Raw genomic sequence first — 139,111 nt, 5'->3', positions numbered from 1 at the left:
TTGATCCGGTTCTGCTTGAATTTATCCCAATGAGTCTTTGACAGATTTTCACAGGTTAGATGCTGTCTTTGATATATAACTCCGCCATCCCGAGGCGTCCGGATACTAGCTCCACTTTTGTCATTCAAGATTACGGTGTAGATGGGTAATGGTGTAGATGGGTAATGGCTCCTGCTTAGGAGTTTAACATTAGTTTCTTCTCCTTTAGGGTGCTGTTTTTCTCTATCTCTGTTTTCGGAAGGTTATCAGTAGCTGCTGTATGACTTGATCCGTATTTGGATGATTTTTTGTAGTCGTCGTATGATTTGTTTGAATGGCTATACTTTTTCCGTTTGAAAAAAAAAGAAAAGAAAAGTGTTGGTAGGTTGGGGGAGGCTCCATTATCCCCTGTCTGGTCCAATATCGATCTTAAATGCGTCGTGTTCCGCCCGCAAGGAAGTCTGTTTCCTAGCACTCTAGCAGCAAGTCTCGGCAAAATAAATACTCTCCTATGTACTCCCAATTGACCTAATGGTCCTAACAACCATTTTTCTTCTAGTTAAACATAGGACCGTCTTGTTTTTTTGTGTGGACTCTGTTCGAATTACAGTATGATTTAGGGTTGATAAACAATACAGTATCATATTCCAGAGCAGAATATATACGTAGCTTTTTAAGTATTCAATTAGTCAACTCAAGGATTTGTAGAAGATTTTTGAATTTGGAGTACTTGCTGATTAGGTAAGCTGCTGAGCCAATTAGCACCAACTGATCTTGAATAGTTTAATAAAACTTGTAAAGCATCACAAGGTGAAAAAGAACCAGATAATATTCCATGACCCCAAGTAGCTCAATTTGTTTGTTACCTTTATTTGCAACTCACACGATATTGCGCTTTGACTTGATTTTTACTACAATATATTGGATGAGATCATTAAATTCTGTCTGGACGAGCCAGACAAATGAGGGTTTTCCGTTAGTCCCTATGGGCCTCCTTCGTGCATTTTTTTGGATAATTCAAATCGTGCATTTTGTAAGGTTGTAAAATAATGTATTTACGCAAAAAAATTAGCTTGTCCGGACATTAATAGGTATGTCAAAAGTTGAGTTCTAGACGGAAAAAATGGACTGTTTGGATCTGTCAATTGTTTTTAAAGTTAAACTATCCACGACCATTCATTTTTTTCATCTAAAAACTCAACTTTTGACATACCTATCGATGTCTGGACAAGCTGATTTTTTGCGTGGATATATTATTTTACAAGCCCTACAAGATGCATGATTTAGATTACCAAAAAAAATGCACGAAAGGGGCCTACAGGGGTGGCAGAAAATCCCCTTTACCGGCTCATCTGGACAGAATACTCTCTTATAGGATTGTTTCATTGTCAATTAGGATCTTCCAAAAGATACGAAGGTGTTCGGAATCGTAGGGATATTAGAGTTATACCGGGGGAGATTTTTGTTACGATCAACGCATGAGAAAAAGACACAGTGCATTCGCCAATACTTGTACTAATGACAATCAGAAATGATTCTCACACAGAGAATTTTGCACATATCTTGTACATACATTTTTGTAAGGTCTATATCGGGATCCTACAAAATGATCCAAACCGCTCATCTTTTTAAAAATATTTTTTGGAGGGTTCCTGTAAAAAATCAGCTCCAAGAGATATCGGTAAGAACTTTCTCAAAAATCGTAAGGCGAATCATTCTGTTTTGCCCTACGAATTCTGAGGAAGCCCTTTCTGATATCTGTTGGAGCTGATTTTTTACAAGAACTCTCTAAAAAATATTTTAAAAAAGATGAGCGGTTCGGATTATTTTGTAGAACCCCGATATGGACCCCACAAAAATGTATGTGCAAAATATGTGCAAAATTATCTGTGCAAGTAGCACAGTTGAATAACAATTATTCAACTCATATATAAGAGGTGGGACCCACAAACTCCGTGTGCGAGAAACTATATATAGTACCATTAATTACTTGATACAACTGGTTAATTATGGTTGTAGCAAACCTGTTGGCTCATTTTTTGTTTGTTTATCTTAAACCTGTTGGATTTCATCTTTATACACTGATGAAATTTGGGGGCGACTATTCGCAGTCCCGTATTTTCTCTCTTAACTCGTTAAAAAATTTTCAATTATACTCGACAGTTAGTTACCGAAATTGAAATACATTTTCAGCATACAATTACCGAAATATAATATTTTTTTCAATAGCTATTTACCGAAAATATATGTTCAGCAGTTGTTTACTAAAGGTTAAACATATTTTCGACATGTAGTTACCGAAATATAATCTTGTTTTCAACAGCTATTTACCGAAATATTATGTATGATTTTCAATAACTTTTTATCGAAATATAGTGGGCTGAGAGAGAAAATACGGGACTGCGAATAGTTGCCCCCTGAAATTTGTCTCTATATCTATCTTTGTTCGTGTGTACACATCCAAACCATATGGTACTAAATGAAAGCAATGGAGGGGCCCAAATGAAAGAAAACTGGAGACGGGGCCTCCATCCATGGACGTAGCAAGCAAGAAGCTTCTCTCACTCACTACCGTACGCCATCTCTCTCTCTCTCTCTCTCTCTCTCTCTCATCAATACTGTATAAGATAAGTACTCCCATATGTATCTATCATCGACAGTATTGTTTAGATCCAAAATGAATGAGGAGTTGACGTTGACCAGCGTGGGGGCTAAGTTATGTGATCCTCGATCCTTCCTCAGCTGCAAATCTTTGACCCCTTCAAATCTACTATTACAATTACTACAAGGGAGGTGCCCATGTAAGTGCTGACGATTGCATACGCAACCACTAATAGTTTCTCACAATTTTGTTTGATTAATTAATAAAGTCCCCCCCCGCACACATTTTTTAATAAGTCTTCATTCGTTCACACAATTAATTATAACGAGCAATGTTAAAGAAACACCATTTTGTCCAGTTTCCTTTCCATGCTGGTGGGTTCATGTACGTCAAACGGCGAGTCGTATTTTAATGTTGTGTTCCTATATTTACTACTCACTCCGTATCAAAATGATAGTTCGATCTTAACAAAAAAGGACGTGTAATTTTCGAGTCAAATTGAAGATCTCGATTAGTTACTTTAATTTGGCGCTAAAAATTCAAAAAATTAGGATCGGGAGTACTTTATTTTTATTTCAAAAATTATACATTTTTCGTAGGAATTATCAAAATGGGATGGAGGGAGTAATAAATAATTACATAAATTATCGTTAAACAATAACCAACAAGCACGACCTTAAATGATCCCAAAGGGTTAGCCTAGTGGTCAATGCATGTGATTTAGGGTTTTGCTCTCTCATGAGATTTCAAGTTCAAAATCTTTCATGCTTTTTATTTATTTATTTATAATTTTGGTAATGCAGGATGTTTTGGGGTAACTTGTGCGCACCTCGAATTAATTCATACATTCCCTCCCGTAGTCGTTTAACACGCTTACGCGTTAGGGTGAGGTGGCCAAAGAGTTGCTGACAAGGAGAATCAAACCTAAATTCTTAGGAAGGGGCACACTCCGAAGTCCCGGTCCATGACCACTTGGCAAACCCCTTGGGGTTAAAATCTCCTTGGTGTCATCAACTTTTTTGGGGCTAATCCATAAGAAGCAAATGCTCCAACTTTAAGGGCGGCTCCCGCTAGTAGATGATAGATTTATGGTCCTCCAAAATTAGTCAAGATGTGCGTAAAATGTCCGGACACCTGGTTATTAGAAAGAGAAAAGAAGAAGCAGGCCCTTAACCCCCTTCACAAAAATAGGAATAAAAGTTTTGCCATTCCTCAATTAATACTAGCACTATTTTGCCTCCACCCATCAATGAAAAAAGAAGCTGCTCATCACACTTTACATCACTAATCCCGCTAGTAACCCAAGTGTTTGACATTCCAAGTCTAAGCATATTGTAGTCTGCACACATAAACAGTCAAAAACAACAGGATGACCCGTGCAAACACTTTCGTGATTTAAAAGTTTGTTTCTTACTTTCTTCGGTTATGCAGATGAATTTAGGGTTAAAGTCAAATGATTAGATAAAAAAAGAGCCATTATAAAATGAAATTTCTTATCTACTCACTGTGTTTGGTTCATCTTTTTGAACTTTTATTTTAGAAAGTTATTCTAATTTTGAATGCAAACTTTTTGTAAAGCAAGGGAATCAAAAAGTAGTGGATCCCTTGAAGAGCAAGGGGGTCCTGTCTCTCTCTCTTTCCTTCGAAATTGGTCAATCTCTCTCTTTCTCCTCCGAAATTGGTCCGAAGCTGTTTACTTTAAAAAAATGAGGTTGGGAGATCAGAACAAACTTTTGGAAACTTGGGGCAACCCGTGAGTAATTGAACAGACTTTTGGAAACTTGGGGCATCCCGTCAGTAATTGGAGTGCGGTTTTTTTTTTTTCCCCTTCTGATGAGAGAGTCAAGGAGACCCCACTCAAGCACTCACTCATCTTTGAGATCACGCACCCAATCACATGTTTTTACATTTTCACTCAAAAATTGTCAACCAAACATAGTGAGTCTTGTATCTTATTGATTTCATTTTGTATCCCTTATAAATGAAATTATTTTTGCCGATAAAAAAAATAAATTTTCTTTGAATCTAGTCTGTAATACAGTCTGTGAAACTCTTACATTTTCCTTTCATAAGTACATGGCACACATGAAAAACAAGTGTTATATGATAGTGGACGGTAGAGAGCAAGCAAGTGTTATATGTAATTGTTCTCATGATTCAAACGGTCGGTCCAGTAAGGGCATGACACCAAACGGAAACTTTATACTAAATCCGCAAGTTAAACTCTTACCACTAACAAAAAAGAGCTGATGGGAGCAGTCTAGATTTGTCCGATCATTAACTTCAGCGCTCCAAACTAAGTTAAGTTCGGTAAACTAACACGGACACGCAATTATCAAAATGCATATTGATACTTTTTTTTCCTTCAGAGTAGTCCTTGCTACATCTAAAAGGAAACAAAAGGGAGAAAAAAAACAAACAATCCAATACATTTGTTGTGTGCCCCAATGAATTGAGCATTAAGAATCGTAAAAACAACTGGTGAAAAAATGAGGGAACTTCTACATCATATTCCTGTGCCGAATGTACAAAAATACAATATCCCTGTAGAAATATACACCAATAACAAACGAAATTAAAAAATCATTTTACCCTTTTTTTCCTCACCTTCTTATTGTATTGAAAAATCATAATCCTTCTGTAGCAAACCAACCTTTCGACAACTCAAAGCGAAATTCAGTAGAGTAAAGACTCAACGAACAAATCGTCCCTCGGTTCGTCCTTGGCTCTAGAGAATTCAATGGGTTGATTCATGTAATTAGATCCCATTGAGTTCCCAAATCCCGAGAAACCGAAGCTACCGGGGCTCTGCAACATCTCTAATGTGAAGGGCGCTTGGCTATCAGATTGTTGTAGCCTTGAGTTGCGAATGGGATTGATCGCGGCGGTGGAAGATTGGTGGTGGAACATAGCCGAAGGCCTAATGGCCTCATTGGTGTGGGCAGAAGTGGTGCTAGGGAGAGGCCTGTTTATGGAGTGGTTACCGCTGCCACGTGCAGCAGGGACGTCGTGGTTGTGCTTCCCCTCGTAGGTGGTGATCACAGCCCGGAGGTCGTGGGATGCGCGCTCGACGTGCTTTCTTACGGGGCACCCGGGGTTTGTGCACTTATAGTAGCTCCTGCAATAATTTTCAAAAAGAATCACACTATCAGACAACCTTTAAAACACCTCAATTGGGCTCATTACAGCACATGATAAGACTTCCTTAGATGTTAGAAGTCATGTTAGGTATAACTTATAACCCTTTAAAAAAAAAAAACCTCTGAGAGGGGCTACAGCCGATTAAATGTGCCCCTAACTATTCGATACCCGTGGAAACCACATGATGCATGTGAAACTCACACACGCATCGGTTGGCTGCAAATAAGTCTAAATAATTTGTCTCTAAAACATATGTGTACATTGGAAAGCATAGACCTTTCCAATTAAAGAGAAGTATGGAAAAGTGCAATCAAAAGTAAGCTTTTAATACCTTGGATTAGGATTTCCCTTAACCACCTTCTGCCCATATTTCCTCCATCTATACCCATCATCAAGAATATCAATATCACTTGTTGTTTGGACTACCACTCTAGGTTCTCTCACTGTTCTGCTCCCAGCGGCTGATATTCCCTCACTTTCTCCCTCTATTTTCCTGGACAAAACAATGAAAAGGCAAATCCTTTCAGGTCATTGCAAAACACCCTCAAAGTATAAGTCAGTACTAATTTTGGTTTCCGTTGTAGAAACAAGTTTTGAAAAAAAAATTCTAAAGAAACTGTTTTTGAAAATACAATCATTCACTGCAGGGAAAAAAAAAAGATGGGAAACTTTCTTGAAAACTAGTTTCCAAAGCCAATGAACAAAATTTTTTCCTAAAGAAAACTTCTGAAAATTATGCAATCAGACGCTTACCATCTTTTGGTTTCAGGTTCTTCATCATCAAACTCATCTCCTCCACCTCCCCCTGATTTACTCTTCCGAGGGCTCCCATCAAAATCATCATCCCCAACCGACACCGAAGAATTCTCCGGTGTCGCGACCGAATCCATCTGTCCATTCCCATGTGAGGAGGCATAGGACTGATCTGGGACTTCACCATTTGAGTTACTACAGTTTTGAATTGCTTGAGAAGCTGCTGAAGAAGACAATGATGATCTCCTAGTAGATTGAGGCTTTGGGTGGTTATGATTTCCCTTATAAACTATCTCAGTGATTTGCCCATCTAAACCCCTCTCCACTTTCTTCTTAGTAGGGCAATTAGGGTATGTACACTTGTAATAACTGCGAGGATTTTCGCTCCCTTTCACTTGTTTCTGCCCATATTTTCTCCAGTTATATCCATCATCTGATCTCCTCTGCTGCTCTCTCATTGACTGCGATGATTGGTTATACTGGCTATTGCTATAGTCTGATTTAACCCCACTGTTTGTTTGAGAGTTGGTCTGAATGTTGGAAATCTCAGGGGAAAAACTCTGTTGTACCGGAGCGTATTCGGATTGGTTTTCCTGATAGAATTAAAAAGTAAAATCAGATCTGAAAAGTGGGATTTATGATGTGTGGAAAATAGAACTGGAAATGGATTAAGGAGGTTGAGAAACTTACAGTGGGAATTTGAGAGAGGAAGCTTGTTGAGGAGGATGTTGGAGGCCTTGTTTGGGTGGGGAAAGAGAAATCAGAGTAGTTCTTTTGCTCCTGTTTGATTCCTAGCTGCTGGTTGTTGTTAGAGGAATTGGGTTTCCAGTTGAAAGCCTGAGATGGGAAAGTCCCAGTAGTTGGAGATGGTAGAATCTGCACACACAAAAAGGAAACATTAGTTTCATGAAATTTTAGTTACAAGAAATGCCCTTTTTTAAGTTACAGGGGAAAAAAATTGAGATAAGAAAGAAGCAAAAAGAGAAAAACATCAACAGGGGTAAAGTGATGGTTTTCCTTGGGAATTTAAACAGGGGAAAAAGGAAGAGACTTTTTGTATGCTTCTTTATCATGTTCTGTTCTAAAATTCTTAGCAAAAGCAAAAGAAAAAACAAAGGCTTTGTAAATGAAGACTAATCAACCAATTTTGCTAGACTTTTTGGTAATCCTAATTAGGAACTTAGACAGGGGGAATGAGCTGTTTGAGAAATTTGGTTCCTGTTTCATCCGACAGGGAAAAGGTAAAGACTTTTTTGTTTGCTTATTTAATCGTGCTCCGTTCTCCTATTTCTGATCAACCAAACAGAACCCACACAGAAAAAGCAAAAGAAAAAACTAGAAAAATCATGAATACAAACCAATCTACGAAGTGGGTAAAGTTTATGGCATCCTTTAGGAGCCTAAACAGGGGAAATGGAAAAGACCTTTCATGCTTCTTTTATCATGTTAAGTGTTCCGTTCACTTAGACAAACAGAGCCTTAAAAGGATAAAACACATACGTTGGAAGTAGAGAAGAGAACAGGGGAGTCCAAGAGCTCAGTTGGGCTTAATCCAGGAGGTATAGCAAAGTAAGACGAAGGAGACACCGGCGGCGGTGAGAGAGGAAGCGAAGGCGGCGTAATCGACTTGAATTTGGGGATTGCAGAGCCATTCCGATCGGACAATCCGCCGCGGCTGGCGGAAGACGGGTAGTCTCCGGCTAGGAGGTCGGAGAAGGAGGTGGACATGAATTGGTTTGAGAAAGAGAAGTTGGACGGCGGTTGTTGTTGTTGTTGCTGCCGTGAGTTAGCCGATGAAGTGCCCATTTGTGAGCAGAGAGAGAGAGAGAGAGAGAGGGAGGAAGTGGAAATGAAAATGAACACGTTATGTATTATTGAGAACTAGTAGAGGAGAGGAGGCTATCCTTTTTTCACTGTTTGCCTATCTCTTTCTCTTTCCTATATGGACGTGTAGAAGGAGGTATCTTCTGAGAAGGCTCGGGACTCCTGCTACTTTTTTGGGTGGTGTTTTGTTCAAATCTCGTGGGTTTGACTGGCTGGCTAGATTACATTACACATGGAGAGAGAGAGAGAGGAGTGAGAGAGGTGGCTAAATTACATTTAAACATGGAGAGAGACAGAGAGAGAGAGAGAGGCGGCTGAAATATGAGGGCAGATATTTCATTGGATTCGCACGTCATACGCGCAAACTCGCTCTCGTGGGCCACTTTGGGTTATTATAGCGTAGATAATACTGCAGAATGAAGGAAACGACTACTCTCTGCCTGGTGGGAGAGAACTCCCATCATCCCGAGCAGTCGGCCTAGTTCAAATCCCATTTTACGTTCAATGATCGAATTCGTTCACCCTTGTGGAGCTAGTTGTGTAAAATAGTCACGTAGGAACTCAACCCAATCGAAAATCAAATGATGTCTGACCGGAGCACACGTATATTTGAAAAAAAATTGGGGTTTACGAGTTGTGTGCCAACCCATTTTGTTTATACAGATATCATTCGATTTTCAGTTAACTAGAGTTTTTCACATAATTATTCTACTCGACAACCTCTACAATCTAAACGAATTCGATCATTGAAATGAACGGTAAATAAGGTCGGAACCAGCCGGACTCCATGGATTGCAGTTCTCTCCCAAACGGGAGAGAAGTCGTTCCCCAGAAATTTAAACATACAAATGCTATCAATACAGCAATCCTCTAATAGAACCTTCTATATAAAATTTAGTACAATCTTTTCACACCTGTGGATGCCACTTGTCCATCCTGGGTGAGTCCTGGCAAGCAAGGAGGCAGGTTTTGGTTAGTGACGTAATCCGTGAGCTTTTAATCTGTATGCTGAAAACAAAAACGAAAAATCTATGAGTACCGACCATTAGGGTACATATAGCAACACTCAAAAACAAAAAACCCCCCCTCAAGAATTAGGGTTTCGGTAGCCCGCGGGTTATTTGACGATCAAGTTAAGAAGTATGCAGTTGCTTTGTATTTTAGGATATAAAAAACAACATGCATACCTCTATGGTACAATTGGGTATGATATATATATATGCCTCATGTGGCGAGAATCCGTAGAATGACGTATAATCAGATTATCTCTTAATCTGAATCAATACGTGATCTTAGGGATATGGTACGATCTCCAATACCTCAACTGAGCTATACTCTTTGTTTACCGGTTCAGGGGCACACACGTCGTCGTTCTTTCATAGCACGCAAGGGTCTTCATACCAGTTGATTTTAGAAGTTTATGTCAGGTCAACATCCATATAATAAGTGACTATTGGTTATAAATTTGGTGAATAAATAAAGGTGTCATTCATGTCTTTGGAATCTTGGGTTGAAGGATTAGTTAAGAAGGCTAATTGGATAGGGAGATGATAATATCAAAAATGATTTTGTTAGTGCCAAAACTGTGTATAAAAGCCAAAATTGTAGTTTATGCACTACATGTTTTTGGTACAAACAAAAAACAATTTTGATACTAGAAATACCCATTGGATAAATAAATCTTGGCTGGGAGAAGAATATTGGCGAAGGAGTTTTGGCAAGTTAGATATCCGTACAAGTAATCAAGACTTAATGGCTAAGGAAATCCCGGGGCACCATCTATCGGATCCGAAATATGAAATACTTCATCCGTCCACAAATAAAAGTTTAGTTCTCCATTTTAGACTGTCCCTAAGTGTCAATTTTAATAAGCTAATGGACAAAAGTTTGTACAATTATTCTTTTTTTCCTTTGAAAAGTTAATAGATAAAGTTGGATGATCAAAGTTGATGTGAAAGATTCAATAATGTTTATATCTCCTTAATAAGTTGAAAAAACGAAACTGGCCATTTAAAAGGGACAGAAGGAGTACCATCTTTATTCGTGCGCAAAAAAAAAAATAGAGATGCAGGAGAGTGAGAATTACATTTATGCATTTTGTTCATTTAACATTGTAATTTCTCTTCCTCGTGAATTTAAGCGAATTAAACCGAACCACAAAAACTTGGTACTGCGATGCGAGCTTTCATTGGCCCGAATAGAATTGGAATAGGAAATCCCAACAAAAGCCTGAAGTATTAAATACTACTCGTAGTAACAAGTTTCAACACTCTACTTATGGAGTATTGTTGTCGGTTTTACCAGAGAGTCTATAAGTGGCCAATTCAACATAACTCTACCATTTTCAGTTCAAAAAAAAAGAACCCCTCCCATTCCGTTGGATTAGACAAGTTAACCAGTAATCCGGAAATAGTTCAACCATAGAGTTATGTGAATCTCGTACGTCCCGAAAAGTCCGCAGGGCAGCCAAAATTATACTAGAAACTGCAAAGCATCGCAAGAAAATGTATACTTTGGAATCACCCTTAAAAATAGCAAGAAAATGTATACTTTGGAATCACCCTTAAAAATAGCTGATACTTGTCCAAAATATCTGGATAGTATCACAGGGAGGTTGATCACTTACATAATAAGAAGAGAATAGAATGTCAAGATTCAACAGATTTTGGTATAATTTTGAAGGAAGATGATGGACATGGGTGGAGTCAAAGATTTTTAACACATAGTTTGAATTGACATAAGAAGTCTAATTTTGTTCTTGTTTTTGTCTTTTCTCATGTTATTTTACTCCAACAGAATACGTCCATGAAGATTGCAATCAGTTGGGGGTCAAACTCCGAACAAAATAACAAGGCTGGTCACAAAACAAATTTTGACTGTCAAAGCAAAACAGAAAAATGGAAAGCTTCAATAAAATTGTCAAAATGGAGTCTAATGTGACATTGACATAATCGATTCCTCACCTTGTCATGGCCATGGGAATGAGTATTTTATCTTTCAAAATCCAATCAACACTCACATGATGCTTAGCATAGTTACTTCTTGGCAAAAGCAATAGCCATGGCATTCTGAGCAGTGATTTTGAAACCCTGAAGGGCCTGCATGGCAACAGAGGACTGCACATCATCGTCAAACTCTACAAAGGCGATACCTGGTTTTGCTTCGATCATTCGAACTTCCTTGAAACCGGGATACTGTGTGAAGAGCAATTGAAGCATCGTAGTTGTCGTCTCATAGGGCAAATTCTGTATAAAAAGTATGTTATTTGGAGCTGCAGTAGCTTCGTGTGCACCTGGTTTCCCAAAGTTAGCCTACACATAAAAGGTAGCAGCATTTTCACCATAAGTTACTGTTGTCCCAAAGCACAAAGGAATCCACACGTAGTTGAAGTCTGTTAAGTACACACAATGAGAAGAAAGAAAAGAAATTTGAATGCATCTATATTAGACGGGTGAATCACATGGCAATACAATGCAACATATCATGTCCAATAGCATTTTGGAAACTTAATAATTGTCCATTTTAATTCACCTCCCTCGCCCAAAACCAAGAAAGCCTCCAACTGAAAAAACTGACAACTTGTGTGGATGCAAGCAAGGGTGTCTCTATGAGAGTATTAGAGACAGAGATAAAAAAAGATAGAAAGAGATAGAAGCAACTCAATAACATAACATCCAGCCATAGTGAACTTACAGTAGGGCCACCATTACTCTCAGCTCTTGTACCATTGGCAGTAGCGGATTGATGCGCTTGTTCAGAACGTCTCCTCCTCTCAGCTGGACATGCATATAAAAGTCAGAAACAAAAACTCAAATGAAAATAGTCAAGTCATAGAATAAGTTAGTCAAACAATGGAGAATCATTCCATCAGCAGCTTCACCTCTGCATTCGAGGTATTGCTATAGTCACAAAGATTTGTTTGGTACTACAATAATACATTACATACGTTTGCAAACATAATTTTCCACAACAGAATGGTCCCATCATCTTATCCAATATAATTATTAGTTAGTAGTAGTACTGCTGGGAAGTTGATTAGTAATTGTTACTTGTAAGTAGTAAGTACTGTACCCTAGATATGTTGTTTAGTGTATACTACTATTAACTTTGTGCTGGTAGAGTTACCCCTCCTCTGTTTATGGTAGGTATTACTCCTCCATTTCAAGTCATCCAACAATCATATCCTATTTCAATCTCATTGCCTGTATTCTTAACTACATCAGCAATAGAAAACCTCTTACTGATACCAGGCCTCTAGTGTTTTTGGCTTTTTGCTATGTAAAACGGACTACATAACTTCAGCATTTCAAAGACCATGGCCTTCAGATACTCCAATTTCACCTCAGTAATCTAAAAGTTTAACGAAATAGAAACATCTAAACAAAACACCAGTATGAGCAAAGGCAAGGAAGAAAGAAAAAGGACGAACAAGGAACCCAGCAGTAATAAGACCAAGAATTGCTTCCAAAACTCACCTTTTTCCTCTTGCTTCTTTTTCTTATCTCTTGGCACATAGGTTCCATCTTCTTTAGCAACACAATCCGTCTTTGTTTTGGCATATTGTATACGCTGCATCAAATCACGCACTCACCGTCAAATTACATGTCATAATAAACGAGATATATAGATAATTACGTAGCATATAAGATTACAGAACAGCAACTTAAGTTACCGTTAAGTGTAATAAGAAAAAATACCCCTTTACTGTTGAAGCAAAGGCACAATTTGGGGAATGGTTTGTGTTGCAGGAAAATAAACACACATAACATTGCTGCCAGCTTTTCAGCTAGATAACTTCTAGATTTTAAAAAGCGATCCAGCACTTATGGCATCGTGGCATGCATTCAACTGAAGGAGGCAATCTTCCCCATAGGACTGCAACTTTCCCTCTTCTGAGTCTCATACACCAATTACTAGGAACCATCTACAGATACCTCCGAAAAGACATGGGAGGTGGTAACTTCAGCTAAATGGAAGAGCATGGGATTAGGAAAGTGGGAAGAGATGCTAAGAGATACAAAAGGGGACATATAATTCATGGAATAACTCTAGTCTACCCATAACAATCCTAATGGAATAAAGGTCAATCACGTGAAGAATTCAAAACAAAGAATGAGTATACATCATAATTAATCAAAACACTCGCCAACTTGTGTAATGGCCACATGAAAACATGCATGGAAACTCTAGGAGCATATGCCACCGTAGACTTCATTCCATAAAATATCGGCGCTTTGTGTTGGGTCCTTGAGGTGTCCTTTGCAGGTCATGAAGTATTTTGAAGCCAAGTCGACAAGTATGCATGGTGTTATCCATGTTTCTTAGCCCATAATAACCCCCAAAAATCATCTCCCTTGCCAATGTAACCACAAAATTTACCCCTTCTTATACCCTTGGAAACCTAGAAATCACATAATTTCACTAATATTCAAGTTTCAGACTTTCAGCCAAAATCGATGACTTAAGAAGACACCAGAAAAAAGTGTCTTTATACTGTTGCAGTGTATTTGACCCTATCAAACTTCCACAAGAGAGTTAGCAGTGTCCTACATGAACATTTTGGTAGTAGAGCTTGGACAATCTGTCCAGACTTTCCCACCTCTCTTGATACTTAAGGTAACTTTGTTTCCAAAGTTGCAAGTTAGGATTACAAATCATAACAGGCACAAAATAAATGAATAACAATAATTTTGGGTTCTCTTCACGCACCATAGGTTTATCGTAAAATGGAAAGTTCTGCATCTGTCGAACTGCATTACTCGCAGCTGTCACTTCACTAAAAGCAACCCATGCCTGTCCACGAAGCTTGGCTGTTTTCAAGGCAACAAGGTCCAAAATTCTACCATATTGCGAGAACAGGGCATAAAGAGATCTCTTCAACTCTGCATATGGAATGATAGGTTAAAAAAAATAACAAGGTCCAAATCTCGGATATGGTTTATGTTAGTTTAGATGGATAGCTAAAAGCCTAAAACAGACAGTAGTTTTGCAGTATAGATAAAGGTATACACCCAAAAACTCATGCTTGGGGACATTAAACATCTATAATTTATGCACCAATTGACACTGCAAAAGCAGTCACAATTACCCACTTCTAAAACATGACCCTAAATAGGGCTGCAATCTAGCCGAGCTTTGACGTGTTTGAGCTTGGCTTGTTCGAAACAAGTCCACCTCGAGCTCAGCTGGAGCTTGAGTCTAGCCCGAAAAATCAAGCTCCAGCTTGGCTTGTTTATTATTATCAAGGTGCTCAAGCTGAGTTCTTTTACTACACGAGCATCTATAAATGACGAACCAAGCCTCTACAAATGAGCCGAGCTTTCTATAATGAGCAGACTTACAACTAACTAGAGCCCAGCTCTTTTACTAAACAAGCTTTAAAACTTAAGCTCGAGCTCGACTCCAAGGAGCCGAGCCTTGAGCTGCTCGCAAACAGCTCGGTGAATCATTAGCAGCCCTAACCATAAACAGCATGAATTGTTGCAGGATGTCTCTGTAAGCACAGAATATCCACAACTTTCTAAACCGAACTTCAATGTCTTTGACCAGTGAGTAAAATTGAAACGCATCAAAACCTAGTTCAATGAATTCCACCCAATTACAGAAGCAGTTGGCTTCTTTTAACCAAAATAGTGACCTAGATTATTCACTTTTTATGCGAGCAGTAAGTCAAGTTCTCCAGATTTCGTCCCTCAAAATAGATTCATGATCCGAACAACAAACAAAAAACAGGTGAGATTAGCAGAGCTTGCCTTCTTTCTTGACCTTCTCGTTGAGATTCTTTATGTATATAGTTTGATTAGGCGGAATATCCCCTGAGAGCATCGTCGCTAGCACCACCGCGCTTGTGTGTACGTGAGAGAGAGAGAGAGAGAGAGAGAGAGAGAGAGAATGGACGTTCAAAACTTGTGATTAGTTTTGAGCCCTAAATTCAAAACTCAGAGCCAAAAACTGGGCTTGTATTTTCAGGCATGTTACTGTGTAATATTGGATCATCATAACTGGGCCATTATCACATGGGCCTCCTCGTCACTATGGGCCTTTAGTTTCCATTAAACTTGGGGAAAATGAAGGTCAATGACGTGTTTTGATAATTAATGCCCGCCAATGACATTTTCAGCATTAACAAATGTTCTCAGCATGTTCTTGGCGGGTATTAATTGTCAAAACACGTCAAGGGCCGTCATTTTCCCTTAAACTTGCCATTGTAGTATAGTAAAAGAAAAGGTTGAGAAGATTGGGAAGAAATTAAATTTTGTGTATTTAGCTGCCCTTTGAGCCATGAATTGGTTAGGTAAGTCGAAAGGTCAACTAAAAAAAAAGAAAAGAAAAGAAAAGAAAAGAAAAGGTCAAATATTTTAAGTACTTAAGTGCGAGTTAGAGAAATATATAGGAATGATTCGCTCGCCCAGTAGATGAAAGACTTCCCATCGAAAGATCCTTTAAATGAGAGCTTTTTGGTGGGACAGAACCATATTTGTTGCACTATGTATCTTAATTTGGTGTAGCAGAATGTTTAGTAGTGTCCCCTCGGAAAGTTCTCTTATGCCACTCACAAATAAGCAACTTTACCTAATTGAGGAATCAATGTAAAATATTCAATTATGTATCTAAATTTTGTGTCGCAGAATGTTTATTAGTTTCCCCTTAGAAAGTTCTCTAACACAACTCACAAATAAGCAACTTTACCTACCCAACCAATTGAGGAATCATTTTAAGATATTCAAATTTGCAATTTCACGTGCGATAAATATTTTAATTTCTTTCTTTTGTAACCAAATGACATTAAACGCAGGTATTTATTTTTTTGTGTAACCGGGCAAGAAAATCATAGATACATACTAACACTTTAAGAGTTGGAAAAGGAGATTCAATAGTATACACAGGTGAACTGATAACAAACCGTCAATTATTTTGGTTAACTTGCAATTTCCTTGTACTTGCACAGCGTACCCAATTTTTGGACTGCGCTGATTCATTTACAAAAAGATCCCCATCTTGTATTATGATCCACTCATCTTGTTCTTTCAGAAATTCCCCAAAAACTTCAATTCCATAACTTTATTCCCAAGCTTTGTAACTTATTTTCTTTTCTTTTTTAATCTTCCTCTATGCTAAAGGTGAGCTTTATATGCTTTCTATGAAAAATAAGAATCCAACTTTGTAAGTCCTCCAACTATTCTCCTCATCATGCTAAAAATAGAAATCTCCATTCATAAGTTTTTGGCCCATGGAGATTTCCATAGGCCCACCGTTTGTAGTGGGTTTGTCTTTGGACAAACACAAACAAATATTAAGTAAGAGAAAACAATGAAAATTGAGGAATATTAAGACTTTGATGGCCCAATTAGGCTTAAAACATACTACTATAATGAATAAACCCCCATAAAACAGGCACTGATGGGTACTTCCAATAAGTGGGTGAAGCATTTAGGGCACAGAAATGGTCCACCGCTAATTATCCTTTTCATTTTTTTTAGCGCATGGCCCAAATTCCAAATAATAATAATAATAATGTTGGGACACAACACCAGCCACACACACCTATGTGTCACTGCATAATTGATGGTTGCAAAATAGTTTCAAAGTGGTGATGGAAAAGTAGTTTCAAAATGGTTGTTCTCCCATCACCAATCATGTAGGTAGGTGTGATTGGTGTTCTGGTAGCATTAATTAAACAATGCTAGGCAGTTGGTACACAATATTCAAACAACCATACTACATACACAACAACCAACCACAATCTTCTCACATACACGTGGGGCCAACCACAACCTTCTTACCAGGGAGGGGCCAGTAGAGGTGGTCGCCCGTGCAAGAAAAAAGAAACACTTCTATTATATGTAAAAAAAGAAAAAAATCCTAAGAAAGTATACAGGCTCGCCTCTGTGTAGAATTTTAAAAATATATATATAATAGTAACATTTGAAATACAATGATACCAACATTAATTACTATAGGCTAATGGCTACAATATAGCAAAAAATAAAACTATAGGGTTAATATTATGAATATTCAAGTAATAAACTTCTACCTTTCATTAGATGGGTTTAGTGTTTTACAGTTTTATTTTATTTTTTACTCTAAAATTTCAATGGCACACCAAATACGCAACCCCCCCGGCACAAACATCCCCAATTGTTAAGACTTCAAAGGCAATTTCAAGAAAATAACGACGAAGGAGAAGAGATTTTGGAAACCCTAAGTAATTTGGTGAAATTTAAGTTGTAAGTATATCTTTCCCCAATTGTTGTTCTAGACTTTTACTAATTCTTTTTTTTTTTTTACTAGTAAAATCAAGTAACATAAAAGCTCATGCACCAAATTCGTCCAGTTATGATGAATGAAAAAGAAGAAGATGAACAATGAAGAAAAATAAGACACATACATAAAGATTGTTCCCATTAGTTAAACCGATTAATGTATTGACGATATTTTGAGTTTTAATGTATTTACGTGATTATGCATGTGTATTTATATTTTTTTTCTCGCATGCACGGTCTTCCCTGCGTGGTGAAATTCCTGACTCCGTTCCTGCTTCTTACATATATGTGGGGCCAACACACAATATGTGTGTAGACCCTACGTGTATGTGAGGGGTTGTGGTTGTTTGTTGTGTACAACTAGACTTATTGATATTCAAACAGAACAATCTCACATGACAGTAAAACCTACATGTGAGATTGTCCACATGGGACAAAGTCCAACCCGTGAGTTCCACACCCGTATAAGATTGTTGTGGCTGAATAGTGGGTACATATCTTTATTATTCTAAAAAACTTGGCAATCTCACGGGGCAGGCCGGAAGAGAGGAGTCATGCTGCAAGAGAGAAATTTCTTGTGAATCTCCTAATCCTAACATGAATGCTTGATCGGACTGATATAAAAATAGTCGAGGTGCGTGTAAGCTGCCCCGACACTCCTGATCGCAAAAAAGAACCCAACTAAACTACAGTAATTAGGAACCCACACCAAATATAGCTTTGTATAGTTATCAAATTTTGTGACGGCTAAATTGATTGTATATGCAATCTTCTACTAGGAGTACTGCGTAGGGTGCTTTTGTTTTGTTTGCCTTTTGTCGTTTTCCCATTCTCTCAAAAGTAGACAAGTTTGTGGTCGAATGAGAAAAGCAACAATTTTTAAACGGCAGGGGATGTTTCCGTCAAGCAACATGGTAGCAAACAAAACAAAAGGGAGACGATTTAAAAAATGGAGTACAGTATAATGGAAAAGAGATTCGGAGAACAACGTAAACCAAAGTTCTAAAAGGAAGCTTCAAGAGCAAATTGAGCAATGGAAGCGAATTGTAAGGCGAAGCTACAAATTGTAGATGCGTACATTTATGTGTACACATGCATGATGCATACATGTAAAATTCTCTCCTTACTGGCATTTCTGGAAGCCATCTCCACGCTCGGGCGTGCGAAAGAGTTGCGAAGAGGACTTTAGAGGTTAGTCTAAAGTGTACGCAAACTCGCTCGAAAATTTTTGCATCTCCCCCCGCCCCGAAAAAAAAAAAAAAACATATAGTAGAATTTAGCTTATTGACTGTACATATGTTTTTTTTTTTTTTCGTAATCGGATCTCTAGGCCAGCTTACGCTTCGAGGCCCTGAAGGTAACGATTGAACATAACCCCCAGTGGCCCCAAGGTTTAGAATGGTTGGCCTCCATGAAATTCAAACATGTGATCTCATGGCCAACACTTATTGCTTTCTCATGCCCACCTTTTCAAACCCTTGGGGCTTATCTGTATATTTGGGAGTGTTTTGGCTGCGTCCCACTTGTGCTTATTGTCTTATCTCGGCTTTGAGGCGTTTTAGGTGTTGGGTTTGTCCTTTGGGGGTTCCTCTGGTTTGTATCTTGTCAATCAAGGGTTTGGGTCTCAAATGGGCACTTGTTGCATTTTTCGTTGCTCCTGCCTCCCTTTAGTCTTTGTTTTCATTTCAAAGATGAATAAAATTTCCTTTTTTGCCGCTAAAAAAAACCCAATCCCTTGGGGTTGCTTTTGTACGTTCTAATTAATTAGTTATTTTTTTCATAGTGGGCGGCATTTCATTTTAGACGGTCAATCCGAAAAGCTCAATAGAGTTGGTTATTTGGGCCATAAACTAACAATTTTGTCTAACACGTAGTTATTATTATTCATTTTTTTAAGAAAACAGAAACATATCATAGATAGCAAATAAGCAGTACAACCATAAGAATACAAATCATACAACCAACCCACAGATGTAAAGTTGGTTTTTAAGGAGGGAAAGTGAATCAAGTGATTCATGTTATGACACTCAAACCATCTATTTTTTTAACAAAATGGTAATAGCTTCATTAAAGGAGGGAGGAATCATAATCTAAAGAAATTTGTTGAAATGCAAAAGGAAGAATTAAGGAAAAGGATCCATGCGCTTGATGACTTTGAGGAATAGTTTATCTCGGAGGGCGATGTTGATCTCGATCGAGATGATGCCTCTCTCTCTCTGGCCTTCTGATTTTCGAGTTTGGGGTGTTTTGCTTCCTGCTTTGCTCGGTTGGTTTCGTTTTGGGAGCTTCTTTTGGTCAAGTGTTTGTTGTCTTGGAGAGATAGCGGTGTAGTCTTTTGCGGAAGTAGGTGAAGGTTTTTTTTTTCCTGTTAGGGGGGATGGCGCTTCCTTCCAGGTCTTGGTGGTTCTGTCTCTGTGTCTGTTTGGCTCTTTGGTTGTTTGATGATGGGGTGTGTGTGTCGAGTCTAAGGCTTGCTTAGGTTTTGGATGTTTTATGGTGGTTTTTGTGGTTTTTTAGGTGTTCAGTTGGCATCTTGCCTTCTTTTTAGTCTCGGGTGGTTTAATGCCGGTATGCCTTTGATCCTTTAATCTTTATAATCCTTTATAAAGATTAATAAATTCTTTTTGTTTAGAAAAAAAAATAGTACAAAAGATAATTACCTAAAAGTAGAATTTGTCCTTAATCAAATAGACTCAAAATTAAAGCTTCAAAGGAGTGCAACCACCTTTTCAGGTACACACACCCAGACTACAACTATCTCTCCTAGCCAACTATATACTACTAGAATTTAACTTCTTGTACTTTTTTTTTTATAACCGGATATCCGGGCTAACTTGCGTGCACCTCGACTAATTTCGGAGCCCTGAAGATAACGACCGTGCATAACCCTAGTGGCCCAAGGTTTTGATGGTTGGCTTCTATGAAATTTGAACATACGACCTCATGGTCAAATACTTACTATTATTTTCTCATGTTCAATTTAATCGTGGCTGGTATGGCATGGAATTATTTTCTCATGTTCACTTTGATCGTGGCTGGTATGGCATGGGTTCACTCCTAAACAAATCTGACTCTTCATCCTCTTCAAGCTCACCACCATCCACTTCAAGCTCATCCTCTTCATCAGAAATGCTCTACTTGTCCTAAAATGACCTAAACCAAAAAAGAAATCCCAATTCATCGGACCTTTCAATCCAAATTAGTTATTTTTTCGTAGTGGGCGGCATTACACTTTAGACGGTCAATACCAAAAGCTCAATAGAATTGGTTACTTGGCCCATAAAACAACAATGTTGCCAACACTTAGTTAATTACATATGTAGACAACTAATACAGATGTAAAGTTGGTTTGTAATGAGGGAAAGTGAATCACGTGATTCATGTTATGGCACTCAAACCATATATCTACGCTTTTTTTAAACAAAATGGCAATAGCTTCAATGGTAAGAAGTAAGAGTACAAAAGAAAATCACGTAAAAGCAGAATCTGTCCTTAATAAAAAAGACTAGAAAGCTACTCCTAAAAAGGAGTGCAGCCTTTTTAGGTATTCGCACCTAGACTACTACTATTTCTCACTACAACACGAAAGGCTTGTAGCGAAGATTTAGTTTCCTCGCTAAAACACCTGATTTCCTCGCAAAAAAATTCCTTGCCCGTTTTCGTTGCCTAAAGATCGTTGCAAAAAGTATTTGGAGAAAAAGTATTTCCTCACCTATTATGACACAATTGGCGAGGAATTTTTCCTTGCTGTAGTTTTTCCTTGCTAAAGGAAAGTCACATGCACTAATTAGCGTTTAAAAATAGAATAAGTGTTTTTCTTTTTTCTTTTTTTTTTCAGTGGAATTAGCGTTTCTCAATATATATATATAGCGGAAAAAAAATTATATATATATATATATATAAAGAGAGAGAGAACGATTTGGGGCGATCCCGCCACGCGATTAAAAAGGCATCCTCCTCCTCTTTTTACCAACAAAAGCAAAAAATTAAAAAGGGAATTCTCCAATAAAATATTGAAAATCATTACCAGATGCAGAATCTCGCGGGAAACCGTTATCCCCAAAAATTAAAATAACAATACAAGATCAAGAAGTTGGGCTTTTGTTGGTTGGTTCAATTTTTGCGTGTGATATAAGCTTCATATATCACATAAGTTTTATAATGTTTTTTAAATAACTTTTCATATAATTCCTGCTGCATGCTACGTACTACCAGAATTTCTAATGATACTTTTGAATCGATCTGTCCATTGGCCATGCGCGTATGTAACAAAGAGATTGTTTTATTCGAGGAAGAGTCATAAATAAAACAATCACGGAGGTGAGCGATCGTAACCATCCTTTTCAGTTTTAAATGGTCCGAATTTAAATAAAATTTTCATAAGAAAGAGTTAAAAAAATTTTATTTAAATTTGAATCATCCGATACACTTTAGACGCAGACAGTGGTGCTTCGCAAAACTCTTTTCCACATAAACAACTATAGAAATGATTTTCTCCGTAACGAATCCATCATATTAAAAAAATAAAAAAAAGTACTACTATCAATCTTGAGAAAAAGCGAAAATCAAAATAAAAACAAAACAAAAGGGGCAGTTGTGTTGCGTCTATTTCCTGTCATCCATCAAAACTAGGGGTGTGCACGGGTCGGGCTGGGTTCGGGTAGGGGTGTGCACGGGTCGGACGGGTCGGGTTCGGCCCCGAACCCGAACCCAACCCGACCAGTCAGTTAATACTTTTTTCGGACCCGAACCCGACCGAAGGAGGGGGGTATCCGTCCGTGTGACCGATTTTTTTGGTCGGGTCGGGTCGGGTCCGACCAAAACCGAGGTAAAACTATATGATTTTGTGCCTTTTGGTCGGGTTGGTCGGGTCGGGTAAGAAAAAACAGCACCCCGAGCCCCGACCCGAAAACTGATTTTTTTGAAAAAATGTACCTGTATCCGATCGAACCATATGTTCGGACCCGCCCGAAACCCCTCGGGTCGGGTCGGGTCCGTCGGACTTCGGTTTTTTTGCACACCCCTAATCAAAACCAAGGAAGTCAAAATCCCTTTTCGTTATCAAGTTTTTCCTTTTCTTTTATACAGTACTATTTGTCTATTAATGTTTTTAAAAACAAATCTGCATTTTCTATATCGAACCGTATACGAATCTACAACCCGTAGAGGTTTTTGAGACTCTTGGAAATTGATGTAGTCCATATTTTCATATTTTTTCGATTCGTCTCGTCAAGATGAACGATTAATTTCAAAAATTACAACGAAAAGTTAAGCAAAAAATAAAAATAAAATATCAAAATAAATTTCAAGCTTATAAGTTTATAAGAACGGAGCCTAAATAACGTGTGATGGCTCATGGACATTTCATTTCAAGTAGATGAGGAAAGAAAATATATAGAGAAAATGTGTGCTTGAGGGGCAAGCGAGCTTTAGGGTAAGGGACATTACTAAGAAAGTTCTCCAAAATTCCACTGATATTTAAAAAACAGTAGCTTGCTAGCCCCCACCACCACCCTCGATATGTATCGCTCTCACCTTTTCGGATATCTATAAATCGCTTCATTCCCTCCTTGCATTTGTTCATCCTCACCCATCAACCTAATTGTTTAATTTAAACATTCTCTCTCTCTCTCTCTCTCTCTCTCTCTCTCTCTCAACATGCCTGCGCAACTGATGTATGAGGAAACCCTCCAGCATGTGATGAGCAGCAAGGAGAACACCCCTCTTTTCCCGAAAAGGTAGTATATTAATGAATGAATACATATATAAGTTATATAACGATAATAATCCAATTTCTAGGTGAACTTTCGCTCGCATAGATTAAATTCAGAGCCTTGAAGTTAACGACGGAACGTTTCACCCTTTTGTTTGTTCTTTTCTTCCTTTTCAATTTTTTGATATATACTTGATTAAAATTATTACTCCTATAAGGCTATAACGGTTGACGATCGAATGGTTGCAACAAAGATTTGATCAACTAATTTGACAGAACTAATCATGTGCAGTTCTTAGCTGTCATGTTTGCACTTTGGTATCTCAACCTAATATATGGAAGTTATTAACGTTATTTCCTTAAACTTCTTTTTAGAAAAACAAACACAGCTGATCATAGAAGTGCTACCAACCAAAAACTTCATGCCACCACTACATCTACATTCCTTCTAGATTGGCCCACTCTTCATCACAATGAAATAATTAATGCAATATTTTTTTTCTTCATATAACCGGATTTTCGAGTCAATTTACGTGCACTTCGACTAATTCCGAAATCTTAAAATTAACGACCGGTCAGGCAAACCCTCCAAGTGGCCTCAAGGGTTTGGAATTATGCAATATTGTCATAGCGGACATTCTATCTACTTCTCTTTTAAAAAATAAAAATAAAAATTGTGAAGATGAGAGAATATTTGATCGATGTTTATCTCATAATTGTGCAATTAAATTAACTATTTTTCTCATTGCAAAACTTTTTAATTTTCGCAGATTGGAGGGAAAAGTGGCAATCGTAACCGGCGGTGCTAAAGGAATAGGGGAGGCCACAGTAAGAATCTTTGTAAAAAACGGAGCAAAAGTGATAATCGCCGATATCGACGATCCAAACGGCACCGTTCTAGCCAACGCATTATCCCCCTCGGCAACCTATCTCCACTGCGACGTGACCTCGGAAGGGGACATCAAAAACCTGATCAACGCAACAATCTCCCTCCACGGCCGCCTCGACATCCTCTTCAACAACGCCGGAATCCTCGGAAACCAGACGAAGAGCAAGAAGAGCATCGCCAGCTTCGATCCGAACGAGTTCGACAAGATCGTGGCGGTGAACGTCAAGGGGGCCGCACTGGGGATGAAGCACGCGGCGCGCGTGATGGTGCCGAGAAGGAGCGGGTGCATCATCAGCACAGCTAGCGTGGCGGGAGTCATGGGAGGGCTGGGGCCGCACGCTTATTCGGCGTCCAAACACGCCCTTGTTGGGTTAACCAAGAATGTGGCTTGCGAGTTGGGGAAGTTTGGGATTAGGGTTAACTGTATTTCTCCATTTGGGGTGGCTACTTCCATGCTTGTGAATGCATGGAGGGGGTGTCACGAGGAGGAGGAGGGAGGCGAGGGGACGGCGGTGGAGGGTGGATCAGGGGTGCCTGGGGTGGAAGAAATGGAAAAGATGGAGGAAATAGTGAGAGGGATGGCTAATCTTAAAGGTGTGACACTGAGGGGTAGAGATATAGCTGAGGCTGCACTTTATCTTGCTAGTGATGAGTCCAAGTATGTGAGTGGTCATAACCTTGTGGTTGATGGTGGGTTTACCACCTCAAAGGACTGTGTAGGTTTGTAGTAGAGTTTCATTTTTATCTAACCGGCCATTTAATTTTAAAGTTTGGGAATGTCGAAAATAATTAATATGGAAATATATTTTTCCTATCGAACTCATTTCACTCACTTTTTTCTGTATCCCTCGAATCTTATTGGTCTGCAGAAGTATTTTATTGCTTGGATATGTGGCCTAATGGGCCAATAAAATCCAGGAAGACAAGCTATAAAAGACCCACGTAAGTGATGATATATCACATCTTTGCATTGATCGGTGGTGATTTTTATTTTATTTTTTATTTTGTGTGATCACCAGTGGTGTTGGCATCAATGTGTAACTTTATTTTCATGTGACTCAACAATTTGGGCTCAATCGATTATATTGTTGGCATACATGTTATGAGTGAAAATCTTGCCAAAATAAAGTGTGTTAGTGTGATAATATCTTTAATTGCTAGTGCGGATATTTCAAAATGATTCCTTCACATGGACAGAAATGTTTTAGGAGTACAAATCAATAGATGCATAGGTAGCCAATACAAAATTTAGTCAAAGCAGGAAACTTCCATTGACGATCGATCAATATATTCTTGTATAAAATGTATATTAATCCCAATTAATTTAAAATTGGTAATTAATTTAAGCAGGAATACAGATCATAGCTAGTCAGCGCGCGGCCACAAAAGTTACTACAAGTATTCTCCCGACACAGAAAGCAAAGGAAAAACACTGGAAAGTCACTTATGCTGTATCATGGTACCCACACTAGGTGTCAATTTTAACTTTCTCTGTAATAGAATACATGGAGGTTGGTCTCCAATCTACTCTCTTCATTGGCCTAGACTAGATCAGCTTTCGGAGAATGTGCATGCATGGAGCCTGGAGATCTACTTATGGAAACTTTATCTAGTGCCCCTCGGATGTTGTGGTGGCATGGTGCTTCAGATCTCTTTTCCACCACACATTAATCAGTGAGGAGCTCGGAGTAACAGATCTTTCGGATCGTGAGAAAGGATAAGAAAGAAAGAAGAGCCATTTTCTCACCCAATCTTACTATTTTTGTTGTTGTTGAGATTTAGATGAAAAAGTCGAAGAGCCACTCAAAATAATTCATTTTTTGTATTTTATATTCCAAATGAGTGATTTGGCCAGAAACCATAATAATGAAATTCCTCAATAGAAAGGAGGATGTGAGTGTGCAGCCTCATCCCAATGCAATGTCTTAGGGGCACTAAATAACCTCTCCTACATAGTATTATGTTACAAACCGTTCATTTGTAGATCATAATAGTAAAATGACAATAAATTGGAAAATTGATTTTGGCACTCAATTTTTCGATAATTACGTTCTAATATTTGATTTTTAATGTGCGAAATTCACATAACACAATTTTTAAAGCACGCTAGAAGACAAGTTATGATGTGTAATTAACTGTGACAAAATTATTTTCCAAAAATTTGCCAGGTCCGATTATTGCAATATGGCACATCACATTTGTTTGAGAGAAAAAAATAATAATCTATTTCAAAATGCAATTTGTCATCGACACCTATTTTTTTGCTTAAAAAACACGATAAAATTATGTCACTATAAAAATGAAAATCGAAAAATGAACAAATAAAACTATCAAAATAGCTTAAGAATCACTTGTTGGTGGGCTTTATATATGGACCGAACAACGTGGCACAATAATATCCTTACTACTAGACTGGATTGGCCATGTGAATGTGTCCACACTCCATCCAGAGCCATTGTACACATGGAAAAAACATGGAAACCAACAAAAAAATTTATTCTGATTAATCATACACGAAAAAAGTACTAGTTAAAATTAATTAAAGAAATGCAGTGATGGCAATATTAAATGCATTACTTCAGCATTAATTTGCAATTTCAAACAACTGGAAGCATATATAGAGAACAAATAGTCAAAATTGTTCAATTTTTCTTAAATTTCAGAAAATATACTGTAATTAATTGTTGGAGGAAATTAACAAATGCTTGTAGGTGGAAATTTAAAAGTCTTGAAGATGGTAGACAGTCGCATTACACTTGTTGACCAAGAGGCTGGAAGCCTGGAAGCTAGGGGACAAGTAGTCAAGTACACGTTTTTCACCCAATAACTAATTGTCAAATACAGTAGATGGGAAAAAATGGAAAATAAAAAAAAGTGGGTAAGTCTGATTTTAAACAGAATTTAATTTAGTAATTAGTAATTAATTAGCATTAAAACTAATGTAGGCATGGTTGTGGAGACAGGGCAGCAAACCACGCGTGCAGTGTTCAATAATTTACGAAACTATAAACTAAGTACTACTATAAGGTTTAGTGTAACACAGATCGATAGGCGTATTTGCTTCTCCAAATAGAACTGGAAGAGTATTAGGTCATGAGGTAAACCTCCCCAAAGGGCAGGCCATAACCGTTGGAATTAACAATGACAAAACATGATTGATGATCAGTTCATTGCATTATCTAACCTAAACTAATCTCTTGTGGGGAACAATTCAATATCTGTTAGCGGGGACCGCTGGAGCAAAACTCCGTGCGTATTGGCCATACGAGAGTTGATAGTAGCTTGGACGTTTCAAACTTGAGAATATCTAGAATAACAAAAAAGTCCTGAAAAACATATCAGCTAGATCGAATACTTGTTTTCCTGTTAGTATGGTTAATGTCGCGGGATACCAGGTACAGTTTCAAATTTATCGATAGTAGTGTTGTTTTTTAACGCCAAAGAATCTTGTATAAAATACACATTTATTTAAAGAAAAATAAATTTATAGTGGTCCGGCTAGTATTGATTGGTACCTTCCGGTATCGTCCATTATTGACCGACACTAGAAGGGAAAAATAAATTTAAGAGTAGTCTAATATTTGACTAGTACCAATCTGTTTGAGCCAGAACACAATTAAATTAAGGTGTCACCAGATTTGATCAATTCCGGCATGACAGAGGATTCAAAACCTTGGAGCAAGCTTTTAAGTCTCGGGCACTGACTACCATGTTAACTCGTTAGTGTTTGCATATCACTCCTACAAGTTTTCAGAACAGCCATCTTAATTGGCAATTTAGCTTCTTTAGCAATGTGAAATACATTTGCCAAAACATATCAACTCGTGAAACAAGATCCGGATGCATTTGATGTGGTCCCGAAGATCTGAACATCCTTGTATTTTTTTACATATGGTCGCAGTTAAAAACACCATATCCAATTTTTTTATCCTTTTCTTTCAACAGATGCATTTGTTTTAATCAGAAAAACAGGGCTTCCATGATCTTTCGAGATCTGCCTCGTACGTTTGACTTTTTGTCCATTAGTAATTTGATTGATTTTTTTTTTCCAATATTATATACATCAGCGAAAATTAACGGGATGTTAGTATTTTAGTTCACAAAGGATTCAGAAATTGTCCATAGCCCTGAACGCCAAACCACCCCTCGCGGGGCTCAAACCATGCCTCCACTAAAGGAGGCGTACCAACTGAGCTAGGAGAGTCCATTACCTCAGGTTGTTTACAAAAAATTATTTGGTGGTCTTGGAGCATCACCACATGATGTCCCGATATCTTTATCCACCACACATTTTTTGTAGAGTTTGGGAATCAATAGTATGAAAATATATGATGAATAAAATTATTGAAATACTACGTAACGGTGCCCCGAGACCACTGAATCATTAATCGTGGTTTACACAATTGCCATCAAAGACTAGCTACGGTACTATACTCTTTTATCAATGCAAATTTAAAATCGAATCTCTTACTTAAATAGTACGAGATTACGAGCTATCTGGTGCAGAGCAGAGACCGTAGCTTCCCTAGATAAACTCGCATATGTTAGCTCAATGCTTTTGATATACTACTATTTGTGGTGATTAATGGTTGCTAAAAAACAAGATCATTTTTTTATAATGTAATTAGGATATTTTTGGTCTTGTAAAGGGCGACTTCCAATGGTTGCATCATGTTTTTTTAAAAGCGTTCAAGTTTTATACGGATCATCCGTTCACATAAAGTTGTTCAGACAACCAATTGTAGACTGACACATCACCTAAAATCACCGTGCGCCACTATATTTAAAAGCCTCATACTTGGGTTAAATATTAAAAAAAAAAAAGGCTTATGCTAACTTAACCATGGTTTCAACAAACTCTGGGTTTCTTCAACATTTAAAAAAAAAGAAAAACTAACTCTGGGTGCCCGCCTATAGTGATAGAGCAAGAATGGAGAAACCGAGCTTACAGAGAGAAATTTTTTCTTGACAATGCATTGCCGTTTTTATATTTGCATTCCCTTTGTGTACCATATATAATTATACTGACATTTTTATTTGGTAATTCGAATACTAAAAGCCATAATTTAGAATTTTTTTATTTAAGATAAATTTAATTAATAATGCCATTTGTCGTCAAAAAAATGATGTCATTTCTCCCACACTGTCCAAGTCATTTAATTTACATTAAAAATAATACAAATTTAATTAAATGGTCTTGATTTGAGAGTTCAAGTTCTATACGGCGTTCACACAAGGTTGCTCGGACTACCTCGAGACATCATTGGCGCACTCTCACTCTATTTGAAAGTTCCATGGTGGAGCTAGGAGTTTTATTTAGTAGAGATTGAACTTACAAAGATAAATTTTCGTCGACAAAATAAACTACACTGTCGTGATTGTATTTTCTTTCCTCCCGTCTACAATAAAGTACGTAGTTGTGTCCTTTTTTTTGGTAAATTGGTATTTACCAAAAGAAAGATCACAAGTGCAGAGCGGAGATTGAAAACGAAAGCAAAAACCATTTTGAAGGATTATATGAGTAAGCTCAGAATGCTATGGACAAAAATAGGAAAGAACAAAAATAAAATGCCGACAAATGCCAACTGTTCATCACCAATAGGCAATAACCTATGCCAAAGAACCAGGGACGGGTCCCACTGCCACAACATAATCTTCCATCTGTTTGTATAAATACCACCCTCTCTCCCATGCACAAGAATACTAACAAACCAACTCCAACTCACATATCAATATCCCACCCCATTCCAGTGGTCACCTTCTCCAGTCGCTCCAACCCAAGCTAAAAACCCCCCCTTTCAAATGGGAATCCACGGCCACCACCTGCCACAACCACCGTTGCCGGAGTCCAAAACCCGCAGAAACACCGTCCGGTCCCTCTACAAGGCCCTGGCAAGAGGCAACCTGAACACGGTGGGCCAACTCCTAGATCAAGAGCTGGAATGGTGGTACCACGGGCCCCCGAATTGCCACCACATGATGCTCATGCTCACGGGGAAGTCGAAGCACCGCGACTACAGGTTCAGGCCTCGGAGCATCACCACCGTCGGGGAGCTGGTGATCGTGGAGGGGTGGGAAGAAGAGATCATGAGAGCGTATTGGGTGCACGTTTGGACGGTTAAGGACGGCCAGATCACCGAGTTTCGAGAGTATTTCAATACGTGGCTTACCGTGATTCTTCAAGTACCGGGCGAAGACGGGAAGGAGAATGTGAAGGCGTGGCAGAGTGAGCCTCAGCAGCGGCTGAATTGGTCGTTGCCTGATTTGGTTCTAACTGTTTGATGTTTGTATTGGTATGATGAAAATTGTTGGGGTCTTGAACTAATTAACATAGTGAACTATGCATATACATTCTAATGGTAGTACATTATGAAGTTTGGGATAAGGTTCCTCACGACTTGTTCGTTATGGGTCTCAAAACTCCTGTGCACAGTCCCCGATAAATTTTCTCTATTTATCTATCTCCACTTATTACCTTCAAAACTCAAACCGAAGAGGGTTTTAATGTTTCAATCAATGGTGCTTGCAATACTGAAAATCCAAAATGTTTGATCCAATCAATAATACGAGTGAGGTAGATCTAAGGAAAGTCGCGGCATCAACATTGACATGGATAAGTTGTTATCAAAACTTTGCACGAAGATTTCGACTTCTTCATTATCGATCCATTCTAGATATATAATCCTCAACATATAAGCCATAACAAAATTAAAGTTATGAGATCTAGTAATATATTTTCCTAGCTAGTTGTTAGCATAGGGACCAAATAAAATTAAAAGTTCATAGTTCAAGTATAAGACCATGGTCAAGAATAGCATTGCAATTATCTTGTTCTTTGTTACAATCGAAATATATATATAGCTCACGGTTCAAAATATAGAGGAGCAATTGTCTGGGTTCAAAATATGGAAGGGATTAGTAGTACGTCGATCAGCTATTATATACAGCAATGTACAAAACAATTGCCAGCGGACTAGATTGAAGTAATCGTCAATCAAAGTAATCTACATTGGCATAATCGATGATCTCTCTCAATAGCCAGATTGAAGTGATCGCGAGCATCATTCATCGCAGGAGCGGTTGTACGTATTTCATGAGAGACTGACAAAAGAATTAATATTTACTTCCTACGTGTGAAATAAAGTTTGGGGACAAGTAGATTTTGCAAATGTATGGAGGCTTATGAATGATTTCCACTGGAAAAAATTGAAACAGAGCGAAGAGAGACACATATTACAGGAACTATATAGTATATTCAAAAAATTGTCTCCAAAACCATATAGTTTGAGACCAAAGAAGTAGTTTGGTCCCTAGATAAGGGTGTCGCAAGTATTAGATTCAAGAGAGAGTAATGGATTGCTGAGACGAACGGCTCGGATCGCGTACTACAGTGTCCCTGTATCCCCTTTATACCACCGCGCCTCCTGTTAAGGGTTGTTATGGTTTTAACATCTTTTTCTATGTTATATTACATTGTGCTCTTAACTTTTCTTCTATTATGTTGCATGGTAGATTGGGGTTGGGGGGGGGGGGGGGGGAGAGGTGGAATTTTCAGGCCATCAAGCCCAACAAATGACAACTGTTCATCACCAATAATCTTTGACAAAGGCATTTGAGATGGGTCCCACAGCCCCAAGTTTGTTTCAACGTTCTAGAGTCCTCCATCTGTTTGTATAAATGCCCCACCCTCTCCCACATCTCCCATGCACAAAAATAAACCAAACAAACTACTCAAACGACGTCACAAATCAATTGCCATCAGTACCAGTAGTCACCTTCTCCAGTTACTACAAAACCCTTAACCTAAATTTTCATGATGGGAATTCACAGCCCCCAGCCATTACCGCCGCCGCCGCCGTTGCTGGGATCCAAAACCCAAAACGGAAGCACTGTCAAACCCCTCTACAAGGCCCTAGCAAGAGGCAACTCGGACACAGTGGCCCGACTTCTAGACCAAGAAATCGAATGGTGGTACCACGGCCCCCCAAATTGCCATCACATGATGCTCATTCTCACGGGGGAGTCGGAGCACAGAGGCTACAGGTTCAGGCCTCGGAGCATCACCACCGTCGGTGAGCTCGTGATTGTGGAGGGATGGGAAGAAGAGATCATCAAGAGAGCGTAATGGGTGCACGTTTGGACGGTTAAGGACGGTACAGTCGCTGAGTTTCGCGAGTATTTCAATACGTGGATTACCGTGATTCTTCAAGTGCCGGCTGAAGATGGCAAGGAGAATGTGAAGGTGTGGCAGAGTGAGCCTCAGCAGCGGTTGAATTGGTCATTGCCTGATTTGGTGCTAACAGTTTGATGTGTTTGTAGTGGTCTTATTGTTTGGAATAATTGACATAGTGAACTGTGGAAGAAGAGAAGCATATGTGAACACATTTGTGTTGATATGCCAATAAAACAAGGAAATTCACATCCATCTATCTTATATATATCTAACTATTTATCCATCCTATATACTAATTAAGCACATACATGACGAATGATAATTCAGTGCTCTCGGAACACCACCACACATTGCCCTTTGTCCATCACCCACTTGGTTGTGGAGCTCGTATCATTGTGTCGTTGAAAAGGACACCGGAACACCACTTGATGGTGCTTGAGAAACACTTCCGTATATGACACAAGTTCTTTCTTCTTCTTCTTTTGGAAATTTTTGTACAAAATCTCACATCAATCCACTTCGACAACTGACGCTCTCCCCCTCTAGTTGTTTTCGAATTAAAAATATATATATTTCAAACTTTTCCTCAAAATTCTCCTTACATTCAAACTTTCTCTTTTAATACAACTAAGATATCGCATTTAATGTCAAATCGTGCATCGATAAGAATAAATATCATTCAAAAAAAACATCTTTTTTCGTGCTCCAGACATAATATGAGTACCGCGTTTGTATTTTTATATGCATGATCTCAACTTCGATTCGATTCAGAGACTTGCTTTGTTGCTTGGAAGCACAATAGAAATGCTGTGACTTAACTTATTTGGAGCATCTCCAGCCCTAACTCTAATATTTACTCAGGATTGAATAAAAATCTGGATAAAAGCTCTATTTTATGTGAACAACTGTTACAAACTCCAGCCCTTCGCTCAAATGTTGAACGATTCACCGCCGTCCTCCGCCGTTGCCGCGTGTCAACATCGTCTTCATCTGATCAGATTTCACTCTTTGGTGCCTCCTTTAACGCCACTAGCAGATCCACCGGCAACCTCTACAGTCCACACCATGACGAATGCCAACTGGAGATATTTAAAGACCCTCAATTAATCTAGCTTCTGTTATCTTCGCCGAAACCTTTTCCAGCTTGTGCGACTACCGGAAACCACTGCCGACCACCGGAGAACACAACAATCACCACGATCAACCACCCATCGCCATGAGAAAATAGCCGTTGGGAATACGAGTTTGAGTTTTTTTTTTTTTTAAATCGATAGAAGAAATCATTTTATTTTATATCAAATATGAAGTACAAAGTACAAGCCCGAAACACTACATCAACCATAAGAGTTCATGAAATAACCAAGCCCAATAACTCAACCAATACAAGAAATACGCCCATCATAGGGTAGAAATAAAGAAAGAAAAGAAAAGCCCTCTAAGAGAAGAACATCCACACACAGATGGGGAGACTCGAACTCCTGACCTCTTAATGAGATCCAAGAGTCCTGACCCAGTTGGTCATACGAGTTTGAGTTTGGTTCTCCCTTAATTTGATGAAAAAATAGATTCTCCCTTGATTTGGTGTGAGAAATGGTAAAGGGATGGAGTTGATTTTAGAGGATCTTCACTCAGGTTTTGAATCTGAGTAAAGGTTTTTGGGCAAGGGCAGGAGATGCTCCAAAGGAAATGAAAAATGATGAGAAAACAAGATACTATCAGTCAATTAGTTTCTCAACAAATCTCACCACATTTGGTGAGGTTTGTTAAGAAATTACAACTCTTTCTTCTCTCTCACCATCCAAAGGACCGTTAGAGAGGGGGGCAAAGCTGCAATTGAGTTGGGGCACATCAATAAAAATGGGTAAATTGGTAATAGATACACCCAACCTCACGTGAGAGTACCTCTATACCATCCATTAGTCCAATTTTTACATCACCCAACTCACGGTTTCTAGCAAAACCTAGAAAGCAAAAATTGCTTCACAAGTACAAGTAAAAAGGGAAAATAATTCCTCTGGGTCAACTCAAATTCAACAATAATGAAACAAAATTTCCACAACTTTACATTTATATATAAATTCGGCATTCTGAATTTCCATGACCACCCTACTGAAAAGAAAACGCGATGTCAAAAAAGCATATTTTATCGGATCCCGAAACAGATTTTTCACAACTCTACACTTTCAAAATTCTATTTTTGTCTTCGCTTTACAGGACTAGGGGCCTGCTGTGTCTCAAGCATACCGATCGCTGCGACTCAATCCTGTAAACAAGGTTTATCTGCACAAAACATAGAAAGCGTAACATAGGTGTCCAAAACAGCAGCACGAAATGGACCAAAAAGGCTGAAAACACATAAATTCAGAAAGCTTCATTCGATTGGCAGTCAAGAATACTAGCATTGTAACGTGGATAAATCTAGGAACCATGATCAGAATAAGAAGACGAGCTTTAAACATTGATGCAAAGACAACACAGATTTTTTATACCACAAGACACTTCATTTTAAAGAACGACAATAACATTAGAAGTTTCTAATGTCTCTGAAGAGCAAAGATAGGAGGCAATAGTTAAATGCAGTAAAATAGATAATAAGCAAAGTTATTTACATCAATCAAGACAGAAATCGCAAAAAGAGGACTTACTATATGAACAAGTATTGCAGACAGCCAGACAGGCAAGGTGTGAGCCAGACAAGTGGTTGTGACTGGACTCCCCAAAGTACTCAAGGGAAGGGCAACTGCCTAGTGCCTACCGTTGGAAGCATACTTAGTTGGATTTTCGGGAATATCCTTGAACGTTATTGCTATCACTTTTCTGGTTGGAAAGGGGTGGGGGTCTTGTGTATTTGTATGTGTTGGCACCCGTGTCAAGAGAGAGAGAGAGAGAGAGAGAGAGAGAGATTATGCTGCCCTAATCTTATGGTCCAGCTCTGGCAATTAAATCAACCTTGGCTTCATTTGCACAAATAGGTGAAGTTACAGTTGGAGAAGCAAAAATCGACAGAGACCATAAACCCGAAACTAAATCTGGTCAAAATGGAGACTGGCACAATGGGCAAGTTGATTTGTGAGAAGTGGAGAACCACTTGTACATGCAAGCAGAATGGAACTTGTGCTTGCAAGTCCTGCAGGCCAGGCGTGGAAGGCTGTGGTTGGCTGTGTGGATGACACTGTAACAGATAGGGCACTCCTCAACACCTTCAAATTCCTTGTCAAAATTGCTCTTCCAGATGCGTATTGATTCAGCTAAAGCTCCATTCTGGATCACATGACCAAGGCAAATAAATTATCAGCTTTCCGGGTGTTATAATAAGGAATGGCCAGAATGAGTATAAACTGGCAGTCCAATCGAATAAAAGGAGACTTCACAGATATGGAATCACGACCTTGTAATAGAAGATATACTGAAGGATTTGGACCACAGATATCGATTCCCAACAGGAACTATTCTACGTTGCAATATAAGTGCACACACATTAAGCATGTCCTAAAGTATGCAGAGTATTCGCTATCATTTTCTTCTCAAATGAAAGGTCTAAGTTGAGCACTCTCAGTTGCCCATTGTTAACCCTTTCGATATAAGTTTCAGTTCTTATTTCTGGGTCACACCCACCCGAATTCTACTTTCCTTGGGGAATTCTCATCCACATAATCATTCCCCTTTGGTTGTATCTTACTGTGCTTTGCAAAAAGGTCCAGCAATTGAAAGATGAGCAACACTGCTTGTCTGAACCAAATACCCTATTAGAATGCAAAATTTGTTCATCCATCATAAACTGGAGCAGAAAGATGCATGGCCAACAAATATCGATGGGAAGTACCTGATTACGAACAAATAACAGCATAGACATCAACCATTTCCTTTGCTTCAGTTCGCTAATGCCAAGACTCCTAGGGCAATCAACGTCCACAGCACGCAATGGGTAAGATGCAGGAAGACGAATTACTAAATCCATGCCAGTTTCATCCTTCGTATAGGTAGCAACAACCTCATTGGCTGACTTGCTCACACTAACTGAGAAATTCTCATCAGCAAAGCTACCTTTCTTAATCTGCGATAAGCACAAATTATTAGAGACCTATAACATCAAAAATTCATGAAACGGGAACAAAAATTGGTATCATACAATAAAAACGTCTTTAGAAGGCCAAGATCCATCATCTTGTAATGGAGACTTTTAGACCCTAATCCTAAGAATGTCCATTCGCTGATACACTTGCAGAAACCTATAGAAACTCAACCTCAAAAAGAAATACTCGGGTTCATAAAGATCTTAAGGCAAACTGAACACACCTGAGACAGTTCATTTCTGATTAGTGGAGGGCTACACCATACTCTAGTAAAATGCTCAATTGCCGATGAAGTAGAACGGTCACGAATATCACTAAACCACCCACGAACATGAGCCGGTAGAATACAAAGCATCAAACCATATATTGCACCAGCAAGTGAAGCCATTTTCTCTGGTTTAACAGGCCAAAGTGACTCCACACAAAACAAAACTGAACTACTTGTGATGGCGCGTGTAGCTGCAGATGCAGCCTCTGATAACACAGGATGAAGCTCTACGTCTTTCTTTTTCAAGCTATGTGCCAAGCATAATTCAAGTGGAATATGCTGGAACAGGCAGTCCAATATTGCCCAATCGGCATGCTCTTGTATATGTTGAATCAATCTTTCCCTTTGAGGGGATGATGATGGGAAAGATAGAAGATGTGACAGCAACAAAGACCAAGCAAGAAGGACATTCACCTGTATTCAAAATAAACAAAACTATAAGACAGTAACCATCTTAGAAGATTTGTTTTCTTTCTTTTTTTTTTTGCTTGGTAGGAAATCCAAAGGAAGTTTAGGGTTTTGGAAGACAAGCCAAAACGAAAAAGTTTGCATCCAACAAAACAATACTTACACGCTCCGGTGCTGCCAGGTCCATTTCAAGAATCTCGTGTGGTAATTTTTCAAGCATGCACAAAATTTCCTCCCTCAAGCGAATTTTTTCTTCTGAAGACGAATCGAGCTGATAAGAAACCTCGTTGCCAAAATCACCATTCAAGGAACCTGCAATATCTTCTCTAACGATAGAAAGGTTTGAAATGGGTTCAGATGAGAGAATAACGAAGGCAGCAAATTGCAAGGCAGGAAGTGGTTTGGAGGAAAAAAGGATTGCATACAAAGAGCTTAGGGGCCCTTTGCTTAGCCCCCAAAGTTCAACTGACTTCACAGATTTGTCTCTAGCATATGCAGAAGACATTACAACACTTGAAGCGACCAACTCCCAAAACTGGGGATGATCGAGTCTGGTTGATGATATAATTAATGAAGCCTCATCGCAACAGGAACCTGCAATGGCCTCAGCAGCACCAGTGGAAAAAAATAAGCGAAGAACACCTTCTAGAATCCGATCTTTGATGGCATCCCATCTAGTCCTCAAGGGGTTCAAATTACTGGCATTTTCATCCCCTTGTAATCCAAGAAGACCACAAAACAGTGAAAAAGCAGCAAGGGCGTTAGTAGCAATCTTCATAGGGGCAGGGTTTAACTCCAAGACAGCATGCTCAAGCTTCTCTACCGCGATTTCAGAGTTATGAGTCATAGAGATGTTAGTTAGGGCTTCATTAACATTTTCAGCTACTTCCTCCATTATCAACACTGCTGATTCAATCCACCATCTGAGCCGATAGACTACAAACTCCCAATCTTCTTCATTAAATTCCTTCCAGCAGTACCCAACTGAAACTAACATTAGCCTTGATAGCAACATCTGCACAGTTGGTAGCATATTAGCAGCAGATGATGAGCCAGTACCATGTCTCTGCTTACGTAATAATTCAAGTAAGAGAGCTCGCTCCATGTGGCTGATATCTCTCTCTGGTTTTAACCCTTGTGTTCCAGCTACTGTACTTAGGGGGAAGCAAGATATAACCAACTCGTACCATCCTTCCATTTCTGCATGAAACTCTGGTGGAAACAAAACAAAATAAAAAATCAGAGTCAAGCAGCAGTAACTTTATTGAAAAGAAGAATTCTCTTTTTGTGTTTCGTTTCTTTTTTTTTTTTAAACCCCCAATGCCCTTCATTATGTAGGAGATGAACAACGAAAATGGCCAACTAGTCCCCCAGTTCATCAGGGCTTCAACCTGTGGTATTTCTGATGATTAAAGTTCTTGTACTGATACATGTCCAATACAACCACAGCAGAGAAAAATGCATTTTTCGAAAGAGAAAGAGCAATCATTTACCTCCTCCTGTCTGCCACGTGCTTAAAGGAGGTAACAGCAGAGACCTTTGGAGCCAGTCCTCAATAGTATCGTGCATTTGATTTTCTTCCAAAGGATCAAGTTGATCATCTCGATTTGATTCTTCACACCCGATGCCCAATGGCCTAAGGACACTCATAATTAAAGGAAGAATCCTCAAACAATTCAAGTTAATTTCTTCACCAATGAAAAGCTTGTTTACAAGCAATTTAAAAAGTAACATAGCCTTGTCCTTTCCCCATATACTGTCTTTAAAAAGAGTAAAAAGTAAAGACGCGATAGCTCTTAAGAAGGGTTCTTCCACACCCTCAATTTCATCATTTGAAACAGGCCATACATAGGCAAGGCTCACTTTACTACTAGCTCCATGAACAAGAGCGCCATCAAGCAAAATGGTAATTATGGAGTCTAACAAACTTTCTTTATGGAAGCAATTTGCACTCTTGCAATATGTACTCAGTGAAGGCAAGAAAGAGTTCAATGCACTGCCACCATGCCATTTCCATGTGCATAATAATTCGGCAGCAAGCCAAGCTCGACAATAAGGAGATTGAGAGCTGATGAGTTCATTTATTTCTTGCTCAGGTGATGATGTGCTTGTATCAGAGTCAGCCAGAACCCTGTGAATCCCAATCTTAGATATAAGATTATCGATTACAGCAACAAGTACGGGATTCCTGGATGCCTGCACAATAACCAATTGCAGTTCAGAAACTGTCCCTGTCTAATATCTGTTACCGTACTGCAGAATTGTTCCACATAACTTCATAACAGAGTACAGAGAAGAAACCAAACAAAAAAAAAAAGGTTCTTAGGCTACAGTGACTAGTTCCTGCAAAATTACCAGGCCATCATTTACAAGACCACTTTGTTTACATCTACATCCCTGGCAGACAACATTTTACTGTGCAGATTTACTGGATTATTGGTAACAGTTCAGGCAATGCTTTGTTCTTAATCCCTAGCCTTGCATAGCAACACGCTGCCATCAACCAACCACCCAACCAAAGAAAACAAAAATGAAATGTTTGTAGGAAAAATGATGCAACAAGAATAAAAAGAAACTGCAAGACACACACAATGTTTTTCTGTTTAAGTTATCCAAGGGGAGAAAAATAGATTCAGCCATGACAAGGCAGAACAAAAGATCCTAATCCAGGTACGAATATTGACATGCCAACCCCAATTCCAAGTTTCATTAGAATTGACTATGTTAAGATGTTAATCAAAAGCGCATGGATACATACATGTGAATCACATGTGTCTAATCAGTGTCTAATCAAATTGTTTCAAACCAACTTATAATAGATTATTATCCTGTACATTTTTTTATGAAAAAATGCATTCTTAGTGGGTCAGCGGAATGAGGGGGTATTTCATGTAACGGGTATATATGCCCCTCCTTTCACAATGCAGACCACTTCATTATGAGAGGAGGGGTTACATGGGACTATAGGAGACTTTGAACTTGGTGATGCAATCAAGCAAGTGAACTTAAAGCCAGAAATGGTGACATATCAGGTTGGACAAACAGAGACCACCCATTAAGCAGGACATGTGTCAATGCGGAGAGACCTCTTGGACAGATGTGGAACTTAAAATTGAAGCCTGCTATAGAAAAAGACCTGCAATAAATGCCTATCCTAAAAAGGATAGTTTTAAAGCAGAAGTATCTGAATTGGCAACGTTTACAGAAAAGAGAAAGCTAGGTCACAATATAACAATAGAAGCAATAACCCAATAAAGAAGAAAGATTTCCACCAGTTATAAATTTATCTCTAACCCCAAATCACTTTGAAAACAGCATTGCCAATGCCACGCCATCTCAACCAAGAAAAAGGGAACTGCCTTAATCCATGCTACTATGACCTGTCACATGGACCAGTGTATTTAATTCTTTACTCTGACAACTTAATAGTTTCGTATAAGTATTAGCAGAGTTTAAGTTTATGATAAATAAAGCATCCATGTTTTAATCAGAAGATGTCAGCAAGAATACTCACGTTAACAGAGATCTTTTCAATCCTCAAGATGGCTGATCTTCCTCCAGTACTGAAATCTGGCAAGACCCACAAAGGCCAGAAATCACCGTTGCTCAAAAACTGGTCCAACAATTTGTGTTCCTCGAACTGATCCAGACAGTGACATTCAAGAACCTCAAGCATCCAAAGGCAGCACAAAGATGTTAGTTTACCAGCATCAAATTTATCTTCCTCGAATATGGCAAACCTAATAGACTGAACCAAAATACTTCCCAAACTGTTTCTAAGGTCTCTGCTGAGGCTTTTAAAGAATGAACTACTTATCTGGCCACAAAATGCATGCACTGATGCACCAAAATCCATCCTGGCCTTCATTTTTCTAGCAGTTTCATCATCGAGTGCATCATTGGATGCTACTGCCATACGGTATTCCCAGTCAATCAGAAAAATTGCCGCTAAAGTAGCTGAGACTAACTCAGTTTCATCTTCAATAGTCTTTAAGCAAAAGAAGCTGCCGTCAAGCACTTCAAGTGAAAACTGAGCCCTTTCAAGCACATCCATTGAAGGTTCAGTTCTTGGCACAGAATCATCTATTAGTAAAGAACGTGCATCCCTAACCCAGTTAAAAGTAGAATCCATGGTGAAAGTTACTAACTTCATGTGGAGCTCTTGGAATACAAGGATCTTAGCATTTCTAGACAAAAAAGAAGTTTGATCATCTTCTGTTGAGCCACCAAGAACAGCCCTGTAACAACAAACATGGCAAAACTCAGCATGAGACACTGTGAAAATGTGACAATAAATAACAAGCAATGGTGTTGAACAGTAATAATAATAAAACTACCACTACAGCAGAAGCAGCAATCCTAATGCATGTCTTATTGTCAATAGAAAGTGTAGATACATAAAATGTGGATCCCAAATTCCCAATTGCATAATTCGGAGAAGCCAAGTGTCGGTATCAAGAAGGACATATCAAATGAGGCCAAATGGGAAGCACCAGGCAACAATAGTCTGGTTGAATGGCCTTGGCGATAATGGCTTAAGTTGTGGGCATCCAGAAGGCCATCGCCAAGTGCGACATCCCCAGTGGCTCCACACCATACCACCGGCAAGAGTCCATCTCCAAGTGAGCAAGCTTAAGCTCTCTCGGCTCTGCGCAATAGGGTTCATTTTCTTTCTTTTCTATATGCAATTCAAGATTTCGAGCTCGCCTCCAGATGCCTCACTTAGAAAGAAGAGAGTCCACCTCCGAATAAGGGAGCAGGGAGCTCATCAGAGGAAACCCTTTAATTCATTTGAATCCCTTTATCCTCATCCACCAGAAGGTAGAGAAATAACAATTTTCGCACGAACCATATTCATTTGGATAGGTCCTCCCACATGCTGTAGCAAAAATCCACCATAATGTAGAGAAATAACAATTTTCCCATGAACCATATTCATTTAAATAGGTCCTCCCACATGCGATAGCAAAATAACAGTCAAATTCCCAAAGATCATGATGTCACTTCTAGCATACAAGGTATACTTCATTTATATGAATTAACTAAGTTTACTTGTACATACCGTATAAACCGAGCATCAGAACTTCTGAAGGACGAACGGGTTATAGAAACAGCAGATGAATCAAGAAGTTCATGATGCCAGTGATCTGGGTGGGAGCCTTGCCGACGAACAAGATTAACACCTTCCTTTCTCTTCCTAAGTTCTACTCTAGCTTTTTCCATGAGCATTGCCAAGACAAGTACGTAGTTGGGGTCTGGAGTTTCAGGCCTACCTCCAAAAAGCTCTAGATCAGTTGCATATGTTATAATACCATGCCACTGTTCTGAAAAGCTTTCATCATCAAGTAACCCAAGCAAGAGATCTATCCGAGCACTGGTGGAAGGACCATTCCCTTGCAGGCACCAAGGAACAAACATTTCCTTGTACAGCTGCAGAAACTGGTCTGAGTCCAATTCTCTGTTTGTGCTACCAGAAAGACTACTAGAGGAAGTGCTATCGTGGCAGACAAGTTCTCCAATTATCTTGCGTGGGCCAAATACTGACACTGCAACTGATGCAAGTCTCACGATATCTGGTGAGTCCTGCAGCCAAATGACAGTAAATGTTGTCCAACAAGGAGTTCAGTATACAATCATTGCATCACATAAAGCTCATCTAAGGCAGAAATTTGTTTTCACCTTTCCACTAAATCAAAACTGCAGAACTAGACATTGGAAATTGCAAGTTTTACATCAAAAGGGGAGAAAATATTCAGTGAAAGTAAGAATTAGTACGAACCTGTCAACTACCTCAACCATCCTAACTTTGAGCGAAAGGTAAAAACAAATTACCCGCCATGCAGAGAATACATTAGGAACTCCACACTTGGTTAAGCATATAAAAACGGATAATAACCTTTCATAGGTAAAACTTAAAAGTGCCTCCGTAGTCATAAAAGAATTTAACATAGGCAGATCTTAAACAAACACGGCTTAAAGGGGAACTTCAAAGATAATGTATCACTTAAAAATGTGTACTAGCCAATGTTTTGCCATCCTGGTTAACAAGATAGCAAATGCCTTAGAAGTGACAACCATCATGAGTCTTAAACAACAATGTACTGCAGTTAACTTACAAGTGTTCTTGTCAGTGGGAATAACTTCCCCAGCATTGGTCCCACCATTTTGAACAAAGGCCATGTTTCACCTTTCTGCACTGCATGTTGCTCTAATAACAATAAAAAGTTGATGACCCGTTCTATAATCTCTGACGAGTTTTCTATATTTTCTGTTTGCTGAAATATCTCCAAGCAGTTCTCTTGAAATACTGCACAGAAAGGGAAGAGCAGATCATGCTCAAGTGAGTAAATGCCTGAAAGGATCTCAATGATGCATGTCCCCACGTCTTGCATGTAACCCATTGGATACTTGATCTTGACTGCCCCCGCTGTTTCCTCATGAAGAGGTTGAACATTACTCTCAGATGGATCCCTCAATTGCCCGGAGAAGACTCCATTCTGTTTTGCAGGGTTGATCGGTAGGTAGTCATGCCACAAAAGCTTTAGAAGGATCTTGTCAACGAGAGTAAGTTGTAAAGAATGAGTGGCATCCGCTCCACAACAATATCTGGTTTGAAAAACAAAGAGAAAACGCAAATTATGGAATGATAAATGAAAGAGCCTACCAGACTAGCTCAATGAACTCCCACCTTGAACCATTTTCCAATCCCCAAAGGAAGCATTCTCTAAATGCCTGGAAAAATGCTAGTCGATCTGCATTCAAGGAATGTGATGGGTTTCTTCCGGCCCAAAAGTTCTGAAAAAATTCAAGGAAGAACTTCTCCCCCGCTATTGATTTAGGAGGAATAGCATCTAGAAATAGAACTAAAGCTGGATAGGAAACTTGTTGGGATCCAAAGCATCCATTCCTAAGAAATTGCCAGAATCGATTCACCAGGCTTTTCTGAAAATTTGCGATGGCCCAACTGTCTGGAAACCTTTTGGAGAAGAGCAACATAGTATCCCACATTGGCGAATGGCAAGCTGGATCCTTTTCCTGGAAAGAACCAAGAATTGCCGTTGACAGAGTTTTCATGTTTCCTTCATCGAAAGCTTGAGGAATGTTTTTAATGAAACTCCTTAACACCGAATATGTAGCTGATCGAATACCAGGGCTCCGGGACTTCAGAAAATCTAGAAAGTACTTATGTGCAGAGAACAATTTCTCTGCGTATGTAATGGCTTTGCTCCGTGCTTTTGAAGTTTTTTTGGGTTCAGCAGCTGTATTTTCAAAACCAGGTTTTTCAAACTCCAACCCCACCAAAATATCAAGGAAAGTGGCCAATGCTAGCAGTGACGAAGAAATCACCTGTGCAACCAAGAGAATCAAGACCCAAAAAAAAAAAAAGGAATGAAAGAAATAAAAGCAAGACTTCATGCAGGAAGCACAATAACAGCATGTACAAAAGTAGCAATTAAACACCCAAGAATACGCATTGGCCACATAGTACATGTCTAAGACTAAGTCTAACTACTGGATATATTCACACACCCCCATCCCCTCCACACAACCCAAGACAAAAATGTTAAAGAATGTGGTAATCCAAGCAATGATGAAGATATCACCTGCGACCCAGAGAAATAAGACCCAAAAAAAAAATCTCAGACTCCATCCATAGCTCATGTCTAATCCGGGAACGAAAAATTCATGCCCAACACTAAGCCGTTAACATCAGACGATTGCGTTTTCTCCTAAGTAGATGAGCTATTCTTGTCTCAGTTTCCATTTTGAGAAAGGAGATCTTGTCCAATGATGCAAAGGAAGTTTCCAAATCAAAATTCTCAATAACAGTACTGCCCCCAATGACGCGAAAACGCAAAAGTAGAAATGTCTTGATGATGGAAAAAAAAAAAACCTGGTTCTCTGAATCAACAAATCCAGGTCGAGAAATTCACTGAAATGTAATTTGTAAATGGAGGACACATCCTTAGATGTCAAATCGTGTTTGTTGACCCTACCAAGTCTATCCGCAATCAAGGTCTTGAATCAAACACCACGTTAATATACACGACAGAGATAACAGAAACTAAAGCATTTTTTATTTTTTATTTTTGCTAACCAGACAATCAAAAAGGAAAATGCAAGGATATACATGACAAGGGTTTCTGGATTCGACATAGAATACCTGTTGGTGCATCTCTTCCAGTTCATCCAAAGCAGTGGCTTTGTCAGAAATACTCTGTGGAGTGAGATTCAAATTTTCTTCCAGATACATCAAAATCTCAGCTGTACATAAAATCAAGGCATCTAGTCTCTTCTCCTGTGCTGGAAAGGCTGCCTGTCAATTTAACAAGAAGATTGTCAGTGGCCACAATTTTTAACATACAATAGATTCAAAAGGCAACATGTTAAGTTTCTTTGAAAAAACAACATTGCAACATGCCAAATGATACACACTCACAATCTTAATTCCCTCCAATTTCCTTACAGAAAAAATCTTGTGCAGATTTCAGGATACCATCGTTAGGTCGAGAGCTCAAGACCCAACTCATGAGAAGTTTGCAAATTATATTCCAAGATTACTGCACAACAGTCACACTGATCAACATAATGGAAAACAAACCTGCAATGACCGCTTCGCAGCTTGAGAAACTTCAGAAGCTGGATCAAACTGGGAAAACCACCACGGTCCCATCAAAGCCTTCAGATGTGGGGCTAAGTCTCTCCTGGAGATACAGAGAGGTCAACAGACTGTTAAGAGTGGGTAAACATATTTCTTGTAATCAATATGCAAGCATCATTTTGCATTTAACAGACAGAGATAACTGTGTAGCAGAAATATGAAATTATCGATCCTGCAGCATGGATCAACCACGGTTTACCATCCACGCTTGCTTTCAAGATCAAACCTATCTATCTAGCACTCTAATCAAATGAAGTTTGCTTTCCATAAAGTTATAATCCATCACACCATGTAAGTCCCACCAACCCAATATGTTAGGAGGGGTGTGCCGAACAATTCCAAACCTTCAGTATCCTTGGACAATGTGCCCACTCTTTAACTGCTAGAGCACATATATCTGCATCAAGTAATGGTGCCAGGTTCTCACAAAGTAACTTAGATGGTCCAAATGGGTGACAACCCACTTTAGCACAAGCTATAAAGCGCTACATGAAGAAGCTTGACACACTGTACCAGGAAGCCCTGGTTCCTTTCCTCATAAAAGGGACTCAATATCAAAGATGAAAACCAGAACGGGAAAGCTGGTTTGAAACTCGAAATGACGGAGAGAAAAATAGAGTAAAAAAGTGAATTATTGACAGAAAAATTTAGTTTAACAAGCATGTGAACAAAAACTAGACTTTAACCATTTACTTTAATTGCATGTACCAAAAAAGTTCTTCCAAGCAAATAAACAGGAGATTACCATTTGATAATAAATAAGGAACTTATGACTGATCAGTAATATAGATGTCAACATACATCCACAAGACCTAGTCACTCGTATACCTTACCATTCTATAGCAAATTTTAAACAACTGCATTAACTACAGAAAACACCTACCAGACAAGATATAAATCATGGCAAAAACTAAAATAAAAGAAATACTCAATGAAATGTAAAAAGAATACATTAGAACACATGAGGGAGAAGCAACAAATACACATTGTTTTTGTCAAAGATAAGCTCATACCCAACAGCAGCGACAAGAAGAGTCATTGTGTCGTGAGTGGCTCGCCGAACCTCTCTATTGTAGTCCAACAACAGCCTCTTATACTCAAATGCCTAAGCAAATAACACAAAAAGCAAGAAACTGCAAGTCACCAATCAGTCATTAAAGAACCAGTCTTAACTCAGCATAGAGTCTACATTCACTTGAAAAGGAAATTGAGTACAGCCTCATGGAAGAAAAGAGAATATTAAAATAACATAACAATCCCATTTAATTCTGAAAGTCCTAAATGATTACTTTTGAACAACCAAGGCTTGTACCACATTTTATTTCATGCCACCTAGGGCTAGTGGTATATTGGTGCCATCAGCCATCTAGTGTCATCCTGCCACATGGCCATAAGGGTCAAAAGGAAGGATCCCACTTTAGGGCCTCGACAAGCCTAACTTCAGTTTACAGATTGGGGCTGTAGACATAAATTTTGAACCGTAGAATTTACCCACGCTTCGAAATCTATATCTCAACTATCCACTGTTCAAGCGAACAGTGTTGATTTTTTATATGTAGGCTCCTATTTCCGATTTGGATTTCAAATCGTTAATTACATACTTAAAAAAAAAAAAAAAAAAGTAAAACCTTCGATTAATGAAGAATAAAGAACAAGAAACAGGCTAGAATAATTTAATTTTATTGATGATTGGGGTTTAAAACCCTTCTTTACATCAAAACAGAGAATATTCGATACATTTAGAGGGATTGGAACCCTTTACCTATCACTTGGTACGCTTACTCCTTACTCTTACTGATCTTCGAAGTTTGCTGAAGATTGTAGATGGTAGTGAGCGGATAGGTTGCTTGGTGGTTGTAGATTGTAGTGGTTTTGATTGAATGGAATATATCTTCTCTCTCTGTATATTTTCTACGTTGAGAGAGAAGAGGTGTGTATAGTTTGTAGTATAGTTTGGGCAGAGAGTATGATGGTGAAGAGTTGAGAGATATATATCAGGGATCTGACGTCTTGAGGTAGATGAGAGAGATGTTAGGTCTAGATGAGAGATATAGATCAGGGGGTCCTTTCCTTTGATGATGGATCTCATATTTATAGGGGCTTCCTTCATCAGATGCTTGGCCGCCAAATAATTCCTTTGAATTTGATTAGTTGTTGCCAGAGGATAGGATGATATCATATCTTCTCAGTCTCGTTTAAATTTTGAATGTTGGTTGCATCAGATGACATTCATCTTGTAATATTCTTCTGCTTCCACAGGAGCATTTCTTGGGCTCTACGTACCAATTTGAGATTACGTGAACCCATATTTGATTTGTAGGCCCTGCGAAATGCGAGCCTACATGGTTCAACCGAATATTTGATTCGTAGGCCTTGCGAGATATGGGCTTACATGGTCCAACTGATTTGTAGTCCTGCTACTTCTTCCGCAGGCTCATATATTCGTTAGGCTTGTCGGGCCAATACGTGTTTGTTGATTCGCGGACTCGCTGGGTCAACACTTCTTCCGTAGGCTCATATATTCGTTAGGCTTGTCAAGCCAACACGTATTTATTGATTCGCGGACTTGCTAGGTCAACACTTCTTCCGCAGGTTCATATGCTCGTTAGGCTTGTCGGGTCAACACATGTTTGTTGATTCGCGGGCTCGCTGGGTCAACATGCTTTTAGACTCTTTACATGCCTTTTAGTCCGCAAGCCCAACATAAGATATTCATCAATCTTTGGTTGAAATTTATGTGCCAACAGGGGCCCCTCACCGATGTACTGCTCTACACGTGTGCAGGAATATGAGAAGAAGGACGATTTAGTAGTTCGAATTTGCTGGCCAAATGATGTGGCTGCTGCCACATTGAAACTTATGGCCCATCTGTCAGCTGATGAAAATCAGGTGAGCTTCACCCTAGGTCTTTAACTACATTCTCTTACTCTTTTTTTTGCCAATCTCTACAAACTTCAAACCCTGACATCTAACCAGTGTCTTGTTTGGCAAGGTATGTCAGTGGCAACCATTCGGCTTACCAAGTCTTCTTCAAATCATTAACCAAAGGATTAAGTGGGGCATGAAACAGATAACTTTGGGGGCCATGGGAAGGACTAAAAATTCGATAGAGAAGGTGACGTATGATTTCCCAAAGGGTTTCATGTCAAACTTTCCAACGCAATGTCTTGCGTTCTATTTTCAATCTCTGTTGGAAAGCGATGGGAAGAGCATGATCGTGATGCATTCATCTATGAGCATACGAATCAAGAGAAATAAGACGTACCCATTGTGGAATGATTGGTAGTACTTCCTTGCTGGATTTTTGCTTGAGAATTGTAGACAAAGATGCCAAAGCTTTAATCTGTAAAACAAGAACAAGTCAACTAAAAACTCCAATGATCCACACATATCCAATTGGAGGATGCTTATCAAATCTCCCCTTTATACCCAACCCCCACCCACCACCCCAACAAGACAGAAATATATCGCAAAGAACCTAATGCATGGATTTTTCTGTCTCTCAGTTCTACGGAACAAAATGTGTGTGTGTGAGAGAGAGAGAGAGAGAGAGAGGGGGGTGGGGGGGGGGGGGGTTCAACAGCATCGACGCCATTACTCTGTTCAATGATTTTGTATCAAAAGAGACAAATGGAATACTACCTTGGTGGTTGGATCCTTCCTAGCAAGCCTCTTCAAGTGTAGAGCAATTTCAGCATCAATGTCCTGCAACAAGAAACCGCTGAAGATTTATAGAGATAAACAAACAAGATATATCAAGTTCATAAAACATTCTGTCTCCCAACTTTGTTAATAAGCCAAGAAGTTTCTAAAATTTCCAATAGGAGCAGTAAACACCAAATACTTGTACATAATAACTGCTCAAGGGTTTACCCTTGAGTCAAAACTGGGTTTAACTGGAACAAAAAGTTTACAGATCTGAATTCAGAAAACAATTAATTCAAAAAGTTCAAGTAGTTTTACTTCTTTTCCACATCCCCGTACATAAATATGCAAACTGCACTTGTAATTTTCAATCATGGTAGAATACTGAACATTACAAACTTAGTAATGTACCATTGCATCAGCTATAAAAGAATTATCAGAACTTAAAAGCTAGCTGAAGAGGTTAGGTGTAGCGACCCAATACAATGGTGAAGCCTAACCACATAGCCCAAAATGATTAAGCAAAAGTTACTAGTAGTAGATTACATGGTTCTTTATGTGAGACGGTGCATCATAATTTCCCAACCTTTATGGCCGCGCACCCTCGAAAGGGATTGAGCACTAGAGACACCAAAATATTTCACAGGTCTTTTTCCTAGCAACCAGAGTCATGGCGATATTTCATGGGTCTTCTCCACAATGGCCATTTGGGCCCCGAGCCCACAAGATTGTGTACATGGGTGCTCTGATACCATATGTAGCACCCCATGCAGACCATTGGCCGGTAACTTCTTGGAGCCAAACCACATGGCCCAAAATGCTTAAGCCCAAGTTATTAGTGGTAGATTACATTGTTACTTATATACCTAGGAGGGGGTATCACAATGCCTACCCATATGGCCCAAAATGCTTAAACATAAGTTACTAGTAGCAACTTCTATGATTCCTTATTTCCTTATATACCTAGGATCACCCATATAGACTTTCCATGTGGGACGGGGTGTAACAAACTCCCGAACTTTGTACCCTTGTGTCCTTGTGAGTTTGAGCACTTGGGTCACCGCGGCATTTCTCGGGTCTTTTCCCAAGTGGCGTAGGTCACCTCCAAGGCACCTCGGACTCACCACAACGGTCGGGCTACTAAAATTGAGCCCACACGGTTGTCTATACAGGTTGCTCTATACCATATGTAGTGCCACTTGTAGACAACTGAGCTAGTAACTTGTTGGAGCCTAACCACTTAACCCAAAATACTATACGCCCCAGTTATTAGCAGTAGATTACACAGTTCCTTCTACGCCCAAGATCACCCATGTAGCCTTCCAATGGAGGGAGTATCACATTTTCCCCACCTTTATGGCCTCGCGCCTTCGCAAGGGGTTGAGTAGTAGAGTCACCTCAATATTTCAGGGGTCTTTTCCTTGATAATCACGGGTCTTTTCATGGGAGCTCAAATCGGCGCTCCTAAGTAAAGAGCACGTTCCTGTCTTGAGTGAAACGGGAGCGCGCTCCTAAATATGATGGGAGCTTTCACACTTATCTCAATGAAGAAATTTGGACTTCTCTTTTCAAAAATATGCAAGAAGGAAGAAAAAGAGAAATGAAGTAGGAGAGATTTAGGACTCATCTCGTATTTGACTTATCTATGTGTTTTGTCCATAATTGTATTGGGCCGCCTTTTCTTACTCATGTTTATGGATAATAAATAGGTATATACAAGCTTCTTTTAGCACTCTCAACTTAGGATCATCTACACACCCACGCTCCCGTTCCCACTTCGTGCAACTAAGGCCCCAAGTCACAACAATATTTCACGGGTCTTTTTTCTAGCCCGAGCCCCCACCATTGTGTACACGGGCGCTTTGTTACCACTTGTAACGCACCACGGCAGACCTAACATGTTGGAGCCTAATCACACGGCCCAAAATACTTATGCCTAAGTTACTAGTAATAGCTTCCATAGTTCAATGTATCCCAAGGATTATCCATATAGACTTCCGATGTGGGACAGGTGTAACATTGGGTGTTTGTTCGAAGTACACCCAGGTTTAGCGGTCAGTCCCTTTCCCCTTCCCTTAGATGGTATATTACTACAATGTTCTCGCATGTACTTATAAAAATATAAAATAAAATAAAACAATGTTCTCACATGTACACACATAAAGCATCATCATTCCACCTCGATGTAACGCTATTAACAAAGAAATAAATGACTATAGTCTCTTGTGGGACTAAACACAAAAGCATTGGCTAACGATAACGACTGCCCAACAGTACCTTTATTTAAAAAACTAGGTCCAACTAGATACAATCTTACCCAGCTCAATCAAGAATAACCTCGGAATGGTTTCAAGCGCTTATACGATTTTACCTTTTAACCACACTCATATATATAAGCAAATTAAAAAGGCATATAATTTTCAATCGCAAGAGGTTTATGAACTTCGCTGTACAATGCCCAACTATAGAGAATTAGAGACTGTACCAAAAAGGGGACGACGGCATCTTCGGTGGAGAGAGAAGACTCTACCCGCGAACTACCCACGTAGCCTCCAAATCCAACTGCGGCAGTATTCGACGCCAAGAGCGAAGCAGCCATACTTCAAAACATTCAACAATAAGAATTTTTTTTATAAATTCAAAAAAAAATTCAAAACAACGAATTCGTTAAAGCAAGAAACTAGTAGTAGTGAATAACGGAGACAGATAGTCTGAGAGATTATGAATTACCTGCTGCTGGAGGGACGTGCCTTGGTTCTGTTTCCTTCTCCTTTCTGTTTCCCCATGATTCGGAATTTGTTTAGCTGAAAAACTTCGTGAGGCGCCTCGATCAACAACCTACGACCGTGATTCTAGTTCTGTTCTGTTCTTCGGACTGGTATATTTCGTTAATTTGCTGCGTTGGACAACGCAAGTAATACTATTCCTTTCCCTTTCGTCCCTGGAAGGAAGAGTTCTGTATAAGATGCTGGAAGAGTTCTTGTTCTATGCGGACGACGACACCGTGACCTATTGTAATATAGCACACCGCCTTCCCACATGATCTTAGGGCGTGTTTGGATGAAAGAAATACGTACGAGTATATATAAGCGTGCGTGCGTATGTGTTGCTTCTTTTCTTGAATTAGGTCGAAGGGGAAATAAATAGGGAACAAAGAAAGAAAAAAGGGAGAGATGTTATAAGGAATTGAGTATTGAGGAATGTTTAATTACTCGTATTAGGTCCGGACGAATTTTGTAAACAAAAGAAATTGAAATTAAAGAAAATAAGATTTTATTTCTAGTGTTAGGGCGGCGTTAAAATAGATGTAGTTATATTTGCGTATTTACATGAAGTTTATCTTTGGTCAAAAAGAGAAGAGTAAACTAATAAAGATAGAGGAAGCGATTAAAGAAAATAACGAAAGACACAAGAGAAATAGCTTCCCATTATTTCTCTTATTTTCTCTTTCCTTCTTTACCCTCCCTCCCTTCTAAAATATAGAAAGCACAAGAGAGAAAATACTAACAACATAACCTTTCCTTCTTTGTTTAGTTTCTAATTTGCTAAAGTTAGAGTAAAAGAATTCACAGGAAACATGTTTATAAGTACTTCTACTTCACTTTCCTTATTTGTTAAGTATTTGTTTCTTTGGAACATCATGTAATAAACTACGAAAAGTTGGTGGAGCTTGAAAGAATCTCGAGCAATCGATATAAATCCCATAAAAACACTTGCAAAATATATGGAGGATGTAAATCCTCCCAATAAGAACCAAATAACCAAATGGAATGATTAGATTGATCAGGTCTGTAGGGTTTTAGATTAAAAATTTGCTCCCTTGGATGAGGACGGTGGCGCCGAGGATGGATTACAGTCACCAAGGCAAAGCAGAGAAGGGGATTTGGATGATTTTCGTTGGTGAAATGCAGAGGAGAAATCGGATTGAAAAAAAAAAGGTTGGAGAGGGGAAAGAGGGAGAATTTGGTTCAAGGGTCAGGTTCAGTTTAAACACGTGCCAAAGCACTAAATAATTTTCCACGCATCAAGTTTTCCACTTTTTCTCCTCCGCTGCCTTGGCCGTATAAGTTATCCCAAAACCACGTCGTGCTGCAAACTGCAACCCTTTTTACTCACTACAAGGACTCGGCTTCCCTTAAAGTCTAATGCTCAATACCTTTTAGGTGCTATCAACTCTTTTAGGGTCAATTTATACAGAGTTTTGATTTGACATTAATTGGAATTCCCGCAAGTGAGTGGTGAAAATGGTCCCCAAGATAATCGAAGTGCGCATAAGCTGCCCGAACACCTGGTTATAAAAAAATAAAAATTAAAAGGTCTGTAAAAGACCCTCTCAAGATGTGTTAGCATTTTGAGATTTCCGGAGAGATTACTAAGGGAATAATACTTGACAGATAAAGCGGGAAAAACAATAGCTTCACAAATCCCCATTTTCTCAACAAATCCAAGCTTGCTTCATGCATTGTCTTGGACAAATGGCCTTGGTAGTTGATACCCATGGGGAAACAGGGATTACTCTCAATCACTCCCAGCAAGAGTGTTCATCCAGTGATAGCCTGATAGGCACAGAATTTCTCCATTCCGAGAGTGTTTACAATCGCAAGTTCCATGTCACGGAGACGGATTTTACTGAACAACACCCTCAAAGGCCACGAGGCACTTTGGCAACCATGTCAGGGAGATGAAATTAAATGTTAGGGAGGATAAAAATTACGCATATAATCGTATGTTTAAGTTTGGTCAGATCCACAGTTTTCGCCCATCAAAATAAATTACAATCAAAGCCACAACAAAAGCATGATCTCCAAACCCAGGAAACATGGTCAGTCGAAATTTGTGCCTCGATACGAAGACCTTCTGAATCCCAAGCTTGTACATGAGGCTAGTCTGCATTAATTCCAAGAAAAAGAAAGTTAGTTCAATGCATGCACGTTACAGTTGGAACATCAATATGAGGACGCTGCCGTAGCTAGGATATTACTCAAGTTGAGACAAAACATTCCAAGTTAGTGAAGAAAATGATTCTCATAAACATGTTACCACGATCCTCTTCTACTATGAATCCTATCTATGATATCCTTTACGAGGAAACACCTTCATCTCCTCAATCAAGTGGACGCAGTTCCTAAATCCAACTTCAGACGTCTGATTCTAAGTTGAAGGGAAGTCATAAGCAATATATTAGGTTTGCATTGCTTCACTAGTTTTCCAATAACTGCATGTCCAATTATTGATCAGGTAATAGTTACAGTTCCTACCAATTGAATCCACACCAAAACTTCGTGTATGAGGGAACTACAAGGGTCAAGTTGAAAGAGAGAAAATTAAGCATAATCAAACGAGAAAAAAAGATGTAGCTCAAAATTTAGAACATCAGTGATTAAAGGAGGTGTAACCAGTGTTTTACCGATAAATAAGTTAAAGGGTTCTGAATGTGCTATATCGAGTAGAACAAATCGGATCAATATTATGATTTAGTATTACACTAGGGAAGGACACTGGGAAAGGGAACCAGGCTAACCATCACAGTGATAAGCTGCCAGCACAACTACTTTGGCACCGGCATCACGCAAAGGGTTTGGAAACGATATGACTACGCTACAAGGCAGTTATCTAAACTTTTAATAATTCCTAGCAAATATTAATTAAGCTTTGTCTCCACTCAGAATGAAGTGTGTCGTCTCAGAAAACATTGAAGGTCCTGCTAGTTGCTGTAAAGACTAGAAGGTCATTACCTGTGCTAAGATAGTATCCCCCCTGTAGATGGTGCAGGATCTGTAGAAGGGTGAACCTTTCATCTTGAAATCAGACTTTGACTCTTCCCCAATTTCACCGCCAGGGAATATCTCAAACTCGGTGCTATTGAATGACTTTAGTGTCCTATCTACTCTGCATATCAAGTTGTTCTCTTCACTGCTGTTTCCCTTGAAGCATTGCCAAGATCCTTTCTGCAACCAGAAAGAACTTTCAATTATAAAAATTTCTCTCAGCCTGAAGTTTAATTCAAGACCTTTGAGTTTCACTTACATTCTTCAGACATGACCATCACATAATCATATGGAATTAAAGTACTAGTGTTGACCAGTCTCACACGATTGTGCCAACAGGGCATGAATAAGCAATTAAGCATCTCTGTCATGTGGGTATTATCTTCAAGTTATACAATCATCTTGTATGCTTGCTCTAAACGTTGGCACTATTCCAAATGTAACCGATCATGTTAGTAATCAGAAGAGGCGTTTGGACTATTTCTTTTGGCACAAGAAATGGATATTTTCATAAGCTCACTCCACATATCCGCCAGGGAGTATTGCTCTCAGCACCACATAGCCAATCTGCAGGGGACCTCACCTTACATAGATGTTGGGCTGAAAGTAAGGTCCCACCATATGCTACGGGCACGAAAGAGTATTTTTAGTCCCACCAAGCAGCTATGGAGACATGAACCCAAGCATTTAGTCCAACGTTAGGCCTCCTTTTGTTACACTATTCCACCGGCCTTGCATGAGCATTTTTTGAACTTCTTTGATATAGTAACTTGATCACACAGCCTAATATAGGAAAACCGAGATGTACAGCATGTAATATAGAAAACCTGAAGGCATCGTCTTATAGCAGAAAAATTTGGATTACATAGCTACATAAGAACTCACTTACAAACTCCAGTAAATCAAGTGGGAAGGAAAACCCACTATTCAAACATTGAGCTATTGCTTACTAACTGTTCATCTATATTAAGCATGAATTAATCACACAAGTATTTTGAAAGCATCACAACATAAAGGAACATGGGTAAGCTTCCAGTGAAATATCTCCTTCCAGTGGTTGTGCTAATTTGGGGGTTACATTTTCCCATGTGCAAGGAGAGCTAAACTAAGAAATTCCTGGTCATATAAGCCAAAGATATACAATGACGAATCTATAAGCCTTACTTCTTTCCTCCCCAAAACTGCCCACTTGAAAACTCTTAGTCAGAATTAATGTGGTTATCTCCATATATCTACCCTTCACTACCCAAACAAATAAGGGATGGAATGGGCTCCCTCCACTTCTCCATTTGTCTTTTTTTGTCGGTCTCTCCCTCCTTCTAATTAACTCGAATAACAGACACAAGAACACTGTGTAAATACTGAAGCCGAAAATCTTTCATAGAAAGCATAAATTAGCAAAGCAGTGAAGCACAATCAGGCACCCGAATGAAGAAAATTTAGGACGGTACAGAAGTTCCACCCGAATCCCAAAAACTTCACGTCCAATACTCCGCATTCGCTTGAATACCCTTTTGATTTCGATCAACGATTAATATGCCTACGGAAAACATGGTTTATGCTTCCCATCAATTCTAAAATTTTATCCGCGTTCCAGTCTCCAGACCAATAGTATATCCCGGACCATCATCATGGCCCAATTTAAAACAGAAACAGAATTGGCAAATGATATACCATTAATTAACATACGTACAGGCGATCAATCAATAATCAACAAACGCAGCTTTTAAAACCAGTATTTAATACAGGACAGCATACACATATATAAATAGAGAGAGAGGATTACGTGGTTACGGGCGATGCAAATTAGGGCATTCCCGGCGGAATCGAAGAGGACTCGTTTGCGAGTCGAATCGTGCGATTGACTTTCTACTCTATACACGAGATTGCCGGACGCGTCGGCGAATCTGAGGCCGCCGCTTCCGCCGCCGGCGTTACCGCTTTTCTTGGACACGAACAGATCGATCGGTATTTGTGGATTCGCCTGGTATTCAGATGCTGAGAAATCCATGACAACTGTTGCATAAATTTAGGACGTGTGGAGAAATGCGTGGGGAATACAGATCCCGGGAGGGTAGTTTTCACTCAGGTAGTCACGAGTAGAGCTGGGCAACAGACACGAGACACGACAACACGACACGAACCGGACACGAAGTTAGCGGGTTAGGGTTGAACATTTCTGACACGAAACACGAAAATGACACGACTCGAGAACACGAATTCTAAATGGGTCGGGTTAGGGTTGAACATGTGATACACGAAATTGACACGACCAACACGGTTACGAATCTGTGTCATCCATTTTCACGAACATATATACATAATATATGGTATATCTGCAATTCTATATAGAGTTAGGCAACAGACACGATAACACGACACGAACCGGACACGAAGTTAACGGGTTAGGGTTGAGCATTTCTGACACGAAACACGAAAATGACACGACTCGAGAAACACGAATTCTAAATGGATCGGGTTAGGGTTGGGTGATTTGTGACACGAACCCGACTGACACGACACGAACACGATCCGACACGACCTGTTACCCAGGTCTAGTCACGAGATGGATTGCGAAAATGTTGATCATAATTATCTGAAACGAGCTTTAACAGGGAAGGGGGAATTTCTTATTCTTCTTTTAACAATGCTATCAACAGATTCAATACAACTCCTCCGGACATAATTGTGTCCGGAGTCATTTGATACTTATAAGATCTACATACATCTATGATCAAACTTTAAAACAACTCCAGAGTCCAAACACAATTGCGTTTTAAATCGTTTCATATACATAGTTTCACATACATTAAACGATTCTAAATATATTTATGTCTGGAATTGTATTTTAATGTTGTGCATGTGGACTCACTTTTTTTCCCGAGGAAAGGTGAAACTCGGGAACATAGAATCAGAACATATTCGTGCGTGGCTTTGTTTGTTAACACGAAAGTCACCACTTTTAACGAGCATCTCCGCTAGTTGCGTAATCTTAAGGGAGCCGACAAAATGGATATGGGGTACCAATGTAATGCAGGGCTCATTTTGGATCTCGCAATTTAAAAAAAAAAAAAAAAAGTGAACACGTGAAAAATTAGCCTAATCTAATATGTAAAGATACTCGATTTAATCTTTCATTTATTTCATTCAAATTTCAGGACCTAAATGAAAAATTCCCTCCCCTCAGGTATCTATTTTGTTGGTACATATAGACGGGTTCCTGCAAGTTTACCCAAATTAAAATTCCTCCCCCCCAAAACCTTAACCCAAAACAAATCAAATTTTTACTTAAATTTTAGAAACTTTAGAATCTTTTACTCAGTCGTTTTTTGCAATCAACATTACCGTATAAAAGGTCTTGCACATTGGGATTGGATTATTTCAAGTTGTTATTTTGGACGAAATTGGACAGTCCAAACACCGGCTGGCCAAGTTCAAACCCGATTGTAGGGAGAAATAGTACCAACCATGACAAGCTTGCTTGGTACAGAACCGGGCTAGGCCGAGTAGTTTTCTCCCCACTTAAATTACAGTCCAACTGTGGAACAGTTTGTTCCACAGGCTCAAAGCTAATGATGTCGACAAAATGCAAATAAAACACCGAAGAGTTGCAGACCCTTTCCTGTTCAGAAAAGAATTTACGGACCCTTTACTCGGTTTGGGGAGATGTGAGCTTTAGACACTTTTTTTTTTTTAGACACTCATGCACATGTGCAAGTACCCTGCAGTACCAAATTGCACCAAAGTTGAAGAAATTTGACAAATCACCCACGGTTACTGCATCTCCAAGATTGTAGATTCATCTGGAGTTGCCTTCAACGAAGAAACTTTACAAAGAGTTACTTGTACTGACAATCAGTTGCTCGATGGCACTCACGAGTTCAGGAGCAACTTTTACAATGGTGAAGTAGATAACGACTTCTCTTGAAGCTGATGACTTTGATCCGGTAAACAAAGAGTTAACGGTAGGACCATTTCCAGTAATCATTGTCAGAGCCCTCATCTTTATCATAATAAGCCTCACCTTCACCATCACCTTCATCACCACCGTAGATGTAATCTTCATACATGGGGTCTGCCTCTTCTAACCAGCTCTGGTGCTCTGAATCTTCAGGTTCTGAAGATTTTTTACTGGCACTCATCTCTGAATCTTCATTTTCTTCTGATTCATCTTTGGAGGTACTGCTCCCACTATCCTCATTGTCTTCAGAAGTTTCCTCATCAGGATAGTCATTCATAGGATTGTCTTCAGCTGAGAACAGAAAAGAAAAAACATAAATGTCCAAAAAAGAAGCAGCATGTTGAATTGCATCTATAGCGATAAAATGGATGATACCATTAGAATCATCGCTTTCATTATCTGATGCAATTGGGCCAGCATAGAATTCATTATCTTCATCAACTTGTACCCTGTACCAGAGACAATTATCCATTACTACAAGAAAAGAAGAGGTTAAATTCCCGAAGTAACAAAAAAAGAAAACTAAAGAAGAGGTGCAACAAATCTTCTTCTTCTTCTTCTTTTTTTGCTAAGTAGGTGCAACAAATCCACCAACAAACAAACGAATCCATACAAAGGAAATGGGTTTGATGTGCCTTCCACAATTGTGTTGTTATCTTCCTTCACAGCATACAAGTCATACACATATTCATCCTTGGACGCTGCATAACAATCAGAACCATCAATGCATGAAAGACCACAAAAAGACAATAGGCCATATCACAAGGAGAATGACGAAAAAGGAGCTTCTCAGGAACGGTCAAAATCCAACAATAATTTGTCTCCAAAAAGTCAGACGCAGTTTTATAACTGACTACAAGTTTGAAAGGTGAGTAAAAGAGTCGTATATAATGAAGCCAACAGATGCTTCAATTGAAAAGCTAAACTTAAAAGTAGTCAAAAACAAAAACCAAGAAGCATATTAGAGAGAAGGACCTCGGTTGGACATGTAATCATGAATGTCAGACTCCACTTCTTCAGCAGCACTTGGGATGAATTCTCGTAATAGAGGCAGATAACTAGACATAATCCTGTGATCCTCCAAATCTGAATCTCTATCAGAAGCCAAGCCAACCAAATCAATTCCAAAGGTGAATATGAAAACTTATCACAAACTAGTTTTATGTTTGAAAGGTAAAGTTCTAAATTACATCGCAATGAAACTTACTCCTGGTCATGCACTTCAATGGTTGCTTCCTCCACATCAACGCGAACAACATCATAAACATGACACATTTCATGCAGTGCATCATCATGCATCGCCTCTTTTTTCCCCTTTCTGCTCCTCCATATTTGTTCAAAACGAGCATTTTTTGACAAAACCTTATTAAAACAAAGAACACAGAATAGTCTTGATGGAGAACTAAGTAATGGAACACCGCAAAAAGCCACATAACATGAGAACAAAAGAAGGCATCAGCTTCCTTGTCAAAGATTTACAAGTGTGTGTGTGTGTGTGTATATATATATATATATATATATATATATATATAGAGAGAGAGAGAGAGAGAGAGAGAGAGAGAGATTTCCCCAGCCATTATTTAGAATATCGAAAAAATAACATGTAAAACTAAGATAAAAAGAACAACGCTGGGCACGTGTTAACTAAATTTAATAGTAACCAAAGTAACTAGTGGTGCCAAAAGCTAAAACCTAACGTACCTCTTGCTTTACTCTGGCTTTACCCCGCAACTGATCTTGTTTCTGCCATTAAATTGAATTGAAAATGCGAAGTGTCAGTTAAAAGAAGAATGCAGCCAAATGCACATGAAACCACAGGGCCTAGACATGTTAAAGTACAACTTTAACAGCTAGTTATAACTTCAAACCACTTTCATCAATTTGTGTGATCATTGCGAAAATTCAGAGTTACACAGGCACTTGTTTAAAGATCCTGTTTCAAGACCATGTCCATACCAAGTCACCATTCACGAAACAAACTCAGGCTCTCCAATAGAATAACAATCTATGACTCCAGTATGAGGGGACTCATCAAGAAAATTCTAAATTGAGTAGGTTCCATTCAAATGTTAAAGTATAGACCACTCGTCAATGGAACTATTTTGGATCCCATTGTCAGACTCAAAACCAAATGGCCCAACATCTGACCGAATCATTTCATTGAAGAAATTAAGGGAGACCATGACTATTGCATATAAGTGAGTTTACCAATACTAGCTAGGATCTTTGAATAGGAAGTAGTAAGTGACATGTGTACGCGCTCGCGCGCGCACATGTGTGTGTGTGTGTGAGAGAGAGAGAGAGAGAGAGAGAGAGAGAGAGAGAGAGATTACATTCTCTGTTGTAAATGTACGTCTTTGTTCCTCATTTCTTGCCTTACTTTCACATCCGTCCGCTGGTTTAGGCTAGGAAACATTGAATTATCAGAACCACAACTACTAGGTACTGAAAAGGATGAAACAAGAAAATGACAACACACACTTGTAAATGGTAAACCAACTCTAGAACCATACCAAAAACAAACTGCCAAGCACAAAAATAAAGCAAGTTAGCAACATATGGACCAGAAATTGTACCACTAACAATTGCAAAACATCAACGGTATCCTCTGAGCTGCTTGTTGTCTCTACATGCTGCACAAGAACCTTTTTTGATTTCAATGCCTCTGCTGCAAATCATCAAAATGCTTTAGATAGAGGTAATCTCTTGATTATGAGCCACGCTGGTAAGAAGAAGTAGACACATAACATATCGACGATCTATGTTTCACAGCAGAAGGGTATGGTCAACCAACAAGTACGAGATTACAGCATTTCTCGGAACATTGCTCATCAAGAGCACTCTATATGAGTAGGACCCAAATTTGTGTATTCAAGCGTCTTAGCGTCCTCACACTAGCCATCACTCTTTCATCTGTTGGAGTTACAAGTTACAACATTGACAATAAAGCTTTCTACATATACCCATAAATACATCCTGTACAACAATTTACACATCCACTAATCCATCCACACACTAAGAGACAGACCAATAGTTTCTCTAGTGGTAAGGCCTAGGACTAGAGTTTGTTCCCTCCTAATTGGTCTCATGTTCAAAACCTCTTAGGTGTTATCAACTCTATTAGGGCCAGTCTTTGCTCCGGCTTTAAATGCGCCTCGCACTAGTGTACGGTGGGATTGGTCCCACAGATTAGTCGAGCTGGGCGTAACGCCGCGTAAGCTGACACGGATAGGGCTGCGAAACGAACCAAGTAGATTGAGCTCGACTCGATTTTTGGCTCGTTCAAACTTCTTCAACAAAAATTTAAGCCAAGCTCAGTCACTTTTGATTGTTTATTTATAAATTCAAGTCAAGCTTGAGCATAAGGGTGTTTAGCTTGACAGGCTCGTGAACAAGAGGTCGTTCTATAAGTACTTTAAAGATAAGGATAAATCAATAAATATCCAATCGATATGAGATCACCTTCCCTTGGATCTTTTCACCTAGTCTGTATGTTTCTAGTCTGTACTTTTTTTTCTCTACAGCTTTTTTCATTTTTGAGCTTCACAAGTTTTAAGGCTCGAAAGCTCGAAATTTCATAGGCTTAAGCTTCAGGATTGAAAGCTTGAGATTGACTTACATATTCCAAGAGCCGAGCCGAGCTTATCATGATCATAGAACTTCAAAATGTGAGCCAAGCTTGAAAAATTAGTCTGAAAAAATTCTCAAGCTCGAGCCAAGCTTGAACATGTGTAATAAGAAGTTGAACAAGCCCGAGCACTACTGCATTTGGCTTGTTTGGCTCGATTAGCACCCCTAGGCATGGATACCCTGAGATATCAAATATCATGCACCCTAGGTTTTTTTTTGGTAATTACCCTAGGTTTCTAGTATATACAATGCATGCGTATACACCTATATGTGAGTCATTTATGCGTATACGTATATACATAAACAGAGAAGGGGAGGAGAGGGTACCCTTTCCAGAAGAATCGGAGATTGAAAGCTTCTCGAGATCCAGCAACGGCCGCTTCAATGGCCTCTCGTTGATTTCGAGCCCTAAGACGTTTGGCAAGAATCTAAGGAGTAACAACTTAAAGTGAAAGAGAAAATAAAAACCAGTAGAAACGAATTAAATAGCTCACAGAAAGCTTCAAGGGGAGACTGGGAAGCTTTGCGCTTAACCCTAACAATCACTGGCTTATCGTCCTCGGACGGAGTCGAAGAGCTTGTCGCCATATCAGCCATTGGTGCTACGATTCCTGTAACTCTCTCTCTCTCTCTCTCTCTCTCTCTCTCTAAGCGGGAGAGACTGGAAGGCGAGGTCGTTCAATCCACGGGGGTGCCGGCAGTCAAACTCGCATTTGGTTAAATCGAGTTGAACTCGTATTTTCGAAGCACGAGCTCTATTTTGAGAAATACTACGAGTTTGACAGAAACCAAACGTTTAAAATAAAAGGGAAGAAACTTTATTCACGGAGATTTGGTAGCCTCACGGAGCAGCGCAATTTCAGCCGTCCATTCCCGGAATCAATAGTTGAGATTTGTTTTTAATTTTGACCGGTTACAATTGATTTTCAATCGGGATAGTCCAAAAACACTTTAGATGCGCGCAATTAACTTTCGTAAAGCCTTCTTTAAAGAATGGAGGAAGCTATGGTACACAGGGTATACCGTATGCCTAAATTATGACAATTTGTGATTTTCATTATGCCAATTTTTGGTTTTCTAATGCATATTTATGATTCTAGTTACGACTTGTACATTAAAATTTACCTATTGAACTGGTCATTAGCAGGTTACCCATAATTAAAAAATATTGTTATTATGTAACCATAATTATTCGTACCGAAATTCATAATACTTGTACCCTAACCAAATATATGCGTACAATATCAAAAATTAAATAATGTTACCACAAATGTTATAACAACACCATAAATTGGCATTATCTTACCATAATGAATCGTACCAAATTTTTTTGACTCGTATGATATTCCGCAACAAAATCAAAATATGTCGTACCAGAATCAACAATTGTTATACCCAAGCCAAAAGTATTTATAAAATGCCACAAATTTTAGAAAATAACCACAATTATTATGACAATATCTAAAATTGTCATTTTCTTAACACAACGTGTCATATCAAAAGAAAACATATTTAAATACCACAAATTTTATAACAAACCATAATTGTTATGACAATACCATAAATTGACGTTTTCTTACCACAATGTATCGTACCAAAGGAAATTAATTAAAATATTCCTTAATAATACATGTCTAAAATACCACAAATTTAGTAATATAACCAAATTTGTTATGACAACACCATAAATTGACGTTTTCATATCCACAACGTGTCGTATAAAAAAATTCAATCAGAATGTTCAATTAACGGTAGTTATAATCAACAAAATATCATACCTCAAATTCAGTGATATAACCAAATTTGTTATAACAACACCATAAATTAACGTTTTCATACTCACAACGTATCGTATAAAAAAATTCAAATGAAATGCTCAGTTAACGATAGTTATTATTAGCAAAATACCATACCGCAAATTCAGTAATATAACTAAATTTGTTATGACAACACCATAAATTGGCGTTTTCATACCCACACGTGTCGTATAAAAAAAATTCAATCGGAATGTTCAGTAAACGATAGTTATAATTGACAAAATACAATACCACTAATTATTTTCAATTCCCGCCACATTATTTTTTCAAATTTTAAAATTTCCACCATATTGTCTTAATTTTCGATTCCCTCTACACTAATTTTTCAAATTCTTATTTGTCCCTACACAATACCTCAATAATTTAAACTAAAAATGAAGTTTTCGCACAAAATTTTCATCCAAGAAATTCACCAAAAAGTAAGTACTATACCCAAATTTTCGAATACAACTACAATTTCCTCTCAAAATATTAGTCTAAATCAAATTCTTTTTCTACAAAATTTAATTCAAAAAATCAAAATTCCTTTGTGAAAAAATGAGAGGTCACGAAAAAAATAATTATCCAACTGTCTCAAATGCATACACTTTCAACACTAAAATGGAGTACAAAAAAATAAGTATGAATATCAAAAAATAGAGGGTGAAAATTATTCTCCTTTTTGTAATTGGTGAAATTAATTATATTAATACCCTATCTTATCAATATTTAGGGCGGTGCACTTAACAATTGGGACTATATATTTAACACATGGATCGGTGTCAAACCTTCACCCTATGCGTACCAATCCAAATTTAATGGTTGTCCTTGGAACTAGGTCGTGGAAGTAAAATCTAAATAATTTTGTAAATTTATTGTCATTGTACTTTCTTTCAAAAAAAATTATTATAGTCGACATTTTGATTTACACCAATGACATAGCTATAATATGATCTACAAGTGCAGACCCATCACTAGGACGGAGGCATTTGAGGCCTCTGTCTTCTCAAATTTTTAGCCTAAAAATAACGCCCTTACATACAAGAAAATATTATATAATTAATAGCCTTTAGAATTACAAATTCTCAATTGTGTACCATAGTGATAAGGTGTTGGAGTTTGGACATTTATCTAAAAGATTTGGGGTTCAAGTCTTAAACCCTTCGTTCCTATTTTTTTTTAAAAGAATGTTATTATTTTTTAGAATAAATCACATAGTTAGTCCTTGAAATTTCATACTTCAACAAATCTCATCGTTCAATTTCAATACAACATTAAAATATAATAATGCACCATCTGAGCCCCACGTAAAGTGTTTTTTTATTTTATATTTTATTTTATCAAAATCGTCTATCTTTTACATAATATTAATTAAGTCATTCGTATCAAGAATGAAGTTGATGGCTTATAGCTAGACACTTAATTAGATGGAAAATATCATTCTATTATTCAATTTGCGTGCCGATGATGGAGGTTCCTAAACTTGATTGAGACAAAAAATTATGTAGGTGACTTAATCAACAAACATAAAAAATTCAACGGATTTGATCGTCATTATTGTGTCACAGTCGCATGGCTACATTACATTCAACTACAATAGAGGACTAGGTTTCATACCAAATATAAATTGACTGTACAATTTAAATGTCGTTAGTGAGTGTATTTTTAAAATGATCGATCAGGACTGTTAGGATGTTAAGTTATACAATATTTAATTTGTGATATTTTAGACATGTATTTTGTTTGGGAATAATAATTATTGATTGTGCAACGATATATTTTGGTCTTGTATCTAATATCTTTTGATCGATTTCTTTTGGTACGACACATTGTGGTAAGAAAGTATCAATTTTTTGTGTTGTCATAACAATTATGGTTATGTTATATAATTTGTAGTATTTTACACATGAGGGAGAAGGAGAGAAAGTCAATGAAGAGAGAACAACCTGTTACCTGCTAAGCCATTTTTTTATTTTATTAATCGGTTTAATAAATGGGTGGTCCGGATTATTTACTTTGAAATCCAAGGGTTTAAAATTATGATACGTACGGTACACCCCTTAATAAGGGGTGTGTACCATAGGACTACCCTTAAAGAATGGTTCGCAAATAAGATTTTTCTAAAATAAAAGAAGTAGGAATACTAGCATAATAGTAGAAAGTAAGTTTTAACAACAAAATCACCCCACATAAGAAAAGTTTAAAGGAAGCGTGGGAGCTATTCTGACACGAATATGTGCAAGCTATTTTCTGACACGAATATGTAGCTGATTAGATCGAGTTTGTGAAGAATTGAGAAAAGGTAACCCAGCGTAAACTTAAAACCACAATCAAGCTACTTATCACCAGAGCTCAGGTCAGTGAGGTGAATTGGCGCATTATCGAGAGGAGATACTAAAAAGATGTTTGTATATTCTCAAGAAAGACAAGATATTATATAGGTTCCACTCCACCCACATTCAGTTGTTTTTCCAGCAAACTAATCATTAATTTATCCAGAAAAATTTGCAATGTTTTTGTATGCGACGAGATTTCATTTTTTGGTGAGTAAAATCTATTACCAAGAAGTACATATATACAGCAAAACTTAATAATTAGACTATAAGGCCCTGGCCGCCGCCTCTATAAAAGGTGAACACCAAAATCCAAAAACAGCTAATCTAAGCAAAGAGAATTCCAAAGAACCAAACAGCTAGCAATTCAAATCTGTCATCTTGTGTGTCACTGACGAAAGCAATCACTTTCAATTTAGGGTACCACTTGATAATGCCGTACCTTTGGACACAGAAGTTAAAAGTTCGACTTACTGGCCAGACTCATCTGTCTATACATTTGTATTTCTAAATGGAGATTGATGTTTATAGAAGTGATTGGTTAAACGCGCAACAAATAATACAAATTGTTTGGCGGCCTTTGTAGGATGAATGGCTCTGTTCGCGTCAAGTTCATGGCGCAGGGTCTTTTGCAAATGGCTCACTTTCACGGACACAGGTCCAATTTGCGGCGTGAACTTGATGCTGATAATTGATTCCAGTTTTCTGCTAAATTTCTCAGAAGTTCCTTGTTGATACTTGATCAGTTGATCCCATTGCAAGTATAAGTTCCACAAAACCTGTTAAAAAAACAAAAAACCCGTAAGAAGCTGCAGGAAGGACAGGATGCTTGCTCGGGAGATTCCCGTCATATGAACACCAATTGAATAGAAAACTCAAACAATCAATTAAACAATATCGACCCACCCCACTATATCATTTTTCTTATCAACCCACCCCACCGTAACGGAAACTACACAAAGAAGAGTAAAAGAGAAAATACACACCTTTTGGTATATTCTCAGAAACACCCTTCAAAACATGACTTCACTTCCTCAAAGTGCAAAGGGTACCGATCTCGTTGTCAGGTGAGTTGCTCTCAAGTCTCGACGTAAATCGTACGAGGCTCATTCATCCACAACTTTCATCAGTGGTTTTACTAGTCTGAAATTTTCCCTTTGACAATATCCAAGCATTCCTAACTTCATCCAATTCTGCTTCTGGAATGCGTGTATTTGCATCTAATATGTCAACCCATTCCTTCCAAGGAGATTTTGAAGGATCCAAAAATTTTGAGACTTCAGGCAACATTACAGAATGGTAGAACTCATCTACCGCCTTCAGTATTTCTTCCGATTCAACCAACATGTGCATTTCAGGCCTGGTTATGTTGCCAGATTGGTTTTGCAACTCAAAATTATTTCCCCTCAAAATCAGTACTTCAGATGGTGCAAGTGGTAGAACAATCCTCGAGAACTTGGACAGTGACAATCCTACAATGTCTCTAGGGAGTAATTTTCGCTTTACTGCCACAGCAGTCCCAACCATCTTGCGGATCTGGTGCAGTGCAATATGTTAACACCATGATGCATGAGTAGAACAAAAACTAGTACGTAAAGAGAACTGCATCCTTGTCCAGTATTGATGTTGGCCTACACATACAGTTTTCATGATATCCAGCCATCATGCCATCACAGTTATTATGCGATTGTGTGCAGGTGTGGGAGGCATTTTATTTGGAACATCCCTTAGTTCAACGAGCAAAATACATCATCAAAACAAGCATGGTAAAGGTTTTGTAACATGGATCCGCCATTTTGGGCAAAGCACCCTTCTCGACACAACATGATATGGGTGTCAGTGCGGGATACATACCAGACATGGAATTTGAAAGTCAGACGCGGCATTCCTATACATCTGCCAACTGCGAGCTAAGTCCATTACTATAGCACGCACTTATTGTAACTTTTCGTGGCTTGGGCAATTATGGCATGCATTAAGTGCTATGGTGTTTACTCCCTCCGTCTCCATTTGTTGGCTCCTTTTGACACTTTTGATGTCCTAACAAGATTGTCCCAGTTCAAAAATAATGGGTAAAAGTTGACGAGTCTACTCTCTCACCCTTTTATTTTGAAGTTAATTACAAAAAACAAGAAAAAGATAAGGATGATGTTTCCAAAAAACTCGAAGGGAAAAAGAGAATGAAAATATGACGAGTGTAATGATGATATTTCCTTAATAAGTTAGACCAAAAGGGACCAACAAATAGGGACGGAAGGATTACTATTTAGTGGGCTAGAGAAAATTAAGAGTTCAGTAAGGCTCATGGGGTAGCAACTTATCAAAGAGTTTTGACTTTGTGACCTTGATTGACTTATCCCTAACTTTTCCCCAACAAATTTCACATGGAAAAAGTTCTTTGCCAATTATTTAAACTCATTTCACAACAAATACTACATTACCAGTAATTACTGGCGTAACTCTCTACCCGTATCTTAATTTGTATCCATATCTCCAATCCTCCATTTATAGGTTCGAGTCATTCGACCTTTTTGACATTTATATACATACGTAACATACACACACGATACCCACCCCCTAGTTCGTGTAAGATAGGTTAAAGGGTATCTAGAAGCATCAGCAACAATAATGCTCCGAGATTTCTGAAGGCAATCAGGATTCTTTAACGTTGTCCTTTTGCCCATGGTAGACTGGACGAATTGGATTTCAATGCATGAACAATGAACATGCATACATGTATCTCATTGCCACCCTCTATATACCAGTTCAAGTTAAAATCTGCGAATTTTATGTATCATTCAGCAATCAATTCCAGGCCTATTATAAGAACTATATTCCTTTTTACAGAAAGCAAATGCTATTTCTCTGATGCACAATATAAGTGCTGATCTCATTATCACAATGAGGCTCCTGAAATAAAGCACCTCCGCCTAAACGACAATACCAACTTGCTACATTTTCCCGAGTTGCACCCACCAAAGATATGTTCTGCATGCCTGAACTTACAGTGCCATTGTTTATGTCTTAACTTAAACAGAGAATTAACATTTAGTAATAAGACTGTGAAAAAGATACCAGGGCTACATTAAGAATACGACAAGAACGTCGACAAAGAGTAAATATCTGTAGAAACTTACTTGATGCAACATGAATGACTCTCCAAATACGGAGATTTCCACATAATTATTTCCAATCAGCTGCTCCAGCTTTCCACAAGAACAGCGGAAAATCTTTCTGAAATGGGCTGCACTGAGTCGGTCTTTTTCATCAGGTTCATGCAACCATCTGGCTAAAAGGAGATTCCGATCCTTCAAATCAATCCCACTCTCATCACAACTTTCAGCTGTATAGTTGTCGAAAATCATGGATTGAGATGAACTATGATTATTCTGCTCAGCATCACTAACAGCCAAATCATCTGCCCCAATAAATTCTTCTCCATCACTTCCATGCGAATTGGAGTTTCTTGATCTTCTATCCTTTCTGGATAAATGTTTCCTATACTTAGCTCGTATTGTGTAATTGTGAAAAGGATGTTCACCCTTCAATACCATTCATAGAAACAAAATGGTTAGGAGATGACCGCTGCAAAAACACTTACTACATAATTTATACTATCTCCATACCAATTACCATCCACTAAAAGGATATCATCATGGCCTAATGAAAGAAATGATTTCCAGTCAGAAAATAGTCACTTTGTAAGAAAAAAGCATGAGGGTAGAACTATAATCAGTCCAGACCTCCCAAGAAGCAGGAACAGGACCAACAGGGGTTTCTTAGGGAGGCGAAACACAGTATGGCTTAAGGAAGCCAACGTTTTGAGTAGGGCCTCTAGAACTAAGTTGCAAACATCCTAAATTGAAAGACCGCCATCTTAATGTATCAACGAAAATAAAATGTGTTGTTTCTCCTGCTTCTTGTAAGTTTTATCCCCAACACAAAAGTCTCTCATAAGGTCAAATAGCCTAATTGACCAAGCGGTAACCCAACTAAAATTGCTTGCATGAGAAGTGCATTGAGAAAACCTCCTATAACCTGCAGATCAAACGGCGCTTAGTTATAAGCAAATATTATTTTACCACAAAACCTAATCTTTCCGTTTCTTTTACTGTTTTTCCCCTGTTGACACCCAAAACCAACTTGACTAAAGAGAGAAAACTTACCTCAAAGACATTCAATATATCATTGAGTTCTGATAGATGATAATCAATTTCAGCTGCAGTAAAGCAATCTTTTATCCCAACAACTTCAACAGGAAGGAAGTATGAATACTTGCGAATTTTACATTCCCTTCTAGCATCAAAGCTCCTGATATAGGTCACATTTTCCACAAAAATCAAATATAATGGGAAAGTAGGATTGATAAATAGTACACGAAATAACTTTATAAGCACACCAGATACATTTTTTGTGACAACCAGCTAGCGTTTTGGTTCATTCCCCAGACTACTTTGCCTTGTGTTGATACATTTTTTTGGACAACTTCATGGTATGCATACACGTAAGACAAAACTTTAATGCTTGCTTGATAACTTTAATGTTTGCTTCATAACTTAAAGGAGTTACTCCCCAGATATACTTGTGTTAAGATGATGCTTCACATATTCTTCATCTTATGAGCTTCATGTAGCCTTCAAATAAAAGGCAAAGCAGTTATACAAAAATATGAATCGACTGTTGTATTTGTTTTGGCTTTTCATTTTCTTCTCCCTTAAAAATTAAAATGGCATACAATCAGACAATATCCCACACAAATACCGCACAAATACCGCACTGGTTTAAATTTTAACACCTAAACAACAACCCAATAATATTACAAAATACAACTAAATAAGATAAATGGAGAATATGATCAAAAGTTTTACACACTGTACAGATTAACAAGGTAATAGACTATGATCGCACCTTCGGGAAGGCAAAATGCTGAAAACTTTGATATTGGCAGGAAGGCGAGAGTTGATATGATTAGCAAGAGCAATGCCATAAGGGTCTTCCTTCCATGCATTTTCAGGAATTTCCATTTTTAAGGTTATCATGGTTGCCAAGGAGTGCACCTAAAAACATTGCTGCTAGCGGGTAAGCAGTTTTGTAGTGGAAGTACAAGGACAAGAAATACAAGGGAAACATATGGCTTTTTAAGCAACTCACTCCTTTATCAGTTCTGCTACTTCTTGCCCACCCAATTTTGTCTAAATCCCCAAAGTTACTATCACGGATGCCTCCAGCTTCAAAAATTGCAGTTTCCAACTCTCTTTCTATTGCTACATTAAAAATGTAGTGCTTTAGCAAATTCCCGCCTGCAGTGGCTAGGCCAATTAAATTGTAATGGAGTCAAACAAGCATGCGTGAGTTACAAACACGCAGTAGCTAGCGGATGTTTATTACAAACAAACATGAGTTGTTAAGTACATGGCTGAGCGATAACTCATAACAGTAATTTCAACTCCCAGTTTTCAATAGAATACTACGCAATACTAACTATGAAGATGAAAACCCAGCACAAATGGAAAAATTGTAATTAACATCCGCTAGTGGAGCCCTTTCCATCCGGGGAAAAAAAATTCCTGAAATGCAATATGCATTTGTCTTTCTCCCTAGTTATAATCATTAGACCATAACAAATAGAGCCGCACTTGAGGTGAACGTAGATATAGACACCATGCCGCCACTCCACCACCACCTCTCAACCGCCACCACTCCAACACCACCTCTCAACCACCACCAAAATCACCACTCCACCATGGCCACCACAATCACCTCTACCACAAATACATGGTGGCCATGAGAAAAATTAAAAGAGAATCGCTAAAATAACGGAACTAAAATTAATTCATCATTTTTTCTTTAATTCAGAGGTTAATATGGTTATCAAACAGCTTTTTAACTTTAAAAAATCAGCATTCAGCATTCCGTACTTAATTTTTGAGCTTTCGGCTTTCAGTTTTCAATTTTATCAAACTGCACCATAGTGGGCAAAAAATAAGGAAAATTATCTTACTGGACAGCGCGTTTTCATCTCTCTGCATTTGCAGACCTGCGAATTTCAAAGAATAACAAGCAAAATTACCCCGTTTACAATTGAACGCAATTAAACTGAGCACGCAATTGGCTTAACTAACCTCTGTAGCCGGAGCCGACGTAACCGACTCGCATTACGACTTTCTTTTTGCGGAAAGGCGTCCATTTAACGGCGGGCAGATGAACCGTACCGTTTGCAGGCGGCGGAGGTGGGTTTTGCGTGGCGGTGGGCGGCGAAGAAGGTAACGCAGAGCAGGTGGGAAGGCAAAGCAGAGAGAGTCGTTTTGGTTGTGGTAGCTGGAGGCGTGAAGGTGGGGTTTTGAGACACTGTGGAATCAGGAATCGAAGAGGATAGACGGGCATGGCGTGCGACTTTGCGAGTGTCGTTGGAAATGGAAGCTCAATCTCGACTGTACAATAATTTCGACATGGCGATCGAGTTGGACCGGCCTATTTTTTTCTTTTTCTTCCGGCCTGCTTGCGCGTAACTTAAATAATCTCCTTACTTATACAATCAAAGTTGTGAGTCTTGTAAGTTGTAACGCCATTTGTAAAACCGTTTTGGGCAGGTGACGTTATGCATAATGCCACAAAGCGCTTCACTAGTCTAGCTGTGGAGTAATCTTTTAGCTCGGGCGTGCTTCTGCCCAGTCCGACCATAGAGTTTGTGAGAATTGGACTTGCGTGTCACAAGCTTCAATGAATGGTTGGGCCGTCAAACCCGGTCTAGGTGCATTCGGTCCAAATGAGCGCAGAGTGTGAATTGTTGATATTTTCAAGACCATTACATTGGACGGTTCAGCCCATTACCATGACATAGGTTGTGGAGTTAGGATTTGAACCATGACGTCGTGAATTGCAAGTACTTGCATTCCCAATTGTCCCACCAACCATCTGATCAACATCCACAGCGTGTCCCACCGCATTAACTTTACAAACAAGAGTTTTCACCATTCTGCCCCCAACCACACTAGGCTCCGAGGTAGCAGGAACAGAGCTAACTCCAGCACGACTAGTAGACCAATTGATAGGAACAACTACCCCCAAAACATCATCCACATCAACATCTAAAGCAACAAAAGCATAAGTAGTTCTGACCTCAACCTTATTCTTCACTTTACCTTTAATAGTAGGACCAGGATTAGTTGTCAAAACTCCATGATCCTTGGTACTCTTAACAGGGCCAACATGAGCAGTGGCAATACTGGCTATACTTAGCCCTTGCACAACAGTTGTACTCACACCAATCCCAATCCCCCCATCAGAAGTAATGCCATCTTTAGGAAGCATTAATGCAGCCACAAACTTATAACCATACATTTTCATCTGTATGACAGAAACATAACAAAAAGAGCATAAAGATGGCCTCCAAGGGTATTTAAAAGTGACCACAGCCCTCCTAACATCAGCGTACTCAATGTCAATAGAATTCAAGAATGGAGAATCAGATGTGACTTCAACACATATACGAGTATAGCTCAACATTTTTCTCAATTCAGTGAGCGAATTCGCAAACGAAGGGCTCCACAAAAGCACTCGCAACATAGCTAAGCCCATCTCCAGTCCAAAACTCCAAATGCACATCAAACTATTGAATCCTCTCATTGAATCCATATGGGAATGGCACATTAAACTATTGATTCCATATGGGAATGGAACTCAATTGCCCCAATGTGTTATTTGAAAAGAACAAGTGAGAGCGCAGGTGAATCTGGAACACTTGAGAAATTCACGGGGTTAACTGTAATATTATCCTCCCATATTATCCATCGTTCTTGCCGCCCCCCCCCCCCATCCTCTTCACCGTCTCTGTTGTTAAACCCTATACCCCGTAAATCCCCTCCCAAGCACTCTCTATCTGATAGAGAGATCTCCAGAGAGAGAGAGAGAGAGAGAGAGAGAGGGATACACCATGAACCTATCCATTCTAACCCCTTCTTCCTCACGGCCCACCTTCCTCTTCCATCCCTCCACCAACCTCCCCTCACTCCGACTCCCAAGACCTACCCTCACCCGAAACAAACTCCTACTCAACCGACTCCGATACCGCATCTCCACCGTCCGATGCTGCTCCTCTTCACACCAGCCCTCAAGCACCACTCTCATCCCCGCCGCCGCCGTGTTTGGTCCCAAGAAGGAGCTCACGGGGATCGAATCCCTTGTCGACTCCGTCCCGCCCCTGGTCCGCCAGGCGACCTCCGCCCTCGTCTTCGCAGGCGCTGTGGCTGCTGGTTTCGGGCTGGGGCTCCGTCTCGGGGGAAACCGGATCGCGGCCGTGAGCGGGGCGGTCGCCCTCGGTGCTGCCGGGGCCGCCGCCACCTACGCCGCGAATTCCTGCGTGCCGGAGGTCGCGGCGGTGAGTCTGCACAATTATGCGGCGGGCTGTGACGATCCGCTCACGTTGGATAGGGAAGATATCGAAGCGATTGCAAACAAGTGAGTTTATGTGCTCCACTTACAGTGCTTTGTTATTCTTTGTGATTCCTGTAGCTGTTTTTTGAATCCTGATGCATATTTGTTTGATTGATTTCCAGGTACGGTGTTAGCAAACAAAACGAGGAATTCAATGCGGAACTTTGTGATTTGTATTGCCGGTGAGTGCAATAGAATTATCATCATGGACATTGAGGCAAACTTTAGTATATATCTGTTGAATACTGTGCATCATAACTACTTATAGAAGAAGTCGTGGCACGCGATGCGTGTGCATAGTTCTTGAGAGGTGTAAGATTATGTACGTGCAACGTAGTAATAAATATTGTGCGTCTACTCACCAAAAACTCTATGCAAGTCTCTGACGATGAAGGCCTAAATGCTGAGGTGATGTGCCAATTTCTACAGTCATTGGGTACAGGCATGTGAAGACATAGATCAAGAGGGAATCTCTCTGGACGTTGATAAATTTTCTTTTCCATCCGACTAAGACTGATTTCTCACGGCTTACTGCAAATAGGGGGAGCGGTTTTCCTCTGGAGAGAGGTTACATGGTTTAAGAGGGAGAGAAGGAGTGGTTACCAAATCTGTGAAGGGGTTTTCCATGTTTACCCCTTGCAGTTATATACAAAATATAATATAATGCTTGTTTTATGGAGAAAAAAGATTTGTGGGGGATAATTTTGGAATTAGGAAAATGTGAGCAAGCCTCAAAAGGGAGTCCAATAGACAAAAGATTATGTTGTTCGTGTCTTCTCTGACGAATGGAAACTATATGTTTCAAGTCTCTGGTTTTGTTTAGGGATGTATACTTTTTATTCTTTTTGTCTGTTTTGATATTCATCCATTTTGTCACGATATTTCTGCTAGTTTAATATTAGCTTACAGTTAAAACTTTTTTGGAATATTTGACCATTTTGTTGGTGACATAAGGCTCTTTTATATAAGTTTTTTTTGTGGTTTCTTTTCAATTTATCTCAGGTTTGTTTCTTCTGTTATTCCTCCTGGAGGTGAAAATCTTAAAGGCGATGAAGTCGAAACAATTATTAAATTTAAAAATGCATTGGGGATTGATGATCCAGATGCTGCTGCCATGCATATGGAGGTGTCATTATACTCGTTCATTGTGCCTATTCGTTACTTGTTTCCTGGAAACACATTTTTTGTTTCATTAACCCTGGACTGTGTTTTGCTTGTTGGCTTTTAGGTTGGTAGGCGAATTTTCAGGCAAAGTCTTGAAACTGGTGACCATGATGCTGGAATGGAGCAGCGTCGGGTATGATACTTGTGATTTTGTTACTTCTTTCTGTAATTTTTTACCTGGTATGTTTCGTTATAAATCTTGAATGCAGATTTGGAGCTTGACCGTCAATAGTGTCTCCAGTGCAGGCATTTCAGAAGCTAATATATGTTTCAAATCTTGTGTTTGGGAATGCATCGACTTTCCTTTTACCTTGGAAGCGAGTGTTCAAGGTTACTGAGTCCCAGGTATTTACCCTTTCTCAGTCTTGAGCTTGACTGTTGTATCTCGTGAGTTGTGACTTGGTCATTTTGTCGCGGATAGGTAAAGGTACAGTAATAGTAGTACTCCATTGTTTTTCCACTTAACAAAGTAAAAGTTAAGAGAGTATAGCTGTGGCTTTGTCACATGCAACAGGTGATTTCTAATCTCTTTGCAGGGTCTTTATGCTGTTGTTAGTTTCTTATGCGTTTCAAACTTCCTACCAGGTTCAGATTGCTATTCGTGACAATGCCCAGCAGTTATATTCATCCAAGCTTAAACCAGTCGGAAGAGGTGAATACATCCTGTATTGGTGCCTTGAGCAATCTACCCTATACCCTATTTGAGCCTGGAAATGAGTCCTTTGTCAACTATTTTATACCAACTTGTCAGCAATCTACCCTGTATAAAATAGTGCCTTGCGCCTGATTCTATAGTTTTGCTCTTTCCTTAGAGGTGTCATTTGTATCTGATCAACAAGTTGACCATTGTTTTATATAGAATTTATGCTGCATTATGATATTTTTCTGTTTTCTCTCTTCCTTCAATTTCCTCATGGAATAATTTCGTCTATGTTTCCCCTTTCCCCTTTTTGGGCCAGTCTAGTTATGATCTTCATTGTTTTTCCTCTAATAAATGCGATCTGGAGTGGTACTTTAGCGTTGTATAATACTTTTGATCTGACTTTTGACTTTGCACATGGTTTCTCTCTTTTGGCATGCACTTTCAATGCTAATGCTAATTTAATTATGTCGCAGATATTGATGTGAAACAGCTCATGAGCCTTAGAGAAGCCCAGCTTCTTTATGGACTTTCTGATGAGGTACACTTTGAAATTGTGCTGTCATAGTAAATCTTGTACACATTTTAATCATGGATTGTCACCTCTGTTGGTTCCTTTATTTGCAGCTTGCTGAGAAAATGTTTAGGGAGCATACAAGGAAACTTGTTGAGGAACACATATCAAATGCGCTTAGCATACTGAAGTCTAATACCAGAGCAGTGTATGATATGAGTGACCTGACTTAAAATAATTGTACCCGTACTAGAACATTTGTTGCAGATGCTTTTCGATGCGGCAGATGAGTCATATTGCTATGTTATGTGGGCTTTTTTTCTAAATGCATAAAGTAGCTATGTCGAACACACAAAATATCTGTACGTGTATGGGGTATGTGTTCCACACTTCAGTTGGACATTTCAAACTGGAACCATATTTAGCAATTCAAGTTACTGTATAACTATGCATTGAAGGCTCAAATGAACATGTAAGTGCTATATGAAACCTTGTAGACACCATTTAGTCTGGAAAATAAAAAATTATTTCTCCTTTTCCCTTTGTAACTGTGTCCGTGGCGCGGGGTTTATATCACCCAAACACTTTGACCCGGTGCATCACTCAAGTCAATGTGACATACTGTCTCAAGCAATTGGTTTACTTTAGGAGCTTCTCCTGGTAGTGGTAGTCATCCCTATGGTTTGATCTAAAGACAACCGCAATGCCCTTTCCTTGCTCTCCCGTATATGAATGCCATTTAAAAACGTCTGACTGATGTTATGTACACCATTCCTTCTTTCCTTTATTCATCATTGGTCGGAGAATGGTAATACATTGCTTCCTCTATTTACCCATGGTTGTGCTATGAATTTTTTTCATTATTTTTTCCTGTATCACTAGTATTGTCTGAAGGGAATGGGGTTTTCCAGCAGGGGATCCTCACAAGTTGTTGAAGAACTTGAAAAGATACTGGCGTTCAATCATTTACTCATTTCGTTGAAGAACCATCCTGATATCAGCCGCTTTGCTCGTGGGGTTGGGCCAGTTTCTTTACATGGTAGGGGGTTTAAACTGACTAGTTGTTCGTGTTCCTCAATTTATTTGGCTGAAATGTTTATTTTCCTGAAGCTTTTAGCTTTGAGTTAACAAGTGCTTTTGGCTTAGGTGGAGAGTCTGGTGGAGACAGAAAAATGGATGACTTGAAGCTCCTTTTTAGAGCATATGTTACTGATGCATTATCAAATGGTTCCATGGATGAAAAAAAGGTGCATAAGCTTCTGTTTCCATTGTACCGGAGTCTAACAAAATAACATATGTCTGATATCATTTTCTTTTGATAGTTTAATTTTGCTAGTTTGCATACTTGATTCTACAGTACTTAATCATTGCCAGAGAAGTTCGAGTTACTTCTGAAGAAATTTAGATAGCATTGACCTGTACGAAATTCAAATGGCCCTAGAACCAGCAAAATAAGCTGGGTGATGAGACACCAAATTTTGAGGGTAACTTTTCATAGGATGATGTTGTTTACTTAAATTCATGGTCAACCTAACAGATTTTTGTCTTGTTGACTGGGGCTTCGTTGGTGAACCACATGAGAATATCTTTTACAATTTAGTCTCTCTGTTTGGCCGAGGTCATAACCATGTATAAACTGTATCAAACGATCAGATAAATGTTTTGGGAAAGATGGAACTAAATAGCTTGCTTGAATGATGTTAAGTTCCTGCAAGAATTCTTGGTGTTGGGGGCACCTTTTCCTACAACTAACTCTGTTATCTGCATAGTGAATATATATTGTCTTCTATTGTCTGGATGTTCTCCTTTTCTGGCATCTGCATTCTAGGTTAAACATTCCCATTTTTAACCTTTTCTTTTTCTTTGTAGCTTGCTGCATTGAGCCAATTGAGGAATACATTTGGTTTAGGTAAACGAGAGGCTGAGTCCATTATGCTGGATGTTACCTTAAAGGTGTATCGCAAACGACTTGCTCAGTCTGTATCATCCGGTGATTTAGAAGGCGCTCCGAGTAAAGCAGAATTCCTTCAAAACCTCTGTGATGAGTTGCACTTCGACCCGCAGAAGGCTGCTGAGATCCATGAAGGTTAGATGTACTGTAAGCTTAAACTTCTGCCTTAAACTTACTGAGTTGAATAACGCACTTAAAATTCTGCTTTTGGGCTTTTCCATCATACACACATGCTTGTATTTTGGTTCCTACTTTCGAGTTCTGCTCAGGGTTTTTATGCTGCACAATCTGATAGAAACCACGAATGTGGGGTGAAACAGGCATGAAGTAGGAGAATTAGGGAATGAAAATCTTGTGTCAGTTGCCTTGACATTCATTCTGCTAAATGCTTCCTTTTTAGGTATTTTAGTTAAAGAAAGCTTGTGAATTGTTTGTTATTTTCCTCTTACTTTAGGAATTTACCGGGAAAAACTTCAGAAATTTGTTGCTGATGGAGAGCTCAGTGAGGAGGATGTTAAAGCCCTGGAGCGGCTGCAGGTCATGCTTTGTATACCTCGGGAAACTGTTGAAGCAATTCATACAGAAATCTGTGGCAGTTTGTTTGAGAAGGCATGTACCATTTTTTATTCGTGTAGATGTTGCTTGTGTTGTATGATTTTTCACAAAAATACCGAGGTATTTTCAGGTGGGGGTGCTGGGAGACGTAATTTGCAATGGCTAAAGCCTAAACCTCTGCTACCTTCAGCCTTGAATTTTGAGCCTGGGCCTTAACTAATGACCAAATCATGTTGTCTCACTCTTACCCACCTCTCACTTGTCACCATCAATTTTCCTACTACTATCTTGTCGTGAGTCAACTGGTGAAGTTTTGTTTATTTTTCCCAATCAAAGTATGTGAGTTGCCTATTAGTTTGTACCATAAAAGAGGGAATTTATACTGATTACATGCGGGGATTATATAGCCCTCAAAGCTGAGGACACAGGTATATCAATATGGCTTATCTTTACTCTTCTTTCTCATCTCAGAGGATAAATGCTGTTCTCATCGTCATATGCTGTTCAACATGGGCGATTCACTTGTTTTTGAAAGGACCGTAGAATAGAAGTAGCATATGGTATGCCTGGTGATTTCAATAGGACATGCACCTTGCAAACATCTCCACTGTTCAAGTTTAGCGTATAGTTGCAATTTGCAAATAGAATGCATTTCATTTTGTATGCATCATACCGAAGTGGTGATGCTGATATATGTACTTCGCAATCCGCACACATCTAGAGGAATCCTTTTAAGGTGGGCATACTGAATAACACACTTCCATGCTACCTTTAGCAATTTGGCATTTGTTTAGGTTGATTTCATTTGACGGCGAGGCAGAAGTTGTTTATGGTTTCTTGGCTATTATGCATGTGTAGATGGTCTGCTGTTTGCTTATTTTACTTTTCAAAATGTGGGAAAATATGTTACATCCTATGTATTCCACTTTCCTATAACTCTGAAGATGCTCACTCATTTTACTGCTGAGAAACTTGTTTGAGCATCTCTGATATATTTTCTTTTCCCAGGTTGTGAAGGCTGGAATTGGTGGAGGAATGGTCGGGTATGATGTCACAATGAGAAAAGCTGTGAGAAAGGCTGCAGCTGGTTTACGCTTAACGAGGGAGGTTGCCATGTCTATTGCTAGCAAGGAAGTGAGTATCAGCTTCCACCACAATGTTTAGGATGCAGTGTCCCAATACTTTGTCCCAATACCAATGTGTTTGATGCATTCAAATATCCAGATGAGAGTTCATCCCAATTCCAATTTCCATCTTTGCTGTTAGGAATTGTTGTCAAAACAGATTTGGGGTTTCTTCTATATAATTTTTTGCTTTTAAACAAACAATGTTCGTCAATTGGGCTAGTTTTCACGGGATACATACAGCTTAAGCTCAGGATAAACTGTCGAACATCTCCACTCTAGTTTTGTTTTTTGGTGGAGGCTCCTACCTGAAGATAACAGTTCCTAGAATTTGTTGAGTTTTTGTAAAACGTAAATGTTTTTCAAGTATGTAACTTTGCGAGTCTTGGCTGGGGCCTTAAAGTTTTGATACCAAACCTGAAATAGGTACATCTTTGACTCACCAAATTGTAGGTGCCTCAGCCTTGTATTTTGATCAGCATTTGTACCTGAATTCGGTACGAACTTTGGGTCGGTTTTTGAATTAGCAAGGACCACTATTGCAGGGCTTAAGGTATGAGGTGGCCGTTGGGATTTGGGATGCAAACTGACAATAGAGAGGAAATGAGATGTGACAAACCTAAATTTTGTTGATTACTATGGTAGGAAATTTCCTCCGTTTCTAACTAGTGTGATTTTATTCCCAAAAATCTTCTAATGACACCAATAATGCACTTCTATATGTGTTCAATTTTACTTCAACTGACTTGGGTTTTTATGCAGGTCCGAAGAATGTTCAAGATCTACCTACGACGAGTGCATAACGCTAAGAGCGCTACCGAGTCTGCAAAGGAACTTCGGATGATGATAAATTTCAACACCACGGTTGCAACTCAACTAGTTGAGGACATAACAGGAGAACGACCTGATACAACGTCAGAAGAGCCTGCTGAGGTAGATGATGTAAAGAAAGATGAGGATTTAGGCTCTTCTAAGGTAGATGATAGGAAGAAAGATGAGGATTTGGAATGGCTGTCCCTTCGCTCACTTAAAAATAAGAAAACATACCAGCCACCTCTTACGAGGAAAGGCCAGACGGAGATAACTCTCAGGGATGACCTCTCAGAAAAGGAAAAGAAGAATATTTACGAGAGATACTTGGCATTATGTCTCACTGGAACTTTCTCCAAGGGCCCATTAGGTGTAAAGATGGCCACAAAAACAAAAGACCACGAATTTGTTGTGCTAAACCAGCTTGGACAAATTCTAGGTTTGACTAGCAAAGAGATTTTGAAAGTACACAGGAGCTTCGCTGAGAAGACTTTTAGGAAAAAAGCGGAGGTTATGTTAGCCGATGGTGGGTTAACAGAAGGCAGAATTGAGCAGCTTAATGAGCTGCAGAAGGAAATTGGTTTACCTCCTCAGTACGCACAAAAAGTAATAAAGAGCATAGCAACAGAGAAAATGGCAGCTACACTCGAAGCCGGTGTCAGGCAGGGAAAAGTTAGTGTAAAGGAGGTAAGAGAACACAAGAAAAATGGTATTGATTTAGATAGCGTGTTATCTGTGAGCTCACGGGAGCTGCTATTTAAGAAAACCGTGGATGATGTATTCTCGTCCGGTTCTGGAGAGTTCGATGAAGAAGAAGTTTATGAGAAGATCCCACAGGATCTAAACATCGATGCAGAGAAGTCAAAAAAGGTTGTTCAAGAACTCGCAAAAAGTAGATTGTCCAACTCTTTGATTCAGGCTGTAGCACTACTAAGGCAGAGGAACCGTCATGGAGTGGTATGTATTTGTCTTTCCGGTCAAAGTTGTGCAATAATCGGATTCATCTACATGGTAGAAATATTAAAAAGTGAAAAATATGGACCAAAATAAGCTAAGAAGCCTGACGATATGAATGTCCAAAAGCTAAAAAAAAGGTTCAGTGAAAGATGAAAATAAGCCATTATGAAGAAGTGAGTTAAAACTCGGTGTGCATGAAATAAGTTGGTCTAAAGTTTTTATTGTTTTAGGTTTCGTCGCTCGACAACTTGCTCGCCTGCGACAAGGCTGTACCTTCGCAGCCGTTATCGTGGGAAAGGCCAGAGGAGCTGGCTGATCTATTTTTCATGTACCTGAAGAGTGATCCTGCCCCAGAGAAATTGTTGCGATTGAAGTACTTACTAAACATAGAAGATTCGACAGCAGAAGCCTTGCGTAGGATGGAGGATGGACTGGTTGATGTAGCAGAAGAGCAAGAAGAGTTTGTACTTTAAGTTTTGTAACCAGGTAGATGTAAGTGGGTAGCACATCCACTCGGTTGAGTTATATGTATCCGCTCTGTTTTTTAATTGGAAAGTAAGTAATATTCTTAGTTGTCCTTGGGATCTTTTTTTAGCTGCTCAATGTCTTCGTTTGATTAACAGCAAAAGAAAAAAAAAAAGCTGTCCTTTGATTTAAAACAATTTAATTGACCAACGAAAGGTTAATTCTCGGTTATGATCATGGTTATGTTTTAGCTAAGAGGTTGCTGATTGTTGGAGCCTGTTCTGTTAAAGGTTACGATTGTTATACAGACTACAGAGTCTATTGATGTTCTGCAGATGCACCAGAGTTTGCATCCTCTGTGTGTGTGTGTGTGTTGCTAGATTTGGTATGAAACCCTTTCTGCTCTCACAGGATCTTTATCTGTGAGCTCGCATGCAGTCATGTTTTCTAGCAAATAAGCATGTAATGCTTATGTTACGATACGCCATAGTATTTCGAAGTAGTTTAGGAGAAGGTAGTTTTCAGTCCCCTATCAAAGAGATAAGCACCGCATTTTCGGTTGAACAGAAAAAATGAAGATAACCACCATGCATGCATCTGTGGCAAACCACAATGATACGGATAGTTAGGCTAATGTGAACAATTTTTATGCTCTGCCCTTCTGTCTTGGTTTTTCTCCAACCCATCTCTCTTTCTTGAGCCATTTCCAGGTTCATTTCAACAATGCTAATAATGTGAACTTTTTTGACTTGATGGGTTTTGCACCTTTTCGAATGTCAAACTTCAAAGTAGTTGGAAGGTTCTGAAGTTTGGGGGATTCCCAATGCTGGCTTGGCAATCGAGAAAAATCAACAATTAATCTTTAGGTTGACTAACTAGTAAAAAAATTCAACAATTAATCTTTAGGTTGACTAACTAGTTAATTTTTTTTACGATATTTCATGTGTTCAGGTCAATTTATGCGCACATCAATTAATATTGAGGATCAATGCAATTGTTTACTTGCGAGGAATAAAATTAAAGATAAAGCAAATATAATGCTGCCTATAGACTAGTCCCAAAGGACTTGATAATACATAGGAGGTTTCGAATCTAAAACCTTGAGGAGAGCAAACTCCTAAATTGCGAGCCTTGACTACCAGGCTAATCACTTAGGGTTATCTAGTGAAAAATTCCTTGTGGCAATGATTCCACATTAACATCTACCCCCAAGTTTGTCAATAATGACACAGGTTCGTCTTCTACTGCAGACAAGAATTTTTTGGAGCCACTCTAAAGTTTTCCCTAGTGATTAACTTTAGCCTCTTGAGATTAATCAAAGATGCGCGTAAGCAAGCCCATTTATAAAATTTTGTTTGGGTGAAAAATTACAACCAAGAGCCTTGGCGGTTGGCCATAGTTCTAGTATTACCAACAAAACTCTACAAAATGAATGTTTTTGATCATTTAAATAAAATTCGGTGTGGACCACACATAAAGTGAGATTACATCAGGATTACCATAACCTTACATTGGGGTGGTTTCACCTCTTTAATCAAACCCTACTGAAGTTGCTTTCTTCCCTAACTTTCTTCTACTTCATTTTCCCGTTCATCTAATAGCAGCTTTGACAAAATTTCAAACAGCCCACTGGTTGCCTGTCTCTCTCTATATATACAGCTTCTCGATAAGCTTTTGCCAAAGACAACACAGAACATAGCCTTTCCATCTTCTGCTACACCACAATTTGTCTTGTTGTCTTCCTTAATTCGTTTCACTTACATGGTCATGGGGTCTAATTCAGTTTCTAATGCTTTCTTCTTCCCTGTTCTCTTGCTTTTAATTTCGTTCGGCGTATCCTCAGCACAATTGTCCTCAAATTACTACGCGTCGACTTGTCCCACAGCGTTATCTGTTATTCGAAATGTGGTGAAAAATGCAGTGGTGAAGGAACACCGCATGGGGGCGTCCTTGCTTCGCCTTCATTTCCATGACTGCTTTGTTAATGCATGCTCTCTCTCTCTCTCTCTCTCTCTCTCTCTCTCTCAAATTAGGTTTGCATGCATTTACAAAGCTAACATTACGAACACAGATATGAAGTTAGAGAGTGTCATTTTGCTGCATTTTCAAGGATCCCAAATATCAATTTTTTTTGTTCATTTTCAAGGATCTCAAACATGTTGAAGGTTTTAGTACAAATACTATCTCATCCTTCAAATTTGAAGGATGAATAGAATCCTTCAAATACCAAATTCGGCCTACTACAAAAGTCGATTTAGTATTTAAAGAACATGTTGGAGTACACAATTAAGTTAACATGACACCAACATTTGTTCACTATTAATTTGTTGTAGAACCTTTCCGGAAAATTGATATTGTTTTAAAGATGGAAAGACCCACCAAGTAAAATCATTTCGATTTTGGACGAACAAAAATAAGGATTAGGATTTTTTTTTTGGAATTTGGGTTTCCAAGAGACGAGAATTTGCTGAAATTTGGGTGCCGCAACTTGTTGGCCCCTGTCTCCAACTAGGCTTGTCAATGGGCCGGATTCGATCTGGATCCGACAAATTCGAATCCGATAAGACTCAAATACTATAGTGGTAATCCGGACCCGGACCCGAAAAATCCGGACCCGATCCAAAAATTAGAATCCGGATCCGAAAACTTTTTTACTTCAAAAATTTTTTTTTTCCCTAAAAATACAACTTCTTAAACATTTATTTTTCAAAATAAAAAATTTACTGTTTTTAAAAAAAAAATAAAGTTCGGATTCGGATTGATAACGGATTTAATCCGATCCGATCCAAATTTGGATTATCGGATTATCAGATCGACGTTATCGGATTCGGATCGAATCTGGTCCATTGAGAGGCCTACAGACTCCAACCTATGCGTCAGTTTCCACCTACTATTAGCATCAGTGTCCACCTACTATTAGCAGATATAGAAAATCAAGTTATTTTTGCTCAACAAAAAAGAAATTTATTAATCATTGAAACATATATTACAACGATTTAAAGGACCCATGGCATGATTGCGTCACAATGGGAGAACCTGACACTCCAACTAGGCTAGAAAATCATGTTATCGTTTGTTTAGGTCATACTTGTCTTTGGGTTTCCAACAGGGATGTGATGCATCAGTCCTATTAGACGACACTACAAGTTTTACCGGGGAGAAGACGGCAGGTCCAAACAAAGATTCATTGAGGGGTTTCGACGTGATCGATACCATCAAAACTCAACTCGAGAATGTTTGCCCCGGAGTTGTTTCGTGTGCTGATATCTTAGCGGTCACTTCCCGCGATTCTGTCGTTTTAGTAAGCAATATTTTTACTTTCGTTTCTTCTTTTCAAGACAACTAATTGTTACCATTAGAATCCGAGCATAGTGTCAAGAATCTCAGTAATCACCTATATATTAATTAATCATGAATCATACTTGTTGTTCAGTTAGGAGGACCAACATGGGCAGTTCAATTGGGGAGAAGAGACTCGACCGCGGCAAGTTTAAGCACGGCAAACAGCGATCTCCCGAACCCTTTCATGGATCTGAGTGATCTCATTTCTACCTTCTCAAGCAAAGGTTTTACTGCTAAAGAAATGGCTGCTCTCTCAGGTACGTACGACCACTGTCACAGTTGCACCAAATAGAAGAAGGGTAGCATGACTTTCACATATGCATGCCAATTTGATTTGTTTACTCCACAGAAAAAGTAAAAATTGCTAAATGAAACGGACTAATCGAGCTCGACTTGAGTTCAACTCGCTGAAAGATCATTCGAGACCCGTTTGTTATACGAACAAATCAAGCTTGAACGCATATAGTATGAAATTTGTATCCAAGTGCTCTTGAGTAAAACCATGAGTCGGCTTGGGGAACTTGTGCTTGGCTCTTGATTGATTCGACTGATAGATAAATCAAATGAGAATACGCTATTAAGACTGATATATTTTCAAATAAAACTTGGTCAAATTCAGCGGCGGCTCTATAGTTTTAGTTCAACGGTGACGAAAACATAAAGAAATTTTTTTGTATATAAAGTTCTATATAAAATGAATTTTTTTTATTATGATTGAAAATAAATTGTGCTTAATTTAATTTGTTTTGTTGAGTTATATTATTTACATACTCACACATTTAAGTAAAGTTTTTTTTTTACTTTGACTACTCAAAAGTATGAAAGAAAAATCAAACTATATGTAAAAAAAAACAAAATTTTAGTGCATTTTTCGAGTCCAAGGGATTCACTTGGATCCCCTCAACTCCATGTGGAGCCGCCCCTGGTCAAATTACTCATTCTGTAGCTACTCTTTAACACTTTTTTGGGCCGTCGCAAGAAAAGCCGCTCGGAAAACTTGATGTTCTTGTAGTGAACTTATTTGTTGTCCTACAATGAAATATTTAATTTCGCGATTTTTTATCGTAATTGGACAATCTTCTTGAATTTGTCAAATTTCCGGAATAGTATCCAACCATTTCTTTGTTTTTAGGATCTTTCTAGTACACAGGTAACTCTAAAAAGAAAAAAGAAAAAAAAAGAGAACTGGACACAATTTCTATCCTAAAAAAGAGGCCACTTCGTTGCCAAAACTAACCTCGTTCACTTAATCTTCTTGACTAGGATCTCATACAATAGGCCAAGCGGGGTGCACAACATTTCGAGCCCGAATCTACAACGACACCAGCATCGATTCCATGTTCGCAACGTCGTTGAAAACCAACTGTCCGAGCGAAGGTGGCGATGCCAACCTCTCTTCGCTCGATGCCACCACCCCTCTTATTTTCGACAACGCCTATTTCAAGAATTTGGCCAACAACAAAGGCCTCCTGCACTCGGACCAACAACTGTTTAGCGGCGGTTCAACCGACTCTTTGGTCACCACTTATACTACTAACCCCGCGGCTTTCTATGCTGATTTCGCCAGTGCGATTGTGAAGATGGGCAACCTTGGTCCTCTGACTGGAAATAGCGGCCAGATTCGAACCAATTGCAGGAAAATAAACTAGCTCGGCCTCTGGAATTGTTGAACTTAGTACTCATTTGTGATGGTTTTTGCTTCTTGTTTTTGATTTGTCTAGTGTTTATGAATAATGTGATAGGAAACTGGTGCAGTATCACTCAAGCTGTAGTAAAGGGCTTTCTGGTGGTTACTTCAGTAGTTTTTGTTTACCAAGATTTCGTGTGAAAGAATGCTTTTGTACTTGGTGTCAATAGACACGCATTGCGTGTGCCTGGCGTCTAGTAATCATAATTCGCTTTGGCTCGAGTTTTTCCTTGACTAAATTTCTGTTCAAATCATTCTTCTTGCAAATAATTGAACGACCATTTAAGAAAGCAGATAGCTTATACTTATTATCTTTGAGTAGCATCCTCAAAATCTATGCACATTATACAATTCTATGATACAACCCTTGGTAACCAACAAAAAGAATGCGTAACTTATACCCGTATAATGCGCGGCGTTTCTATGATACACCTATTTGTGAACCATAGCTTTCTCCCAATCCGCGTAAGAAAGGAAAACTTTTATTCATTATCTCTAGACATGATAATACAACGAAAGTATTTCAACTTCACAAAGCGAACATTAGATACCAAATAAAAAAGACTAATACAATCTGCAGAAGCAGGAAAAGAAGAAATTATTTCATGCAATTGCTTGGTTAACAAGAGTAATGCGGGGGATGCAGCTGTGATGTGCTAATCAATTGCGCAGAATGTCGAAAAAGTGATGGGTTTCTTTGAAAACCCGAAACTTTTCGATAGTAATCACTGTGTTTATGGACTTCCAAGATTGGGCGAACTGGTTGGGTGAGAGGGGCAATGAGTTGGATCAGTTCCAGGATTGAAGAAACTAGCTGGTGGGGAGGGACAACTAGTTGTTGTTCCAAGATTGTTTGGCGGGGAGGGATTGTTAACTATGCTGCAGTTGCATCTGACTTGTCCGTTACCACTAGCAGGAGGCAAATTCCCCATCTTGATTATGGACACAACGAAATCCTCCCAGAAAGCAGCTCGATTTTTGCTATATTTCGTCACCAGATCAGCGCTCGTCTGGTTTCCGCCGCTGTACAGCTCTTGATCCGAATGGAGCAGACCCATTTGCCGCGTCAGCTCCCGATAGTACACCGTGTCGAATACATTTGTGGTCGCGTCAAGCGGAGCCGTGTTGTTGCCTCCGAGGCTGGCGTTAGCGGGGCACGTTGTTTCCAATCCGTTGGCGAAGTTGGAGTTGATGTCGTTGTCTTTGTAAATTCTGGACCGGAAAGTGACGCACCTTGCGAGGCCGATGGTGTGGGCGCCGGAGAGGACAACCAAGTCTTTTAGCCCGAAACCATGAGACAGGAAGTTTGCGATGAGTTTTGTGAAGTTGGAAAATGGGGATGGGAGATTTGTATTGGCATCTGCTAAGCTTGCTGTCAATGAGTCCAGTCTGCCAAGTAATACTTGGTACCATGGACCTCCCAACTGAAAAAACACAAATGCAAGGGTATAAGTAAATTCTAGCTAAGAAATTAGCTAGCTAGGGTGGTACTAGTTAGGAGTTTAAATATGTAGGTGTATATATATTTTTTCTGCTTACAATGTCGATAGAGTCGCGTGCTGCAATGGCTAAGATATCGGCGCAGGACACCACATTGCCGCATCGACAAACTGAGTTTAACTCGGCTTTTATTTGAGCAACCACGTCAAATCCCCTGAGTGAATTCTTGTTGGGAATAGCCGACTGCTCGCCGATGAAGTTACCTATGTCAATCAGTAGAACCGATCCTTCGCAACCCTGCATATACAAACATACGTTTATAGACATATAACCAATGTTCTAAAACATTGAATCGAAGCAAATAAAGGAGAATAGAATGATGGGTGCATTGCATGCATTGTAATGATTTACTCTCTCTTCCCAAAATCCTAGGAAATTAACTTTCGGGATTCTAACTTTTTCTCAAGGCATAATCATTACACTCTTTCACTTTTGTATTTTCAATTGTGGCACATAATCATTACAACTTTGCATTAGAATAGTTATTGTCATATCAAAAAAGGAAGGGTAAAAGTGAAAAGTTGCCAAATAATTATTTTTTCAAAAAAAGGAACTAACATTTTGAGACGACTCAATTGAATGGAATACCGGATCAATATTTTCGGATGGAGGAAGTACTTATTTGTGTAGTTAATTAGGAACATACATTGACCCAACAGTCATGAAAATGGAGACGGAGAAGAGACGCTCCCATGCGGGGGTCGCACTTGATCGCCTGCTCGACGATTCTTCTGACTGTGTTAAACACATTTGGGCAACTGAACCTGTAATAATTGGGAGTTAGTTGTCCCGACGAATTAGGAGTATTGTTGCAAAAATCACGATGTAGTTGTCCTGACGAAGAAGGGACGACAACCATGGAAAAGAAAACAACGAAACACACAAAAGAATGAACAGTAGTAGTGGCCATGGTTATGGTTGCGTATTCAAATTGCAGTGTCGTGGAGATTAAGATGTACATCCTTTTATAGGCTAGGTTGGTGGAAGCTTACTCAAGTTTAGTTGATCGATTCCTACGGCAACCATAATTTGATATTTTAGAGCGAGTTTACGCATAAGTCAACTTTTTGGATCAATTGTATAGTCGAAATTTGATAAAATATATGGCAAACTGGTGTGCTCACCTCCAAGTCAAAATAGATAGCAAATTAGTGCCAAATGTAACAACGACTTTCGCCTTGCCAAATCTTTTACATTATTTAGCCCACAGGATTTACATTGAGAAATGAGATAATTTTAATCTAATAGTATGAATTTGAAATTGTGCCAAAGTGCCACTAAATCATACACCGGCATTGTTTGTTTGTTTGTTTTTTTTTGTTGGTTTAGCTTTGTAATTGAGTCATTTATTAAGGTGTCGCATCTGGCTAACACTAGTGGTAATTAGCTCAAGGGTTTGTACGTACCCGTGGCCCAAGTCCAATTGTTATCTAACTCACTATGATCTTAATTAAGGGAAAACGAAAAAAGGTGCCTTGTCAAATTATTGATTAGGCAATAATCAGGCTGGTAAACACTAGGATCCAACTTAATTTTAGAGTTTAATTATCCAACTACTACAGTAGTGTAATGCCTCATTCAAAATACTACGCAGTAACCAAGACCTTCCGGCCAGGAACCCGGGCGGCCTGCTTTCCATTAGATGCATAGCACGGTGCTGCTGTGCAATCTCAATTGTTCAAAAGTATTTTGGATAGTTCAGATTTTATAAGAATTTTTTCAAGGAAGAGTTAAGCTTTTTCTTTAAAGAGGTTTTTTTTTTAAAAATCTGAACCATTAATTATCTAAATGTACGGTTCAAATGGTGCATAGTTCAAAAGTACACAACACGCCCCCCCCCCCCGGTTTGCTTGGCCGGTGACATCATTAACTCTCTCTTTTTTTTCCCCTACTGGTTTCAGACGTACGTAATTGCCGGTGACAAAACTAATGATATATAGCTTCTAGCTAGTAATGTAGACAAGCAACTTTAATTATATACTCCCTCCATTCCTGTTTGTTTTTTTTTTTTTTGACTTATACATGTCCTAAATTGACTGTTCAATTTTAAAATCAACGGCTCAAAATATGTAAATTTTCAAATCAATGAATTAGATTTCATTTCCTTAATAAGTTGAAAACCCAAAATTGAACAAACAAATTGAGACGGGGAATATCACATTCTAAACACGCAATGTATAGTTTTAACTGGTCAAGGCCTTGTTCATTACTAGTAACATTTTCTGGAAATTTCCTGGCATTATATAAATTACTTTCACCTATATATTCTTCTTCAACAGCTCATATCCTTGAATTACGTTGACATTTCTGGGGATAAGATTACATTTGAGGTTATGCCTGGCAGCTGGCAAAAGTTTATATCGTGCCAAAAACTACTCATTCCGTCCCAATTTGTTTATCTAATCTCGGATTTTTAACTTATCAAGGAAACCAAATCTAATCCATTGATTTGAAAATTTAAATAATCTGAGCCATCGATTTTGAAATTAGACAATCAATTTGGGATATGTATAAGTCAAAAAGGAGACAAACAAATCGGGACGGAAGGAGTAGTAATTACTATAAGGAGTAATTATTCAGCGCTTCCCGAGTCCCACTGTGGCGTTGCCTTACGTGGTACTTCTAACCATTTACTGTACATATCGACAAATGATTATTGCGGCAGGGATATTTTATCATTCACTTTTGTTGGATGGTTGAGAGAAAAGAAGTGACCCACATTGTGGGCTGACGATCTTTTATTTGCAAAGAGTACCCCAATGACACTGTCATATGATACTCCGAAAGTACCCAATAACTGGCGAATTATTTAGAAGCCAAGTTGCAATGCCTTTCTTGAAAATAATAAGTGGCGGCCGGGTTTGAACGTGAGAGATTGGACCTTCTCTTGTTTTGTACTAATTAAAATAAGATACTATAATAAAAAGGAAAATGCATGCATGTCAACTTAATTTGATATATCTCTCTTGATGATGCAGTGATTCAACTAAATTATTTTCTCGTCTCTGCACATAGGTGCGGTGCATAGTCGAAGAACATTGCCGAATCGAGCTCATGGACCAATTACACGGGCGTTGGCTGGACATTTAGCCATGCAAGCCTGTGTATGTCGGGCGGGTTGCCCCACGTTTGGGTTGAGACTAGCGAGTTCAATCCAACACACTCATCAAGAGGTGATGCCGTGTCGTGCCTGTAGTCCTTTTAATCTTTGTTCAGTTCCTTTCAAAGATAATAAAATCCTTTTCTTTGCACCAAAAAAGAAAGCAAGACGTGTCACAGGTTGCCTTACCAAAAACCTTCAAGAGGTCTCAAATATCGCCACAAACTGTTTCAAATATTGAGAGAGGAAATGAGAGAGTTTGCCGGCACATTTGGGCTTTTGCTAACACTTTTTCCTTCATCATCGGCATAAGTGTGTTTTCTTGTAGTGACTGAGAGGAGATCGAGGAGAAAAGAAGGGAGAAAACAGCGAAAAAGCAAGGGTCTCCCACACACTCTCTCTAGAACCTCGCCCAATCATTGGAGATATGAGCGGATGAGGATTGACGACAGACCTAACTTTTGGCAATATGCATAAAATAACTGCTCTCAAATACTACTAAAACAATGGCCTCCCTATACCCGTGTTATTTCCGGTGCACAATAATGCTAGAGATACAATATTACCATAATACCAACCACACCCACCTAGCTCTAGGTAGCACTGCATGGTTGGTAATGAAAGAATAATCACTTTAAAACAATTTTAATTGCAATCACCAATCATGCAGTGCTATGTAGGCGAGTGTGATTGGTGTTATGGTGGAGTGTTGTGTCCCTAGCATTATTGTTCTTGTGCATAATGTTGCAACACATGTCTTCCCGAAATTCAAATCACGAGGAGAGAAGAGAGAGTGTGAGATAGGTTGACCACATTTTTTTACCACAAATTTGTTTACACTTTGATGAATAAACACAAATTTGATGTAAAAGTTAATCCAAATCTAGCAAAAATTAAGAGAGAAAAAACAAAAAACAAAAAAATATTCCTTGTCAAAAAGTCCAAGAAAAATTTGGCCAAACTCACCGTAATTTGTTTTTGATGATATTTGCCTACATTGGGCCAAGAATTTCAAAAGCGAACAACAAAATTACAATCCTAACAATTCACTTAGCCCTTCCTCCAGCCAAACAATAAGTTTGCAATGCTAGCTAGGTCTTGTCTTGACACCGGAAAAATGGGTATCATCCTCCAAAATTATATATATCGTACTCAATTTAACGTACTATACTGCGTGTCTAACCAGAAGAAGCCGTAATTCATATACCCGAATAATGTGTGTAACATTTCTATGATACACCTATGCATGCATGTACCATAGATTTCTCCCAATTAATTCAACAGCCGTGTAGGAAAGTAAATCTTGTTTTATTCATGATATCTAGAAATGATATTAATACAACAAAAGTATTTCAGCTTCACAAATTACGTGATCAACATTAAACAATATGATAATACAATCTGCAGAAGCAGGAAAAGAAGAGATTATTCCATGCAATTGGCTGGTAAACAAGATGCAGCTGTGATGTGCTATACTATATAATCAATTATAAATAATGGGGAAATTCCACTCTCACAAAATCTCAAAGAAAGTGATCGGTATTTTTTGAGAACTCAAAACGTTTTGATAGTAACCATCGTGTCTGTTTAACCAGTTGGAATTCGAGGACCGAGAAAACTAAGTCGGGGGATATGCAGTCCCAGTAGAGGGAGAACTAGTCGCGGGATAGGGATCGGGAGAACTAGTCCCGGGATAGGAAGAACTAGTTACGGGGGAGGAGCAATAAGTTGGAGGAGTTCCAATATTGAACAAACTGGACAAACTAACTAGGGGGCTGCTGGGACAAGTAAAATGGGTGAAGGGACAAATTGAAGGTAGAAAGTTTAAGAGGCTGTTTGGGGGATAGGGATAATTAGGTATGCTGCAGTTGCATCTGATTTGTCCATCGGGACTAGAAGGAGGCAAATTTCCCATCTTGATCATGGCGGACGCAAAATCCGCCCAAAAGGCGGCCTGGTTGCTGCTGTAGGACATCACCAAATCCGCGCTCTTCTGGTTACCCCCGTAATACAGCTCTCGATCCGAATGGAGCAGACCCATTTTCTCTTTCAACATCTGGAAATACACCGTGTCGAACACGGTTGTGGTGTTGTCGAGTGGAACCGTGTAGTTGCCTCCGGCGGCCGCGATAGCGAAGCAATTCTCTTCCAATCCGGCTGCGAAAGCGGCGTTAGTTTCATTATCGTTAAGCAGGCTCTTGAAAGTGCCGCACCGTGCACGGCCAATGGTGTGGGCGCCGGAGAGGGGAACCAACTCTTGTATCCCGAAACCTTTAGCTGCGAAGTTAGCGAGGAGGGATGCGATGCTGGCAAATGGGGATGGGAGGTCAGCATTTGCGGCCGCTTCACTTGCTGTTAATGAGTCCTTTCTGCCTAGCAATACTTGGTAGCATGGACCTCCCAACTGAATAAACACAAATACAAAGTGTAAAAATATAAATTATAATATTCATACTACTCCACAAGAGTCCCCTTATATATATTTACACACATGTATATGGAAAAATTTACGATACACACTCATTATAAGTGTTTATCATACGCACCTATTGTATATATTGTTCATTCATAATATTTTGATGTGTTTCGTAATTTTTGTTCTAAAACTTTTAGCCTTTCAGCAATAAGATTCATAATATTTTCACTATGATTCATATCCCTCCGTCCCATAAAACTTGTCTAGTCTGCAAAACGAAGATTAAAAAATAATACAATTTTTTGCAAGAAAAATTCATAAAAATCCAACAAATTGCTATATATCAATGAGTTCTTTTAGTTTACGAAAAAAGTTTGAATATTTTCTTGAAAGAAATGTATTATTTTTAGTCCTTGTTTTTTGGACCAGACCAAATTTATTGGACAAAGGGAGTAACATTTTGGTGAATCTTGTAACATTTATACAAAAAAAAAAATCATAATTTTCATAATAGAATTTATAACATTTTGGTGCGTCTCGAAACTTTTATACTAGAATCGTAACTTTTCAGCAATATTCATAACATTTTCTTTATAAATCAACATTTTTTGGAGTGCATATGAGACACATCCATATTTTTGATAATATATAACGGTATATGTTTATATATATAGGTATATGTTGATTTTTTACTTACAATTTCAACAGATTGGCTAGCTGCAATAGCTAAGATATCGGCACATGAAACCACATTGCCACATAGGCATTTCTTGTTTAACGCAGATTTTATAGCAGCAACCACGTCAAATCCCCTTAGTGAATTAATGTTGGGAATAGCCGATTGCTCACCGACGAAGTAGGCTGTGTTAACCAACAAAACCGATCCATCGCAACCCTGCACATATAGACAGTGTTCAAAAACAGTAAATTGAAAGCAAATAAACGAGAATAACACAGTGCACACGTGCATTGTAATGATGAGTTACGTATTTCATATAGTTAGGAACATACGTTGACCCAACAGTCATGAAAATGGAGGCGGAGAAGAGACGCCCCCATCCGGCGATCGCAATCGATTGCCTTCTGGACGATATCTCTGACTATATCGAATATACCTGGGCAAGTGAATTGGTAATAATCAGGAGTTAGTGATGTTCCTGACGTATAAGCTGGGTAGCAATTACCGGAAGTACTAGGGTACTGTCCTGACGAAGTAGGGTACTGTCCTGACGAAGCAGGGATTAGGGCAACTATGGAAAAGAAAACAACGATACACACAGAAGAATGAACAACAGAAGTGGCCATGTTGTTTTCAAATGGCAGTGTGATCATGAACATTAAAATGTACATCCTTTTATAGGCTTGGTAAAGCTGCTTGCTCGGCTAGCTTAGTTGTCTGTTGTTACGCCAACCATAATTTGATTCTTTAGAGCAAGTGTTTTTTTTTTTTTGTTTTTTTCCAGATTCTTTAGAGCAAGTTCACGTATAAGATTTGGGCTTAATTTCAAAGTCAGAATTACGTAAAATATATGGCAACCTGGTGTCCACTGCAAGTAAAAATTGCTTGCAGAGCCATTTCGGGTGCTGAATGTGGCAGCAACTTTTGCCTCGCCAAATATTTCACATCATTGAGGCCACTAGTCTTCATCAGAAAATGAGATGAATTTGAGATTGTGCCAAAATAACATCAACATATTTTTTTTCCTTTTAGCCTTTTGATACTGCTGCAAACCATAAAATAAATTTGGCACTACCATTTTGACACCGAGTAGGTCTTGGGACACCGTCATGTAGTGCCCAACACCTTTATGCATCACACATCCATACATTAATTCGTGGACCCCACATAAATGTGAGGTGGATAAGAACGTAGGGACATCACGTGACGGTCCCCCAAAACATGCATCGAATAATTTTTCTTCGACACCAAGGAGGTGGAATATTTGTTGTTTTAATCAATGCAAACTTCCCGAAATGGAGTATTATTGTTGTTATTAATAAAAAGCCCATCCAGAGGAGATGGAGATAACGTGTGGAAGCTTATTAATAATTTATATGTAAAGATCAATTCTAATTAAACAAATATTTAACAGATTGATGCGTTAGGAATAATATCCATGCATGTGCTATTTGGGACGAGTACTGGTGAAGTCTCGATCTCAGAGACAAACTTCTTTACGGAGGCTCCGCAAAAGAAGGATTTTATGGAGGTGAACAATTTCATCCATCAAAAAGTATTTTGAGCGGTCCAGATTTTAAATAAACTATTTACGCAAATAGTTTATTTAAAATTCGGGCCGTCGATTACCGAGACGAACGGTGAGATGGAGCGACGCGAAAACCTCTTTTACGGAACCTCCGTGAAAAAGGCAATCTTGATCGAAGTCTTAATTTCAATTAGAGTACTAACACGTTTAAGCAGCTAATCGCCTAAAGGGGAAGTTCTTCGGCCCCAAATGCGATTCACGTGGTTGTTAATTAGTGAAGTCAATTGCAACGTTTAGGAGCAAAAATAAAAAAACTCTTCCTTTATTCTTCCATTACTTTAGACAGTTAGACAGCTTAATATAACAGCGAGTTAAAGTACATTATATTTTTCTTGAAGTATACTTAAGTTTACTAATTAAAGTACCCCTAATTGTTGGGAGAGGATCCCCGGCTGGTTCTTTCTTTCCAACAAGTCTGGTCCAGTTTTGGAACATTTGTGGGCCCTTCCCGGACCCACAATAATAAAAAAAAATAGGGTCTCACATTGCTTGGAAGTGAAATAGGTGATCACTTAATAACATTTGGAATATCTCCACTCATAATCAATTGGTTTTAAGATAGAGATAAAGTTTCCACAGATCCTTTGGAGTTCGGTAATTGGAGTACTGGACCGTCCAGTCCGGTACTCTTGCGGGCTTTTTCGGACCCGTGTCAACGATCCAAACCGTTCGTATTCCAGAACTCGTCGAAAACATCAATCACATCAAAAATGGATTTGATAATATACCTTTTGGTATGATTTTGAAACGCACTTGTCTTCAATAAATGGGTTCTGATTTGGTGTTGAAATCTTTTTCTATAAATGAATTTCCAAATCATACAATATGATAGTCGATCAATATGATTTACGACGTACATTGCAAGAAACAATGTGATATTGACTAAGCAAGAGTTATCATGTGCAATACACACAAAAATGATACGTTGATCTATTGTAGAAGGTAGTACCTCCGTCCTAAAATATTTGTCTAGTTTCATTTGCAAAACAAAGATTTAATTACAGATAATATTCTTTTTCCAAAATGTTATTTAACTTCTATCGTAATTTAAAAAATTCATCGATACCTAATAATTTATTAATTTATTTTGATTTTGGTATTTCCGAAGTTGGTTTTTTTTTTTTTTAAACAGCATTTCCGAAGTTGGTTACTTACGCGTTCGGTGCTATATATATATATAAAACTAGCTTAGCTAGTTCAAAGTGGAAGTGCTTCCTTAGTTTTCACTGGTCTTGGGCCTTGTATAATTAAGAAGACATGCAGCATCTTTGATTAAGAGAACATGCATGAACAAGTTAGGTAAGTATATCATTAGAGAATCATTAAGGTACTAATAATACTTCTTATTACTATTAATTGCTACTTTCACTTGTTCTTCAGCATGATCTCTCGTTGGCGATACTATTATTAGATTATTATATATGTTAATAATATTCCTGGGAATACAATTGCGTATGAGATTATTATCCATACCAGAGAGCTGGCAACAGTTGATCAGATCGTGCAAACAACCACAACTAAAACTAGCAAGCTAGCTATATACGTTACACTTCTTTCTTGGCTTTTTATGCATACATACATATATAATTATCTCTATTATAAAACAGAAGGGTGTGGGGACAAGTTGTTGGAACGGTTGAGATTTATTTGATCCAAAGGCTGTAGTGCATCCTTCCACTTCCCGGTTAAGTGCCCATGATTTTGACCTAAATCACACAACTGCCATCTCCTTTCAATCGGGATGCATAGTGCGTAGGCACGGGCTAGTATTAGTAATTATATATATCGGGGCGGCTCCGGGGACTCTTAAAAAAACCCCCCCAAGTTCACGATCAAATTTTGATGATCCGAGTCGCTCAATGTAATCCAGAACGTGATTTTAAGAGTAATTGGAAGAAATCAGCAAAAAAAATGACTGGAAAGGACTTCATCCGAACAGTTTTTTATTGAACTTTATTGAACGGTTTAATAAAAAACTGCTCAAATTAAGCCCTTCCTGGTTATTTTTCTTGCCAATTTCTCGTGAGCACCCTTAAAATCGCCTTATGAACACATTGAGCGGCTCGGATCATCAAAATTTGATTAGGGACTATGAGATTAAGATTTGGAGGGTTTTTTTAGAGGGTTTTTTAAGGGTCTCCGGAACCGTTCTGTATATATATATACACACACACACACAATTCCGATCAAATCCACACCTCTATAACCCAACTTTTCAAGGGCGCGCTCTTAGACACGGTTTTCTCAGTTGAATTCTCTTTTAACCATTTACAAGATTCAGGTAAAATTTTTACGTCATATTTTTTCCGTTTCGGTGAGAAGAATTGATAATTAAAGCATTAAAAACATAGGAGACTGTAGGTTGGAAAAAATTTATATAAGACGAAAAAGACAAAAAAAAATTGATTTTTTCAACTTTTTGAGTCTTTTTTGTCGACTTATATGAACATATTTCAACTTAAGCCTACATTTTTATATTTCTCTCGTCGGGACGAGAATATGACAGTATAAAAATTTGACCAAGATTTTGTAAAATTTTAAAGAAAACAAGCAAAAAGACAGTGCGGTACCCAAACTCTTTACTCCACCACACATTTATATGATTCCTACCACAAAATGTGTAGAACCTACACAAAAATATTGTAGAGAAGAATTTAAGATACCGTCACGTATTGTCTCATGAGCATGGAATAATTATTCCGGTGTATGGTTCGCGTAGATAAGTCAGCTCGAGGGGACCAAACACAATTCCCTTCCAGCGCATGGGACGGGTGGATATACGAGTGTGCGTACGTGATTTGTAATCCTAGCTAGGAAAGTTGGTCAACCATTTGGCATTTGCTTGCACGCAGCGGTTGTTCTCCATAGCTTTAGCTTTTTGAGTTTTTTGGTTATGTCTTTATTTAAATTTTTTTCACATTTGTTAATTTTGCGTTATAATTTTGTGGATTATTGATTCTTCTCGACGTAAGGAACTGAAAAATTAAAAAAATGTCACCTTTACCCAAAATAGTTTGGAAAATATTCAAGATAAAGCCCAAAAAACTAAGCTTTTTCGGTTCCTCTTGTTGGGAAGAACCAATAATATATCCACAAAACTATTACGCAAAACTAACAAATGCGAAAAAAATTAAATAAGGACAAAAAATCAAAAAGCCCAAAAAAAGCTAAAGGCGAACGGGCCATGTAGTCCAGTGCACTCTAAATGTTGAACCCGGGGGCACTGTGCTATGCATGATTCGATCTGTCGGATCGTGCATTCGACGGCTCAGATCTCATCTCGACCATGGAAGGCTCTCGGTCAACTTCGGTTTAATACAATGCATTTAAAAGTGTTTTGCTTTCTTTCTTTTCTTTTTGGTGTTATAAATGGAAGTGAAGGTATGGTATCCCGTCACATTCTTTTGGAAGTATTGTCACATCATATTACATTATATTATTATTTTGGAACCCCACCGCACTTATGTCGAGGCAGAAGGAGAAGTCCCATCACTTGTGGATGGTGCTAAGAGTATCTGTAGCCCCAATAAGGAGCTATGGGAATTCAAACTTGAACCTTGTCCACTGAGGTCTTGAGTTTCCACCATTGAATCAACCATTCATTGGTAATGTTTTCCTATACGTGAACATGTGCAATGCGTTAATGGCCGAAGGATGGCCGACAGTGCCAGCCCCGAGAAGGAGCAAGCAAAGGGATCGCTTTGGGCTCCAAAAAAATTCCTAAAATGTGGGGTCCCTTAAATTATGTAGTAGATCCATTTACCATAGATCTCTATAAAATTAAAATCATTCAAATTGAATCCATTAAATAAGAAAGCCCAACTTATACAAAAAAAAGTGCTCATGAATTGTTGCAATTTTTTGAAATTTCATCTTGTTGACTACTAGTAATCATTATTATTATTTTTTTGCTTAGCAAATTAATCATTTTTTTAAAGTTGATTTATCTTTTTATCATTTTCCTTGTGATATACAATATAAGGGTCCTATTTTTTAAAGTTTTTTGGTTTAGGCCGCCAAAATATCAGCGCTGGCACTGATCGAGCTAGGACCGATCAAATCCGGATCATGGACCGGATACGATCTTTGGTTGGACATCAAGCCAAGCCTACGTAATCTGGACAGATTGGCCCCAAGTTAGGGCTGAGACGATCGAGTGATCAGTTTGGTCCAGATACTCATCAAGGTGTGTTCCCATTAGGGATGCCGGAGTAGCTCATGATGCCTAGCTCAAACAAGTACAACGATGCCGGAGTGATCTGCCATGTGTACCAACTACTAGCTACTTCTCAGACAGGCATGTCAATTGCCCATTCATGTCCAAGTGTTCCCAAACTCTAGAGAGCGTGATTGGCCAACGCCACGGAACCAACAGGCCACACCAGCCGTGTCAGAAACTTCGATCAGCACCGTGCCAAGTTGTAATTTCGTGCACTTTTTGTTGCGCCTGGCTAGCTAGTAAGATCCCAATGATTGTAGACGTACACATTGTAGTATGTTGTAATAGTTGGATGTTAGCTTAGACATTTTTGATTAACTTTCTAGGATATATTATGTACTCCCTCCGTCCCAATTTGTTACGCTCATATTGACTTTCACGTAATTTAAGAAAACTTCATAATTACATTGATTTTTCATCAATTTTACTATTTTAACCCTTGACAGAATATTTAAATTAGGCAAAAAGTGAAATTCTAATTTTTTTTGAATGAGGCGGGAAGTTTCCTTGCCATGCACGGAAACTGATTTGTCCATCATAATTGCTCTCTTTGGTTTCTTGAAAACATACCCTCTTTTAAATGTATAAAAGAAAATGAGGGGCAAAATGGTAATTTAGAAATCTAAAAATGGAAAGTTTTGAAATATACAAATCATTTTGGGACATTCCAAAAAAAAATAAGAGCGCAACAAATTGGGACGGAGGGAGTATTTAAGAGCTAGCCATTATGACTCCTCAAACATGGAGTGACTCAACTCAAACATCCTCAAACATGGAGTCTGCAGGTTTCTCCTATCAAATTATAAATTACTATAAAATCAAATCGTATAAATAGTGGCCAGGGCAATAACCAATTTATATAGCTCCCTCTTATCAGTTTGTGTCAATATTCTCTTTACTTTTGCAACAAGCTTGTTCGTATTGTAATGTACGTGTAATGTCAACTGTATGTTCACCAATTAAGCACTTTTCTTTTTGATAATTTTGCCCCTTGCACTTGTTGTAAGCTAAATTAAATACTCCAATTTTCGCTTGATATTGTAAAGACTTATATACCGCTTATCCATTAGAAGTGTTTTTTGAAGCTTGACGTGCCTACAAGCATATGTCTTGACCGGAAACTATATAGTATATCTTTCTAAAAGTACTTTTTTTTTTTTGCTCGGCAAAAGAAAATTTTATTAAACTCGAAGAGGGTACATCAAGTAAAAGGGAAGAGAGAACTAGAAAGCTCACTACAACCCTAAAAAGGGAAGGAAAATAAAAAGAAAGTTACACCCAAAAAAGACACCTAAATAATGAGTCTTCTAACACCGTCAAGGTTTGATTTTATTTCCGGAATACACTTGAATTCTGAACCCATCTTGAATTACGTTCCCCATTGCACTATTTGTATTCCCAATTGAACATATGTCTTTCCAAAGTATAGATGCCCGCCCATACGATGGTAATTAAGGAAGCCAATCTTGATCTGAGAGACCATACTTCATGCACACTACTCTAGCCCAAAGGGAATCCTTTTCTCTACTAATTCTCCACCACCATTTTGTTAACAAAGCATGGTTCTGCTCAACCATCCTTTTCATTCCTACAAGTATCGATGATCACCCGTATCCCCTGAGAAAGCACCTAACCGCCCTCAAGACACATGATGGCCGGACTTACCAACGGTGCCCCTTCAAAGAATTCAAGACGTGATCAAGAGGAGAGAAGACATCCCCTGAGACAGGTTGGCCACATTTTAATCGCCTTTCTCTTTTGGGTTTGATGTCTACCTGCACACAATAATTCATTGGTACGTACAACCGGTCTCACAAAGTGGTAGACTCGAAAATACTTGAAAAGCGGCCCAATTCAAACACCGTAAAATTACTTAGATTTTGGCGGGATTAGGGTTGAGTGATTGTTTTTTTGATAAGTAGGTGTTTGGCACGCACCTCGATTAATTCTGAAGAATCAATTCCATCGTCCATTAGTTAGGGCAATTTAACGTTAGAGTAAAACTCTATATGGACTTGCCCCAAATGACTTGATAGCAAATAAAATATTTCGAACTTGAAATCTTAGGATGGAGCAAATCCTAAGTACACCAATACCATGACCGCCACGCCAACCCCTTAGGTTAAGGCAGAGGGACTTTTAGGGCGTGGGACGCCAATGCTGAGAATTTGCAATAAGAAATTTGGGCGTCGTGAGCGGTATACATTAGCGGGGGTTAAGGGTTAGGGGGAAGTTAGTAAGTTAGTTCATAGGAGATTCATAGGATGTCCATAACCTTGAACCACAAACGCCAATGATGGGGCTCAAACCCTAGACCAGAAAATACCATTGGACTACAAGTAGGGGTGTAAACGAGCCGAGTTGAACCGAATATTGGCATGTTCGAGCTCGGCTCTATCAGAATTCGTATGGCTCGAGCTCGGCTCGAGTTCGAATCAAGCCAGAAAATCTCGGCTCGAGTTAGGTTCGCCAAGCATGTGTAAAGCTCGAGCTCGGCTCGTTAGTATTCGGTCTAGAATAAACGAGCCGGCTCGGCTCGAACTCAAACTCGAAATATTCGTCAACAGTTCAGCCTTAATATTGAAAAATTGGCTAAACGAGCCGAGTCGAACCGAATATTGGCATGTTCGAGCCGAACCGAGCCGAACCTATATATTTCGAGCCGAGACAAACTTGTTCGAGCTGAGCCCTGCTAGGTTCGAGCTCGGCTCGTTTATCAAACGAGCCGCAAAATTGAGCTCGAGCTCGCTCATTTATCTTTCGAACCGAGCCGAACTCGCGAGCTACTCAACTCATTAATTTACAGCCCTAACTACAAGCCCTCTGGCAGCGTCGTGACTTGTTGGCAGCCCCACTCGCCAACCTTGGTGTCATTGTCCATCGACTATCAGTAGTTAAAATGGTCCTAGCTCCCTCCTATTTTTCACTTTCAAGTCCATGGATAAAAACCAATTATATGTACGTATGATTTGTTTTGATGATATCTGTCTACATATGAAGGATTCATATATGATGGTTTAGCTTTGTTATTAGGATGATGCTATGGTGTCCTCGGTCATTTTGGGGACACCGTAATCTTTGGCATAACTTTACCATTAGGAGCATAACTAAAATCAATTACAAGCATAACAGAACCCAAACAAGGCATAACCAAGGAATATCCAAAAAGCCAACTAAGGCATAACTAAACCCAACTAAGGCATAACAAATAAGTTATGTCTTGCTATGGTTTTGGTTATGTCTTGCTATGGTTCTGTTATGCTTATAATGAGTTTTGGTTATATTTATAATAGTTTTATTATGTCAAAAGTTACGGTGTCCCCAAAATAACCGAGAACACCGAAGTCATTCCCTTGTTATTATCTCTTGGGTTTTGAACAATGTGACATAAAAGGGGTATCATACAATCTCAAACTGTAGTTATGCCCGGGCTTTTTGATATATAGTTGCTGTTTACCAAGATTTGGTGTGACACAATATCAATGTACTACTCTTTTATTATCTCCAGAAATAACAACAACAAAAACATTTCAATTTCACGAAATGAACATGAAATAACAAATCGATACGATTACAATCTGCTGAGAAACAAGAAAAATAAAATTATTCCAATTGCTGGCCAGCAAGAACAATGTGGGCATGCAGTAATGTGCTAATCAACTACGAGATTTAATTAATTAACTTTTCTGCAGTTCAATCTGACTTGTCCGTTACTGCTAGCAGCAGGAGGCAGATTCCCCATCTTGATCATGGACACACCAAAATCCTTCCAGAACGCGGCCCGATTGTTGCCATAGTACGTCACCAGATCAGCGCTCTGACTGTTACCTCCATTGAATAACTCCTGATCCGAATGGAGCAGACCCTTTTGATTCGTCAACCCCTGATAATACACCGTATCAAACATTGTCGTGGTTGCATCGAGCGGAGCTGTGTTGTTTCCACCTCCGGTAAGGGGGCAGACATCGTTCTTCAAGGAGGTTGCGAAGCTTTGGTTGATATTGGTGTCGTTGTATATTCTGGACCTGAAAATAGTGCACCTCGCAAGGCCAATGGTGTGGGCACCGGATAGGATGACCAAGTCTTGTAGGGCAAGAGTATGAGATTGGAAGTTTGAGAGAAGGGCTGAAAAGTTGGAAAATGGGGATGGGATGTCTGCGTTTGCAGCAGCCAAACTTGCTGTTAATGAGTCCTTTCTGCCGAGTAACACATCGTACCGTTGACCTCCTAACTGAAACACAAATAAACAGATTTAGTTCTCGAGATCTCTAGTCCAAGGACCCCATAAAACTTCATCAGAAAAGTGATGGTTCAGTTGGATGGAGCATGCATGCAGCGTTAAATTTTGTGGGAAGGTGCATTAGTTTCCTATAGCTACTTACAATGTTGACGGAGTCGCGTGCTGCAACGGCTAAAATATCTGCACATGACACCAAAGTGCCATTATTTCAAGCCGAGTTTACAGCTGATTTTATTTCATCGACCACGTTGAAACCCCTGAGTGAATTCAAGTTGGGAGCAGCCGTCTTCTCGCCGGTGAAGTTAGCTGTGTCATCCAATAAAACTGAACCATCGCAGCCCTGCGCGCATAACTAGCATTCAAAAGAGTGACTCATAGCAAAAAAATACTATATAATGACAATAAATAATGCAATGCATTGGAATTGAACTATTGGTGACGTGAACCACATGAACTTACATTGACAAAACAGTCATGAAAGTGGAGGCGGAGAAGCGATGCTCCCATACGGGCCTCATTCTTGATTGCACGCTCGACTACTCTTCTGATTGTGGGCAGTGCCTGTGGGCAAACTTTGTCGTAAAAATCAGCAGTTAGTTGTCCCGACGAAGTAGGGATTAGGACAACTATGGCAAGAACCGTAATGAAACATGCAAAAGGTTGAACAATCGCAGCCATGGTGATCTATTTAAATTTTAACCAAGGACTTAATTGTGCTTTTAACTCAAATTGCAGTGTGATCATGGAGATTGAGATGTACGTCCTTTTATAGGAAGGAAAGAGAAAAGCTTACTGGGTTTGGTGAGCAGTTGTCGCAACCAAACTTGGAAACTTTAGTCAATGGGAATCGGGAATAATGTTAGTTAATGAGCATTCAATTATTTTAGTAGAGTAAAGGTCAGTCGTTCAAACAAAAACAGAGCAACTTTGATTTTGGTTTTTTGTTTGACCCAAAAGGAACTTTGTAGTATCCATGCATCTTCCATATATGAACGTACGAATGTTGAGGTCTTATTACGATTAGAATATAACCCTAACCTCAAAGGATTGGGCCGGTGGTCTTGACCTAGGTTTTAGCGGGATTTTAGTGGGTTTGCTTATTCCTAAAGTGCTAGGTTCAATTTTTCATGCTCCTAACTCTTGGAGCCACCTTACCTTATGAATAACCGTGTGAAAAGGTTATAGGAATTTGTGAAATTTGTCCCAACTTGATACGCATAAGTTGGCCCGGAGCATCTGCATTAAAGAAAATAGAACTACCCGGTGTCAAGCTCTAATATTGCAAATTGGACTGGGAGAGACTAAGCCTGGGGGAGTACGTTCCTGAGTCCGTCTCTTATCACCCCAAATGAGATTCACTCGGTTGTTGACTATTTAAAAGTTGCAACTTTTGGAATAAAATAACTTGTTCCTTTCTGCTCTAGATTGATTATTCAGCGTGAAGTAGGTTACTTGTTCCCTAGGGTTTACATTCAATTTCGTTTTTGTGATTTGATTGAAAAAGTACCCAAGGTAGACCACTCATTCAATTTCATTTTAGTTGGTTATTAATTGCCGTTGTATGGCTTACTTTGTCATTGAATTATTTGTAGAAGCCGTATGGGATATTCATGAACTGATTTGGTCCTTTGATTGACAAAAAAGAAAAGAAAACAGACCACTCATGCATGTAACCCTCAACTCAACTGAGAGGTCAAATATTGCTAAAGTCAAAGAAATTATTATTATTATTATTATTATTATTTCTTATTTTCTCGTGTATAAGAGCTTTTCATTGTTTTTTCACTTTCAGATAGAGTGTTACAGTACTTGTTTTCTATTGGGCTCGATTTAATTACTGTGTTCGATTCGCACATATGGTTGATATATATAGTCACCCTTTTCGCCGTTCAAAAAAAAAAGATGTAGTTCTCCTTATTGCAACTCCCTTGATATATGGCTGTGAATGTTATTCTACTGCAAAATGCCAAGTATTTTCATGCATGTTTGTTTTTTCTTTGGTTTTGCTTATGGGAGATTAATTATTTTGGAACAATAATGTATAGTGATCGATCGATCACCATATATAATTGTGCGAGTAGTACTCTCAGTACCAAATGATATACTGCTATATATGATACCAACCACATCACTTAAATGGATTTCAAAAGCACCACATGTAATTTGCACATTTGAGGCGTCGGGTCATATAACGTAAATATAATGATCGTCATAACATTATTGATGTGAAAAGATTGGCTAATTATAAACTCCCAACCATGAATACTACTAAAGAAATACGAGGAAATAACTAGTTAATTTCCCTATCAAAAAAGTTTAGGATTACACCCTTAAAACACAAACTGTATTCGATCGAAACCGTTACATGCACGTATGTTTATCGATCCGTGCGCATCTAATAGTTTTGAACACAATCGTTCGGAGTTGTATTTTAAAGAGGGGTGTGTGTACGCAGCATTGCTCTTTTGTCTATTTGGTCAATGGGTTGCATCATTGACGCGTGGAACTGTCGGTGCTTAACAAAACATATTCTCCTTGTTTACTTTTTAAGTAGCAGCAGAGAGGAGCAATTCATTCATTAATTGGTTTTAAAAGCTCAAAAAGCCGTGTTAAAGAAGAAAACATGTTAAAAAAACTGAAGAGCTAGGGTCTACGAATTGGGTGAATAGAATTGTGAAAATTAAAATTACTTCGTCAATTCCTCAAACACAGCTCATCTATTCGTTGACGTTAGATTAGGTTATTACATACGAGGTTAATTTATGCATGGGAGTTGGCAAAAGTTTGAATCATGCTAACAACTATAGCCCTATAGGTAAGGTTGAAGTGCTTTCTTGGTAATAACTTGAAGAAATAATACTAATTATAAGGTGCCTGGTTTTGGATGGTAGCGTTGGACTTCTTTTGTTTTTGATCATGAAGAAATTGTTCGGACTGATAAAATATTGCGTCCTGTCTACGGCACTCCAATGTCAACTTTGGTTTATATTGAGGGACGGAATCAGAATTTCTTATACGAGGGGGTCACAACATGAGCAACTCGTTTTTATTTTTGTATGGTGGTTAGGTGTGTCTGAATCAGCTTACGCGCATCTCGACTATCGCCTTTCCAATCTGATCGAAGGCATACCATCCATGCCGGTATAAGGGGATTGACAAGAAATTATTTTCTTTTAGTCTAACCTGAGTAATTGAACTCTGAACAATTGTGTGAGGAGCATACCCATCAACCACCTGGACTAACCCTTGGAGTTCAAAATGAAAAACTCTTTATTAAGTCATATTTTTCATACCAAATTAGTTTCGGGGCCATGCATGTATAGGTTTAAAACTAAGTCTTCGTTTGTTTGGACGTAAAATATTTTACCTATTTTCCGGTGTTTGGTTGTGTAAAAAATGAGGAAAATATTTTCCATCAATTGGATGAAAATGACTTACCATTAAATCTTCCGTAAGTTATTTTCCGAAATGAACCCACTGCCTTCTACTGCAATTCTCATTGCTCAGTTTTCTCGATCGTCAGTTCTGACCCACGTTCAATTCCAATAATCTCATATCTCTCCACCGTTTAAGCCCCCTCTCTCTCTTTACACTATTTTGTTGATTTCTGAAAATATTTTCAAGTGCCAACCAAACACTGAAAAATAAAAGTTTGAAATTTATTTTCTGAAAAAATATTTTACATCAAAACAAACGGAGCCTAATACAAAATAATAGTACTAGATAATTACGGGTGGGTGGCCGTCGCCCCCAACCCCCGTAAGCCCACCCGTGGTTCCGTCATTGTTTTTGTTGATGTATGGCATCAGTCAAACTATTTTTCTGTCTATGGATACATGTAGTACATTCAAGTCTAGCCCTGTTCGATCATAAGCTTCTAGGCCACCGCTTGGGGCCTCTTCAATTTTTGGCCCAATAATAGGCCCTTCAAATATTGAATTAGGCTAGTGTGGTTCAGTGGTAGGAGGCCCCTCTTCTAGCTGCGAGGTTGTGCGTTTGACTCTCCATCTCTTTGCGTGGTCACATACAAAAAAAATGGCATTTTTGCTGGAGGTGAGATTGAAACTCATTACTTTTAATACCCAAAAACATTACAAGGGGTCTACCACTGCACCCCTAGGCTTATCTTGCTTACAATATCAAACGACTAATATATTCATGTAACAATGAGAGACCTCATTTTTAAAATTCACCTAGAGCCTCCAAAATCTCGTGGCCAGGCCTGAGTACATTATCGATCGAGGTGGGCCGACCCGAGATCATGGACTGAACTCCGGCTTTGGTTTGACATTCATGAGCTAGCAAAGCCTACATAATTCGGATGGGTTGGCCCTTTCCCGGTTGATTGCGAGTTTGCTTCCTTGGTCAGCGCCAAGTAGGTTTACTTGTTCCGCAGTGTTTATATCCAATACCTCTTTTGCTCAGTTATCTTCAACATTGTTGTATCTTAATTTAATTGATTGTACTAGTGGAAAGCAAACCCTAATTGGATAGAAAGCATAACCCTTTTGGTAAGTTATCTTCAACACTCCTGTTTCTTAATTGGATAGAAAGCAAACCAAAGTTGACCATGCTTATTTGCAACTGGGAGGTCAATGGGTCAAATCTTGTCGAATGTCCGAATTGATAATATTTTTCCTTTATAAGAGCATTTATTTCTTTGTCTGCTGCTATTAGGTTTTGCATTGGGCTTGATTAAGTTGTTGTGGGCTCTCACATGATTGATTGATTATTTCTTTATTAATACTGTCATTCTATCTAAGAATGTACTAGTTTTCTTGAAGATTGATAGTATAAAAAAGTCAAGATTAAAGGATCGTGCATTTCCACATTAGTAGTAATATTTTTGTCGTCCTTTTTTCGGAGATTATTTTGCAACACTAAGGTATAGTGACCATATTTCTGCCCATGACTATAAGGTCATGCATCACTGAATGGATCTCAAATATCATTGGTAATTGGCACACTTGAGGTGTCCGTGTAATATACTGGAGTAGTACTTTGGGTAAACATTGGTCATCAAATTTTAGACTCAAATTAATTATCCAACTGGTATAATATTTACAAATCAAATTGTCTTGACCAGTCGAGGGCTCAACTCTTGTCTCTTTGGACCAACGCATGCTGGAACCAAAATTTTTGGGGACAGCATTGAACTAGTTTTGCTCATTGGGTTGCATCACGCCATGTCTGTAATTCTCGGTGCTAAGAAAGCAAACTTTTTGAACCAACGCTACGCCAAGGAGGTTGTTGATCAGGGCGACGAAGTTCCTGGTTCAAAGTCCCTGGTTTTACCCCACACAGTAGCATATGGCTCTGTTTTTCAACCAAGCTTCCGGGTAATAGTCGTTTGTCGTTTTCGTTAGAGGTATTCCTGAAACACTATCAACCGAAGGGAGGCTCCTCCATCGTCCAACATGACTCAACACAAAGATCAAAGATAAATTGAAGAATTAGAATTAAGCATTTCGCGATTCACACCATGAATTTGCTTCTCTGTTGGGTATTGAGCTTGGAAACGACGTAAATACATGATACCCAAGACGTGCATAAATAGCATAAACTAAGACTACCAACGCCAGCCAGCCCCACTAGTTTAAGGAACTACCGCAAAGAGAAATGGGCACTGGATTCCAAAAAGAAGCAAGAAAAAAAGAAAGTGAAAGCACCACCAACATCTATCCTGCAGCTGTTCAAACCTTTGCCAATCTCATCCCTTAGATCATAAACTGCGCCATTGCGGATATGAACACAAAGGATGGATATTTCGCGATGGGATTACGCTTGGTGAATGTTGCATATCGCGGCACTGATGCTTTTACAATCGAATTCCATGGTCTTCATCCAGTTCTCAAAATCACCAATTTCCTGTGTAAGCAACACCCACACTGAATCTCAGTAATCAGGACCCAGTCAGTCCCCTGCAAATGTCTTCAATGTTTTGTAAATTGAAAGCCATGTAAGTGCAAGGAATCAGGAACTTACCACATGCTTAATAAACACCACTCCCAAAACAACGAGATTAGGAGACTAGAGTGCATAGTTTCGGAAAACATCCCACCGAAAAAGCCAATGTTCCCAGTTCAAATTCTTATGGAAACCTAACCATATACATCAGCATTCTATATATCCACATAACAAACAGCTTATCCCCGTAAATTTTGCCCCTAATTTTCATTTTTCATGCATCATATAATACGAAATTGAACAATCACATTGGCCAACAGGATTAGTTGAGCTGTCAGGCGCGTGTATGCTTAGCCCAGACACGCTCAGTTATCAAAAAAACCTTTTTACAAACAGTGCGGTTCAGCTGCCTCTTCTAATTTTCACCCTTGATAAAATCAAACAACCAGTCCTAAATAAAACCGAAGATAACAACAAAAGGGAAATCTTTCTCTCAAATCACTTTTCCCCCCAAAATTTCCCCTCTTCTAATTTTTAGCTGCCGAATTTTATTGTCGGTTAAGTAGAGAGTTTGAGGCTCGCGTTTAGGATTTAGACATAAGTTCGTCTCTTCGTGTTTATTGTATATCGTTGGTGTTTCGGGCTTGGTTGTACCTCCATATCTGCTTTATTGAATGCAAGTTGTGCTTCTGATAATAATAAAAAATCACAATCACGCATTCACGCCGTTAATGCAACTTTTACTTAAATTGGTACTTCGATTTGGATTTACCCATTGGAGTGCTAACCAAATGAAGCTTTTACTTAGTTTAAGTTAAAATATGAATAAGGGTTGGAGATGCTCTAATCTACAGCTCCAATTCCAGACTAAAACAAGAAGATTAAAACGCCACGAAATACAAAAAGATTCTAAGCACGTAAAAATTAGATAAACCTCAAGCGTCTGTACTACAGAAAGTGGTTGGATAACGAAATTGTGGACCTTGACAGCAGTGTTGATGGTATGAGAAGCCGCAAGCCACTGGTCGGTCTGCTTGGCAAAACGCACGACGGTAACCGCCAGTGCCCTAATTTCCAGCTCGATCCGCTTCTCGTTCACGAACGATTCTTGGACTCCTCCGTTCACTGCATCCACCAGCAGATCCGACACCCGCACCGCACTCCTAATTGCCGCCTTCTTCGCTTTCTCTGTTTACCCCCAACCACCCAATAAGAAATCACCAAAAAAAAAAAAAGCCCCAGTCAGTTTTTTTTAAGAAACAGTAGATCCAAAACTTATGAATATTTAATAAGACGACGAGAGAGAGGGGAACTCATTCACCGGCGTGTTCGCGGGTTGAGAGAGAGTGGTGGTGATGATCGTTGATGAGTTGGAGCAGAGACGATTCGAGTCCTCCGGATTCGGGTCTGTCCATGGCGGAGGTGGGCACACGGGCCAGGGGTAGCTGTGGGGAAGAGTACATCGGTTTCCGGGAGCAAAAATTATTCAATACTTACAAAGTATATGAACAATATACTTCATTCTCTCTGTATATGGGTTCCACACGGAGGACACATGTGGGAGGAAGCACCAGAATTCCGGGTTATTGTTTTCTCGGCAACCGGGGTTTTATTATCTTAGATTTGCTAATATTTTTATTTTTTAAGTACTTATTTTTATTTTACGAGATATTCTTATTTTTTATTTATTTTATAAGACAATACATTCTCTCACAAGGAGTAATACTTAAACCTTTAATTCAAAAAATTAATTTTTATTTTTCTTAAAGGAACCGGGATTCACCCAACCCCTGCCCAACTATTAAGTACTATGATGTTACGAACATTATCCGTTCATTTTTTAATTTTTTTGATTTATAGAAAAGGTGATATCGTAAATACACCTACAGGAAGAAAAAGAAAAAAAAAACACAATTCAGTTATAAACAAATGATAGCGTTTATTAGGAAATCAATTACTTATGTGTACCAATTACTTAAAGATCAGATTCGACCAATAAATTCAAACATTATTCGTAACTTGTCAAATTTTGGAATCAAACTTGAAAAACTACAAAATTTGACAAGTTGTAGTTTTTCAAGTTTGATTCTAAAATTTGACAAGTTACGAATAATGTTTGAATTTATTGGTCGAATTTGAGCTTTAATCGAATCAAGCTTGTGTAAATTTATACTTTAGTAAACGATAGAAATTTATGAAACCTCTGAAGTTAATGTGAAGTTTGATTGGAATATATATAAGGATCTTGAACCAATTTGTTCGTGTTTGAACTCAAATGCCTCCTCCAAAATCTTCATTCTATTAAACAAAGACGGGAACTTGGACTATGCTCATCATTCAGATCAGATCTTGCCTCAAACAAGAAAAATTATTCAATATTCCTGAAGCATTGCCACGTGATGGCCCAACTCTTTTCACCATCACATAAATGTGATTGGGACATCTCTTGGCAATGACCACTGGGCACTGACTATAATCACTCAAACACTGTTACACTTTCAAGTAGAGAAATACACAACTCAGGGTAGTAGATGCGAGACAATATCGACAGCATTGTTTGGTTTCTAATCCCACTTTCGACCAACTTCAGCCAAAAAATGTAGCCACGGGCCTTGGCCACAAAAGCAAACTGGAACCTGTTGAGTGTAAGCACATGACAATAGTATATTCTTGCAGCAATATGATTGGTTTCAATATCACTTGAAAAACAAAGAATCAGGTCATATAAATTTCCTATCGAATTCACCTATTATGAGTTATGTACATACAAGTACCTGCAGATTAACTAACTGTAAAGGACTCCCTTTTTATCCCTATTATAGCTAGTATTTGACTCGGCGCCAATTATGCAGTCAAAATTCCACAGCAAAATTGTGGAAGAATGAGAAAAAGAATTATATGCAGTTCCTCGATCAAAAGAGCAACGAATCTGTGGTAAAGCGGGTCAAAATTCAGGCATCTCCTGGTGTAGGTTTTAATTATGGATGTATATTGCACTGTTGGAGAAAGTGGCTTTCATAGTTGACATGTTTCCTCCAGTATTCCTTGTATATCTCAAGCCCAATATCCAACCAAGGCTTCATAAGCCCGTCGAAGTGTATCACTGCTGCTTGTTCAATGTCTCCCCTCCTGACACCGGATTCATAACCTAACCCAAGTACATGCCACGTCCTGTCCAAACCCACTGTGTAGTTGTAGAAGGTAACCCAACCTAACGGCAAACTACCTGCCAGCCACAACGGCCTTACATATCCCTGCATCGACCCCAATGGAAACCGTAGTTAGCATACTTCTTTGTGTTCAATTGCTCATTATAAAAGAGAAATCGTATGAACTATATTACACCATTAGAAGACAAAAAAGAGCCATGTGTAGAGTTCTATTAATGAGCAAGAACAAACCCATGACCTAAAATGAATGTAACCTAGACTCGAAAGCATCCCAACATATGAGAAACAGAATCAAACATCAAATGTCAGGTTACAAAAAATGAAAGCTGCAACGCAACTTTGTAAGTACCACGCAACTAACGTGGTGGAGCTGTACTCCCATACTAATCGCAAATTCCGATTCCCTTCCGCTACATCTCATTGTATTTTCTTTAGAGGGCAGGAGAGGAAGTTAACGTTTGAGTGAACTAAGTGTCAATAAGAAAGCAACGACATACAAAAACATTGTCAGATCTAGGAACACGGAAAATAATCTCCATAAATACAAAAGGATCCAACGAGAATTGACAATACTGTACGCGAGTACTCTCGCAGTCTAGCCTGACAAGTCAACAGAAAAATAGCTTGAATCCCGCGGGTAAATGATAGCATGAGAGTAACTTATAAGAAAAGGTTTGAAGATTGAACTATACCAATTGGAGATATTTGTGGTAGACACCAGTTAGATTTCGTCTCCTCCACTCTTGAAGATCAAACACGTTCAGTCCAAAAGCCCACGTGCATGAATTGCGATCAAACCTATTTACAATAGATGGGTCTGAAAAGTTCACGAACATATCCATCCGCCGGAATGAGGGTTCACCTTCCTGACAAGTCTCCACTGCTCCATTTACTTTCCCCTTCATATTGACGCTCCAAAGTTGTGTCAAATCCCTTTGTACTACCACATCATGGTCAAGTAGCAAGATCTTATTCAGATTAGGGAACATGTCTGGCAGATAGAAACGAAGGTGGTTCAGTGCAGAGGTGTATCTTAGGTCATGGGAGTTCTGCTTCTCCAGTGTTACATTGTACCTCACTGACAACCATTCAAAAGAGTCTATGCTCTGGATCTGCATTGCAGATTTACCAGGAGGGTTTAATAAGAACCACATCGAAATTGCTGGGAGGTTTAGAGAATCCGTCACTACGTGAAAGACTATCTTCTCTGGTTCCTGCAAAGCAAAGATTGTTCAGAACTCAATGTGTCATCAGCATGTACAAACTTTGCTTTAAGAAAGACTTAACAACACGTGTCCATATAGATTATCAAACAGTTCACTTGCAATTCTCATGCTATTAGCTAACATGTGATGGCACAGGGCAACTAGGGACTTTCTACTTTTTGTATATTTAGGTTTCACGAACAAACCTAATTGCTGCAATGTGCATGTTCCGACATTCATTGTCATCAGAAATAATTCGACTTGTGTCAAATGTTCAGTCCAGTCCCTTCATCTCATCACCTAATCATATTGCTTTCCAGTTACATCGACACCATTGACACATCAAACTATAGGTTCATATCTAAAGGAAAAATCTGAAGCTGATGTGAGAGCTATACATGGGTGAAATGATATCTGGAATAGAAGAGAACGCTCTGAAGTATGCTCTAGACATTATATGGCAACAAATAAACCTCAGGAAGCTTACCCTGGAGGTGGAAATCGTCGAGTTCACAACCACAGCACAAGCCAAAACATTGTCAGAGAAAACAGCAAAGTGATAGAGGTCGGGATCAAGCATTTTCTGTTGATTAGGGTACTCCTGCTCCTTGGGCTGCAGGGCAAAGTATTCAGTGGTCAACTGCATGGACAGGCAATGCAGGCCTTTGGGGGTTGTCCTTCCAGCTAGCTGAAGAAGAAATGCAACTTGATTCTTCAGTGTACGGGCCCGTTCCTCTGTATTGTGGGTCATAGAACGGAGTTTTGTGGCCATGGCGGGGCAGTCCGTATACACACAGCTGGCTTTTGACAAGGTAGCCTCCATGGCTCTCATCCTCTGCAAAGCACTGAAAAGTTAACAGTTTCTTAGATGAGATGGTGGGCAATTAGACCAAGCAGTAGACATGTCAATGGCACTCAGTTACCCAGTTATACATCGTTGATGACCCCAACTAATCCAACTTAGGTCTAGCACCATCAAATTTAATAGTCAAGGGGCATTTCATTATAGCTATATGAAGAACTAAGAAACACAATGCGTCCCTTTACCTTGATCAGCTTATCTAGGTAGGTGGGATCTCCCAAGTACCCATCTCGGGGCATAAAATTGTTATCCAATATGAGAAAAACGCGAATTTGAAGGGGGAGAAAAAAGGTTTACCAACAAAAAAAGAAAAGGGAAGAAACAATTCTTGTGTCTCTGTCTTCCAATTGCATATCTTCTTCTAGGAGTGGAGATGTACCCATAATATGCATTAGATAAGCTTCATAAAGTCTATTGCCTTCAAGATATGTAATCCTTCACATTTTCTTGAGTAAAATATACAACTTTTGTTGATTTCCACATTAAGTCAATCGAGTAATTGGGTGAGAAATAGGCACTCAATGGAAAATGCACCGTCAAATCATACTCTCTCCTCAACTGGATAAGAACTGGTACGGCGCCAAAAAAATAGAATATTTTCTAAACAGGGCTCATAGGTGTCAAGGGAGAAAGGCGCTCCGAGGCGAAAGCCTTTTTGAAGGGAGGCGATCCTAAACTAGAAAAATAGCAAAAATAGCATACACTAATACTTCAAATAAGAAATACTAAGCCAATGAATATTAGAAAGTGTATCATCCAAGAGATCAATAAAAACATCCACCAAATGTCAAATAGTCAACAATTCTCACATAGAGAAGAACTAAACTGTTAAAATCAGATGAAGTCAAGAGAACTCTGTTGCAGTCGAAAAGAGAGAGGGAGAGTTGATCGTTGCTGCAATTGAGAGAGAGACAGATGAAGTCGACTAAATTCTTCAGTAGAAAAGATGAAATAGAGAGAGAGTTTTGCTGCAGAGATTGACTACTGTTGTTGGAGATACAGAGATCGACTGCGATTCGCTTACCTGGTGACTCAATCACTTAAGGTTAACAACATAAACAATTAAATCCTACGGCTGTGATTGAGTTTGAAAAAGGTGAGCCTTTTGTCGCCTCAACGCCTAGGCAGAGTTTAGTTGAAGTCACCTCGCCTTGCACCCATCAAGCCGACAATCCATCACCTTCAGGAGCCTCTCACCTAGGCATCACCTTTCATCGCCTTTGACAACTATGACAGGGCTTCACCCACACCAAACATTTGACACCAGTAATTTTTCTTTTTTGATCGGCAATTTTTTGTCACCAGTATTCCAGCCTATGGGATGGGGTTTTACGAATAACATATGCGATCATCATTTCAACAAACATCTACAACTCTGAGACTAAAAGGGAAAAGAACAAAGCTTAGAAGTTTACCCCCTAGACAAATCCGAGTCCTTTCTGGAGTCACCAAGAGCTCGGTCCAACTCTCTAAGTCGTAGTTTCAGCTCTCTGACTAATTGAGAGTTGCTAGTAGGTGGTGCGAATTTCAAGTATGCTTTGGCCCTGATCAACTGATCTTTCATCTCTTTTACCTTCTCATCTAACACCCTCCTTGTTTGTGACTGCACATCCGGGCTCTGTGGAACTGTTGGCTGTTTCAATTGTTCCTGTGAAACAGAACCTGTAAATAAGCAGACTGCAAAGACTAGAACTACTTCACAATTCCACTTATGCTATGCATGCGTCATGGATTGGTTTAGGCACTACTAGCGTATCTGACGATAATCAAACGAAAGAATAAACTTCTTTATCTAGTTTCATTGGTGTAGGATATGAGGAGATAAATATGTACTATTGCTCAAGATATTCCGTTTTCCCCCTTACTGATGATGGTTTCTCCAGCTGAATTTGTTGATAATCTTCCTTTGTGTCCTGATTAGTACCTAAGGTTGAAGCCAAAGAAAAACCATAAGATTACTGATAAGACAACTGCAAACAAATGAAAGAAAGACATAACAATGACGCAAACCATTTCTTTCAGATAAATCTGTGCTTCCTTTGGCATTTCCAGATTGGTCAAACATGTTACTCCTGTCCGCAGTATTGGTAACCACGGAACTAATATCTCCATCTTTGTACACAATTAGTGGCGGTTCTTCGATGTTTTCACCTTCTTCCTACACCGAAGCACGCAATCCCAATAAAGTAAGAAACGAAATAGGTAGAACTGTCATCCAACAGACCCAACCAAATTGAAAGTACCTTCTCGATTGCAGTCAGTTTGAGAGCATCTGTCCTGTATTTCTGCTCCCAATAACACAAAAACGAATAGCCAATAAGCTACTTTAGGATAAAACTCCATGTTCTTGTCGGTTGCAAAGAAAATGTATATGGTAGTTTAGCTTCTTTTTTTTCCAGCAGTTGCGGGGTCTTCAAATTTTCTCTCTTTTAAAACTCAACAAACTAAGATGTGGAAGGAGAATAACAGAAACAGGTATTTTGGTTAAGTTAAAGTGAATCCTCTATCTTTTGGCAAACACAAAATAACATCGTGAAAATAGTTCAGCGTTTTCGAATTCATTTTCATCTGGATTCTGTGTAGGGGTGATAAACATGTTGAACAAGCCTGTTAGTTAGTTGATCAAGCTTAGTTTGAAAACTTAACGAGCTCCGATACAAGCTAAAAAATAGCTTGTTTGTAAGACGACCCAATCTCGAGCGCGCTTCAACCAAGCCGATCTCGAGTAGCTTCAACTTTTATACATCACAAGTCACAACCCAAACGAGTAGAGTAGTAACTTGTTTGAACTTGATTTGAAAGCATAACAAGCTTTAAAAAAATGTTCAAGCTTGATTTTTTTTTATGAAACAATCCAATCTTAAAAGAGTTCTTAAAAATAACTCGAGTAGCTTGTTCGCATATCCGCCCTATTGTTGTGCAACCAACCAAACAAAAAACAATTTTGAGGGAAACAGAGATTCATACAATCGTCGACAAATCTGCAATATATTCTTCCGATTCTGCAATAACATAATACCAATTCAATCAAATACTTAACTCACAAACAAAAACGAACTAATAAAACCGACAAAGAAACGATAAGATCTTTTCAAGACATGATCGTTATCCGTTCGTTACCTGAATTGAAATGTCTAAGCGTGTTGGAGAGAAGGAAGATTGGGACGAAGACGGAGACAGAGAGCAAAGAGAGGATGAGTATCCTCGTGCATCGATGGACCTGCTTCATCAATCTCTCCTGCAGATGAACCCAACGATCTCAAACATCGCTCGTGTGGATTTTTAGATGGATAGAGATACGATTCTTCCGCGTGGAGAGTTAGGGTTTTCGTCGTGTTCTTTCCTTCTGCTTTTGTGAATGGGAAAGCAATCGTCCGACCGACAATAGTTCGTGGTTTTTAGGAGAGAGAAAGAGAGCGCTGATGGAGGAGAGACAGGTGTAACGTTGGTGGTGACTGACGCTAGTAATTATTGATTTTGATTTGATTTGATTTTGGTGGGGACTTTTATACCTTGGTGTTCGCGTGGAGATTTTGAATGACGATGAGTGACGGTTTTGGCGGTGGGACCGTGAGACGTACATGACGGTGACGGGATGTCGATGGTGAATCAAAAATTTAGGCCTTTTTTCTACACAGAAAGTCTACACATACCTACAATCTGTGCACAGTTTTATTGTAGAGCCCATCATGAATTTCACACAAATTATCTGAGCCGTTCATTAAATATAAAATATTTTTTCAAGGGTTCTCGTAAAAAATAATCTCAATCTGATACCTATAGATACTCGATCAAATCATATAACTTTTCATTATCCGAAAATCTGAATAAAAATTTAGATGGTTGGATGAAACAACTATAGGAATTGAATTGAGCTTACTTTTTACAGGGACTCTTGAAAAAATATTTTACATTTAATGAACGGCTCGGATGATTTGTATGAGTTCCGTAGTCGGCCCCACAACAAAATCTATGCACAATTTATTCACAAATTGCTGTATGTGTAGCAGGACTGTTTTCTAAAAGGGAATTGATATATATATATATATATATATTTTTTATTTCGAGTTTGAAAAACAAAAACAAAAGGAGTGGATATTAATTCCCCTTCCAAAAAAGCCTAAGGTTTATTTCGTTTTTGTTTAAATTTTTTTTATTTTAAATTTTTTTTTAGGAATGGCAAGAGGGTAATTTTACTTACTAAACTCACCTAGACAATTGCTGACTAAGGATGCTGGCTTCCATTTCAGGAGTTTGGGTTTGTGTGTCGTATTTTTTAGTTTTGAATCAAAATTTTGAAATTGTAGGTTTGTCTCAACGGGAGAAATCGAAAAAATAAAAAATTTATTTTTATCTATTTTTTTTAAAAATATCAAGCTTTTAGCACAAAAAAAAACTAGGCTGAAAGTGCTAGAAGGCAAATATGCTAACCAGTGCATCAAAGCACCTCCTATGTGGGCCCATTGAAAATAATGAATTGCAATTTGCAAGTGTCTTTTCCAAGTCAGAGGAATGCAGAAGTTCTTTACCTTGCACACTTAAATGACGTTTTTAGCCCTTTTTATTATTCCTTGTGTTTGCTATGAAAAGTTCTCTCTCTCCTATTTAAACCCCAAAAGCTGCTCTTTTTTATCTTTCTTTGTTTTTTTGTTAAGGGCAAATTTCACTGACCTCCCCTGAGGTTTCGGACAAGTCCAGAGACCTCCCCTTAGGTTTCTGAAATTACACTGCCCTCCCCTATTTTTACTGACAATGTTAATATTCCCCCTCCCATCAACTTGCCCAGGATGGCGTTAACTTTAACAATAAAATGACTATGACACCCTTATATTGAAGGCACACAAACGAAAAGATGATTACTCGTACTGTACAAGCTTAACAGTTGATTAAGAACTTAGGCTCAACTGATTTTTACTTTCCTTTTTCTATGTCGCAATTCATATTTTAATCATATTAGAGTAACTTACATAATTACTTGTCATTGGTGAAGAGATGTATCAAGAGTTAATACGTGAATAATATTTTAGTACGGAGTATTACTTTTCGTTGTGTTTTTTGTTTGCCATATGGCCTAATTACAGAAATTAAAAAGAAAATAATTTTTCGGAGTATGTAACAGAAACTGATATTTTTACAAACGAATGCATTTATTAGTTTGTAATACTTGCATGCATTAACGTCTTGTCCTTCCTCAATTATTGGTCCGGTATTTTCTACCGTATTTATTTTTTGCAATTCCTTGGTTAGTCTTTTGCTAAAATTTTATTAGCAATGATTGATCTCAACAAGAAGAATTAGAAAAGTTAAATTTTTTGGATAGAACGACGGTAAAGACAAAAAAAGCAGTTTTTTTTTGTCTCAATGTTTCTTTTTTATACTTTTGGTCATAATTTTTTTTTAATAATCTTTTTGTAGTGACAATAATTAAACCAAAAAAATTGACATCAATCTTACAAAAATTTAGAAAAGACGAATAAAAATATCATAATTATAAAATTTAACATCATAATTTTTTTTATCAGCCGTAAATGCTTCATCGATTGTCCACTTTGTCATTCAGGATCCTGAAATTAATGAATGTTGAACAGAAATTAGACTATTGTATCAAGTATTTACGATTATCCGATTGAGTTGATTCTTTACAAGGCAGCTAATTTTTTTTTGTAAAATAAAAGAATAACTCGGATTACTTGTGTGAAACCCGAGGTGGACCCCACACACAAATCTATACTCAATTGGTGCCCAACCTGTTTGTACCCATAGTTGAGTTGAATGACTAAACATGTTCAATTTGATTAAAAGAGAAAGTGAAAGAAAGGAAGACAATAGATGAGGTTTTTTTTTTTTGGCGAAACATGTGAAAAATAAGGAGGGATTTGTAATTATTTTATGTAAAACTAAAACCTCGAGAAGTTTTTAGGTGCTAGGCGGGTACCACACACGTGGTGTACCCCGTCGGCAATTAATGAGCACCCAATATTGTAGATATTTGGTGTGACTAGTTCCGTTTTATGTTGCTTTAACTTGCGTTTGTTTAGCTTTTATAACGATATTGCACGTAATGTGTGTTTTTAGTGTTTTCAGGTAAAACGTGCAAATAAGGCGCATTTCAACGCTAGGAATGCTCCGGATGCTTCCAAGTACCCGAAGACCCTGTCGGCCCTTAAAATCTGTCCTAAGTATGGAAAAATGACTTTCTGAAAAAGTATCAATTTTCGAGATTAAAAATGGCGGTAATTGATCCTTGAATTTTTCTAAGAGTAACTACAAAGTTACAAGGTTTTATTTGAAGAGTAAGGTCATGTTTTGATCCATTTTCTCTTGAGAAAAATGTGCAGTTTTCCATTTTACACTAAAAGTGGGGGATTGACATTTTGATTTAATTAGAATCTTAAAATTCTGGTAATGCCATTATTTTCAAATGGGGAGTACTTTCTTATTTTCATTAAATAAATTAAAGTAAAGAAAAGGTAAAAAAAAGATTTAAAATGTAGTTTTTACTTAAGTTTAGAGAATGAAAATAAGGTGCTGTGAAACTGTGGAAGCTGCTGGGAGCCGTCGGGTGTCAAGTTTTGGAGGCTAGCTTTCCTTTTTGAAGATAAGCTCTGCGTATCGATACGGATTAAGGGCCATATCGATACGCGTTGGTTAATTGGGCAAGCAGAGAGTTCCGTATCGATTCGGCCATAAACCGTATTGATACGGGCGCGTTACAGGAAATTGGTCTTTTCAGCTTAGCGATGTAATATCGATACTTTGCATAATCTGTATCGATACGGGGAGCCTTCGGCCAAATATTTGTTGCTTTTTCAACCTTGCATTTATGGAATAGTTGCTACTTATAGTATGTTTGTAGGATATTTGTTGGAAGAGAAGTTGAGTTGTATAAATACCTATCTCTCCCACTTTATCTCATATCTACTTTATGTTCTAAATTAGTTTTCTCTCTAGTTTTTCTCCATTGTTGTTCTTAGTTTCAAGCTTCAATACTTGTAAGTTTAATTCCTAGTTTGATATTTTCTCGTTTATTAAAGTTGTAGCTACTCTTTAGATCTTTGTGAATATCAAGTTTATTTCCGTTTTTATCGGTTAATCATGTTTTCAATTCTTAGCATAATTTTTAGTATTTTCAATATGTGTGAGTAGTCTTTTGGCTAAGTCTTGGGCTACTCTTTCCCAAAGACTTAGGTGGTTATTTGGTTCTCAAACCTTTGGGCTTAAAATCATGGTTTTCGGAATTTCATTAACCTAGCCACTTTGGTCTAAGCGAGAGGCGTTAACTCCTTAGTATGTCGTTTAGTCAAGCGGTCTTGGCAAGTGGCATATTGAGAGCTCATGGCCTCCTACGTGTTAGATACATTAGCAAAAATAGGTTGATTTAATTCCGGTTAATCACATCTTTCGATAAACGAAGTCATTAAAGCTAAATTCTCCAGGCGTGAGCATGCGGTCGTAACTCTCACCTGAGTTAAATCGAGAACCAGTAACGGCTTACGTCAAAGGTTAGATGATCCCTAGACTTGCCTCTTTTAGTTTGTTAATCTCTTATCTAATTTGTTGTTTTAGCCTTTCCACCGTTAAAAGCAAATCCAAGTTGGCCGTCTTAAACGCCACAATCCACCTTATAAAACCTACAATCCGATTAAGCTATTTTCGATTCTCTGTGGGTACGATCCCGGTCTTATCGGTTTATTATGCTACCGACGATCTAGCCCTACGCTTGGGGTTTTTCTCAACCTTATTTGAAGGCGAGGTTTGAAGGCTAAGCAGCAATCTCAGTTGTTCAAACGTGTTTTGGACGATCCAAATTTTAGAGAGAGAAAAAAGGAGAGAGAGTGGTGGGGTGAGGGGAGACAGAGGGAATAAATCTGAGTCATCCAAAATACGTTTGGACAGTTGTGATCGTCGATGGATACCACCACGTGCTACCCGCTCGTCACCCAAAATTTTCTCTAAAACCCGTAACTTAAAATTCGGGGAAAAAATTACAACAATACCTTTTCTTGTATCGAGCCAAAAATGCTATTGTTCACTTAAAATGTCTCGTATTCCATTTAGACTTTGTTCTAACTACTATCATCCAAGAATTAGATTTCCAAGACCAATTGGTCCAATCATGCGTTGAAGATTCTGATCCTAGGTTCCAATAGTGCATACCACATGAGTGGTTAATTTTTTTGTCAATATGAAGAATGAAATGGGTGGATTGACTAATGGAGAGCAAAATAGGTATGTTTGTGTTAAATAATGGTGACATCATCAGAAAATCTACAACTTCTATTAGGATTTTAACGAAATAGTAACACAAGGGGGGAATATGGGTATTGTCAGCAAAAGCAAGGGAGGGCCGTGTCATTTCATAAACTTCAGGGGAGGTTCCTGCACTTGTCAGAAATCTCAGGGGAGGTCAGTGAAATTTGCCCTTTTGTTAATCTGGTATGACTTTGGGTTCGTCTTGTGCGGTGGTTTGCGCAGAACCGTGCTGCGCAACTTCTAGCGAATCTCATCTCAGCAACCAACGATTGAGAGTCGTTCATTACCAAGATGAGATCCGAGTCGTCGGATGCACAATCCGAGAGCTCGAAGGTGCGCAGCATGGTGCTGCACACACCACTGCACAGCACCATCCCCCAATTCCTTAATTCCCTAGTTTCGAGTCTTTGTTCAAAATTTTTTTTTTTGTCAAGAAATGGAACACAAAATCAATCTAAGCCCTCATCTGTCTCTACTGAGCTAACTTTTTTGAGAGATTATTAAAAAAAATTCAAAATAAATTAAGTGGTTCCGATTATTCATGTATTCGAATTGAATTTCACACAATCTGATGTATATGTGGAGTGCACAAGTCCATTCTTTCTAACTTTTTTTATTTAAGATTATTTTTGGTAATTTTTACTTTTTATAATTTTTGTAGTTTTTTGTCGTAATTTTTGGATTATTCATTTGTCTCAGCGAGTTGAATTAAAAAAATATAACAATATTGACTATGTGGAAAAAAGTTAATAGAAGACAAGAAAAAAAAACGGTTGTTTCATATTGTTTTTCATGTTAAGGGAACTTTTTTTGCTTTTGATAATTTTTTATTTTTTTTACTTTTTAGACCACTATCATTGAGACAGGTGATTAATCCAAAAATTATAGGTAATTGATTTTCACTCTTCATTTTATAATCACACTCTTTTTTTCTCCTCTTTTGAGGTAGGGGGATTTGCAAAATTAAACTACTCAACTCTTCAATTCGTTCTTACGAATTTAGAAAACATATCTATCCATATTTGTTTGAACTGATTTTTTACAGGGTCTATAAACAATTATTTTAAAATTTATAAGTATTTTTCTATATTTTTGAAAACTCGGAGTGAACCCCACTAACCATACAGTGGACACATACGATTAGTGTGTGAGGTGGTCCTAGAGTTTTCTGTTTCAAAAATGATACTCACATATGATACTTTGAGTAAGTCTACAGTTATCGATCGGGAAATCCCGATCGGAATCCCAACTCTTTGCCGGGCATGCTCCGGCCACCAGACGGTCGATCCAATCCGTCCAATAATTCTAAAAAAAAAACCGAGTGGGCCTTTTCGAGAATAAACGGCATCCGATTTGTGCAAGTGGCCGATCCAAGCACTCCATTTTTGTGTTTGGATGGGCCAAAAACGGAGTGTTTGGATGGGCCAAAAAAGAAGTACTTGGATCGGCTACTTACATACGTCGGATGCCATTTATTCTCGCGCGAGCCCACTCAGTTTTTTTTTTAGAATTATTGGACGGATCGGATCGGCCATCCGGTAACCGGAGAGTGTCTAACAGGACGTCGGGATTCCGATCGGAATTTCCCGATCGGTAACTGTAGACTTTCTGTGTTACTTTACTCACATGAAAGTAAAATCAAAGGCTAAAGGCTAAAAATTGTATATTTACCCTCCCACCATTACGGCTTGTCAAAAACCAGATTCTGGCAACACATCTTGTCATAGATAAAGTAAAAAGTTGAAATTGGGAACACGTGGCTTCATATTGAACTATTAGAATAATTGCTTAAGGAGGGCTACGTAGCACCGTTACCCAGACCGAAACTTGAATAGTTAAAATAAAAAAAAAGGGTTAGAATTATAATTTTTAACTTTTTCAATTTCTCTCATAGAAATAAACGAATAATTCACAAAAAAAATTGACAAGAAACTAGCAAATGTGAAAAAAATTAAAACCCCAAAAACATGAAATTTAATTTTTATCACTTAGTTGAGTATGTAGGAACAAAACCAAATAAGATAGGCCAAAACCCACATTATCCATGCCCTCTCCTCCTACAAAACTTGGGTGCCCTTAGGACCCAGCCATTATGTTCCACTTGGGGCATATGTACCCAAATATTTTTACTTGCCCCACAAATGTGGGATTTTTTCCCCATCTATCAATGTTTGTTTGTTTTTTTTTTTTTTCCGTAAAAAATGAGAAGATTGTATTGATAAATGTCAAGCGACACTTACAAAACGGAGATCGTTACAAAAAATTTGGACAAAACCAAACTAATCGTCTAACAAATAAAAACGAGTAAATCACAAGGCAATCGATATCTTTCATCCTAACTCAAGTATGGCCTAATGCAACAGTGATACTTTTAAACTGCCTAACATCTAATTAGGAGTCTCAAATGAGAAAAAATGCAAAGCTAAGGATAAAAATACCAAATACTCAAACGATCAAATGCACTCTAACCAATGATGAACGCACCAATGAACTCCCAAGAACTACAGATCTATCAAGCCGCCACGAGTTGCCCCGCCAAAGACATCGTGTAGGGATAGAACGCTGAAGCACAGATATCGTTGTAAAGCAACCTCGACTGAGAGAACCCCGATCTGTAGACAAAATTCGTCCAAAGACAAAACTAACAACTCTCGTAAAACGAGAGACAAAACTCTCATAAATCAGACGACAAGTTGTTGATCTGGGGAGACGGAAGGAAAAAATATGAAAAAACAAAGAAAGTGAGTTGAAATAGTACCATGACCGTCCTCTCCCGCCGCTGCACACGGGTATGGAACCCACGGGGGGAAGGGGAAGGGAAAAGAGGAGTAGACACTTTTATAGTCAATTTCTCATTCACAATTATGTGATTTTAGCTAAAAATCAATATTCTCCAACGCTAAGGTCCATTTGTAACTTGTGAAAACATAATAATAGGGAATTTTTTTGTTGCCATGGGGTCGACCGGCCCCACAACTCTTAACATGCCGTTGCCTCTGCTTGTTGGCCACCAAAATAAGTGAAAGTTAATCCTCCAGATCACTACCCTCCCCCCGAGTCCATATAAACTTATAAAGTAGTCAATCTACAGGCTGCAGAGTCTGCTTTTCCATGGCAAGGCTTTTGATTCTCAGTTTCTGCATTTAAATCTTATCACAGATTCACACTAGTTTGAAGGTTAGTCAAAGTGCGGACAAGATGATTGATACCAAATGCACTGGCCGTGCAAAGAATTGAATCTCCACTTTAGTTGCATGTCATTCTGCTTGCGAATCTGTGACCCTGGACGGGCAGAAGGTCTTGATTTTAACTCCAGGAGAATGTACAAACATATAGACATGAGCATAAGTGAAAAGCCAAAAAAGGTGTAGAGGCAACATGATATCAAGGTTAACTTTGTTAATGTCATGCTTGGACTCGTATATATACTTTAACATGCTGTTCGCATGCCTGAAAAAAGAGGGTTACATTCACATCAGCCCAAAGCCTTTTTGGGGCCTTGCTAATGGATGAACTAATTAAAGCATCTTTGTAACACCGTAAAAATAAGACAAGGCTGTGTTGAATTGCATTGATGGCAAAGACAGATAAGCAAACACATGCTTTGCCATCTATACAACTTTATGCAATTCTGAAGCTATGTTAATCATGAACTTTTCTTGTCATGTGTGTTCAATGTAAACTGGTGGAACAGCTTATTGCGGGCATCATATGAATAAGTGTTGCTTGGGGAATAGTGTAATATTGTGATTGAGGAATAGCAGTTTGCAAGATGACAGATGACAATATCTGGATGTGATAACCTAGATATACTGGAGATACGAACCTTATGGTTTTCAAAATTGAAATGAACTATTTGTCAGAGGGAACGAAGGAATTTTACGTATTTGATGGAACTTCTTATGCAGATTTGAATTAACTCCATCCAACTTGTCGTCATGTGACATGACAGTTTGTTAAGTTCTGGACGCTTTGGAACTGTTTTTCTTTCCTTGAACTATGATCATAGCATGTCGGGTATGTATTGGCATGGCGGTAGTTGCATGACTGGTTGTAACCTCTTGGTATGATTTTGTTGCTACGTTTTTTAGCAATGCCAGACATCAAGCGTGGGCTTTCATTTCCTGGTTAAGCATGATATCATTACAGATCTCATGCTCTTACAGTAATTCTCTCATTCTTTTGGATTGCTTTGTATGTACGTGATGAAAAATTTAGCTCTAAACCTCTAAACTTGTTTCATTCTCGATGATTACGTGTTATATTGTCAAGAGTTTTGAGTACTGTACTTTTAGAATACTGCTTCAGCTGATGATATTATTTCCTCCTTGCTATAGCGTCTAAAGTTCAAGACAGACCAAGCACAGGATGCTAAGAAAGTGGAGAAGCTCAACAGCATCATCTTTATGCTCTCGTCACGATTCACATGGTCCTGAAGGTATCCTATTCTTGTGACTGCACTTGAAAATCGAATCCTTTTTTTTTTTTTTAAAGTTCAAACAATATTTAGTCGCCACTGTCTCTGATAGACAGGAACTTGGAAGAAATTCGAACCTAAAAGGCGACAAGTGGAATAACACTTGTAAACAGTTCCAAAGATGCAACTTACATAATCAACATGGTATGCTATGAAATGGAAACAAATTATTTTGGGTGCTGCAGTGAAACCAAAACCGACATTTATGCTTCCATTTGGTGTACCGAAAGACACATTTCCTGCCCCCAGTTGTACACTCCCTTCGTTCTACGAACCCTTGTTGATTCTGAACTTCATTCGCGAAGGAACTGGACTCTTGACAGGCCAGCCCTTTTTTATTCCTTGAAGGTAGCTGTTGAAGGTCTTTAGCCAGTAACGAGGAAGCTGCCCTTGAGCCAGAGGAAGTAACAAATAAAAGAGTCCGTTCAATCAAGTAAGAAGGTAGCTGTCAGAATATAGCGATGTCCCCTAATGAAAGGGGGATTTCTCGGGCTGTTTATATCTATTCCCCAGGCCCTCGAACGAGCTGATATATCAGAAGAAGGAAACAGTAGCGTTATTATTCACAGGCACAGCATCCCGATTCGCGATGCATTTTATTTGTTTGTTTGCTTATTTGCTGATAACATTTTTTTTGGGCAAGTTTTACTTTGGCTAACTTGAAAATTTTTAAACATTTGCAGCAGTTTGCCAGCTGGGACCACCCCTCATGTTATTTTCTTTCATAGTAAATGTTTCATATCTTTGGACTCGTGGGGTGCTCTCCTTTTGGCTTTTGCCATTTACCATTTAAACATGAAAAGAGCCCAAACCATACAAAATCCAATGCTTTGCTTTTCAGTATTGTACGATTCCTGGTTCCAATAATCATGGCCATGCCTTTATTCCATTTAAGTGTCTCATGATCCCAATACACAGACACACCACCATTGCTTTTTAGCCCCATGCAAAAAGGCAAAAGTGTTCGTTTTCATGTGCCTTATTAATGCTTTGATTGGAAGAGTTTTTGAAAAAAAAATTATTAGAGCAGCAAAATAAGTGGAGAGAGATAGAGAAGAAAATGATTGAAAATAGAGGGAATCTTTTGAAAAAGGAAAGTTCTAAAATCAGCCTAATGGGCTGACGATGTAAAAAGGATGTAAAAAGTGCACAGAAATACGTATTTTTCTTGTCTTTCAGTGTGTTTATCGTCAGCCCAGTGGGCTGACAATAGTAAGACCATTTGAAAAATACAAAGTAAAACAAACAAGGCATAAGGGAGTGTGATGTACTACTACTATTCTCCACTTTTCCTGCCTTTTGGTTTGGTTCAACGGGGTGTCTGGATCAATTAACGTGCATCTCAACTAATTCTCTCTTTAGTCTGGTCAAAAGCATATCATCTGCGCTGGAACAATAGAATTCACAAAATAAAATAGTACTTTCTTGCGGCCTGATCCCAAGAATCAAACTCTGATCAGTTGCGTAGAGAGCAAACTCATCAATCAACTGGACTAACCCTTCGAGGCTTTCCTGCTTTCAGTCAATTAAGTAATGGAGCACGTACAGGTGATTACATTGATGAAAGGATGGTATTAACAGCTCATAAGAAAATAGTAGTTTTATTAAAAGTAATTTAAAGCAAAAATTCTTAGATTACAACGACAGATTGATTGTTTATGGTGGGAACCTGGGACAAAGTGAATACAATGTACAGTATCTTTTTATTTAATCAATGATTTGGTACTAAAATGGGTATTGGTGACGGGGCGACATAAAAGGTGTTCGAAACTTATCAGAAGAGAGGAAAATAATTATTTAACGTTATTTGCTTCCCTGTTTTGTTCCAATTACAGGAACAGTTTTTTTGTTTTTTTTGTTGGTAAAACCTCATCTATTCATTTTTTTTGTGTGTAGTCAATAGTGCCACTGACTGGTTGATAACGTCGTTTCCTTCTTCTTCTTTTTTGTTTGACTGATATGTCTTTTCCTTTTTCTTTTTTTGTTTTTGTGTTTTTTGTTTACAACCAAATTAAATTACTTTTCGTAATGCTTTATTTATTTGCCTTTGGGAAGCAAAGACAAATTAAAATAAGCCTAGTTTGGTTGTTGAGAACTTGGAACAATGAGTAGTACTATTAGGAACGGATTATTGTACCCTGACTTATAAATGCAATTTAATACTTATCTTTCTTTCTTTTTTTTGCTCAGCAATTTAATACTTATCTTTTAGTTACTATTTTTTCCTCTATCCCAATTTAATAGTCTTTCGTTTTATTCTAACCAGATAAAAAAACTAGTTATATCTTTAAATTGGTAATAAATTTTATATATAGTATGTGTCTTGTTAGATGAATATCGATTAGTTCTATAATACAATAATTTTAAAATTACATATAATATTATTAATTACAAGATATAATTAATTCAAATGTTACACGAACTCCCAAAAAATATTATTAAATTGGGACGGATGGAGTCAAGTACAACAACATCTTCAAAGTGTCATATATAGAACATAAATGCTAGAACGTATTATAAGTTGGTATTTGTTTTTTGAAAATGCTACTTAATAGGATGGAGAAGTTGGACAATTAGCTGGTCCAAATTGGAGCTTATTCCAAAATTTTACCACAACCCTTTTTCCGAAGGGACACAACCCTTTTTCTGAAGGGATGCAAACAAGTCGAATCGAGCCAAGTTTGTAAGGTTCGAGCTCAACTCGTTTGCTAATCAAGCCTAAAACTCAAACTCGGGCCCGGCGAACAAGCCTTTAACGAGACAAGCCTAATTGATTTTACTTAACGACCCCTTTTAAAAGAATCAGCCTATACAAACGAGACGAGCTTTGGCCATTTGACTTGACCCATTGAGTGCAGAGCTCGGATCTTTTAGTAAACTAGCCTAAACTTTGAGTTCGAACTCGGTTCGATCATTAGATGAATCAAGCCAAGCTAAGCCCTTGTCTTAACAAGCTCATAGCTGAGCTGTTTGATTCGTTTGCAACTCTATGTTTAAAGCATTCACATTGTAATAAACAAATGAGCGTGGATAAATAAATTTAACAACAATGCTCAAAAATACACTCTCACATTGTAACAAGCAAAGTTATAAGTTTTTTAGCAAATAACCAAATTTCACTCATTTCATAATTAAATTTAACAACTTTTACCAATAACCAAACTCAATATCTCAATAACTCATAAACACTTCCAAATTTCGCTCATTCCATGAGCATTCATAGTTCCCCACTGGTCTACAGGAGAGAGAGAGAGAGAGAGAGAGAGAGAGTCTTTCCACTTTAAGTCAACGACGGCCACAAAGCGGGTCCTGCTTCTTTGTTTTGTTTGTCATCCCAGCAGAGACAATTGTTTGTTTTTTAAGGCGCACGATAAGCGTAGCCCGATGGCCCATTGAAAAAGCAAAGCAAAGCAAAGCAAAAGCACAGCCTCGGTCTACGGGTCAACTTTATCACGCCACTTTACGCGTGGTCATCTTGGTTTCATTGGCTTCTGCAACGGCTATATGGGATGCGACAACACTCGTACAGATCACTCCTCAACCACGCATCTCTTTTTATATATATATATATGTGTGATTTATTTCATAATTAATTAAATATATATACGTTTAGGTACATTTCTACCGACTATTTCTTAATCACTCATCTCTCATATATGTGTGAGGTCGGCACATATGTGAAAGATGAGTGATATGTAAGTGTGGATATAACATTGTTGAATATATATGTGGGGCCCACACGAGGTGTGGCTTGGAGTGTATGTAACATTGTGTATTATTATTTAATATTATTGGGATACTGCCACGTAATAATCCAGAGACTTGAAATAATAAACACACATTCATATTTACAATCATTCTACAATCACAAATACTTATATAAATTTACTTGCATTCACATTATGGCTCATACACACCACACTTCTAGTATGTGTGCGTCCTACCAAAAAATATGAAATTGTGTAAAATGTTTATATGAATGTATGTGATTTAAATAATGATTGCATACTCACGTAGAAAATGAGTCCCGCACACATTAAGACCACGTTCCAGAACAGAAAAAAACCCCTTATTTTTAAGAAGACAATTTCAAGCTCAAAAATTATGAGCTTGTTGAAATCTAAAAATATGCAATATGGATCTTGTTTGAAACATCTCATTGAGATCTTTTATACGATGCAAAAAAAATTAAAAAATTATTTTTGATTTATATTATTTTTGAGTTTGAAAATGTGAAATAAGTTGCTTATTTTTTAAGAAGGTTTCTGGAACGGGCCTAAAAGTTCTAGCAAAGTTGAATAAAAGGGGAATAACGAGGTCTTTGGTTGGACCCACCTTGAAATCTGTGACAGAGACGACAGTTCTGCTTCAGAGTTTTCTCTCTGGTGCGCAGGTTATTTTAATGCGCCTCTCTCTCTCTCTCTCTCTCTCTTCCATTGGGAGTACTGCAGTAGTTCTCCAATGCTCTCTGTCTAGGACAAATATAATCAATGTCAAAAGATCGTATCTTTGTACTCTTTCGGGAGTGTGAATTCGTTGGGGAGTCGAAAGTCTTCTCTTTCACTCCTTCCAACCTCTCACCCTACCCAGCTGCTTGAAGAATCTAGGGTTTTGACAGCTCAACGAACGTCTGTTCTTTTCTTTTTTGTCTTTGCGGTAAGTTTGAAGGTCTGTTCTTTGTTCTTTCACTCTCTCCCCCTCTAGAACTGTCAATGATCTCGCAATTTTCTTAATCGAAACTGTTCTATTTTAAATCTCTTTCTGGGTTTGTTCTCTCTGATCCATTTTCGCCTACCCAGTCGACAAAATAATTTCTTTACTGTTTTGATTTTCATTTTTACTAGTTTATGAATGATTGAGATAGACTTTTGAGCCCTTTTTTGTTGTTGTTGTTGTTGTTGTTGTTGTTGCTGTTCTTTGGTTTGAGTCTACTGGGTTCAGTCAATTAGGGTTTTTCTTGTTTTTGAGGGTGAGATGGAGGAGGTTGAAGAAGCTAATAGAGCAGCAGTAGAGTGTAGCCATAGAGTTCTTAAGCTTTTATCTCAGCCCCAAAAAGATCAGATTCAGCTTAGGGATTTAATGGTAGAAACAGGGGAGGCTGTATTCAGGTTTAAGAGAGTTGTTTCACTTCTCAACACTGGATTGGGTCATGCTAGAGTAAGAAAGTTCAAGAAAACTCAAAACTCTTTCCCCCCAGGCCTCCTCTTAGAGAACCCAACGAGCAAAACAACAGATCATCAACCAAAACCTATTCAGTTTCTACAGCAGAGGACTTCCCTTGAAAACCCATTTCAAGAAATGATGGGTTCAAGTGTTAAAAGCTCTCTTACATTGGGAACCCCATGTGTGGATGGTGAGAAAAACCCTCTGCAAATTGTTCAGCAAACACCGCAGAACTACCGTAATTTCCTCCAGCTTCAGATGCAGCAGAAGCAACAGCACATGATCCAGCTTCAGCAGCAGCAAAAGTTGAAGCAACAAGCAGAAATGATGTTCCGTCGAAGCAACAACAATAGCGGCATTAATCTGAATTTCGATAGCTCTACGTGCACACCTACCATGTCATCGACTAGATCTTTTATCTCCTCATTGAGCATAGATGGGAGTAGTGTTGCTAATTTGGATGGGAATGGCTTCCATTTAGTTGGTGCAGCTGGCTCTTCTGACCAGATTTCTCACCAACATAAGAGAAGATGCTCTGCAAGGGGAGATGATGGGAGCGTGAAATGTGGGAGTAGTGGTCGATGCCACTGTTCAAAGAAAAGGTTCAACTTTGATTGGATTTGTTTATGTTAGTTATTAAGTGCCTCAGCCATTTATAGCTTGTAATCGTTCCGGTTGTTGCATTATCTTGACAGGAAACATAGGGTGAAGAGATCAATCAAGGTACCTGCTATCAGTAACAAGCTTGCGGATATTCCTCCCGATGAGTATTCGTGGAGGAAGTATGGGCAGAAGCCAATTAAGGGCTCTCCACACCCTAGGTATTAAATTTCTAGTTGTATGTGATGTGAGTCATGTGACTAGTTTAGGAGCAATGATTATAGTTTCTATTTGGTGTTTGTGAGATGCATGCCTTTTTTTTCAAATGGCAGTGAGTGTTTTGATCATATAATCTAACAACCGTACCCCTGTAACCAACAGAACTACCCTCCCATGAGGCAACTACACACACATGCCCCATACTGTATTTTCTTTCTGCTTCTCGGGTCTTTATAGTGCAGGACTGCAGTCGTTGTAGTTAAAATTTGTTGGCTGCTTTTGGGATGTATTTTTTACACTTCCTTTCTGGCAGTGTGAAGGTTCTCGAACCACTATTTGAAGTTACCATGTGCTTTGTCATTGAGAGAACAAATTTAAGCTAGGGAAGTAGTGCTTTGAGATAAATGATTCATAACTTAATTTTGGTTACTAGCCCCGCAGGGGAGAGGGATTTAATTCTTCAAACATTTCAAAAACTTTTATTCTCCTGTTGCTTGTAAGATTTTTATTTTTCCTTCATATTGGGTGCCATATCGAGAATCAAGGTAAAGCCATTGTCCTTGCTATTGTAATCCTCATGTGTTTAAGCCACCAATTCTTCACCATTAACCTGATGGTTTTCGTTATACATATGTATGAATTGTGTGGCTTACAGAAGTCCTCATATTGCAGGGGATACTATAAGTGTAGCAGCATGAGGGGTTGCCCCGCAAGGAAACATGTGGAGAGGTGCTTGGAGGACCCGGCGATGCTAATTGTTACTTACGAAGGGGAGCATAACCACCCCAGGTTACTATCCCAATCTGCGACCACATGAAATCTACCGGATACTTTGTCACTAAGATTGGTTCAGCCCGGTTGTGTTCTGCACTCAATTTATGATTGGCTTGAATCATTCGCTCCTGTACATATCTTCGGGATCGACTTTCTGAACCTGATGGACATAGGGCAAGCAGATATTAGGCCGGAGCCAAACAGAAGAATTTTTGTCGAATTGGGGCTTTCTTGTTGTAAGAACAATCTTCATCTTGTATGACAATCTCTGACATTTTGCGTTTTTTTCTTCTTCTTTTGCATGAACTCATTAGCTTCATTATGGAAATTTTTAGTTTTAACTAAATGTAGTATATCCTAGGTTTTTCTGGTGCTGGTTTTATAGCTATTTATCACATTGCAAAAACAGTTCACAATTTTGGAACTTGCTCAGAAGGTATTGATACGAATGGACCGCAAATTTGATGTTAAAGTTTGATTTGTAGTACAAGTAGTTCAAAAATGGATCGGAACTCTTATAAATAGCCTAGTGTGGAATGCAGCAAGTACATTTCAATTATGTTTATTTTTTGCAACTGTGCCTGGCAACATGAGGTGCTATATTACTGATTTTAGTTTCATAAGCATGCTACTTGGAGATTTTCTTTATGACCAAGTATCGAGTGCCCAAGAATGGAAAGGTTTCTCTTGGGGCTTTCAAGTATTGGACTGAATGAGTCACCACACTCTTCTTTAGCTCTTCCAGTGTCTCAAACCAATTGAAAGGAAATTGCAAAAGTGTACTGCGGGTGTTTGGTCGCCCAAGTAATGCCAGATAAGGTTTTGCATTTTGGTTGTTTGAGAGCTAGTTTTAGAATATATTTTTGTCAAACTTGCATTCTGAAAAATGAAGTAGACAAAACAAAATTCAAAAATCACATCTGGGGAGTTTTTCCCCCCTTTCTTTTTTCCTTTTGAAATTCTGATCATACTTGCATTCACAAAATGTTTATACTACATCTATTCTACAGAAATCATCCAACCACTTTTACAAATTCTCATTGTAATTCAAAAAATTGCGGGCAGCTGATTTTTGTCACTCCCCTATTTGTTAATACCACTCTCCTTCTTGTTTTTATTATGTGAATTTACTGAAATGTCCTTGCCTTTTATTAAGTGAATTTACTAAAAAAGCCTTGCACTTTTTTGGTATCATAAAGTGCAAGGGTGTTCCAATAAATTCATCTAATAAAAACAAGAAGGGGAGTGATGTTAACAAATAGGAGAGTGACAAAATCATTTGCCAAAATTGTAATCTACAATCCAAAATTTAACATATGGAGTAATTGCTTCCCAAAACTCGTACAACTTTCAATGCAGTGATGATGCCCTTTAAAGCCCGTTCCAGAATACCTTCTTAAAAAATAAGTATTTATTTCACATTTTTAAATTCAAAAATAATGTAAATGAAAAATAATTTTTCAAAAATTTTTTTTTTGCACCGTATTAAAGATCTCAATAAGATCTTTCAAACAAGATCTATATTGCGTATTTTTAGATTTCAATAAGCCTATCATTTTTTAGCTTGAAATTGTTTTCTTAAAAAGTAAGTACTTATTTAATGTTCGGGAACAGGACATTAGGGCCTTTTGAATTGATTGAAAGTGTAAGCGTGGTACAAGAATTGAGTATAGGAGCACATACCATTTACAGAATCATGAGACTATGGTTGGACTTGAAGTTAATTATTGGCATAGAATATCTTAAGGGAAATGATATTGGCACTCCAAAAATTAATGCAGGCACTCCAAAAACAAAAGAAAATGGCTTTGAAATTACATTGATTTTGGAGCTCCAGCATCAATTTTTGGAGTGCCAATATCATTTCCCTATCTTAAACCTTAGAAAGGCTTTGAGAATACTTAATCAACATATTGGTTTTTTTTTTTTTTGGCAATCAGTAGAAGAGATTATTACATCATGTATGAAGTACAAAATATAAATCACGGGACACTATATCCATTGTGTGAGAGTCCAAAGGATAACCAAACCCAACAATTGAAATAAATCCATCAAAGGAATCACAAAGCTCAACTCAACTATAAGCCTCATTAATGGGAGAAATAACCCCAAGAAATATAAAGGAAAGAACACCCATATGCAGATGGAAAGACTTAAACTCCTGATCTTCTAGTAATATGCAAGAATTCTGATCAACTGAGTTAGTCCCGGTTGGT

The 139,111-nt window shown here is 38.5% G+C and overlaps 16 protein-coding genes and 1 pseudogene across 22 annotated transcripts; 6 read left to right on the top strand and 11 right to left on the bottom strand.

Moving 5' to 3' along the window:
• Positions 1 to 5,063: 5,063 nt before the first annotated feature.
• LOC131314249 (WRKY transcription factor WRKY24-like) lies at positions 5,064 to 9,315 on the bottom strand. Of its 2 annotated transcripts, none has more exons than XM_058342771.1 (5): positions 9,214 to 9,315; positions 7,166 to 7,351; positions 6,476 to 7,068; positions 6,054 to 6,215; positions 5,064 to 5,699 (listed from the first exon to the last, which is right to left on the bottom strand). In XM_058342771.1, exons 1-5 carry the CDS (start codon positions 9,232 to 9,234, stop codon positions 5,258 to 5,260), a joined length of 1,404 nt encoding a protein of 467 aa, XP_058198754.1. In that variant the 5' UTR covers positions 9,235 to 9,315; the 3' UTR covers positions 5,064 to 5,257. The 2 variants fall into 2 exon arrangements, with proteins under 2 accessions (XP_058198754.1, XP_058198753.1); XM_058342770.1 differs by lacking the exon at positions 9,214 to 9,315 and adding an exon at positions 7,976 to 8,659.
• A 1,854-nt stretch (positions 9,316 to 11,169) lies between these two features.
• LOC131314248 (U2 small nuclear ribonucleoprotein B''-like) lies at positions 11,170 to 15,232 on the bottom strand. Its single transcript, XM_058342769.1, has 5 exons — positions 15,052 to 15,232; positions 14,009 to 14,181; positions 12,775 to 12,868; positions 11,993 to 12,075; positions 11,170 to 11,610 (listed from the first exon to the last, which is right to left on the bottom strand). Exons 1-5 carry the CDS (start codon positions 15,122 to 15,124, stop codon positions 11,335 to 11,337), a joined length of 699 nt encoding a protein of 232 aa, XP_058198752.1. The 5' UTR covers positions 15,125 to 15,232; the 3' UTR covers positions 11,170 to 11,334.
• Positions 15,233 to 23,144: 7,912 nt separating this feature from the next.
• Positions 23,145 to 25,121, top strand: LOC131314247 (short-chain dehydrogenase reductase 2a-like). Its single transcript, XM_058342768.1, has 2 exons — positions 23,145 to 23,300; positions 24,046 to 25,121. The coding sequence occupies exons 1-2, from the start codon at positions 23,221 to 23,223 to the stop codon at positions 24,890 to 24,892; spliced, it is 927 nt and encodes a 308-aa protein (XP_058198751.1). The 5' UTR covers positions 23,145 to 23,220; the 3' UTR covers positions 24,893 to 25,121.
• A 4,739-nt stretch (positions 25,122 to 29,860) lies between these two features.
• On the top strand, positions 29,861 to 30,589 carry LOC131314245 (wound-induced protein 1-like). The gene has a single exon (XM_058342767.1). It carries the CDS (start codon positions 29,967 to 29,969, stop codon positions 30,444 to 30,446), a length of 480 nt encoding a protein of 159 aa, XP_058198750.1. The 5' UTR covers positions 29,861 to 29,966; the 3' UTR covers positions 30,447 to 30,589.
• Positions 30,590 to 31,851: 1,262 nt separating this feature from the next.
• LOC131314244 (uncharacterized) lies at positions 31,852 to 32,419 on the top strand. The gene has a single exon (XM_058342766.1). It carries the CDS (start codon positions 31,978 to 31,980, stop codon positions 32,287 to 32,289), a length of 312 nt encoding a protein of 103 aa, XP_058198749.1. The 5' UTR covers positions 31,852 to 31,977; the 3' UTR covers positions 32,290 to 32,419.
• Positions 32,420 to 34,334: 1,915 nt separating this feature from the next.
• On the bottom strand, positions 34,335 to 52,418 carry LOC131314243 (E3 ubiquitin-protein ligase listerin). Of its 3 annotated transcripts, none has more exons than XM_058342765.1 (17): positions 52,124 to 52,418; positions 51,879 to 51,993; positions 49,391 to 49,453; positions 49,014 to 49,091; positions 46,762 to 46,853; positions 45,689 to 45,791; positions 45,251 to 45,403; positions 43,775 to 44,433; positions 43,203 to 43,692; positions 42,149 to 42,669; positions 40,601 to 41,324; positions 38,580 to 39,282; positions 37,250 to 38,286; positions 36,634 to 37,092; positions 36,161 to 36,391; positions 34,983 to 35,598; positions 34,335 to 34,600 (listed from the first exon to the last, which is right to left on the bottom strand). In XM_058342765.1, the coding sequence occupies exons 1-16, from the start codon at positions 52,177 to 52,179 to the stop codon at positions 35,371 to 35,373; spliced, it is 5,712 nt and encodes a 1,903-aa protein (XP_058198748.1). In that variant the 5' UTR covers positions 52,180 to 52,418; the 3' UTR covers positions 34,335 to 34,600; positions 34,983 to 35,370. The 3 variants fall into 3 exon arrangements, with proteins under 3 accessions (XP_058198748.1, XP_058198745.1, XP_058198747.1); XM_058342762.1 differs by having other exon boundaries at positions 34,335 to 34,617; positions 37,250 to 38,298; positions 52,124 to 52,417; XM_058342764.1 differs by having other exon boundaries at positions 37,250 to 38,298; positions 52,124 to 52,417.
• A 1,635-nt stretch (positions 52,419 to 54,053) lies between these two features.
• Positions 54,054 to 57,266, bottom strand: LOC131314242 (protein LURP-one-related 7). Its single transcript, XM_058342761.1, has 3 exons — positions 56,948 to 57,266; positions 55,129 to 55,341; positions 54,054 to 54,280 (listed from the first exon to the last, which is right to left on the bottom strand). Exons 1-3 carry the CDS (start codon positions 57,170 to 57,172, stop codon positions 54,134 to 54,136), a joined length of 585 nt encoding a protein of 194 aa, XP_058198744.1. The 5' UTR covers positions 57,173 to 57,266; the 3' UTR covers positions 54,054 to 54,133.
• A 1,609-nt stretch (positions 57,267 to 58,875) lies between these two features.
• Positions 58,876 to 63,484, bottom strand: LOC131314241 (RNA-directed DNA methylation 4). Of its 2 annotated transcripts, none has more exons than XM_058342760.1 (10): positions 63,247 to 63,484; positions 63,080 to 63,160; positions 61,699 to 61,787; positions 61,456 to 61,527; positions 60,824 to 60,865; positions 60,330 to 60,484; positions 60,098 to 60,216; positions 59,736 to 59,823; positions 59,498 to 59,571; positions 58,876 to 59,413 (listed from the first exon to the last, which is right to left on the bottom strand). In XM_058342760.1, the coding sequence occupies exons 1-10, from the start codon at positions 63,347 to 63,349 to the stop codon at positions 59,121 to 59,123; spliced, it is 1,116 nt and encodes a 371-aa protein (XP_058198743.1). In that variant the 5' UTR covers positions 63,350 to 63,484; the 3' UTR covers positions 58,876 to 59,120. The 2 variants fall into 2 exon arrangements, with proteins under 2 accessions (XP_058198743.1, XP_058198742.1); XM_058342759.1 differs by having other exon boundaries at positions 61,699 to 61,790; positions 63,247 to 63,482.
• A 3,783-nt stretch (positions 63,485 to 67,267) lies between these two features.
• On the bottom strand, positions 67,268 to 73,384 carry LOC131314240 (putative tRNA pseudouridine synthase). 2 transcript variants are annotated; one of them, XM_058342757.1, is made up of 8 exons: positions 73,004 to 73,384; positions 72,883 to 72,918; positions 72,033 to 72,190; positions 71,790 to 71,938; positions 71,048 to 71,192; positions 70,019 to 70,423; positions 67,868 to 68,417; positions 67,268 to 67,660 (listed from the first exon to the last, which is right to left on the bottom strand). In XM_058342757.1, the coding sequence occupies exons 1-7, from the start codon at positions 73,263 to 73,265 to the stop codon at positions 67,992 to 67,994; spliced, it is 1,581 nt and encodes a 526-aa protein (XP_058198740.1). In that variant the 5' UTR covers positions 73,266 to 73,384; the 3' UTR covers positions 67,268 to 67,660; positions 67,868 to 67,991. The 2 variants fall into 2 exon arrangements, with proteins under 2 accessions (XP_058198740.1, XP_058198741.1); XM_058342758.1 differs by having other exon boundaries at positions 72,033 to 72,145; positions 73,004 to 73,383.
• Positions 73,385 to 74,710: 1,326 nt separating this feature from the next.
• On the top strand, positions 74,711 to 83,731 carry LOC131314239 (protein TIC110, chloroplastic). 2 transcript variants are annotated; one of them, XM_058342756.1, is made up of 15 exons: positions 74,711 to 75,338; positions 75,437 to 75,496; positions 76,317 to 76,440; positions 76,543 to 76,611; positions 76,725 to 76,823; positions 77,064 to 77,130; positions 77,595 to 77,659; positions 77,746 to 77,840; positions 78,547 to 78,671; positions 78,779 to 78,879; positions 79,502 to 79,718; positions 80,038 to 80,192; positions 81,147 to 81,272; positions 82,025 to 83,029; positions 83,260 to 83,731. In XM_058342756.1, exons 1-15 carry the CDS (start codon positions 74,815 to 74,817, stop codon positions 83,500 to 83,502), a joined length of 3,075 nt encoding a protein of 1,024 aa, XP_058198739.1. In that variant the 5' UTR covers positions 74,711 to 74,814; the 3' UTR covers positions 83,503 to 83,731. The 2 variants fall into 2 exon arrangements, with proteins under 2 accessions (XP_058198739.1, XP_058198738.1); XM_058342755.1 differs by having other exon boundaries at positions 74,712 to 75,338; positions 78,544 to 78,671.
• Positions 83,732 to 85,164: 1,433 nt separating this feature from the next.
• On the top strand, positions 85,165 to 88,758 carry LOC131314238 (cationic peroxidase 1-like). The gene is made up of 4 exons (XM_058342753.1): positions 85,165 to 85,480; positions 86,604 to 86,795; positions 86,928 to 87,093; positions 88,100 to 88,758. The coding sequence occupies exons 1-4, from the start codon at positions 85,256 to 85,258 to the stop codon at positions 88,483 to 88,485; spliced, it is 969 nt and encodes a 322-aa protein (XP_058198736.1). The 5' UTR covers positions 85,165 to 85,255; the 3' UTR covers positions 88,486 to 88,758.
• A 231-nt stretch (positions 88,759 to 88,989) lies between these two features.
• On the bottom strand, positions 88,990 to 90,955 carry LOC131314237 (peroxidase RIP1-like). Its single transcript, XM_058342752.1, has 3 exons — positions 90,670 to 90,955; positions 90,063 to 90,260; positions 88,990 to 89,947 (listed from the first exon to the last, which is right to left on the bottom strand). Exons 1-3 carry the CDS (start codon positions 90,931 to 90,933, stop codon positions 89,258 to 89,260), a joined length of 1,152 nt encoding a protein of 383 aa, XP_058198735.1. The 5' UTR covers positions 90,934 to 90,955; the 3' UTR covers positions 88,990 to 89,257.
• A 3,457-nt stretch (positions 90,956 to 94,412) lies between these two features.
• On the bottom strand, positions 94,413 to 96,863 carry LOC131314236 (peroxidase P7-like). Its single transcript, XM_058342751.1, has 3 exons — positions 96,551 to 96,863; positions 96,237 to 96,434; positions 94,413 to 95,527 (listed from the first exon to the last, which is right to left on the bottom strand). Exons 1-3 carry the CDS (start codon positions 96,842 to 96,844, stop codon positions 94,742 to 94,744), a joined length of 1,278 nt encoding a protein of 425 aa, XP_058198734.1. The 5' UTR covers positions 96,845 to 96,863; the 3' UTR covers positions 94,413 to 94,741.
• An 8,658-nt stretch (positions 96,864 to 105,521) lies between these two features.
• On the bottom strand, positions 105,522 to 107,014 carry LOC131314235 (peroxidase RIP1-like; annotated as a pseudogene).
• Positions 107,015 to 111,697: 4,683 nt separating this feature from the next.
• Positions 111,698 to 113,757, bottom strand: LOC131314234 (biogenesis of lysosome-related organelles complex 1 subunit 1). The gene is made up of 3 exons (XM_058342750.1): positions 113,494 to 113,757; positions 113,155 to 113,360; positions 111,698 to 112,133 (listed from the first exon to the last, which is right to left on the bottom strand). The coding sequence occupies exons 1-3, from the start codon at positions 113,633 to 113,635 to the stop codon at positions 112,044 to 112,046; spliced, it is 438 nt and encodes a 145-aa protein (XP_058198733.1). The 5' UTR covers positions 113,636 to 113,757; the 3' UTR covers positions 111,698 to 112,043.
• A 1,082-nt stretch (positions 113,758 to 114,839) lies between these two features.
• On the bottom strand, positions 114,840 to 120,927 carry LOC131314233 (probable galacturonosyltransferase 6). Its single transcript, XM_058342749.1, has 9 exons — positions 120,530 to 120,927; positions 120,377 to 120,411; positions 119,653 to 119,694; positions 119,420 to 119,567; positions 119,275 to 119,333; positions 118,825 to 119,057; positions 117,035 to 117,392; positions 116,035 to 116,556; positions 114,840 to 115,426 (listed from the first exon to the last, which is right to left on the bottom strand). Exons 1-9 carry the CDS (start codon positions 120,636 to 120,638, stop codon positions 115,151 to 115,153), a joined length of 1,782 nt encoding a protein of 593 aa, XP_058198732.1. The 5' UTR covers positions 120,639 to 120,927; the 3' UTR covers positions 114,840 to 115,150.
• A 13,578-nt stretch (positions 120,928 to 134,505) lies between these two features.
• On the top strand, positions 134,506 to 137,241 carry LOC131314232 (probable WRKY transcription factor 21). Its single transcript, XM_058342748.1, has 4 exons — positions 134,506 to 134,795; positions 135,081 to 135,904; positions 135,998 to 136,123; positions 136,794 to 137,241. Exons 2-4 carry the CDS (start codon positions 135,114 to 135,116, stop codon positions 136,936 to 136,938), a joined length of 1,062 nt encoding a protein of 353 aa, XP_058198731.1. The 5' UTR covers positions 134,506 to 134,795; positions 135,081 to 135,113; the 3' UTR covers positions 136,939 to 137,241.
• The last annotated feature ends 1,870 nt before the right edge of the window (positions 137,242 to 139,111 follow it).

Source organism: Rhododendron vialii, chromosome 13a (genome assembly GCF_030253575.1).
Source record: "Rhododendron vialii isolate Sample 1 chromosome 13a, ASM3025357v1".
In the NCBI taxonomy this organism is placed as follows: Eukaryota; Viridiplantae; Streptophyta; class Magnoliopsida; order Ericales; family Ericaceae; genus Rhododendron; species Rhododendron vialii.
The sequence above is the reverse complement of the archived record's forward strand: the minus strand, read 5'-3'. Positions and strand labels throughout refer to the sequence as shown.

Coding starts and splice junctions, on each gene's coding strand:
- LOC131314249 (XM_058342770.1), bottom strand. CDS start 8,281: ATGGGCACTTCATCGGCTAACTCACGGCAGCAACAACAACAACAACCG. Junction 7,352..7,975: donor TTCTCTTCTCTACTTCCAAC/GTATGTGTTTTA, acceptor TTGTGTGTGCAG/ATTCTACCATCTCCAACTAC. Junction 7,069..7,165: donor TCCTCTCTCAAATTCCCACT/GTAAGTTTCTCA, acceptor TAATTCTATCAG/GAAAACCAATCCGAATACGC.
- LOC131314248 (XM_058342769.1), bottom strand. CDS start 15,124: ATGCTCTCAGGGGATATTCCGCCTAATCAAACTATATACATAAAGAAT. Junction 12,869..14,008: donor CATTTTACGATAAACCTATG/GTGCGTGAAGAG, acceptor GATTTGATGCAG/CGTATACAATATGCCAAAAC. Junction 11,611..11,992: donor AGAGTAATGGTGGCCCTACT/GTAAGTTCACTA, acceptor TTTTATGTGTAG/GCTAACTTTGGGAAACCAGG.
- LOC131314247 (XM_058342768.1), top strand. CDS start 23,221: ATGCCTGCGCAACTGATGTATGAGGAAACCCTCCAGCATGTGATGAGC. Junction 23,301..24,045: donor ACCCCTCTTTTCCCGAAAAG/GTAGTATATTAA, acceptor TAATTTTCGCAG/ATTGGAGGGAAAAGTGGCAA.
- LOC131314245 (XM_058342767.1), top strand. CDS start 29,967: ATGGGAATCCACGGCCACCACCTGCCACAACCACCGTTGCCGGAGTCC.
- LOC131314244 (XM_058342766.1), top strand. CDS start 31,978: ATGATGGGAATTCACAGCCCCCAGCCATTACCGCCGCCGCCGCCGTTG.
- LOC131314243 (XM_058342762.1), bottom strand. CDS start 52,179: ATGGGGAAACAGAAAGGAGAAGGAAACAGAACCAAGGCACGTCCCTCC. Junction 44,434..45,250: donor TGGAAGAGATGCACCAACAG/GTATTCTATGTC, acceptor TTGGTTGCACAG/GTGATTTCTTCGTCACTGCT. Junction 37,093..37,249: donor ACCTGGCAGCACCGGAGCGT/GTAAGTATTGTT, acceptor TTTTGAATACAG/GTGAATGTCCTTCTTGCTTG.
- LOC131314242 (XM_058342761.1), bottom strand. CDS start 57,172: ATGGATTTCTCAGCATCTGAATACCAGGCGAATCCACAAATACCGATC. Junction 55,342..56,947: donor TTTGCATCGCCCGTAACCAC/GTAATCCTCTCT, acceptor TTCTGGTTGCAG/AAAGGATCTTGGCAATGCTT. Junction 54,281..55,128: donor GGGATACTATCTTAGCACAG/GTAATGACCTTC, acceptor GAATTAATGCAG/ACTAGCCTCATGTACAAGCT.
- LOC131314241 (XM_058342759.1), bottom strand. CDS start 63,349: ATGGCTGATATGGCGACAAGCTCTTCGACTCCGTCCGAGGACGATAAG. Junction 63,161..63,246: donor GTCTCCCCTTGAAGCTTTCT/GTGAGCTATTTA, acceptor CAAACGTCTTAG/GGCTCGAAATCAACGAGAGG. Junction 59,414..59,497: donor TGAAAGCGATGATTCTAATG/GTATCATCCATT, acceptor TTCTGTTCTCAG/CTGAAGACAATCCTATGAAT.
- LOC131314240 (XM_058342757.1), bottom strand. CDS start 73,265: ATGCCCGTCTATCCTCTTCGATTCCTGATTCCACAGTGTCTCAAAACC. Junction 72,919..73,003: donor CGTCGGCTCCGGCTACAGAG/GTTAGTTAAGCC, acceptor TGAAATTCGCAG/GTCTGCAAATGCAGAGAGAT. Junction 71,939..72,032: donor GTAGCAGAACTGATAAAGGA/GTGAGTTGCTTA, acceptor CAATGTTTTTAG/GTGCACTCCTTGGCAACCAT.
- LOC131314239 (XM_058342755.1), top strand. CDS start 74,815: ATGAACCTATCCATTCTAACCCCTTCTTCCTCACGGCCCACCTTCCTC. Junction 75,497..76,316: donor CTTTGTGATTTGTATTGCCG/GTGAGTGCAATA, acceptor AATTTATCTCAG/GTTTGTTTCTTCTGTTATTC. Junction 77,660..77,745: donor TTTATGGACTTTCTGATGAG/GTACACTTTGAA, acceptor CTTTATTTGCAG/CTTGCTGAGAAAATGTTTAG.
- LOC131314238 (XM_058342753.1), top strand. CDS start 85,256: ATGGTCATGGGGTCTAATTCAGTTTCTAATGCTTTCTTCTTCCCTGTT. Junction 86,796..86,927: donor CCCGCGATTCTGTCGTTTTA/GTAAGCAATATT, acceptor CTTGTTGTTCAG/TTAGGAGGACCAACATGGGC. Junction 87,094..88,099: donor AGAAATGGCTGCTCTCTCAG/GTACGTACGACC, acceptor CTTCTTGACTAG/GATCTCATACAATAGGCCAA.
- LOC131314237 (XM_058342752.1), bottom strand. CDS start 90,933: ATGGCCACTACTACTGTTCATTCTTTTGTGTGTTTCGTTGTTTTCTTT. Junction 90,261..90,669: donor TTCATGACTGTTGGGTCAAT/GTATGTTCCTAA, acceptor TTGTATATGCAG/GGTTGCGAAGGATCGGTTCT. Junction 89,948..90,062: donor CACGCGACTCTATCGACATT/GTAAGCAGAAAA, acceptor GTGTTTTTTCAG/TTGGGAGGTCCATGGTACCA.
- LOC131314236 (XM_058342751.1), bottom strand. CDS start 96,844: ATGGCCACTTCTGTTGTTCATTCTTCTGTGTGTATCGTTGTTTTCTTT. Junction 96,435..96,550: donor TTCATGACTGTTGGGTCAAC/GTATGTTCCTAA, acceptor CTATATGTGCAG/GGTTGCGATGGATCGGTTTT. Junction 95,528..96,236: donor CTAGCCAATCTGTTGAAATT/GTAAGTAAAAAA, acceptor GTGTTTATTCAG/TTGGGAGGTCCATGCTACCA.
- LOC131314234 (XM_058342750.1), bottom strand. CDS start 113,635: ATGTACTCTTCCCCACAGCTACCCCTGGCCCGTGTGCCCACCTCCGCC. Junction 113,361..113,493: donor CTCAACCCGCGAACACGCCG/GTGAATGAGTTC, acceptor GGGGGTAAACAG/AGAAAGCGAAGAAGGCGGCA. Junction 112,134..113,154: donor CCATCAACACTGCTGTCAAG/GTCCACAATTTC, acceptor TTGCTTACACAG/GAAATTGGTGATTTTGAGAA.
- LOC131314233 (XM_058342749.1), bottom strand. CDS start 120,638: ATGAAGCAGGTCCATCGATGCACGAGGATACTCATCCTCTCTTTGCTC. Junction 117,393..118,824: donor GACTCGGATTTGTCTAGGGG/GTAAACTTCTAA, acceptor TTAACTTTTCAG/TGCTTTGCAGAGGATGAGAG. Junction 116,557..117,034: donor CGACGATTTCCACCTCCAGG/GTAAGCTTCCTG, acceptor TTTGCTTTGCAG/GAACCAGAGAAGATAGTCTT.
- LOC131314232 (XM_058342748.1), top strand. CDS start 135,114: ATGGAGGAGGTTGAAGAAGCTAATAGAGCAGCAGTAGAGTGTAGCCAT. Junction 135,905..135,997: donor TGCCACTGTTCAAAGAAAAG/GTTCAACTTTGA, acceptor TTATCTTGACAG/GAAACATAGGGTGAAGAGAT. Junction 136,124..136,793: donor AAGGGCTCTCCACACCCTAG/GTATTAAATTTC, acceptor CTCATATTGCAG/GGGATACTATAAGTGTAGCA.